General features: G+C 46.9%; 1 protein-coding gene across 1 annotated transcript; it reads left to right on the forward strand.

Annotated features, from left to right (window-relative positions):
- Window positions 1-294: 294 nt before the first annotated feature.
- On the forward strand, window positions 295-90361 carry LOC8037542 (carboxypeptidase Q). Its single transcript, XM_029967790.3, has 5 exons — window positions 295-759; window positions 38288-38379; window positions 38687-38844; window positions 88465-88565; window positions 88622-90361. Exons 1-5 carry the CDS (start codon window positions 295-297, stop codon window positions 89189-89191), a joined length of 1386 nt encoding a protein of 461 aa, XP_029823650.2. The 3' UTR covers window positions 89192-90361.
- Window positions 90362-144179: the final 53818 nt, after the last annotated feature.

Consider the following 144179-nt stretch of genomic DNA (forward strand, 5'->3'; position numbering starts at 1 on the left):
TAGTGTGGAGAAGTGTGGGACGAGGGAGAGGGGGTTGGTGAGGATGGTTCATTGAAGGAAAGGGCCGAGTGCGTGCTCCCCCCGGGCGAGAAGGCCGTATCAAGGGACCCCTCCGGAGGCCGGGAGCGTGTCCGCGCTGGGAGGGGTGGCATAAGAGTCTGGCCAGTCGCCAGCGGACTCCACGTGGACGAAGCACGCTCGTCTAGCGACCGAGGTGGACCAAGGTCGTCGTCGCTGCCACGAGCGGTTGCCAGTCCCCAGGTCGTCGTCTGGAGAACCGCGAGGAGAAGCGCAATGAGCCAGCTGCCCGTCCTTCTGTGGACGCTGCTCTCGAGCATGCGCGAGGATGTCTGCTATCTCCCGCCTGAGCTCCGGGCCGAGATCCGCGGCTACAGGCCGCTGGTCCAGAGCATCTTGTCCGAATTTGTCGCAGGTGCGGAAAGCGGCAGTACGTACGCAGACCTGGCCTACTTCGCCGACAAGTTCGGTCACAGGGTGGTTGGCTCCGCAAGTCTGGAAGACGCTATAGACCACCTGGTGAGCGTGCTCCGCCACGCCGGGCTGGACCATGTGGCGGCCGAGCCTGTCCACACGCCGGTGTGGTCTAGGGGCCCGGAGAAGGTGACCGTGGTGTCCCCGCGTGTCCTGGAGATGGACGTCCTGGGGCTCGGAGGCTCGGTGTCGACGCCACACGCGGGGATCACCGCCCGAGTCGTGGTCGTCGAGTCATTTGAAGAACTGGAAAGACGCGGCCACGAGGTCAGTGACGACTTGAGACGACTTAATCGTCGCGATATTTTACAATACAACATTTATTTGCATGTTATTATTCAGCTTAAATATTCATCCCATATGAACCTGTGCTCGCTTGTGCTTATGACTGACATATTCTTCTGTATTGTTATTAGACAAGTATGTAACTTGCATAAGGACGCACCATTTTCAAATAAACTGATTTTTTAGCGCCAGAAAAAAATAGAGTTAGTCTATTCTACTAATTCATTTAACGGCAGTAATGTACTATCGGGGAAAAATGAAATGCGAACAGAGGAGCGCGTGGCTCGCGGTACAGGCTGCGCCGCCTGGAAGTGAACCTAGAGGCGAGGGTGCGTGGCCTACTTCGATGTGTTCACGCCCTTGGATTGGCGCTCCCCCAGCTTCTGCAGTGCGCCTCTCAGTGCGCTGAAAGCTATCACCGCTATCTGTGCTGGCTCAGCGCGTGCGATGCAAAGAAGCTCGCCGCACTCGCCGAGCAGGCAAAGATAGCGGTGACAGCTTTCAGCGCACTGAGAGGCGCACTGCCGAAGCTGGGGGAGCGCCAATCGAAGGGCGTGAACACATCGAAGTAGGCCACGCACCCTCGCCTCTAGGTTCACTTCCAGGCGGCGCAGCCTGTACCGCGAGCCACGCGCTACTCTGTTCGCATTTCATTTTTCCCCGATAGTACAACATATGCTAGATTTTGGCACTGCATGCGTCACGTCGTTAAATACAGTTTAGATTATAGAAGCGAACCAGTGTTCGAAGGGTAGTTTTACTATGTTCAAGTATTCATGTTTTTTGACAGCTTCTTTTGTATTTTGCGGGATGATATTTTATTCTGTAATTCTTCGGGTAATTCATTAAAAATATGGGTTTATAATCATTCCTTATGGCCTCTCCATATTTGGTATAACAAAATGTTTCAAGAACTTTTCTATTTGATCTTAGCGTTCTTCAATTAGCAATTTCCACGTAATGTTTGTTGTTATTTCTTTAGATTATAATATAATATTTCATGTGGTCCCTAAAACTCAACAATGTAAGTTCTTTATGAATATAGTTTTGCAGAATAGTGTCTACAGTTAGCTAGCCCATGTTTTTTTATCCTTTTTTGGATCTAATCTATTTTAGTTGTATATATTTGACACAGTATCCGTAGCCTGTTATTCCACATTTAAACGAAGATTTCCCAGTAATGGTATATCATTCTTCGCATAGATCGTGGGACGCGATCTTGTATCTGATATACCTGCGTCATTAACGTCTTTAACTTTCTACATATTTGTTTTGCGTTAATAGTCCAGTTAATATATTTGTTCAAGTGCATCCCTAGGGATTGGAAATTATCTGAGTATTTCAGTGGAACACATGAGCAATTATGGCGATTCTGATTATGCATTTCTATATGCAGTGTAGTTAGGATTTTTTTCCCTTGTCGAGTCTTTGAAGCAGATTACTTGTATTTAGGAACGTTTACAATTATATATTTTTCGGTTCGATTGTGGTAATTTTTTTTAAATGTCTGCTTGTATCGTCTTTACAGCTACCTTTTAATTTGTGTACATATGCTACTTCTCCTTAGTAAGCAATTTAATATAACTTAATTTTTAATTTGACTTCAGCTTTCTCGTCAATGTAAAAATAAAAAAAAAGTATTGAACAGGGTTTCTGTGTCTTGCGATACCCGCTTCTTGACTTCGATTTATCTGCTATATTTTGGGTCTACTAGTTCTATATTATACCTGTCATTAAGATAATTCTGGAATAAGTTAGGCATCTTTCTCCGAATACGAATAGTTTGTTATCTATCTAGCAATGAATTATGACATATTGATTCAAGGGCCCTAGCAATGTTTTTTAATTAAGCTATATAAAATATTTACTTAAGTCGGTATTTTGTTTTACAGTCAAAATATGTTCTAACTGGCCACTGGTTCCTATATGATCCCTGAATCCGGAATGCGTGCTAGTTAATAGATTATATTTTCGAACATTGCTCCGATGATTTTAGTAATACATATTTTTTTTCAACATATATTTCATCACCGACAGTTTCCATATTTGTTGATAATTAGGTAGTTTACTTTTTTCGGATTTTTGTGTCTTGACCAATCAGGGGATACTTTCTTCTATCCCCTGCGATATTCGCAGGGGATACAACCGATATTCTCAAATTTCTTGGGAATATCGCTAATAGAAAAATCAATATTTGTGTAATTGTATTGGTGCTGATTTTAATATATTCATCTGGTAATTATTATATCTACCTCTTGTCTGGTCCAACACCACTCATTCATTTGTCTTAAAAGTTTTAACAATTTCAATCAAATCCCCGTCATTCATATCCGCGACAATATTAATTACTATTTCTTGTCTGATTGCTTCGTTTTTCTATTTTCATGTCCGGGTCACGGTGCCTTTCTTTGGATTGTTGGGTGCCATGCTTATAATCCATTTTTGGCACCAATTTAGAAAGTTACTAGCAATCGTAGCATTGACATTTTCTCTTTAGTACCGTAAACGACTGGGAATGATTTGGTTTGACAGTCAATAGCGTAGATGGCGAAATTTTACACTTCTTGCCTTTTTTGATGACTTTCAACTGGACGTGTCGTTTCCTTTCTTGTCTCTAATCGGTCATGGCAATCGAGGGCCATGACCGCTCACGTCTGCGCTGCGTGTTGTGCGCTAGCAAGTGTCCTTTCTTTGTGTGATTCACTTTTTAGTTCGATTTTCTTTTTAGAGTTTTAAATGATATATTATTGAAGACATCCCTCCCTGACATGAAACATATGGCACGAGTCGAGAGCGGCAGGAATCTTTTGAGGGTGCACATGTGAAGGTCCCAGAACATGATAGCATCCCAACAGACAAGGAACACGTCCTCCGCATACCCCGGCCTCTTGCACAGAAAAACCCTGGCCCCATAATAAAAAAAAAATTCGTTTTGCACTGAAAACACACAAAAAAGAAAATAAAAAACGAATGAGTCGTTAGTGTTTCATACAGCAAGAGTTCAGTCTGCCAGAACATGGCGACATTGTTACCCAGTTTAGATAAGCAATTTAGCTAGTGCAGTGCGACCGCTAGCCTTTAGTCTTTTAAAGTTGCACCACGTACTATTGATACACGACCGCACGCCGGTACGATGCTCGTTCAGATTGAAACGGGCAGGGGTGAGGATTAGACACAGGTTCCCTGGGTTTGGCAGCGCGAGCTTTCGCTTTATGTAGTCAGTGACTCTAGTATGCGCCATCAAGCTGGGTCACCGACCCCCCCCCCCCCCACACACACACACACAGTGCCAATGAAGTATTTTACGGCAGCATCGTAATGTGCAGTTAGAAACAAACAATAATGATTTTACAGATTCATGAAATACATTTTTATTCACGCGGTTCAACAGATAACACAAAAAAAGCGATACAGTGGAACGGGAAACAGGCTTCCAGCAAGGCCTAGTGAGCAACGCTTTCGTTTGACGGAGCTGATATATAATTACTCCTTTAAAAATCGCAAATAAGAAATTGGTATGCGCTAACATCCTCTCTGGGGAAGCCAGTTACTTTGCCACTTTCTAAACAACCATACTTTAACAAGAGTCCTGAGAAAAGGGTCAGCCTAGTCTCGTAAAAAGGGAAAAAAAAAGAACACGAAACAATGGTCCTATGAAAAAATGCGACGACGTCAACCAGGTATCACTGGGCGAAATAGGTTATTTCGTCTGTTTCTTTCCCACGTATACTTTCATATGTAGACAGTCATTGTACGGTGCATGCACAGCAAACGTACACGAGAGCAGTGCAGAACCTGTAGCAGGTACAAAGTATCCGCCATAACGAATAAATTACACACCGTTGCCCACGCGGAAAACAAAATCGTGGCCACCCCACTTTGAGGCTTTAACACTCATCTCCTCTATTTTGCTACGCCAAATCTCGTTGCTTTTATGGTAGTTGTTTTAATCTGCTCCTATTAATATAACAGGCTCTGAGGCCACTGAACACTTTGAAACGCACGCAAATTCACGTTCCAGCGTCCGTACCAGATCCCGGAACATTTCACTCAGTTCAATGCACAGGTCTTTTTGGGCGCAGAAGTTTCTATGCACTTGAACAGCTGCTGAGATGCCCTGTTGGTTGTTAAAAAAAAAAAAAAAAAAAAAAAAAACACATCATCATCTGCGTACACTGTTATTTTAAAATCGCATGAATAAAAAAAAAAAAAGAGAAAAAGAACAACAACAACAACTGGGAAGTGGTCGGTTATCACGAAAAAGTTTGATTGCGCGAACGTGCCCACGACTTCACAGCAACAAATCCTCCAAGAGCTCTGGCTCACGAGTCATTGCATAAGACCGGGGGCTGATCACCACGAGGTTTTGCCTTCTGGTACACCGAACAGCTACGAGCGTACGGAGCACATCGTGCTCCATGTCTGGCCAGGTAACAAACTGGAATAATTTTTCGTAAGTTTTGCTCCCACTGCTTTGTCCTGCCAAGGGATAGTCATGCATGTACCGAATAAAAAGCTTACTTAGCTTCTGGGGTTTCACGATCCGAAACGCAGAGCCATCCGGATCGTCGTCGGCCTGGGGACGTTAGCGCAGCAGGAGGTCGTCGTCGCTCATCAAGTAAGAGTCGAACTCCTTGTCACTTGGGCGGTCAATTGTATTTCTTGCTGCCAGCCAAGCGGATACGCGTTGGCAGACTTCGTCATCCAGCTGCGCCTTGTGAAGCTCCTCGCGGCTCCCCAGTGTACACCCACCGTGAATCTGGCGGGCCCTCGTGCCATGGCCGTGACGGTCACCAAGCCATGGGTATCCTGCGAGTGTTCCTTGAGAAGTGGAGCACTAGAGAGAGTATCAGCAACTTTTTTGGCCTACCCCCGGTAACACACAATAGGGTAGTCGTACTGTTGTAGCGTAAGCGCCCAACGAGCAAGACGTACAGCTGGATTCTTAAGTCCCCTTAGCATAGGCAGCGGCAAGTGATGAGATTGAATCTGGGACGTTGTGCCATCTAGGTATATGTTGAAGCGCTTCAAAGCATGAATAATGGCGAGACATTCATGTTTTTTTGCCACTGTATTTGCGCTCGGCTGGAGTTAGCCTGTGGATTTTGAAAGCAACTGGCCGAAGCACACCGTCATAATCCTGCAGCGAGACAGCACCCAAGCTACAGTCGCTTGCGTCTGTCTCCAGAACGAACGACTTGTTCAAGTGTGAGGTCTGTAAAGGTGCCTTGTCAGTCACGGCTTCTAAAAGGGCTGCGAATGCGCATTGTAGTTGTACGGCCGAACACCACCTGACTCCTTTTTTTAGAAAGTGATTGAGCGGTTGGGATATCCCGGAACAGTGTGGAATGAAATTCTCGGAAAACACAACCATTCCGAGGTATTTTTGTAGGCTCTTTAAGTCATGTGGGCTTGAGCATTTCGTTAGCATGCGCCACTTATCTTCTTTGCGGCAGGGCGTGTCGTTACCCACAACGAATCCAAAGAGGTTCTTGGGTGCGGCCAACTGAACTTTTCCGGGATGAACTTGGAGACCACCATTACGCATTCGCTCGAGTGCTGTGCAAAGGTATTCGACACGCTCCTCAATATTTCCCGAGAAAAAGAAACCAAGTCACCCATGTATGCCATCGCAAATTCGCACTTCAAATTCCCGAGTACAACATTCATCAGGCGTTGAAAGCTGGCTGGACAGTTGAACCCAAACGGCAGTCGGGTGAAGTCAAACAAGGCCCTGCGGCAGATGAAAACAGTTTTTGTAACGTTGGCTAGGAGAATCTAAATCTGAATAAACCAGTGAGTGCAATAAAGCGTTTTAAACAGGGTCGTGTTACCCAGCGCGTACAGTGCGCTGCAATATGAAAGACCCAGTCGGATCGCGTGGCCGAGCCGGTGGCTGGCGGGGACGCTGCAAGCGCCTCGGGTGATTCCATTCAGCTCCGAGGGGAGGACACTCACTCGGGCAGGAAGGCGGGAAGCGCTTAACAGGTTTTGGTTTCGGCTTTACGGCGGAAAGCGCCTCATCCGCGTCTTGCTGCGGCTGCATCACGATTATATGGGAACATCTTTATCCAGTTCACTTACAATTAGTCCGTACTTGTTTTGTGAAAAAGTCTCGAAACAAGCATTGTCATCACGGATTTCGTTGATCAATGTTTTCTGGCGATAATATCAATACGGCCACCACGAAACAAACAAAAATCATAGCTCTATGTACGCGAGATAATATTGGGATAAGATACGTCGAAACTCGGATCTTGTCCTTAGAAGGACGGCACGGATCACGCCCTTCGACAAGGCCAGAATAATCGCGCTGGCCCAGATGGGGTTGTAGCAGGCAGCAATCGAGGCAAAAGTCGGCCATGCACAAAAATTTGTGCAAAGGTGGAAAAAAGCCTAACGACAGAAAGGAAGGATTGCAGATGCCTTGCAAGCCAGGCACTCAAGGACCACAACAAAGCACCAAGACATGCTGATTGTAGTGGACATGGTTGACAACCGGTTGACATGGTTGACAACCTTGAGGCAACTGAGGGCGGAGTTGTCTGTTAGCGTATCGAAAGCGACGATAGCGAGATGTCTGTGATGTTTGTTCGAACGAATGGATTGATGATAATGGTCGTACCGCTTATACCGGTCTGTAGCTTTTACCCTATGGCCTATACACCAAAATGATTATATATAGTCACCAATGAGAAGTGATGAGGCGATAATAACTGAAGAAACTACACGTTTAATCGGGTGACATTGTGCCCCCAAAAAATAAAAAAGGAGACAGAAGGTAACAGCAGAGCGTCGCGAGTGTCGAAGTCGGCGTCAGAGCAGAGTCGAACGCTGGGGCGAAATTGACGCGACAAGGTCGCGGGCAGCCTCTTATCTAGAGTGAGTCACTTTTTCTCAGATTCGGCAGAGAAGGTCCGAGCGTAGCGCGCTCGGGGCGAGAATGAACATGCACTTTCTAGAACAACAAAAGCAGGGATAAACGATAGGAGTTATGTCCGGAGCAAGAATAAACGAGAACCTTCAACAAGTCCATCACCCTGCGCGCGGCATTATCCCCCCCTTTAAAAGCGCATCGTCCCGATACAGCACAAACCGAAAATATAAATCCACAACAAAGAGACAGTAGCATCACGAGCCACGGTTCACGGTTTGACGAGAGCCCAAAGTTCTATCGTCCGTAATACGGTTTGATGCGCACGACGTCGACTACTTCGGTTTGACGTCGTCTTGATGGTCGAGTTCCGTCGGGAAGCACCTCGTAGTTTAAGTCCCCGAGACGGCGAAGAACCTTGTAGGGTCCAAAGTAGCGCTTGAGAGGCTTCTCGTTGACACCGCGGCACCGTATTGGTGTCCACACCCATACCCGGTCTTCGGGATGAAAGTGGGCGTCACGCCGGCGAAGATTGTAGCGGCCGGCGTCGATATGTTGCTGGTCTTGAATCCGTAGTCTGGCTAGCTGGCGGACCTCTTCTCCCCGTTGAGAAACCGGCACCATGACAGAACAGCACACGACAAAACAGCACGCGTCAAAACAGCACAGTCAAAACAGCACTCGCCGAAACGGCACAGCGTCAAAACAGCACGGCGACAAAACAGCACGCGTCAAAACAGCACGGGACAAAACAGCACAGCGTCAGAACGGCACAGAGACAGAAGAGCACGTGCCAAAAGAGCACGGCGTAAAAACAGCACAGCGACGAAACAGCACAGCATCAAAACAGGATATCGACAATATAGTTGGGATTTTGCGTTTTCGGTTTTTGTTATTTTGAAATCCGCCGTACTTTTTTATTTTTATTCCAAACAGAAGGTTTCGGTTTTTTACGGTGAATATTTGTAAACTCATAAACTTCTCGGTTCTTTTCGGCTAACTGACGAAAACCAGTATACTTGTGAAAAGGCAATGTTTAAAGGCGCTTGTTCAAAATGTATAGGGAGTAAACCAGGTACTGGTTTTCTTATTTGTTTCTGTCTGTGACAGCAAACGCGACCTGTTCTGCAAGACGCACTGGGGCCCTATCGTGATCTGACATTCTCGTCGTGTGCTCGTATTTGTACACAGGACGAGCATGAGTTTCACTACCACTTCGGTCGGAGAGGCAAATATCAAAATCCAGACATTTGCAAGCACTGTACTCAATGCGTTTTCCCCCCCATTTTAACAACTGCGAGAGTGGTGAATTCGCGTCGACCACAGAAACGACCATAAATAAAACAATGGTCTTTATGCCCTCCTCTAGTAGTCGGAAGCTACGGCTGTTAAAAAAATGTGCGTCATTTATGGAGGCCCTTGATTTTCATTGTTCTGTTCACGACTAAACTCTCTTCTTTGAACAAAGAATGCGGCACACAAATCCTTATCAGGTGAAAAACCTAGATTTCGTCCTGAAGACCCTTGCGCTCCCGGAGCTTTTGTTGAAAGTTGAACTGATCTCGATTGATCACTCGCCCCTCCAAACGCCCTCGAAAATCCTGACCTTTTCAAGTTAAAACCGAATGCGGAAAAATGAATTCGGCGTACTTTTACCGGTTTTCTTCGGTTTAAGCCGAAAACGCTGAAACCTAAATATAGCGTATGGAGTTAAAGAATGCATGTCTCAAAGTAGGCATTATAAGAAAATGCAGGGTCTAGAACTCTAGATCAGTTCGCCCAAGGCCGACTCGTCGACGGCCAATTGTCGAATCCGTTATCTCGGGAGCAAGTTCGGAGTGGGGAGTATACTCGATGCGGCACATGAAGGCTCCCTGGGCAGTACCGAAGCCCCCACTGGTGCGTATTCTGGCTATTTCTCGAACCGTTCCGCTCATTTCGACGTGCAAGTTTGATGGTGATATCGTCTACAATAAATAAATAAATATCACGGCAGCGTGCTGTCGTTAGTTGTTAAAAAGAATAGAAAGCATGTGTGGCAACGGTGTGCTCAGCCCATGCTTTACGGCAACAACATTGAGGCTTGCTGTTCTGTCGCTGTGCTGTTTTAACGCCGAGCTGTTTTGGCACGTGCTCTACAGTCGCTGTGCCGTTTCGACGCTGTGCCGTTTTGTCACGTGCTATTTTGACGCGTGCTGTTTTGTCGCCGTGCTCTTTTAACGCTGTGCTGTCTTGACGGGTGCTGTTTTGACCGTGCTGTCTTGTCGCGTGCTGTTTTTTTCGTGTGCTGTTCTGTCGCGTTCCCTGAGAAACCACCTGGGTGTCATCGCACCCGTCATCGACTGATTCGTGCGGCAACATGGAGTCTAGCATAGTCGTCACCGTCCAGCCATACACCAGCTGGAAGAAAGAGATTTTGGGGGTTTATGGCGCAATAGCTACGAGGCCATCTGCGCCAAACTAATTTTAGGCTTCATCGTACTATAAAACGGGTTTTATAAACGGATAACCAAGAAGCTAAAATCGGTGTAAAAGGCCAACACTACAAAGAAATTCTACTACTCGTTCAACAGAAACAAGAGGATTCTCTCGCAGAAGGAGAGCAGGATGAAATGGGATATGATATTGAAAACAATTCAGGGAAATGAATGCGGCGCTTGGGCTCAAGGCCGGGGCACTACCACAAGATATGCAAAACAGTGAGCCTATCACCACACTGATCGCAGACCGGTGGATCTTCTCCCGAAAGCAGATACCTATGGGTTATAAATGAGTGTCCGATTCTCAAAAAGCACAACAACGTTTCACGACGTCGGCTCTTGCATGAAGAGTTTTCCCAAATTCCCAAAGCCGGTTTGGTAACATGAAGCTTGGTATCGCACTCCAGGTCGCATTCCAATTGCCAAGAATGAAGAATCGAGGACTTCACCAAGGGCTTAATATCTTGATAGGGTAAACAGGACAGAGAATGTGGAAGGTTACCGGCAGACCCTGCAAGCTTGTCGGCTTCTTCATTGCCTTGTATGCTAATGTGACTGGGTACGCAACAAAATTTTATATTTTGACCTCCACGCAAAGCAGAGTTAAGTTTATATCGAATTTGTTGTTCAAGCATATTTTTAGTATCTTTAAGAGAGCAAACTGCAGGAATCACACTTTGAGAGTCAACAAACAGGACCACCCTCAGTATTTTCCTATTGATAATGCATTCGATCGCCAATGATACCACATAGAGCTCCGCAGTAAAAATGCTGGCAATACAGTCAAGTCGTCGAACCTTCGAGAAGCTTTCAGAATACACAGCGCGACCGACAAAAGAGGAGATCTTGGCACCATCTGTATAAACATGAAGATAACCATCATACTTAGTTTGCAGTTCACCAAACTCTTGCTTAATTACAGCACAGGAAATGCCATGCTTGTTGAACTTCGCGAGAGACCAGTCGGATTCAACTCGCTGTGCTTTCCAAGGTGGAATACCGTTGACTTTCCTAACGAGGCCAACCTGGTCCAGAGGAAGGTGCAGAGAACTGCGAAGATGTTCAATACGAAAGCTTAACGTTGTCACAATGTTTGATTTATTTTCAAAAAGGCGAAATAACCTTGACCTTGTAAAAGAAGAGTACGTCGGATGCTGGGGGTTGGCCAGAATCTCGTAAGCATAAGGTAGACTAAGATATGTACGCCGTTTGTTCAGGGACAGCTCATTAAATTCTGCATACAAACTGAATACGGGCGATGTCCGGAAGGCTCCTGTTGCCAGTCGCAAGCCGAGATAGTGAACTGGGTCCAACATTTTAAGGGCAGAGGGTCGAGCTGATCCATACACTACTGCACCGTAGTTAAGACGGGATCGTACAAGGGAGTTGTATAACTGCAGGATACATTTTCTATCAGACCCCCAAGACTTGTGATATAAAACGTTCAAAAGATTTGTGGACTGAAGGCATTTTCGCTTTAGCGCTTTGAATTGGGAAATAAAGTTAAGCTTTTTATCAAATATTACACCAAGAAATCTGTGCTCCTTTCTAACTGGAATAAGAGTTCCATTTAATTCCAGGGATGGATCGAAAGACAAACCGCGGCGCAAAAAAAAGGCACACAGACCGTTTTTGAAGCAGAGAATCTGAACCCATTTTCGTCGGCCCACTTTGAAAGTTTGTTTTTGGCTAACTGCAACTGACGCTAACAACTGGAAAGGTTACAAGAGGATGATGAGATCTGTATATCATCAGCATAGAGAGAATATCTAATTGAAGGTGGCAGCAGTCGTGTAAGTGAATTTATTGCTAGTAAATATAAAATCACACTTAAAACACCCCCTTGAGGGACTCCGTTTTCTTGAACAGGGGAATCAGATAGGACTAAACCGAGACAAACTTGAAAAGTCCTGTCCATCAGATATTCCTTTATGCATCGGAGCATACGGCCACGGATATTACAGGCATACAGGTTTCGGAGAATCCCATATCTCCACGCTGTGTCATATGCCCTTTCTAAGTCGAAAAAAACTGCAACACAGTGCTGCCTGTTTACAAATGCTTCGCGTATCACAGTTTCCAGGCGCACTAAGTGGTCAAGGGTAGATCGACCTTGGCGGAATCCACACTGATTATTATAAAAGACCCTCTGGCTTTCTAACATGTATACCAGTCGCCTGTTTATAAGCCTTTCAAACGTTTTCTCGAGACAGCTCGTCAGGGCAATTGGGCGATAACTAGATGGTTGTGAGGGATCTTTATTCGGTTTTAGAAGGGGGATGATATGTGCATGTTTCCAAGCCTGAGGGAAACATGCCTTTTCCCACAAAAGATTAAAAATGAGGAAAAGGTTTACAAGGGATTCTGAAGAAAGGTGGCGAACATTTCATAGTGAATTTTATGAAGCCCAGGGGCAGAGAGTTTAGTGACATCAAGGGCCATCTTAAAGGGAAGCTGAAGAGCTTTTCGAAAAAAATGAGTTAATGGTTGATTCTGACGTGTTTGTGCCTGCTGAGTCCAAATATCACAACCATTTGACCCAAAATAATCCCCAAACGCGAAAAAAAGCGAAGAAATCAGAAGCGATCGCCGCAGCGGCACGCCATTGGCTAGCCACGCGTGACGCGCCACTACGTCATAAAAGGACCATCTCGATTCTCGTTTGCTCCGTCGCTTGCGGAAGTTGCCGTGCGCCGGGTCTTCTGCTCTTGTAAATCGGGTTCGGCTTCTGATTTTTCGAAACCTTTCGGTGGATCCGAAAGAGGAATGTGTCCAAACGACCCTCGACGTGACATAGTACGCGTTTCTGCCTTTGGCGAAGTAGGAAAATGACCCCCCGCAGTAATAAACACAGAGACGAGGAACCGCTTGCGCGGACGCGAGCGACATGGCCGGCTTTGTACCTCCAGGAACGTACTGACCGCTACTTATTGTAACCTAAAACGTTGACAATAAACGGAGTGCTATTGACGGGACGCCTCGAGCCGGATTAGCATGATCCTTCCCAAAACGGTCGTCAGAGGACAGGAATTCTGCACACATCGGCCTTCGTGCTTGCCAGCTGCTGGACGCGTGAGCGTGCAGACTGCATTGTTCATCAAGGCTGAAGTGGTTTGAAGGGATAGTATAATCGGCTTCGGGCGACGGGAGAGCTTCCCCTGAGATGAGACGGGTGATAAAATTGGGTCGCCGTTCTGCCAACGCCATGTCCTTGGGCACTATGCGTATAACTGCGCAAAGGTCCATCCTTGTCATAGCAGTACCCTCTGTTGCATTTAGTTTGTTTGCCGCAAACTAAAGCGGAGATGTGTGCCCGCACCCCTTAATTTTATGTCGAATTCGTTAAAGCTTCCTGGGCCTCTACATTCGCATACTTTTACCAAGATTTGTTGACTGCATCACACCGCCACTAAGCATTATCATCGTCCGATCGCATTTCTACTGCACAAAGAATTGTTGCATTACAGAAACATTATACGGAAAACACCGCGTAACTTCTAAAAAAAGAACTCAATTCAGAACAGAAGGTCACATGCTTTGTATTTCCACAAGGCTCTCCTGAAGAGAATATGAACCTTTGGAAGGAAAATTTAACACAATTTAGGTTTACGTTTAAAAATTATGTGACCTCAAATAATGTCAGCAACTGTAAAAAAAAAGTTTATGCTAAAACAAGTTGCACCGTGAAAGTCGCATTATGAATTGCATGATTACTTGTTAGAGCAAGCCCTCCTCTCCCAAGTGACTGGGTAGCCGAGTAGATTAAAAGCAAAAGAAAATAATCTTGGGCTACCCAAGATTGTTGTCTTTTGTTTCCCAGATTTCCCGGAACGAAGTCGGTCTGGAAATTATGGTAACTTCAACAATATAAGAAACCAACACTAAACACTAATATAAGGTGGTTAACACGAGAGAGCGAATAGAAACCCGCTATTCGGCTAAATGATCACGGCTTTTCTAGCACACTGCACAATTCTAATAACGTAATAGTTTTTTTCTAGAACAGTCGACCTACAATTCCTAGCCAGTTACGTTTCCTCTTGGCTTGTGACTTTTAATGCGCTGAATTGCCTTTGTACTTTCAAAGATGATCGGCAGAGCGTCGGATTCAGGCGAGCCTTCTCCAGACCCAAACCCATACGTACATAGTTTTCATATGCGCCGTCCGAAACACATTTCGAACAAAAAACGGTGTACTTGCTCAAACCCACCCACCCCTTTAAAATCTCGGTGACGAAGTGGAAAAGACAGTAAGCGGGAAAAACAATTGCGACGAGCGCTGTTCGTGAAAGTTGGCGGCTACACAGGAGTACGGCATCGTGCGACACAGCACAAGTTACTTGGTTCGGTGCCACGAGAATTCCGCAAACCCGTGAACAAACAAGAAAACAATCAACACGACAGGCGATTGAGTCAATGGCATGACCACTCAAGGGATAAAAGCAAGCGCTATGCAGCGGCAGAACGACGGCGGCTCAAGAAGACACTAGCAGCTACGAGGAAAGCGCGGCCATCCGCGGCGGGGTCCCCCAGCGGGTCCTTTTGTGACGCCGGCTGTCGGGCTTCCTCCTCTCTCCCCTTTCCCTCTGCTTCGGAGAGGCGTGGCTTCGGCGCTCCTTTGAAGGCGCTTTTCCGGTTAATCCGCGCAGAAAATGACCAAACGAATACGATATTCGTGATGGGTGAGGTCTCGTTAACTAGGTTCAGGTGTTTTTTCTCATCTTTAAAACCGCTTCAGCTTCCCTTTAAGCTCGCATCCCGTAAAAGGTTGGTTATAAGATGCTGAATTTTCTCCCGACATGACAAGTTTTTGTCGCTCCGCACAAGCTTTCAACTGCACAATGGTAACACTGTAGTTGGCCGAACTAGATGCATTATAAGAATGTTCCCCGAGTATATTACCAATGTCTCTTAGTGATGAAGAAGGAGCATTAAACATCGGAATAGGAAAGCACCTATAATCTCCATGCACTTTCCGATATCTGTCCCAGGCCTCTTTGGCCAGAACAAAACTAGTTAGAGAAGAGAGATACTTCATCCGCGACTTCCGCTTTGCTTGCTTCCTATCCAACGAGCCTTAGCTTTTTGTCGCTTGAACTCAACAAGGTTGCGTGAAGTAGGGTATCTGCGAAATCGACCCCACGCCCTATTCTGGTCTGTCCGGGTTGTGGCACACTCCTCATTCCACCACGGTTTGCATTTTTTGGGTATATTACCAGATGTTTGTGGAATGGACTGCTGAGCAGCCCTTAGTTTCTCAGTCATATAAAGAGTAGCGTTCTCAGGGGACATAGAAGAAGGAATCGAAGGATCTAAAGTGGAGTGAAGATTAAAAAGCGTCCAGTCAGCCTTGGCTAACTTCCACCTAGGGTCTCGCTTTAAAAGATTAGGCAATGGGATGGTGCTCTATAAAATAACTGGATAGTGATCACTTCCTAAGGGGTTATGAAGAACCTTCCAGGAAAAGCAAGGAAGTAATGAAGGTGAAGCAATAGAAAGGTCAATGGATGTGAATGAGTTGTGTGCCGCACTAAAAAAAGTTGGCTCTCTCCCGTTAAGAAGGCACAGCCCAGAAGACAATAAAAGACGCTCAATTACACCACCACGGGAGTCCTGACGGATACTATTCCACATGGGATAATGAGCGTTAAAATCGCCTACAATTAAAAAAAAAAGGATGAAGAAGCTGTCCTAAAAGTCCCTCTAGCTCTTGAAGATTCAAAGGAACATTTGGTGGCAGCATAAAAAAACAACTGTTACAAGGCGGTCCACGAGGAGACGCACTGCAACAGCTTCCAGTGGCGTGCAAAGTGGGACTTGAGAGCAAGCGAATCCACTCTGCACAACCACTGCAACACCACCAGAAGAAGGGGAAGCAGGACGGTCTTTCCTAAAAACTTGATGATGTTTTAAAATGTTAAAAAAAATTGACTGAAGGTGGGTTTCTTGCAAAGCAAGAGCGATGGCCCGAAGCTCATCCATGAAATAGTTAACATCATCAGTATTTCTTAAAATACCGCAACAGTTCCACTGCATATAATGTAACTTCGCCATCTATTAAAAAGTGTGTAAATATGTAAATATATGATGAGTGAAACATAGTAAGATGTATAAAACCATGGAGAGCTAACGAATATTAAGAAGATATGGCCAGAATACGACTACTGACGGGGTTATCATTTGGGCGGTACTACAGGCTGTTTTTTTTTTTGGATCTGCGGGAGGGCGTCTCTCATTCCAGGCCATCCTGGTCAGACCCAGAAGTGGACAGAGTGTCAACATCTGTTGGCATCTCCCCCTCCTGAGAAATGTCCATTGTAGTAGATACGGAGCTTGTCCGGCCTGGTCCACGAGGGAAGCAAGCCCCGACCACGGCCGGCTGGATTAGAGGTGGACGAACTGGACAAGGGGTCACCCGAGCTCGTCTTGTCCCCTCCTTTCACTGGAGCTGCATGGGCTCCATGCTGCTCCTTTGCTAGGGGGGCCCTCTCCAGTGAGCAAGAGCGAGAAACACGCTTCTTCTCGCTAGGAGGGGACCTAGGAGAGGGGGAAGGCGCGGCTGTTGCCGGCCTGTCATGGGAAAGAGGGGCAGCACGCGTGCTACCACCAGGGACTGGGGGAAGCTGCTGCTGGCCCTGTTGGGGAGCTGGAGCCCTGAGGTCGGCCGCCAAGATCTCGGGAGAGACCTGGGTGGCCTTAGACTCCGAGCGTGGTGCTGGGCCCCTGCGCACCACGTCGGCAAAACTCCGCATCGACACAAAGGAGAATCGCTTCTTAGCTTCTAAATAAGATAGGTTCTCCTTCACTTTAGTATTAAGAACGTCTTTTTCTTGTTTCCACGAGGGACAGGTACGATAGTAAGCGGGGTGTGGTCCACCGCAATTAACGCAGTGGGCCACAGCTTCCTCACAAATGTCAGAAACATGGCCCTGACTGCCACTCTTTGCACACGTCTCCTTCCCTCGGCAGCTGCGTGCTCCATGACCAAAACGTCGGCAACGGAAGCACCGCTGGGGGTTGGGGACGTAAGGGCGAATGCGGCAGTTCAGGTATCCTGCTTTGACGGTCTCTGGGAGTGTGTGCTTTTCAAAGGTCAGACTAACATGTTTTGAAGGAACCTGTTCACCATTTTTTCGAAACATGTTACGTTTGACAACGACAATGCCAGAACTTACACAAGTGAAGAAGAACTCCCTCGAGGAGTTCTTCACTTGTGTACAAAAAGTCATCCTCAGAGAGGACTCCACGAATGGTGTTAAGTGTGCGATGAGAACTCACCGACACCTTTATGTCAACAATGGTGGTCAAGTTCAGGAGTGCTTCGCTTTGTTTTTTTTTTTTTGTGTTTAGCTCCACAAGGAGGTCTTCAAAGCACAGTTTTTTGGCCTTGTAGGAAAACCCTACAAGGTGCTCTAGAACTTTGGCGACAATGAATGGTGACACCTTTGCAACTGTCTTGTGTTCATGAAGAGAGTGAACAGCAAAAACTTTCTGAAGGATTTTATCTCGGGATCTTTGTCAATGATTTTGTGTTCAAGGCAACGCCTCTTAAGGGCATGCCCTGAACGGGGCTTAGACGGGTGGGGCGCCATAGGAGGGCAAAGAGTGTTCAGAATCCGGGGTGCACCGCCCACCACCGAGCCCAACAAAGGGTTATGTAACGCACCATAACAAGGGTTTGGCTGGAGACGTTACGCTAACCGTGCTGCTGGGAAACTATACCCAAGTATGAGTCAAGACAGAGGTCTATTGCCTCCCAAGGTTCGCCCTTGCCGCCAAAGAGGGGTGAAAAGGGAGTAAGAGAAATGAGAGAGAAGTAAAAGAAGCAGGAAAGGTAAAGGTGAAAGATTGGAGGGGACAGCAGAAGAAAAGGCGACTAGACTGAATCATCCTGGTCAGGCCTTACCAGGACTCCCGTCTACGAGAAGCGGGGGCCGAAGTAGTGTATTGCCTCACCCGGGGGCCTCGAAGGATTCAAACCTACGCCGGGCTCGGCTCAACCACCAGGATGCTCTTTTCCTCGGACACGGGAAAGCCACGCACAGCCAGACGTGGGCGGGCGAACCCGCATGGCTCGGGGTCCGTGGTGACGCCACCCACCAAACACCTGCTTTCACAGGTGCCCCCTGCGGGGACCAACTGGAAGGGCCTTACTCCTGTGGTTTCTTGCACTGCTGTGTTGTAAGCGAACGTGACGTAGGGCAGCACTTCGTCCCAGGTTTTGTGCTCCATGTTGACGTACATAGAGACCATGTCGGCGATTGTTTTTGTTGAGTCGCTCCGTCAACCCGTTGGTCTGCGGATGGTATGCAGTTGTTGGACGGTGGTCCGCGTGGCTTAGACGAAGGATCTCTTGGGTCAACTGTGCCATGAACGGTGACCCTCGGTCTGTGATCAGGACTTCGGGGGCGCCATGCCGGAGGACGATGGACTCGATGAAGAATTTGGCGACTTCGAAAGCAGTCCCCGACGGAAGGGCTTTCGTCTTGGCGTAACGAGTACGAAAATCGGTGGCGACGATTATCCAGCGGTTCCCCATCGTTGACGGTGGAAAAGTACCCAACAAATCCATTCCAATTTGCTGGAAGGGCTTGGTTGGCGGGGTAATTGGCCGAAGGAGACCTGCTGGCTTTGACGGCGGTTTCTTGCGTCGCTGGCACTCATGGCACGATCGTGTGTAGAGATGGACGGTCTTCGGAAGCTTGGGCCAGTAGTATTTTTCACGCATTCGGGCTAGTGCCCGGCCGTAACCAAGGTGTCCTGAAGTCGGGTCGTCGTGGCAGGCCTGAAAAATCTCTTCTCGAAGACTGGTAGGGACTACCAGAAGCCTCGGCGAATTACTGGTTCAGAACTTTGTCTTATAAAGCACACCTCGTCGAATAGTGAAGGTCGGCAGGGCTCGTGAAAAGATACGAGGAACGGGACTTCCTCGTCCTTCTAGATGCTCAATCAGATCGCGCAGCTCAGGATCGTCTCGTTGGAGCCCTGCCATGTCGTTGGTGTCTACGGCACCTAGAAAAAAATCGTCGTCATCGTCGTCGACGCCGGCAATGGCAGGTTCGACTGGAGCCCTAGACAAACAGTCAGCATCATTATGCTTGCGGCCGGACTTATGCACAATGGTTACGTCGAATTCCTGCAGTCGAAGACTCCAGCGGGCGAGGCGTCATGAGGGATCCTTGAGGTTTGCGAGCCAGCAGAGCGTGGTGGTCTGTGACAACGCGAAACGGGATCCCGTACATGTACGGACGGAACTTTGTTATCGCCCAGACGACAGCAAGGCATACTTTGTCGGTCTTTGAATAATCTTGTTCTGCCTTAGACAGCGCCCGGCTTGCGTAAGCGATTACTGTCTCTGTTCCTTCCTGTCGCTGAACGAGTACCGCACCGAGACCGGTATTGCTGGCGTCCGTGTGGATTTCAGTCTACGCCGACTGGTCAAAATGTCCCAGGATAGGAAGCGACTGGAGCCTTCGCTTGAGTTCGTCGAACGCTTGTTCTTGCTCCTCTCCCCACTGGAACTGCACGTCTTCTTTCGTCAGATGCGTCAGCGGTGCTGAAATTTGCGCAAAGTCATGAACGAAACGTCTGTAATAGGCGCACAGCCCAAGGAATCTTCGAACGGCCTTCCTCTCTGATGGCTTCGGGGAACCGGCGACAGCGGACGTCTTTGCAGGATCAGGGCTTACACCCTGAGCACACACGACGTGGCCCAAGTATTTCAGCTCACCATAGGCGAACCGACACTTGGAAGGCTTGAGTGTCAGCCCAGCAGCCTTAAAGGCCCGTAGCACGGCTCGCAGTCCTCTCAGGTGCTCGTCGAATTCGCTTGCGAACACCACAACATCGTCAAGGCAGACGACACAGCTTTGCCATTTCAAGCGGGAAAGGACGGTGTCCATAACGCGCTGGAAGGTTGCCAGGACTGTGCACAGCCCGAACGGCATTACTTTAAACTCATACAGTCCGTCCGGCGTGACGATGGCCGTCTTCTCACGATCTCGTTCGTCGACCTCAATCTGCCAGTACCCGCTCTTTAAGTCCATCGACGAAAAGTATCGGGCGTGGCGCAGCCGGTCCAGGGTGTCGTCAATGCGGGGCAGTGGATAGACGTCCTTTTTTGTTATTGCGTTCAGCCGGCGATAGTCGACGCAGAACCTTAAGGTTCCGTCTTTCTTCTTCACCAGCACTACTGGGGAAGCCCACGGACTATTTGAGGGCTGGACGATGTCGTCATTAAGCATTTCCTGAACTTGCTTCTGGATGGCTTCCCTTTTTTTTCAGGGAGTGCGTCGTCATTAGTAATTATTCAATGTTTCGCAACCGTCGTTTGGCACTCTTTCGACGACGTGGAGAGCACTCACTGAACTCGGCGAGAAGGTCACTGAGTTGTTGTCATTGTGGGACTGGGAAAGACGAATAGATGTCGAACTCTGATGACATGATTGTCTTGTTCTGCGTCTTAGAGGCGTCTTCTGAGATCACGGCAATCGCGACTGAGTCTTGAATTTCCTCGACGTAGCGCACAGCTGTACCCTTTGTAAGGTGCTGCGACTCTTGCCGGAAGTTGGTGACAAGGGCTACGGTACGCCCTTCCTGGAGCTCGGTTACGCCTTTTGCAATGCCAATCCCTCGTCCAACGAGAAGTTGGATGCTTCCTTCCAACAGTGCTACCCCCCAGGTGGCTTCTTCGGTCCCGACGGGCACAAAGACACTCGACAGCGGCGGCAGGTTTACGTGACTGGCAAGGACTCGCACTGCTGCTAACGTCGATTTGGGATCTTCCGCCGATGGGACAGGTTTCCGGAGCGTCTGCTTGTTCTCTGCAAGGTCGATTATGGCGCCGTATTCACACAAGAAGTTCATTCCGAGAATGACGTCCCTCGAACGGTCTTGCAGAACGACGAACTTCACAGTGCAGGGTTCACCGTGGATCTGAACGCAAGCAGTGCACCTGCCGACAGGTGTGGTGAGATGTCCACCGGCGGTTCGTATCTGCGGTCCGTCCCATGACGTCATAACTTTCCGAAGGCGACGAGAAAGTCTCCCACTCAAAACAGAGTAGTCTGCTCTGGTGTCGACGAGTGCCGTCGCGTTGTGGGCGTCGATGATTACGTTGAGGTTATTCGACACCGTTACAGAAATGTCGTTTCGGGGCGTTGCGGCGTTAGAGTGGGAGTGCTCCGACGATCTTGGAGGATATTGGCTTCCGTCGTTTTCGGCAACGTAACCTCCAGGCGTTGCCGCGCTTAGTTTTCCCGGCGACGCAGGGGAGACAGGCTCTCTCGGCGGGATCGTGGCGCTGGGGACGCTGAACGTCGTGGCGATGGGGAGCGGGCTTCCCGGCGGAGAGACGACAATGGGGAGGGCGAGCGTCGGAGGTACTCCTCGACGTCGCGAGGTCGTTCGTCGTATTTTGGGCGCGGGTCGTTCGGGTGGAACCCGCGCAGCCCCAGCTGTCTGTAGGGGCATCGACGGTAAATGTGGCCGGCTTCACCGCAGTGAGAGCACAACGGGCGTCGATTGGCCGTCCTCCACACGTCGGTCTTTCGTGGTGCTGCTTGTTCTGGGTGGGCGTGCGGCCGATCTTCGTGGCGTTGGGGAAACTGCGGCGTTGGAGGTTCACGTCGGTGTGGCACGGTATACGGGTGAGCGGGGGGCGGTGGTCGTCGGGTAACTGCGGCGTAGCTCAGCGTCGGTGGTTCGGGAGCGGCGTTGACAAGCACTTGTGGCTGCAGCGCCTGCTGAACTTCTTCCCGGACAATCTCAGCAATTGAAGGCAAATCCGGGCTTGCGGCGGCAGGAAGAAGCTTCCTGATTTCCTCCCGCACGACGTCCCGAACGATCTCGCAGAGGTCCGGGCCGTTGCAGCTGGAAGTCGAGAAGGCAGCGACGCCGTAAAGTCGCGGGTAATGGGAGGCCCGTGCTTGAAGGGCACGTTCGATGTCTGTGGCTTCCTTGACGAAATCTTCGACGGTCGCTGGGGGGTTGCGGACAAGGCCACCGAAAATGTTATCTTTTACGCCTCGCATCAGGATCCGTAGCTTCTTTTCGTCAGTGGCTTGAGGATCGACGCTAGCGACCAGGCGCAGAACATCTTCGAAAAAGCTGGTGATCGTCTCGCTTGCGCCCTGGGTCCTCTATCGTAGTAGGTCCTCGACCCTCTCCCGTCGATATTGGTTGGTGAATGCCAGTCTAAGCGCATCCTTGCAGTCGGTCCACGAGATGAAGTAAGTCTCGCGATTCTCGAACCAGTGCCTGGCCGTCCCTTCGAGCGCGAAGCACAGATCCTGCAGGCGCTGTTCTTCCGTCCATTGGTTGTGCTGGGCCACTCGCTCGTACTGCTGTAGCCAGTCCTCGATGTCTTAATAAAGCTCACCGTGGAAGGACGCGGGCGTACGGGCAGCGACGGGTAGGACAACGACAGGAGAGTGGTCATCGTCGCGGTCTTATTCTTTGATTTCTGCGGCAGGGGTCCAAGTTCCGGGGGTAGATCTTGGTTACGGCGACTTGACCGGGCCTTGGTCTGGTCTTCTGCGAAAGGTAGCCTCCCGGGGCTGAGCACGCCACTCGGCCGGCGTGTTTTCGGAGGAGTACGGTACACGGGCATAGAATGCAACTACCCAGCACGTCCACCAAAATATCACTAATGGCAAGTGATGAGGCGATAATAACTGAAGAAACTAAACGTTTAATTGGGCGAACTTGTGCCCAAAAGAAAATAAAAAGGAGACAGAAGGTAACAGCCAAGCGTCGTGAGCGTCGAAGTCGGCGTAAGAGCAGAGTCGAACGCTGGGGCGAATTTGACGCGACAAGGTCGCGGGCGGCTTCTTATCTAGAGTGAGTCACTATCTCGCAGATTCGGCGGAAAAGGTTCGAGCGTAGCGCGCTCGGGGCGAGAATAAACATGCACTTTCTAGAACAACAAAAAGCAGGGATAAACGGTAGAAGTTATGTCCGGAGCAAGAATAAATGAGAACCTTCAACAAGTCCGTGACCCTGCACGTGGCAATATTTCCTCGTCTTTCCATGTCAATTTTCTTGCCCTCTGCATTTATGTAACTAACGCAAGGCGGTGTAAGATGTCGCCAGAATGACCTACGGATAATCGGGCAAAAACCAGCAAACGTCTCCCCCTGCCTTATTCCCCCGTTTCGACGCCACTGCTGGTGGGTGCGTTGAGTGAGTGGAGAATTTTCCTTCTTTCAAACCTAGACGCCGTTACCCCAACACCAAGCCCGGTGGGAGACTGTGTTGAGATTTTTGACCGGAACCACGCACCAGTGAGTCCATATTGTTCGATGCTTGCCAGCCCCTTGATAATGAGCTAGTTATATTGCATTAAATTTGCCGGGGTAATTTTCATTAATCTTCTAACCTGCACTTTGTGAATGTAATGCTTTTCTCTTCCATGTTTCCGTCCTCGACAGAAAGCCCAGGTTCCCGCCAATCCGTTGATTCCTTCAAGAAAGACACGGCAAAGCCCAGTCCAATAAAAAAAAATCTAGCTTATTACTCTTAGCATGAAAAACTGAAAATAATAGGTCTATCTCTTAATATTTAGTTCTGCGAAGACATCCACATGAATTACCAAACACATTTTCCTTGTGTACTCTTTTGGTGACCTGTTTCTATTGAAAATATCACTTCAGCCCTAATGTGGTAGGGGACCCTCTCTGCGCTTCAAACCCCTTAACCCATTAAATGCCTTAGCCTTTTACGCACCTTCAGCCAATCACACCCCTTTAGTCTTTCAGCCCCTCTGACCGCACTGCCTTTCAGATTCCTTCAGCACTTTAACTCTTTAGACGCCCAAATAAATGACTGTGTGCTATATACGGAAAATTCAGTTGAAGCCTTTATCGAAAATGTATTTCAGATGTTGATTTTTACGTGCATGTTGTTACTCAAGAAGACATAATTGCCCAATATTTGCTCAAACCCGGGCGCGAACAGCAATAGACAAAAGTGATTAGACCAATAAGGAACAACCGAGTTCTTTGTCACAAACATTCCTTTTGAGGTACTCACAATGCCACTGGATACATTCCCCAGATAAACACGCTGTCATCAGCCCTTATAGCGAAAACTACGAAAGCGCAACCGACATCCGCCGCCGTTGAGAAATCCTCACCACAGCACCCTGTTGTTCCTGGTGCCGTCGTGATGTTCGCCGTCATTTACGCTCGCTGGATGATGCTGAAGCCTCGCGGGCGAAGAGATAAAAGAAACAAGTCAATGAGAAATTTTCTCGATCCCTACACTTAGCTGCACTGTAAGTTCCTCGCACAGTAACAGCCTGCTTGTTGTTGAACATTTGGGTTGTGCTCGTTGAGAGAAAAATCAAGGCAGCCAGGCTTTCACGAAGGCTGCATTTCGACCGACTAAAAAAAGGCTAAAATCAAACACACATGAAAAATGCTCTGCCTCATTTTCGCAACGCACCCCCTCTCCCTTGCATTCGAGACAGAGCGGGTGCGCGGAGAAGCGCCCTTAGGCGTCCGTAGTCCAGCCCGTGACATATATCTAAGAAATCACAGACACAGCAATGGCTCCGCCTTAACGAAGATCACAACAGGATCAAGACGGGTGAACGCCTCTTCAATTGCCAAGATCGGTTCCCGGCGCCCGATGCAAAATTACCAAGCGTCTTATCCGACGTATCTATCCTGAAGGGTCAGATGATCTCTCCCACATACTCGTTGAAATGATTTCGGTGGGTGCTTTGGTTTCATGAAAAGGATTGAGGCAGAACTAACAGGCCCCTTAAAAATTTTGACGGGTCTCATTCACACTTTAGAAATTCTTGAAGTGCACTTCAGTCCCTTTAGAAAACCTCCATGAACATCTGAAACCCCTCAAACATTTTGGAAGACATGCCAAATGATTCCAGAAATCCTGGTTGGCCCCATTAATGGTGCTTTAATATAGATACAGTGTTAAAAGAGTTTTAATGGTGATGTTTCTTGCATTCTCTCCGCCCCCGCCCCCCCCCCCCCCCACATACACACACACACACACATTTTCCTTTCTGTCTTTTCCGCTCCCCCTTCCACTGAACAAGTCAGCTTAGACCCATGACTACTGTGCAGGTATTTAAATGTTTGGTTTTGGGTTCGGTTTTTCAATTGTTCTAAATTTCAATTTACTTCAAATTTCAATTTACTAATTGTCTCCGCCATAGCCTTCTCTAGAATGAAAAAGCCTTGCAGATCGTCACGAAACGCGGCCGCCAAAAGTGAAAAGGTAAAGCGAGAGACAAGAGTCATGCAACGGGCGCCTCGCCGTTGCCGAAGCTGTGCGCTGGATACCAGACTCCCCGAGAAATGATCTCTGCTACCTGATCCTTGCGCTCCAAATCTGCGACCAGGCGTTTTATGGCTCAATCATCGAACTGCCAGGCTTTGTGAGTATAGAGGAGGCTATGCCTCTGCTCTCAAAGACCGACGAGTCAATGTACCACTTCACTCCCACATTTGATATTATGCTATCCGCTCCCATTGCCTACCTGACCGGGCTCCTTGATCCAATTTCCAATCCGGATTGAACCTATGATGTTATATGCAGTGCTCCTTTGCCGGAAGACAGTCCTGACACCATAACTCCTTTCCATATACCACGGACCACTTCGTGTATATTATAATTCCACAGAGGCTTTCGTTTTTCAATAATCAATTGTTGTCTTTTTTTTTAATTATATTATTCTTTGCGCTCCTCTTGGCATATTTCTTCCTCATTGCGCTATACTCGTTGATGTTTCTATTTTTCTACATGGTCTACTTGAATGACTTTATATTCACGGGTTTCCTCTTTTCGCCGTTGAACACAATTGCTCCTGACGTGTCACTACCTGAACTAAGACTCAAGCTGCACCCTTCCTTTTGGTGTATTCAAATTAGATTTTCCTAATTACGCTCATCTGCAATGAGTACTTTGCCCTCAGCATACATCAGTATTTGAGGCTACTTGTGTAGCATTACTCCCCCTTTCATTCCATATTCTTTAGGTAGATCATAAAGAGCAGGGTGGACAGAGTACTTCACTGCCTGAGTCCTCTTTTTTTTCTGCTGCTGATTGTGTAGTTTTTGCTTCCCATGTTGTAACATAATTTTTTTCCCGTGTACACTTGCCGGCCAAATCTAATCAACATTGCCTCTATGTTGTACATAGGGTTCCGTGTTTTCCTATGAATTTGAAAAACGGCCGCCTTTAAAATGACATTTTTTTAATTGGTAAAGTGAAATTTATTCGATTAACTCCGAATTTTTATGTACCATTAAATTGGTCACCCAATAGGGTCAATATGGCACTGAGAAAATACCACTCCAGTTTTATTTAAAATCTCGGAGCATTGACAAATTGGATCTTACCGCTCATATCATCAAGGTTTATTGAACACAAAGGTTCATTCCACTTCCGGTTCACGACAAAAGCCACTGTGGCGATTTCCAGTTGGGGAGATACTGTTTCTGGTTCTTAAAGGGAGAGAGAAGAGGGAAAGGGCGGATGAACCTTGTACATAAGACTCTTTACAACTCCAAACCCTGCAGCCGCGGCGAATAGTTTACTGGAAAGTGTGGGATGAATACGAGCTTCCCAGAGAGTCTCGGACAAAAGCTCACCGGACAAAAGCTGACCGCTTTTTTAGCAACCCAGACAAAAGCTCACCGGACAAAACCCTATCTTTTTTTTTTTTTTTTTAAGAACCCGGACAAATGCTTACCATCCTTTCTCGTTTGTTCGTATTAAAGTTAGCACGAATAACATTGTTTTCTTTTTTTCATGAGCTGAAATAACACAACACATTAATCAAGGCTTTCTATGAAAAAGTATGTATGACTCGTGCGAGGCAAAAATGCTTATTGATAACATTTTAAAGGTAAATAGAGACTTCCACTGCATCGAATAGTTTCTGTATGTCTCCGTGAAGTCGAAACCTCACACACCGCTTCTGCAGACAGTTCTGAAGACGCTTCGTTACCTTCCGAACCCTCTTCACCTAACATTGTGGCAGTATTAATATGACTAAAAATTTATCCCAGAGAGAGCATTATTGGGTTCAACAAGAAAACGCTATTCTAAAAATGGTTACTGCGTACTCCCGGAAAAGAAAGTAATACTTGCGGTGATTATTCGTTAACAGTACCGGTATTTCGATGTCCTCACTACCATAGAATTTAGTTTTCTTTAATCTTCTGACGGTACTCCTACCCACCAAGAGTTTACTCTTCCCTTTGTTGGTGAGGGTAGCGTCCATCGAAGAAAATAAACGAGGAACTAGCTGTGTCGTAAAGGCGCATTATACCGACTATCTCGTGGGAGATCACACTGCCTTGCTGGAGGGAGGAGCTGCATTACACCCCCTTTCTGGAAACGAGACTTTGGGGCACAATCAACGGAACTAAAAGGCTTATATACATCATCCTTAAAAACCATGCGAAGTAGCAACAACGCTTGGGCGAGAGGGTGGAGATAGGGAGCGCACTCGTGACAAAAGAAACGCGATGATGCCGCTGCAACAACGATCAGAGACAGAAAATCGCAGCCGCCTTTTTTTGGGGTTGAGCATAAGAGAGTGGTGGTAACAGGAACGCTACTTTGATTCTTTCTATTAAGTTCAAATCGGGCAAGAAACTAGCAACACTCACCTCAAAGGGGGCGGGGTCCTACTGCAATTCGTGATAGCATCTACGTTGTTTAACATAGCAATGTCCCAACTACCGGCAAGGCTGGCAAAGAATCCGAACATCAAACACGCCATATACGCGGACGATATCTCAGTGTCAACCCACACTGGGTACTAAGGCAAACAAGTGAAAGCCTTTCAAGGGGCTCCTGAAACCAGACATGCATACTCGATCGGAGTGGGTATGGCTACGGCAACGAACAAAACTGAGTTCGTTGTGGTTCATAGTGGCAGACATAACAAAGCCAAGGAAGCCGTCAAAGACAGCAGCAGCTTTTCAATCGTTGAGCAGTCCATCACTCGCAAGGTCTTCATCGAGTGCTCGGGATGTTGCACAACGTAAAATGCGCAGCAAACTCCTGGTATAACCGCGCTGTCGCAACCACTAAAGAGGCTCTACACGTCTTGCGCAGAATTTCCAACCGTACAAGGGGGTAAAAGAGCGAGAAATTCAACAGTTTGTCACCTCCTTTATTCACGCCAGAGTTGTGTATGGTTTGCCATACCATCCCGTCAACGGACGCAGCTTCAAGCCCTAGGGCGTATCAACCACGAGGCAAGGCGAATAACCACTAGACTACATCGTTGCACACCGCTAACAGCTCTGAAAACCTGCATTGTCATTATTTACCTCACAGAGATTCTTAAGACACACCGTCACGCACAAGAGGTGCTCCTTCGAATCGCGCACGTGGGCTGTCACACGCTAGCAATGCTTGGACATGACATACCAAACTTCCAGACCTGCCTCAAGTATCACCGCCCTGCGAGCATATAATGCTCACTGATTCTACACCGCTGTTACAGTATTCACCCCCCGAGCAATTAGAAGGAAGACGAACACTCATGAAGAAACATATCAAGTGGACCCAAACCACCTGCTTGGAAGACGATACCCGCATCGTTTACACGGACACCGCTTGTTTTCAAAGTGGGCAAGATTTTGCCAAGGCTTAGGTTGACACCACTTCGTCAGCTCATGGGCGACTCTATCACGCCACCAAAGAGCCCGTACACAGCACGCAAGCAAAAATGCGCGCTATCATTGATTATTTTCGACTTGCAAGCGTTTCATCTAACAGCAGCAACACCAAGACCCATTTCCACCTCTTTACAGATTCTCAAGGTGCACATCGGGCTCGTGCGGATGTTCGGTACACCCCCGTTGCTGTTCAGCAGCTCAAAATCCCCGTGCAACGCTCACGTGCTCTCGGGCACGAACTCACAATACACTGGGTACCCGGGCACTCTAATATCCGGGAACAAAAAAGCTTACCGCCTTGCACACGCGCTCTTATTATCCGTGCAGGCAAGAGCAAAATTCAAAGATACAGTCTACCTTCCTCACGAAAAAGTAGAATCGCGCGCACTGCCACGCGACTCAGCGGAAGACATTGAAGGCACGGCACTAGCGCAGAGCCTACCCCTCGGCTACCTCCAATCCCCTTATTACACCCTTCCCTCCCTCTAAAGTATTTTCTCGTCGGCAGCTTGTCACGCTCCACCCAATTCAGTCAGGGACCATCATCACCGCCTATCTGCTACAGCGGTTTCGTCAGCAGAGCAGCAGCCACCGCGAAAGAGGCAGTGGTGCTGCTACCACCACTATTTCTGGTACATGCAGATTGTTTCATAAGACAGCGTGTCTGTCTTTGAGGAAGAATGTCAGTAGTACAACCTGTTGGGCTGTCTAACCAGAGGCGATGCACCGAACTCCCTCAGGGCGTCGACAGATATGGCGCGTCTAGTGTAAATGTATATGCTTGGCTTCCGCTGCCGAATATCGCAATGGTGCTCCCAGGGCCGCCATGTTGGAATTAAGGGCACACTGTAAGAAGCGACCTTCGCTTCTGCAGGCGGCTTAGTCGAGGATGGCGTGACTGGGAGGTGGCGTGCTGTAGCGTACACCGTCGTCCTGTCATTTGTCTGCTCTTTTTTTCTATGTCCTTTGTAAAACTTAGTGGCCAGCGAAAACGTAGTCTCTTCGCAAGCTGTAGCTGCGCGTTGTTGCCTGGTCCTAGGTGCCCGGATGTCCCCGTCGCGTATCCCACTGCGAGCGCCGGAGACACGAGCAACGCTATCGTCCTCCTTGTCGTCTGCTTCCCAGACTTTGGATGTTTTAGAAGATCATTCGCGATATAAAGCCAGATAATACAGTACCCAGTGGATACGCATAAGGGTCAACTGTCGAGGAACATTCCAGTTTGTTTGATTTTAGTATAGAATGTTTATGTCGCAAACGCAAAGCGAGAAACACGCTCAGTCCGAAACTCGGCACCTGCGAGGTCGCTTTCCCGCATGATCGCTGAATCCAGCTTGGTATATGTGACAATTTTTCCACAAATACGGAGTTGGCGGCGAAAGGAAAAGGGACGCAAAACACTTGCTCTGCAACCAGAGCCTATACACATTTTTCGTATAACCTCATACCAGCACTCGACTGATGTACCCTCGACGCGGTTTAGTTTTGTAGCGCCCGTTGACACGAAGTATGCAATCGCCAAGGGTATGGGTGGAAAGGTTTACGGTATGGGCGGAAAGGGCGGAAAGGTGGACGTCGTGCCTGAGGTAGTTCCCAGTACTTCTTTTTATCGTGTTACAATTTCCTAAAATTTACGGTTGCCTGGTTATCACTACGTCGTCGTCGGGTGCACAAATCAATATAATAGCTGTAAGAAAATTGCGGAGAGTGTTCGATGAGCTGAACAATCTGCAGCGCGAGTTTGGCTGAAATGTTATCGAGCTTCACAGGTTCCCCAAGGATCCCTAGCTATGAAGTAAGTAAATTGCAAAAATGAATCGCGAGTTTTTTTTTGTAAGAGTCGTTACGTTCATGTTTATGACTACTTTGTCAAAGGCAAAGCGGATCGATTCCAACCCGGTGCCAGTGCTGTGATTGGGCTATTATTGCAAGGCGCTATTACTCCATGTCATATGAATGACATGCAAACATCCACGTGCCACCCCCCGAGATGCAGCTATCAAACGCCTCGAACCTACCTGCATATACCACATTAATTTGATCATATATACCTTGGTTGTAGAAACTCAAGCGAATGCCACCCCCGTCTTTGCGTTGTCCCTTGAGGAGACTAAATTTTGGTTTCGTCGCCACCTTGAGAAGACGAGGATGGTCGTTGTGTTTGCTGGTTTATTCTGCAGAACGTGACTTGCATATAATCATCATCGGTTCGCCATCGTGTTTTGTTGAAGCGAATTGACTGAGCTTCCTACTTGACACAAAAATGCACACCGGTGATGGTGATTATAGGCAAGTCACACTCTGTACCATAAACAAAAAAAACACGAGCGTTCAAGCCCTCATCTCAGCCAGAACATGCGGACCAGTGAACTAAAGCCGCTTATGTGCAACGCCACCCAGAAGAATCAAATCTGTGCGCGAGATTTTTGACGTCATCGCAGTGAGATGAAGCGAAGGCACCAATTGGATACGAGTGCTGCGTCAGTGCCCTGCTCGGCCTCGTGTCCTGTGAATGCGTAATAGGGGCTTGGTATCAGGCTCGGGTCCAATTGCTCAGTTGGCGCCATTCGACTGATGAAGTTTCTTAAAGGAAGATGGGGTGTCTGGAGGCCTTCATTATTAGGTCGGTGTTGCTATGTGCCGCCAATGTTATCATAGCCACGCGCTGGAGTTAGAAACGCACAACGAACGCAGTGTGTTCGAAACATTGTTGAGGTTCCACTATTCACGTCATCTCAGCTATTGGGCAGGAGCCACTACCCAAATACATGTCGAGACATTGAGTGTCAGGAGCCCAGAACCATGATCACGCAGTGCTGACGTACACTACGTTCCGAAACGCCAACGCCAACAGCGCGAACCCCACAGCTTCGTCATCAAATTTTGGGTTTGAGTTTTAAGAAGAAGAACCATTATGGCTCATCAGGGGTTGTCGCGCCGTGGGTCGAACGGCCCCCGCCGGGCGGGAAGCTTGTTCACGCCTTCGCTGTGAGTGACGAACGTCTTACGTGCTATAAGAGAGACCAATTAGCAGCCGTTTGCGCCGATCGAAGCCAATTTCGGCTGTCAAGACTTGCTCCCTCAGGACAATAACATGTCATTTGCTTTGTTACATGGAGCGTTTGTGCGGTAATGGACGCCGGGAAAGGAGGCAAACTTGCTCCCTAGCGAGCTAGGAAAGTAAATGTTCGTGGTTTCCTATTTTTGGCACCCTTTTTTTTAAAAAAAGGAGACTGTGGGTTGCAAGTTATACGTAGTACAGCATACTTAGTCTGCAGACAACCGTTGGCGGCAAGTCGTACTTAGTTCGCAGGAAACCATTGGCGGATAGTCATAATCTAGCATGCTTAGACCGCGAGAGACAGTTGCCGGCGATTTATACTTAGTCCAGCATATTTAGTCCGCAGGCGAATGTCCCTGACAATCATACATAAAAAAGTAAATTGGTATATGTATATTTATATAACCTGAACTTAGTCTGCCTTAACGGGCAGCTTCTCTCAGCTGTAGATGAGCAATTTAGCCAGTGCGGTACCACCTCCAGCCTGGGGCCTCTAACGTACGCCACGCAGTTGTGATACACCATCGCATACCAATACGGTGTTCATCCAGATCGAACCAGGCAGGGGTTGGGATTAAATGCAGGATCTCTGGGTTCCGCAGCTCGATCTTTCTCTTCGCGTACTCTGGGTTAGTAGGCGCTTGCCCTCTCGGCCTCCCTTCCCCCCACAATCACATTAGTATTCAGGTGAGTGCTGGTGGCAAGTAACACTTTGTTTTGCACATTTATAGCTTCTTCCCCTGCAAATAACGAGCTCTCCGCGCGTGCTCGCCGAGCCGGTTTTGTGGCTTGCGCGAGACGCGAGCGATCTCCCTGTGTCGCTGGTAGATCTGGAGCAGGTGAAGCGCTCGCCGAGAGACTCTAACCGATAAGTGGCAAAGTAGTCGGGCGCTTTCAGCGAGCCGGTGAAGTTATCTGCGTTGACTTTTACTTAGAAGTTCGATCTGGTATTCACGCGCAATCTTCCAGTTTTGATGCTTCCGTTAGAGTTAATGTGGCAGCCACAAAAGCAACTGCGTTTGTAGTATTTGGCAATAGAACGTTACCAGCATATTACTGAGATTCGGTGCCTTTACAAACCTTCTTACGAGCTTTTCGGTGGTCGGCGAAGCAATATGATGCGGTGCCACAGTGTCGAAGTTCCCACCAAAAAAACCGGTGCTGCGGTTAAGACGTGTAAAATTTCCCTTTTAGTTTAGGGTACGCGTATTGTTTAGCAGGAAGGGTACGTCGATTGGTTGCCTTCTACACAACGGCAGTAAATAGGAGCCACGCTAGTCCAGTACGACGACTTTCGTCGTGTACGCGGGGCTGGCAAGACATCGGAGAGCGGCGGTGGGGAAAATGAACAGCCAGAACAGCTTCCTAATGGTATGTTTCCACCTGAGAGGAAATCTGCTGCCGCGGGAGCGGATTCGCTCTTGGCGGCGGCGGCGATGAGCGGGTTGTGTTCACATCTATTTCCTTCGAAACTGCTGCGGCAGCTGTTTTCATAATATCCCGTCAAATATGACGAGAAGGCGCGAGAGTACCCACCTCGGCTGCTTCTCCCGGGCGTTGCTGCTTCCGGAAGAAGGCGTACTCGTGACATAGGCAGTATTGTGCCGCGCAAGAATGCCACTTCCGTTTCGCGAAACGCCTCATTCGGGGGCAGAAACAGGTCCCGCGTTTTCCGCCCAGCGTTTCGCCTCTGTGGCAAAAGCTGGACGGATTCGCTAGCGGATCTGCAAGTGTAAACGTACCATAGCAGCGTCTGTGGCGACCGCACAGCGGAAATTCCAGCAGGCAAATAGCTCTGTCTGCTGCATTGTGTGCCCCTGAGAGCCATAGCTCTGCCGCTCGACCACCGAGACCGGATGCTCCGAGTCCCAAATTTGCGAGCGCGCGCTTTTTACCAGGGGAAGGGGATATTAGCTCGCGGGTGACTGTTGATGGCGAGTCATACTTAGTCCAGCACACGTGGTCCGCAGGAAACTGTCGGCGGTGAACTGCGTGTTATTCTTAATCCGCAGAGAACAGTTGACGGCGACTCTTACCTAGCGCAGCGTCCTTGGTGCGCAGGAGACTGTAGGCGGCTTAAAATGTAACGGCAAATACAAAAAAAAGGTGTTTTTAACCAAACTAGTTTAGGCAGTCATGTCAGAAAACGATTTCTCCGCGAAATGAACATTTTTATAGCAATATTTATTGCCTAAGAGTGATTTTAGTTTACGGCTAGTTCGTCCGTCTTAAATCGTGCTACACAAAGTTGGTATGATACGTCAAAGAGGGGCAGTTATACGTCACGGGGTGGCTGTTATCGCCAATAAGTTATGTACCTTGTTATTGTCTTCTTTACTTTGCAGAAAACTACCTGAATTGCGCTTTTACAAAATAACATACAATTGAGAAATGCTGGAGCAATTTCAACTTGTTGAGGTAAAACGAACACGCCTAAATCAGCCTATTTCAACATGCTTCCACTATTAAGCCATTGGTATTGTCAGACTAACACACACTCATCATTATATGCCACTGTGTTCTTGAAATGACAATGAGCCAATCTCCTGTTCGCAAGCCAACAGGACAACAGTGACCATTATATGTCACGGAGTGACGTGCGATAGCAACTCTTCTCATTCTCTAAGAGATTGATTGACCGCTTAGGTCTTGTTTGTTAAACCTTTGTAATATATAGTAATTTCCTTTTGAGGGGAATACTTTTGCGATTAAAAATAAGTATTGTAATGAGAGTTATTATTATTTACAAAAGGTTTAAAAGACAGGCACTTTTGTTTTGATTCATACCATAACAAACAACAGCATGGCCGCCGCTATCTCTGCTCTCTCCTCTCCCTGCTCCCTGCTCCCTCCTCTCCCTCTTTTTTCTCTCTCGCCCTCGCGCGCCGACGGTGGCGCCGCATGGATTCCTCCCAGCTAGCAGACGCTCTCGCTTGGATACAATGCGGCGGAAGGTTGTTTCCGTTAGTTTTTGTGTTTTGCGATTGCATTTCTGTTGAATGTTCGACAGTTTAACGCATAATTGACTACAGAGACTTCCGAAATATCAGCAGAACGACTTGACGGCCTGGGAAACGCGAACTAGGGCGAGAATGGGCACGCGATGCGTGCACGGTCTGCGTTACTATGCTACCGGAGTGAGGCTGTTTCGCTCCTGCGCGAGCAAAGCCGCCTACTAGCGCAGCAGCGAACTCTTGTATGTTGCACAGTAACTTTGGTACGATTGAAGGCAGTGTTTTTGTATTACCGCACGCGTGCCCTAGACGCAAAGAAGGGAGACCACACGCTTGTTCTTTCGTCGCTTTGTAAGGGAGGCAAGACGTGACAGGTAAGCACGAAGCGATTGCTATTTTTTTCTTTCACAACTGACGCACTCTCCTCAAGGCGACTGTACTTCGCCTCACCTTAACATAGACCAACCAAATAGGCTACAGACGTGAGCGGGCAACTTTGACTCGGGCTCCCGCTGCACGAGCGTTCACGCAGCCGATGCGCGATCGAACGCAAGGAGCCTCCACTTGTAAAGTTTGCGCTTAATTCATGTTAAGCGGAGATTTCTGTAGTCTAGATAATAATAAAAAAAATGTTTTCCTTTTTAACGATACCCGTCCTTGGCGTGCGCAACGTGTCTTAATAGTTGCGCAAAAACGATCTACTAACATTTGATCCCTATTGCTACAAATGCGCGGCTGGGAGCGTTCACCCTCTCCTCGGCATAACGAAATCGGAATATTCTGCGTAAAAGAATCTTAGCAGAACGAGCGAAAACCCAAACTATCCGCTAACACCTAGAACTTTTCAAAGCTTTGTAGTTTTGAAAATTTCTTGGGATGCCTTGTGTGTACTTTGTTTTTACCAGACATTGTCAGTTTACTCGGCTCATTACAAAGATTTTGTAAGCTTACTTGGCTTATTGGAGGCAGGGCATTATCTCTTTTCAGTAGTGAACCCTTTATAGAGTGTCGTTTCCTTAACTAAAATAATATCGTTTTATTCATCAAGCGATGACATTGAACAATTTAGGCTCTTGAAAGCATTTCTTTATTATTGCAAATAACCGCAACATAGGCCTTCAAGTTCTGCTGCCAGTGACTGTAAGAAAACTAAAAAAAAATACTAAAACTAAAATTAAGTCACAGGTAATGCATATTTTTATTTTACTACACGCCAATTCACAAGGACTGGTACAAGGCTACTTTTCACTCAGTTGCTTCGCTGTGCTCAGACCGCTTGTGAGGGCCTGAGTCACAATTCAAAGATGATTATACTAATCCTGTTACAATCTAATTCGTGCCATCTCAAGTGATCGCACTGTAGTACAGCGAAGAGCAACTGTGTGAAGCAGCATGTCTACATAGTCGTCTATAAGCTCCACCTCCAGGCCAGCACTAGCTTTTGCTTTTGATAACAAAGAGATTGCACAGCGAAATGATAGCAGACGGCGACAGGTGTGTGCTGAAGACGGAGCTTCTGCTTCTACTGCACTCACTGACGAGGTACATGAAAACATTAAGGCACGTATACTAGAAGCTGAATCTCAGCCATGGCAGAGTGAATGACTAGCTTGCACAGAAGTCAAAGGCAATACATAAAAATATTAAGGCACGGATACCAGAAGGTGAATCCAAGCTATGATAAAGTGAATGACTAGCTTCCACAGAAGGCAGTGTGACATACATAAAACTATTAAGGCACAGACTCTAAAAGTTGAATTTCAACTATCCGAAGGGCAAACAACTAGCTTGCACGAAAATCAACGGACATATACAAAATATTCCAAGAATAAAGGCTGAATTTCGTATCACAAAGTGAGTGACTATCTTGCACTAAAGTCAACTGCGAGGTAAATAAAAGTATTAAAGCATGCAGATACTAGAAGTTGGATCCCAGCTATCAGAAAGAAAATTAAAGCTTGCACAAAAGTCAACAGTAAGATAAATAAAAATATTAAGGCACGGATACTAGAAGCTGAATCCCAGATATATATATATCACAAAGCAAATGACTAGATTATACAAAATTCAACGGCAAGATGCATAAAATTATTAAGGCACATATGCTAAAACTTGAATCGTGGCTATCACAATAAACGAATAGCTTGCACTCGGCGAGATAAGTAAAACTATTGAGACGCACACACACTAAAACCTTCCGGCGAGCTATGTCGTGCTTGTCAGATGGAATGCTGAAGAATTTGAAGCATTTCTTGCCGTCGATGTTACAGTTGATGCACCCGAAAGCGCAGCACCCCGTCATAGCTCACGAACTAACGCCAAGCGAAAACCGGAACTATGTGAAGCTTGCGTGCGAAGTGCAGGCATGGAATGCTGAAAAACGTGTCCTCGCTGCGACGGTTGTTGCACCAGTTGCATCTGACATCACAGCAGCCCGTCAAAGGTTACGAACTGCCGCCGAGCGAGAAGCGGAGCTGTGATGCTGCCGTGCGAAGCCCAGACCCCCAAACCAATCTCCCCAGACGCGCCATACGCTGCTGCATTCACACTGGCGGTTTGACCGCATTTGCGAATGCTCTTGCTTAAATACTTATTACAAATCCACCCGCATTTGATGGCGACAACGAGCGGAACCGCATGGCTGTTGCAATTCGACTTATTCAAACGCCAGTCTGAATGCAGCAGCTTACCCAGGCAGTTAGTAGCCGACGCTGCCTGGCGCGCCGAGTGACCGGAGCGAAAATGGCGCCGAGGGGCCTCGAAAAGCAAAAACAACCAAAACAAAAGCGGCGCGCATTGAGCTCCGCCTGGTGGATCACATTCGTCCAATGAGAGGAGTGGGCGGCATTCTTCAAGAGATGTCGCTACCTTTCAGTACAGAGGGGCCTCAGTCTCGCCTACCTCGACTTGTCGTTTCGCTTTAGTGATCAGTGTTTCCAGTTGACCCACTTGCTTGATAGAGACGTCCTGCAGTCAAATTGTATGTGTTTAGCAGCTGACGCAGGTGCTAGTGACTGGAAGCGACGCGGGGTTTTGGCTTTCATGGCACGGTTTGTTACTTTCGTTTTTTTTTTTTTTTTTTTGGTTTCGTATACACATTTCGTATAGCACATTTTCTTTGCTTTCTCAGCGTGCTTTTTTTTTTTGCTTGTGCTTGCAAATGCCGACTTTCTGGAGATGTCAGTCCCTGCAAAGCGGCGCCGTTCCTATGTAAAGTGATGTCAGATCACTGAAGGCGACAGCGAGTCTTCCAGCAGGCATATCACCCCGAAGATGATAATCTGAATGCTATTTGCTTAAAGGCAATTGGGCGTTCGCGTAGCGACAAACGTGTTCAGGTGCACCATGACGAAATATTTCTGCACAAGGCATTGTTGAAATTCTACGGCTTGTATTTGTCCCCAAATCGGCTACATTTGGAAGCAGGTTATTCCGGAGGTTCGTGCAATATTTTACTTTTTTTATAATTCCAGGTGAACGGAACCATCGTGGTCTTCAGGCCCAAGTGGCGCGACTACAAGAGCTACGTAGTGTACCGTGAGCGGGGCCCGTCCATGGCGGCCAGGTAAATAGGCTTTGGAGCTTTCCCCTGAACGCGAGCGGGCTGGATTCGACACGCAGCCAAGAGAGCTTGCTACGTCTATGAAGGGAGCCTGCGGATAGCTTACCGGAAGTTGCGCACCATGTGATATGTCAAGGCGGCCAGGAGGTTGATGATTGTGATGCAACTCGCATGAACTAAGAACAGAAGGAACGCTATCAATCGGGTTGGCAAGCTATGTGACGCGGATCAAGTGTATTGTGGCCTTCCTGGCTGGGGCGCAGTTGACCGTTTCTGGCCGTTGTGGAGGGAAACTGTCGACTTTGCGCAGGTACGGAGCCGTCGCGACGCTGGTGCGTTCTGCGGCACCGTTCTCGCTGTACACGCCTCACACGGGAAAGCTGTCGTACGACGACGAAGCGCCTCGCATCCCCGCAGCCGCAGTCACCGTGGAGGACGCCGACTTCCTGGCTAGAGTCGCCGGCCGAGGTAGGTTCCTCCCAAAGTGCCTAAGCGAAACTCAATGAGGTCATTGGAAATCGCCACCTTTTCGGGATCCCCAATCTAGCCTGTAAAATATTAAACTAGGGATTCATCTACTTATGGAATCGTCGTAGTCATATCTGTGCCCGCTACTTGAAATATGTAATGGATTAAGATGAGAAATTACCGAGCTTCAAATGTAATAAGTTACTGTTAAAAAATGTAATGGATTAAGTGAGAAATTACCGAGGTTCGTATGTAATGAATTACTGTCAAAATTTGCTTTCTTTTGAAAGTAACGGTTTGCTTTACTCATTACGTTGTACATTACTTTCACTTTACTTTTCCCGTATACTTGCCACGAAAACAATCCACTAAGTAATGTTTTCAAATATGTTGTACAACACCACTCTCCATTCTTAATACGCCCGCATTATGGTAGTCACTGCAAAAAATAAGATATTTTTTTATTGAAAAAATGAAATAGATATACTGGGTTCACTTGTCAGCTGCCAAGGCAGCGAGATCTGCTACCACACCCGCCAACCCGCTAGCTTACGGCAACCAGAAACGATCCCTGGAATTATGTAGAGAAATATAAAGGTGAGCATGCTCAGTAGTAGCGTCTACCTCTGCTAGGAGAGTCGGGGGTAAGGAACTGATCTATGAAAGCTCCCTTTTCTAACGAAACCTTCAAGCGTGAGTGCAGCTTCTGTACGAGCGGAGATAGTTGCATGGAGTATTAAAACATGCAAGGACGGCAGCGCTCGTTTTTTTTTGAGCTTTGGACGAGCGAGTGGTCGCACACTGTTGTGGCACCAGTTCATATAATATGTTCATATTTCTATTTAAATCACGAGTAATTAAAGTAAGCCGCTAAATTGTATTTTAACAAAATTACAACAAAAATTACTGCCGTAAAAAGTAAATGGGGCAATCAAAAAATAATTTGAAAAGTAAGGAATTACAAGTAATTCGTTACTTGTAACGGTGTACGCCTCAGGGCTGCTTGAAATTAACATTGGTAGTACTCTAGTACGTACTGTAATTCTATTTGTTTTCTTTACCGTATACACAATTTTAATTTCAATATTGCCTCAGTAGTCGCTCAAACAGTAAGAAAATGTTCATAATGGTCAGAATTCTGGATTTTATTACAAATATTCAGCACTGAACGGGAAAATCCAAGGGTAGCATGGCCTTCATGAAATCCTCATACTCAACCTCAAAAAGAATCAATACTCTCGCGCATTTGTGAACTTTAGTTTTCCGTAGCGAAATTTGCACGTTGAGAGGCAAGAGATTAACCCCCCCTCCCCTAAAGGAGACTGAAGTGGAAAAAAAAAAAAAGATTATTTCTAAAGGGAGTGAATTGGGGACTCACAGTTTTTGAGGGGAAAAAGGGCAATAATTACGCCTTAGTTCTCCGCGTTCCCGTCACCTTCTTCACTTTGTCTATGTCCTTCGGCGTTGGGCTAGTTGGTGCAGACGTGAACCAATTAGCCCAACTGAACATTTCGTTAGACGCACTTCAGGTGGAGGTCAAGGCCAGATTTAAGCCCCGAACATACTCGGAAGCCTATAGGCTTCTTGCACCTGGCGCAAATTCAAGTTAGACTCAAAATCGAAGCCCACATTGTTGTCTGCTATCGGTGGCTTGGCACCAAGTTGGAGGCATTCGGCATCTCATTGCGGCATCAGCAGTACCATAGAGTCATAGAGCCGTCTTTGTATAACCAGACTTCAGACTATTTTTTTTTTTGTCCTAGTCAACCGCAAAGAGGTTCCTCACCTGACACGAAGTGGAGTCCACAAACGCTTAGGTGGAGTACGAGTTTTTGTGTCGAGATTATAGAGTTACGGTAGTCATCTAACGCGAAAGGTACAAGGCATTTGGCCGCTTCGGAAGGGCAGACATAAATCGGACAGCGCTCAAGCAACTGCAACTAGACATGGCGGAACGAACACGCCAAACACTTTGTCTGCTTTCTTTGACCGTGTTCCAAGATGTTTTCGATCTTACTCCAGGGTAAGTGTGTTAAACCCAGACTTAGGAAGTATTCTGTTAGAAGTAATGGATTATTTGTAATCCGTTGCTTTTTCAAGTAATTTTGTAATTGCCACGTTACTTTTTTGCAAGGTAATTTGTAATGTAATATCGTTAGAAAATATTGATAACGAATTACTTCAATTATTGGGTTACTTTTTAAATGTTTGATCATACTACAGTAACTAGAGCAATACAAACAGAACATTCAGCAGCATAAAGAAAGAAGTTTCAACAAAATAGAAAACATCAGGAAGGGGAGAATAGCCGAAAAAAAAAAAAAACACACGATGCTTTTTATGACCGGTCACCAGAACGAAGAAAAGTGGGCAAGGCATGTACAAATATACAAAAGACAAATATCAAGTAAGGCAACGCCGAATAGCCTCTCTTTTGTCCTCCGTCCTGGTTTTCTTCTTCTCCCGAGCAGTAAAAAGCTCTTCGTGTTTATTTGTTTTTGTCTTTTACACCGTTTCGCACTTTCCAACTTCTTCAACGTCCCCCGCCACTTGCACAGACACCTAATGCGGGTCCGTACCGCACCCCCTCCCCCCCTCCCCTCCCCCCCATTCGCAGGTTCACAACTCGCGTAACAGACGACGTTGCCTCGCGCGAGGGGGTCGAATTGTTTTTGTCTTTGATGTGCGCTACTTAATTATCGCGCGCTCTTGAGACACGGCGGAAAAGCGTCCGACGCGAGGCTAAGAGCATTGTCTTCGAGAGTACGGATGATGCTTCTTTTGGTTTACTTGTCTGTGCATGGTGGTCGAGTCCACCCCTCACTTTACAGTCAACTGTCAACATAAAGGGGGGAGGGGGTTTTTGGCCATCTGAGGAGTGTTGACAGCGATAGATGGAGAGAGAAAACGCGTAAAAGTGGAGTGATCCTCTATTGTTTTGTGAGGCCGATGGCTACCGCTTCTCTCGCTCTGTATGCCCTCCCCTCCCCTGGCCTACATGAAAGAGAGAATGGATGAAGGATCAATAACCCGTACTCGCCACTTTTTCTCCGACTGGTCGAGTTTTCGATCATGGAGTGTCCGTCGTCTGCAAGGCCATCTCTTAATGAGATGCTCAAAATTCAGGGCATTAAGGAGAACGGAAACTTTGAGTTTCAGTGCATACTTTGCTTGCCAAAAAAACACACATTGTTATCAGCAACAAAAACAAACTCTATCTAACAAAAAAGACATCAAGGTAAGTTGGGACACCTGCATTCTCTATTGGCTATACATTGTAACGTTAGAATGAAGTTTTTCTTTTCTTGTGAATAACAGGCGAAACACCCGAGTAAAAAGGGAGCTTTCATTTATCGCGTCTTTAGCTCCGAATCTCGTAGCGGAGGTAGACGCTGCTACTGAGCATGCGCACCGCTAGCTTTGTCTGCACAATTCCAGGGATCATTTACGGGGGCAGTAAGCTAGCGGGATGGCGGGTGTGGTTGCAGCTTTCGGCGCCTTGTCAGCTTACAGGTGATGGGAGTGCACCTACTCTTATTTTTAAATACAATATTTTTGTGTTTACAAGGAGTACCATAATACGGGCGTACGAGAAATGAAAAGTAGTGTTGCAGAACATTTTTGAAAATATATCTATTTTTTTTGTCGTTTCTTGGGTAAGTGTACGAAAAAAGTAACGTGAAAGTAATTTGTAACGTAACGAGTAAAGTAATCCGTTACTTTTCAGCGAAAGTAATTGATAACGGTAATTCAATACATTTGAGACTCGATAATTTGTAATTGTAATTCATTACATGTTTCAAGTAACGAGCGCAAGTGAAGTTATACAATTGGGGTTCTTATACCTACCCGGGTCCAGCGCTTCTCAATGTGTGATACCGTGTGGCACGTACCCCTGGAGTAACTCGGATCCATCTGGTTAAGATTTGAGACACAGCCTTTCTTTACTCTTTTGTCGCTTTCTTTCCCGTTCTTCCTCTCGGGACCGGATATGTTAGTGCCCAAGATTTGCCGCGATATGCTCCCGTCTTTACCCGCCTGGTCAAATTTGTGCCGGCGTATCCGTCGAAGCCAATCTTAACGCCGGCGAGCCGATTGCTCATTAGTCGCCTTGTCCTGTTTGCTGGAATTTTAGGAAAAACAATACTGCTGGCAGAAGCTTTGTTGTCATGGACCTTTACTGCTGGACGAATTAATTACGGCGCAAGTGACTATTTTATGCCTGGTTTGAGCGGACAACCTAGAGTGCAAACACGTCCCCAAAACACACATAACATAGCATAACAGTGACAAATGCCTCCAACATGAATTCCGGCGGGTTCCAGTGTGATTTTTCATCCGGTAATAGCGGTGCACCGTGGTCTCGTGGAAGAACCGAATAAAGAGCAGTAGTTCGTCCGTTTTTTTTTTTTTGCATAGGTTGTTGTGATGTCAGAACGCCAAGCTCTCATTGCCTCTTACTGAAGGATAGTGGGTCGATTTCAAGAAAGATATCTTTGAGGTCTACCCGCTATCTACCAATGAGATTTATACAGAGCTTGGTGTTTTGACGTCACTACAACCTCTTCGAAAGAAGCAGACAAAATTGCGCTCCGCATGGACTCAACTTCCCCAACACCCGGTGCGTCTTGTCTGCAAGTCTGACACCGCCTGCTAATTCTGCGAGCAGACGAGCGGCACCATCCGGCGTCGTCTGCTATTCGAGCCCACCGTCTATTGTTGCCTGCCATGCACAGGTGCAGACATGAAAGCTGCGCGTCGGCGTCCGTTTTCGGCTTCGTTCGTCTGCTATTCGGCTTACGTCAGATAACGTCTGAAACGCTTGCGAGATGCGACCATAAAAGCGGCGTTCTAGCGTTCCATCATGCACGAGCCACGGTTCAATACTGACATCTGTCAACGTCTGTCGAAGTGCGGTAAACACGACTGAAGGGGCCAAGAAAACGTTCCGCCTTTCCACTCTCGGGAAGAAGGAAGACCAGCGGAGCTGTACTCGAAACACTGTGTGCTTCTTCTTCGTCGTCGTTTGTTTTTCGCCATGTTTCCTACGATAAATTTCCACCAACGCGCCCAAGTATCCATTCTTCTATCATAGCTGGAGCCTGGAATGATTGGCGCCATTTACGAGCGACGGCGGAAACCATACTGGTTGTGTGCTTGCCGTGTCGCTTATAGATGGCGGTATCGGTCCAGGTAGGTTTCTGTCGACATACTGGAGACGATCCTGGGGAACCTAGCCCTTAACAGCTCCACTGTAAAAATAAACAATGTAAATATGTAGTACTTTCGGTTTTTCTGTTCTTGTTATTTTAACAACGCGCCAACTCGACCTACAAATATTCACTCCGGCAGGCCAGAAGCGCTGCAAAACCCGTGGATACTTTCCCTTCGAAGCGAAATGACGAGAACAAGCCTGGACAAAATTTATGAGATGAGAACGCCCGATTGCATCCAGCCGAATCGCTCGTAAATTGTTACCTGTGTATATATCTTCTCGGTATTGAAATCACAATTGCAATGACCAAGGTCGCACAATTTCCGGAACAGCGAGGCCAAATTTATCGGAACCAATATATTTATTTAGCACGATATCACATGAGATGAACTGTTATAGTTAAAGTTGGACGCTAAGCTGAGACCAGTCCCGCTACCACCCGCTGCAAACGCAAGCATGCGCATAACGCCAAAAGGGCTTCGGAAGGCGTGTACTAGCGACGGTTAATTGTTTGCTGCAAACTAGATAGGTTGAGGAGATCTTCGTCTAAACATCTCGGTGAGCGGTGAACGACTCGCACTTATTCAAAACAGGCGAGCTCGACGCGCTGCTGTTGTTCATGACTCCACAGACGCCGGCCTCCATGTTTGTTATCGTTTGAAACCGAAGCGAAAAGGCAATCTCGGGATATTTTTTTGTTGAAAACATTTATGACTATATGTAGACTATTTGTGTCTCAAACATAAAGATAGAGTTGATTGAAATATTATTACGGCACAGCGAGACACTTCTGAAACGAACAACTCACACGTCGGTCATTTCACCGAACAATCGGAGCCTAGAAAAGAGTGCTTAGTTTTGTACTGGTGGTAGCTTAAGGCCTGTTCACACGATGCATCTTTTAGGCGCGCAACAGTTTCGCGACACCCAAGTTTCGCAAAATGTGCTCGTTCACACGTACCGCTTCACGTGCAACAACGATGGCGTTTAGACTCGCGAAAATAGTTTGGGTGTTGACCATAAAGTGGCGCTTCAGTTGAAAGCCAACATCGTCATCATCACCATTAGCCATTCAGCGTCGTGTTCTCCAGGCGAGCTGGTGAACAATCATAATTAATAAATAAAACCTTACGACAAGAAAACAAAAAGGGACATACACACCACCTTCTTAAAAGCAGCACAGTATACACCTGTCATTTACTTCCATTTTTACTCTTAAATTGTCATTTACTAGGTGTTGAACTGTCATTTACTGCCATTTACTTTATTTACTGCTGAATATGTATAATTTGGATGGAGGCTGACAGAGAAGAAGACTGTTGTAGAAGTAAATGAGAGCTGTACGCTGTGCTGGTTTTGAGACGGTACTGTGTACGGCCCTTTTTGTTTCCTTGTCTCAAGGTTTTATTTCTTAATTACGACTAAAAATAGACGCGAATTATCATCATCTCCAATTACGTCCTCGTCCATTGCTGGAATTTTTTCCGATGTGCTACTCACTTTTCCTTCAGTGGTGCTTGACGTGATTGCGGAAGCGCCGGCAGTATCCATCGTTCGTGGTTTCGGTTTTTTTTTCGGATTTGGCTCGGCTACAACACCGGCAGTGAAGTGGCATTCTCAAACAGCTCATGGATGAAGAAAGAATAAACAATTAAAACAGGGACAACACAACTACATCTTTCAACTAGCAACAGACGAGTAAATTTTCAACAGCGAGCAGCCGACTATACCCAGTAGGAATAGGGGAGAGAAGGGGAGAGAAGGAAAGATAAAACACGCGAAGTGCAAGTCAGGGTGGTAGGGTTATCTCGGATTTTAAAAATTCAACCTCAGTTTTCGTCAGCAGGAGGGAAGGGTTTGACACGTTGTTTTTTGCTGTGGTCATGTTTATTCTTTCTTCATCCATGACTTAAACCAACACGCTCTTCTACTAAGCATCAAACAGCTCGCTCCCCCCTCAAAGGCCACGTGAGAGCGTTTCTGAGCGGCCATTGGCGGCGCCCTCAGAGTATTTGACAGGACTCGGCAAAGTTCCAGCAAAAGCTCGCTCCAGAAGCGAGGTGTGCGCGCAACTTTTTTTAGATGCGCGCGTCCTTTTCGGACTCGTTCAGACGGCGCAACCATTTCGCGAAACTACGTTTCGCGACACTAGATGCGCGAGAAAAATGCATGGTGTGAACGGGCCTTTAGTTTTGTGGTGTAGTGGTTTTGTAAGGTGGTAGCAGGGGTACCCTCCCCCTCCTCCCCGTTGATTGCGTCTAACAGCGAAAGTACTGCAAAACAAAATTAATAAACAAATTTAAAAAATCAAAAATTAAACTTTTTTAAGTTTTTTTTTTTACTTCATTGTTTATTTAAAGGTCGCAAACAACCCCATCATCAATATGTATTTTTATTATGCAAGATGCCTGAAACATATTTCCAGGGACCACACTAGAATATCAAGCCATCCGCGATTTATTTGTATCTTTTTCCTCATAGAAGCCGCATCCATTTCCCGGAACAAAGGAGTTGCATGCTGGCAACTGCGCATACAGGTTGGGCGCTCAGGGTGGGCTCGGGCCACGGACTGTTCGCAACCTTCTAAGCGACCTAAAGATATATTTCTTTCCGCTCGGCGTCCGTAACTACCGGCAAATGCTTACGACCGGCGCGAGGCACGGGCAATCTAGTCGTAGAAATGGCCCTGATTTCCGACTGCCTCCGAAGTTGGAACAACGTTCGAACCATCCAAACGTATTTTAACACCCTATTTAATTATGCTATTTCTGTTCCTAGTGCACTCGAGTTTCCGGCATTTACAAGTGCTTCATTTGCTTGCAGATGTAGTCGCTCACGGAACTTACGTTGCGCGGCGGCGTGTTAATATTGGCATCGCTAGTTTTGCTGTTAATCTTTTCATCACTGCGGTTAGCCTTTTGGTACGGGCCTGCAATAAGTAACGAATCACAGTCGTGGGTAAAAAAGAGCTCACGTCCATGGTGCAATTTTCAGATCTACGTACGTCGCGTGCTTTGCTCGCTTTCGTAATAGACAAACAAACAAAAGCTGAGCTCTGGAGATCGCAAGCTGAGGAATGCGATCTTAAAAACAGAACATTTTATAAACAATGAGCTTCTGGCCGGTGAGATCGTCAGCGTTCCAGTATATGGGGAATGCATTGCTCTGTTTTTAGTAACTACGAAACATCATGACATGTCTGGGTTGTCATATTGTAAACCATAGCCTCCTCTACACTGACAAAGCCTGGCAGATCGCCATAAGATGCGGCCACACACTAAAAATTTCAACACCCATGTTCGTGTTAAAAGGGTGTTTTTCCGAGCTCACACCCTTCCTACACCATTTTTACATGATTTTTGAATATTCAAGGGTGTACGGAAAGGCCTACACCCTTCGTACATCCTTTTTACACCCTACGGCTACCGAAATCGTGTTAAGAGGGTGTTGCGGTGGTACACCCATGATTTCCGAATCGTCGAACTCGGAAACCGCCGAATTGCAGACATACGCGCCGACAGCAGAAGTCAAGAAGCAGCCTGCTCAATTTAGAGGATTTCGTGAAGTTCAAGTAAGCACAATGGGCAGCTGACATCCAAGCCAAGCCAACGCTCAAGTTGTTTTCAAGCCAGATGAATGCCGGCGTTGTGTACAAGCTCCTTGGTTGTTTACGTGCAAGCGACCACGAAAATAGCATCGGTTACTCACGCACTTCTGCTCAGAATGGTGAGACCACATCGGTTCTATTATGATACATTCCGTCTTATCCTGAGATGTACTAAAGCGAAGGCTAGACGTGCGAGACGGTTCGGGCTCACAGCTTTACTGTGAGCCTGTACCGTAAAGGTCGGTTCCGACACTTGCGTTTGAGTGTGTTTGTCTGCGTTGCGTTTAGAACCGAAAACGAGTCACCGGCACATCTGTGCTTCGTATGAAGCGTGGATTCCAATTCAAAGAATCATCTTGGCACGCGATATAAGCAGCAGGGATGTCCTGGTTTCTCGCAGCCGCAACGCGGTCAAACGCAACTGTTTGAACCAGGCTTTACGTGGTTGTCCTGTGCTTGTCCCTCACGCTTTATTCTTTCGATTTTAAGTATTCATTTTCAACTCGCTCGCTTTTAACAGTACTAGTAGATACTCAGGCTGCACGAGGGTTCGTGCAGTGCGACCATCTAGCGATGCTATGAGCTTGTGCTCGAACCTTGGCTTTAATGGGCAATCATCGGGGATATATGACACACGATGATGCCAAGTCTGTTCACGGCGGACTCTCGTGCTGTTCTGATTGGAGGAGAAGGGGCGTGTAAAAAATTGGCAAATGGAACATGGTTAGCGACAGCGCAAATATATGTTGGAAAAAGTTCAGAACATTGAAGTGCAGCAGCCTGAAACTTTGGAGTTAAGCAATTAGAGAATCATTTGAAGACATCTTTAGAGGTTCAGCCTTCTCTCCCCCACACCAATATCGAAGGCTGCTAGGATATTGGTTCAGGCTAAGCCCTCTGTCTTTCAGTCAGCGAACTCGAGCCGTTCCACCTGACCTTGTTATTTCATAACAGATATTAATAGAAAATGGAATGCAGATTTTCTTTACACGGCCAAAACATAAAGTGTTATCAAATAATACCTGCCATATTCATATTCTACATTTACAGACCGGGGCTGCCCCGCCTGTGGAGGGTGAAGATGCGAGCAGCCTCGAAGCCCACCAAAAGTGCCTGTGTGCTGAGAGCGAAAGCTGGTGCCTGACGAAGGCCAGATTGATCTTCGAAAGGATGCGACTGCCTGCAAATGGCTACATGTGTTGACATTGATGGGCATATAGACTGCACAGAATGCTTATCCCTACCTGATGGATTCTAGGAGGGTATGCGTTCCATATTTTTTTACTGATCTCTACGACAATTGCTAAATTGCGCTTGCCCGTTCCGTGATTGCGGCTGCCGGACGACCATCTTGGGACACGGAAAATTAACCTTTTGGAGCATTGCAGAGGCTGGCCGGCAGCGTGCTGAAGACATGTTTTTTGCTCGTTTGTCGTCATTGGGAGCGTTAAAGTGGCCCTGCAATAACTTTTTGACTGGTTTTTAATTTGGACCGAACCTGAGCGCATTGAACGTAGTAATTTAAAGAAACTTTTCTTTTCTCAAATTTCGCTTTATTTTAAAAGTTATAGGCAAATTAGACTTACAGAAACAAGCAAAAAATAACATCCTTCATGACGTCGTAGGTCCTGGTTTAAGTGGCCGTGAAGTAGTGAGCTCATCAAGCGCTCACGGCTGCCGCACTCAGTGTCAACGGCTCGAGAGGGTGCCACTAAAGCACGTGTTGACTAGGCTGTATGAAGCGGGCGGCCAGGGCAGCTCGCATTGCATTTGCCGCGCGATTAAAGACTAATTCGGCATAACACTTCATTGACCACAAACGACGGCAAACACGGGGTAAAGATCAGTTCAGAACGGGAGCCACTTCGCGCTGCCATACCGCCAAAGGGTCAAATCGCCAGCCAAGCCCGCGCCGAAAGCCTTGGGAACGCTCGGAACCGGTCGGATCCTCGAGCCGGTATACGACCGCAGCGCCACCGCGTACATCCGGGACCTTTCTAAGCCCATTGTTCGTCGGAGCCTCATCCCACTACGCCTTTCTAGTATGCGCCGTTTTTTTCACCGCTTGGTGGCGGGTTTGTCGACGGGTCTTTTCTTGTTTCCGTACTTTATAAACTGCATTTGTTTCTTTTCTGATCTAAAATACTGAACAAAAACTACTTTCATACATAATTGAAACGGTTCGCGACACTTATATTTTGTATCGACTAAAAAAAATGCTTTTAGCGGCTCTGACCAGTAGTAAGCCCAGGACCAAAGACGTCACATATTCCGCGCTTTCGGCAACGCGGGTCGCCCTCGTAGGTGGAGGAGGTTTCCGCGGTGTCCGGTTAAAATATGACTCACTGATATTTAGTTATTCTCTCCGTGCCCGCTGGCTTACCCGAACCCAAAGAGACGTGGAAACCGCAAAAGAGGTAGACGCCTAAGTATGATTGCAGCTCCCCTTTAAGTCCACACTCCTTTACTCCTACTCTGACGCTCCGAGTTTCATACTCCAGGCACAGCAACTAAACGGCGCATGGCGTACACACCAAATCTATTGACGACCCGCACAAGCTCCTTCCCACCGCACGGTTATGACGAACCTGGCATCCCGTGGATACGGGTGGGAGAAGCCAAAATTATTTCGGTGGTAAATTAATTAAAGCCAGTGTAGAGCGGCAGGGTACAAAGTAAAAGAGACGGCGACGTTATGAAGTTTCTACGAACGTTTAAGTATTTCTGAGAGGTTTGGAGACTCGCTTCGAGCACGTGCGGGGAAAGGCACCTTGGCTGATCTATTTATTGACCGTGCAAGCTGTTTATATTTGACCGTGCAAGCTGTTTTCAGGCGAGATGCACGAACAAACCTTTCCCGCAATGCTAACTGATGCTTCGGCTTTCCAATCTAAGTATCTTTATTCGCTGCAGCTGGACTAAGCAGTTTAAAAAGGGCAGCCGTCCCACTGTCTTCTCAGCAACTTTTCTGTCGCCGAGCTATCAGCACGCTCGTTCGATAGATCACTTTGTTCTCAGGCAAGGCACATGAACAAACCTTTTCCGGAATGCTAATTGCTGTCTTGGCTTTCAAATCAAATTGTTTTTACCTGCTGGATTAACCACTAATGGACTGAAAAGGAGCAGCTGTCCGGCTACGCCTTTTGTTTCAACAATCTCAACAATGGCACAGCCATCTTGTTTGTGGACGTGACATCACGGAGCGCAAAGAAGTCACTTGTGCTCCAAGAAATGCTCGGAGCACGAAGAGCACGCTCGAGTGTCAGTCTCCGGCGGCGCTCCCCTCTGTTTAGTGAAAGGAGCGCCAAACGCTCGCAATGTGTAAACAATAAGAATTTCCTTTGAAAACGCATAAAATATTTTGCAACAGCGCGGCACCGCAGGAAAAAGGCACAACTTGTCGAACGTCGAGTCTCGCCGTTCTTGCGGCGTGATCAAAGCTTCCTTGGCCTGCCAAACTGCTGCGTCTCTGTGCCTTTTCACGCTTGGATACTTATCAAGAATCAATGCCATGGCAGAGCTTTGAAGGTATGTCGCACATAGGCGTCTTCTCTATCACCCAGCTGTTCCAGCTTGTTGCTATCAATAGGAAACGAAATCGGTGGTTGCTATTATGGATTAACCATGGCTATGTTCCAAATCTACTCAAATGGATCACATGACAGCACAAATAGAGCAATGCTGTGGAAGAAGGTAGGTTTTCGAAGGCAAAAGTATGAAGCCCGTCCATATAGTTGTGTGCAATCTGTCGCCGTCGCCATAGCCTCCTACCCCTCCTTTTTCGCCACTGGATCATGCCCGCTTCTGGACTGCAAGTGCCGCAAGTTACAAATACTGTCGTAAGAGTAAAGTAAAATGCTGCTCCAGAGGCACATGCATCTTCATGCTCTTTGCACTCACGAAACAAATCCACACGGCGTTAATTCTTGATCGGTATTCAAGCGTGCGAAGACAAAGATGCAGCACTTTGGCATACCAAGGAAGCTTTGATCATGCCGCCAGAACGGTAAGATTTGCGTTAGACGAGTTGCCCCTTTTTCTTGCGGTGCTGAGCTTTCGTAAAAATTTCCACGTGTTCTCAAACGCAATTCTCACTGTTCGGGGTTTTAACAAACTTCTTCGGTAAATGACAACGAACGAGCAGAAAACATGTCTTCAGCTTACTGCCGCCCAGCCTCCACGACGCTCCAAAAGGTTGACTGATAATCTTTGTCCCAAGGTGGCCATCCGGTGGCCGCACCTGAGCTGCAACGACCAAGCGGAGACACGCGATCCAGCAAATTGTCGTAGAGATCAATGGTATTGCTTGCATGGCGTACTATTAGTCTTCAGGGCAAACACAAGTGTCGCTGCGGTCGCCACGTCTTGATTGGGTGAGGTGTACCGTGACGTCTGGTGACGGACTCCGCTTCGCGTTCTGGCATCTAGCTGGCATCTAGCTGGCTTCCCTGCGCCCGTTTCCTCACGATCGGAGGTTTGTGATCATGCTGACCTACTGTTCAGCGCTGCAATGCAATTTCCAAAAAGAAGCTGGTATCATATTCTACCACCCGAAAACTTCGAGATTAAAAAGAGCATGGACAGTCAGACTAAAGGGCCGCCCACACTGGCGAGAAAACGCGCCCGGCGCGCCGCTAAATCGGTTAAGCGGGAAGATAAAGGGCGTGTCTCTGCACGCGCTCGTGGCGCTGACTGTGCTTCGGCGACATTTTGTTACTTGCCGCGATTGGCGTGCCACGCGCGTTTTCTCGCTAGTGTGGGCGGCCCTTTAGGATGGGAAAGGCACCGTCAACATCGGCCGTTGTGAGCTGTAAGCACGTTGAGAAGCGGGGCTTTGTTTACCCAGTGTACAAGGCGCTGGGTGAGACTTATGCCGACAGAATTTTCATAGCTTTTCCAACCGTGTTTGTCACGTTTACCCTTATAATTGGGTTATAAGTATGGAAAGCTATCGGTGGAGGCAACTCCGTCGATGAACCCCCCCGCCCCCATCCACACGATATAAGGCGGTTGTGCAAGGGGTTGTGGAAGCGGCGGTGTAAGTGTTTCAGACACTGAAATTCTGTTCTTTGCAGATTCATGAGTTAAGCACGAGACACATGCGCGAAAAATCCATCCGATCCGACGTCCGATCCAACAGTACGACTGCCTGATCCGAAAAATTTGGTCGCTTCAGGCATCAGATCGGCGATCCGACATGCGTCAAACGCGCCAGATAGTTTCGCACGGCGGACGGATTGTCGGATGCGTCCAGCCAATGACAGCACAGCTAGCGCGAACGTCATGATGACATACTTGGTCTGTCGGGACGAATAAGAAAACGGGACGGGCGACGGGAAGCCGGACGCGTAGATCCCGCTGATCCATTCGAGAAAGATGGCCCCGGCAAAGAATGCACGCGCTAACAAGAACGAGCTCCTAGCTTCGCTCGTGCGAGCTAAACCATCAATCTGGGACCAGAGATCTGTGAACGCGGACCTCCGCTGGAGTGCTTGGAAGTTGGATCTTCTGGGCGGAGCCGAACGGATTGTTGTGTCGCTTGCAAGGTCGGAAGCATGTGCGTGTGTCTCAATTCGGAGCGGCGTTCGGACTGTCGGATCGGACGATTCTGCCGTCCATTTGTCTCGCGCTTTAGGAGAACATCAGACCCCGCTTTGCGGGCATACAAATGGCATCTAAGTCAAAGGCCTTTGGGCGGTCTCACTTGTAATTTTCTTCCCATGGCCCAGAATATATTTAACATGTTGCTCGAGCAGAGTGCAGCTTTTTCGCTGAGACGTTTTTGTTTAGAAACAAAGTTGAAAAAAACCTCTTAATTTATTCAAATCATCAGCAGCGTTGATTGTGCGAGATGTAAATGTACTGCAATGCTCCTGCAGGTGTGGTGGCATTTCTTCCTTTTCATGTACCATCTGTGATTCATGCACTGTCTGCCCTGGAAACCATGCTCGGAATGTTGGTTGAAGTTTCGCCTGCAGCTACAGACCATACCTCAATAAGGCCGCATATAATAATTCGCATTTCCTACGTAAAATGCGCACAAAAAAAAAAACAAAAAAAAAAACGAAAGTAATATGCCGACAGCTAACGCCTCTCGGCCTTTGTAGGGCGAGTGAGGGGGTAAATTTTGTCCTCAGCAGGACGTCACCCCGGCTCGCTGTAAAAGGTCGCCTCCCAAACTTCTCGGTGCTAATACTCTCACCATACAATGCACCTGTTATTTGTTTGGCCGCTGGTCATGAAATCATTCTCAGTTTGCCATTCCATCTCACCGAGAGCCCGATTTTGGTCATTGAGGTCTCAACCGGCTTGCACTGAAAAAGTATTAGCGAGTTCATTTCACGGCACCCGCAGCGTGGAGCGGGTTCGTTTCAGCCGGCACTCCACAAGTGGTTGCACTCTCCGAGTTCGTTTCATTGCTGACACCCCACGCGTGCATGCACTCGCTGCACCGAGAAAATCGAGATTGCGCCAAAATGCAATCCCGTCGTGCCTCGCTCCGGCTAGGCCGGCAAGGTGCTGGAGCAGATGACGAAAGTTTGTCTGCTACGATGTGTCGCAGAACTGAAAGGAAAAAAAGTAGATTTCCTGATAGAAATTGCGTCCCGCGGGCAACGGAATCAAACGCGAGCTTGAACTGTGAGCGTCTCCTATTTCATGAAGGAAGCAGTTGACAAACCGTGCTTTATTTGGAGGTTTTAAGTCGCTCTGTTGCCGTAAAAACGCTGAAATATACCAGTGTGTAAAGAAATGCTCAGAACAAATGCATCAGCGGCCCCCGAGATATTTATCACCAACTTGTGCGGGTGAAAAATTGAACATTTGTCGACAAAACTGCCCCAGCAGAAACTTTGACTGCCCAATAAGCATCAGAGAAAGCTAAATTTAGTGATCTTACCCGAGGCTTGGGCAACATCATCATGTTTAACATTTACCTACTTCAGCTAACTTGCCCCGTCATATTTTGTTCGAGAAAGCTCTCGTTCTCGACTCCCTCACCAAAGCTAATATCTGATCCACCTGTAATGACGATCGAAATCGAAAAGTTTTGCTGGGTATTCCAGCAGACTAGTTTTAAGGCGTACCCTTTCAGTGGTCCACACATAATGCCATGCTGAAATGGATCAAGCTTCTGCTCGGACAGCATCATCCATTTTCTTCAGTGTAAACGGTTATGAGAATTGAAAGATCGCAACCAGCTGCTTTGTAGACAGCTGGTTGCGGAAATTTACGCCGTCTGTAACTATCCCTATGACAGCCGAGTTGCTTGAAGTCATCGCAACTATAAACTACAGGCTGCAGCGACCAACGTTTGTAGATAAACGTTGGTAGCGACTGTACTCTCGCATTCCCACCCATCACTCCGAACAGCAAGGCGCCAGTTTCGGTTTGAGGTCGGTATTCTTTCTACAACATAGATGCCGGCAGCATCAGTCTTCCGCACTTGGTGCATTTGGCGAATTCGTTTGAGTCCAGTTCTCAGTGCAACACTCTGCGAGTGCGATGCATTCTGGGAGAGAACTCGAACGGTGCCAGTGCGTGTGAAGCGAACTCGCTATAAAATACCGCTACCAGACGCATCGTCTGCTAACATGAGGGAACAATAATGAGTTTGTTTGCTACTAGGTAGGTATCATTCTCTGACAGAAACAAAACGACAAACAAACTGGCAAGTCTGTTCGTCGTTTGACGAACAGACTTGTTCGTCGATTGCCCCTTTTTGGCTCTGTTTGCAGAGCCAAAAAGGGACAATCGTCTGCTATGAATTGTGTGCTGCGCAGAGTGAGATCAAAAACTAATTGAAATATGGAACATCGGCTATTTTACGGATGCAATTGTCCTGTGCTTCGTTTGGCTATGCTGATTTGTTTTCTGGCTGTGTGTAACTTGACGCCCACTGGTGCTAAAACAAGAGCTTGGGACAAGCACCCACCTTACCACGATATCAATCTCACTATCCGAAAGAGTATTGGATTTAATTACTGAGTGCCTTTTCCATTGACAAGAAGGCCCCAACATTTTCTAAGAACTCCAGTAGGGTTTTGTTGTTGCATCTTTATACTCGCAACTCATTCACTTTGCCAATTTCGTTTTTCTAGCCTGGCTCAGCTGGCAAGCTGAGTGGCGAGTCTGAAACTGTACCAATATTGTTTCCGGTCAGACCGTCCATTATTATTTATTGTTCTTCCCTGCTATTGTGATATGTCTGCACTGTAGTCATGACAGGGACTTGAATGGTGGCTCCTACTTTTTATACATGGGTCCTAGGAAACATTTTGTAAGTGATGAGGTGCCCACAATCATGGGCGCCAGCAAAGTGGCGGAAAAGGGGGGGGGGGATTATTCTGAAGGGGTGTAGCTTTCAAACCTATAACTTTGAAAGAAAACAAGGTTTGCCCCCCTCCCCCTCCTTTTCCTGCAAAACGTACTGCAGATGCCCATGCCCGCAATCTAGGCCAACGGTTCTGGAAAGAGGGTTTGTGGAACCTCTCCGTAAAGGCATTTTAGGAGTCCGCAAAACTCTGCCGGCAATAATTTTTTTTTTTTAAATATGATTTGGGGCATTGAGTTGAGCCCAGTCCGGCCATGGCACATTCACAGCTCCGGGAGGAAGAGGAATCTACAGAAGAATACCTCCTTTCACTCTTCCCCCTTTTTATTACTGGTAAACACGTTTGCAGTCCACCCCCTTCCCCTTTTTTTACACTGCCTGGCGTCTCCCATCACTTCTGCCAGTCCAAAAAGGGTTTGCTTGCCACGATTGGCGGTTTCCTTCTTTTCTCTATAGCATCCTTTCTGCTAAAGTGGAAAGAGTGTAGACGGAGCTTCTTCCCCTCACCGTACCGTCTTAACCTGCAACATACTATACCCTCGGGAACAAGATCATAGCCTTGTATCTTTTCTGCCGCCACAAATGCTGTGCTTAGCATGTTTTTGGCAGAGCCTTTTGCTGCCACCACATGCCACGCTATGACACGGAGTGCCACGGTGTGTGTGTGCCACCTGTCGCATAAAGCAGTGCACTTTCAAGCTGCGTGGATGCAATGACGGCAGAAAAAACACCAGCAGAGCGGACAATACAGAGCATGTTATTAACAGCACTGGTTAATTCCCAATAAATCAGAATCTGGATCATTACTGTAAAACCATTTATTTTTGCAAATCGGTCACAGAGGACATAATCGCGGCCACTAAGTTTTGCGAATTCCAGACGCCTGCATTCAAACTCTTAAAGAGATTATAAAAGCAATTTCGAAATTTTATTTGATGTCTGAAATGGGCGTCGGGCTCATCTCAGACACTGTTGACCAAGTTCCAGCCCGAACAAAAGTTTGTGTGCCGCACCAATCAATTAAACAGTTGTGGTAATATTTGCGCGGGGACAATGCCCGAGACCCCCCCCAAGACGGCGGCAGAAAGGTGAACTAAAGTGCGCCGTCAAAGCGTGACGACAACGGGCTCCTCGTCAGGCGATTGCTTCAAACGGTTTAAATGAATGATGCGCTCTTGGTTTAGAATTCGGTAGTGAGATGTCATACAAAAAAGTAATTTGAATGTTGGATAATTTTTTTAAAGCTGTAGTTCGGAATTAATAGGTTTCATAGTGTGTATAGGAATAGGTTCCATAGCATCTGTAGCGTGTGGGATGACAAGGAAGATGACTTGTGGAAATAAATGACAGCTGTATGCTGTGCTGGTTTTGAGACGGTGGTGTGTATGTTCCTTTTTGTTTTCCTTGTCTCAAGGAAACAAAATTTTGACAGCAAATTTTGGACCCTGCTAGTGTACACGTTTCTGATCCAAAACTGACTTCAAGACCCAGTAGGTTTCAAAGCCGGTTTCAAATAAGAAAACCAACACAAAAGTCAACTTCGAAACCTGGGATGTTTTGAAGTGATTTTTGGCATTAGTTCCCGAAAAGATATGTCATCAGTTTGGTGGCCGGGAGCTAAAAGCATTTCATGCTTAAAATCATACTCATCAGTGCGGCCTTTATTATTCTCTGACTGAATCAATTCTGCTTTAATATGCAGGAGGGAACCATTTGGCTTTTCGAAGGCTTTACTGTGGTCATGGCGGCCTACTGGCTTTTCGGCTTCGCCCATGACCAGAAGACGTACAATACGAGCTGCCTTCTTGAGAGGCTTTGTCTTATTCTAATCTACTCACAGCTACGGCCAGTTGCAATCAAGGTGATTAATACAATCAAGAAAACACCTGTAGCTTGATTGCTGATCACATAGTGCAATTGCCAAAGTCTGTGAAACTCCTGCCAGGATTGTTCCGATTTTCGAAATCATTAAAGGCTTTGTTTGTTTTTCTTGAGATGGCAGCTGCAAGTTGTGTGGCTCACATACCTAAGTATGCTTCAATTCATGACCAGCTTTATTCATTCATATTCATCACATTTCTCTAGTCCTCCGTGTTGTTTCCTAGTCATTAAACTATTAGGCACCTGTATGGAGTAGTTACATTTTGTTTTTACGTTTATATCAAAACGGTTTGTGTCACCCTGTCTGGAATTCATCACCCTTGCTACGAAATGTCAAATTAATCTCACGTTGAGATACTTTTTAAAAGTGGAGATGACCGGCATTAAATGTGGTGTTTCTTTATCACTCCTGTTCATACTTTGTATATTACTTCAGTCAAAAGACACCACCAGTGTTCAATACGCCCTGTCCGAGCACAAGCTTTTCAGCCTGGATAAGGTGAGCGTGAGTGAGCACGTACTAAGCAGTACCGAAGGTAATGAGCGTGCACTGCTGCATTTTCAAAGTTTCATAAATGCTCTTTTTTAGAAAAAAATAAAAGCCAGGCATTGTTGTGGTATATTCATAACATTGTGGCTTTCTTGAAGAATGCGGGCATTCTGAAGGTGTTGCCAAAGGCTTGCCAGGGCGACAGCGCGGTCGAAGGCGACAAGTGCGAGCTAGTACACGCTCTATCGCAAGCTCTTGTTCTGCGAAAGCGCTTCTCAAAGTCGCTCTTGCATGCCTGTAGCCTTTGCTGCCCTACAGTGGTAATGGTAGGCAACTCCGGCTGACACAAGAAATCATCCAATCGCTGCCACACTCCGTTTCCCTTTAAAGGGCTGGTGAACCGAAAATTGGATTTCAGAAAACGATGCAGAAGCCGGAGGCGGGACGCTACAATCCCTAAAACACTACTCGTAGTCCCAAGGCGATATCTCGAATGGACGGCCGTATTTTGGGAGAAAGAGGTTGAGATTGAACGAGGCCGATGAGGCGCGTGACGTCAAGATATCTCGTTTTCTCCTCTCTGTTTCGCCCCCTCAAGGCGGCGAGGCGGAGAAGATGCGAGGTCGTTCCCTTTCCTTCTCGGAAAAACAAGACAAACAAATCTGTGAAATGCGCCTCCTATTTTTAAAAGTAAGGTCATCCATTCGAAATATCGCTGTATGAGTGATGTTTTGGTGTTTGTAGCATCTTGTTACACGCTTTTGCCGCCGTGTTTTATGGAATCCAGATTTCGGTTCAACATCCCTTTAAGTGCAAGTGAAACTGAAATGCCAAGAATGAGCACGTTGTCCTGAACGACAGTTGCACTGCACAAGCGCGCATGCTTAGCAACATTCAAAGCATGGAGCTTGCTCTTAAAGCCTCTGCATCAGGCTTCCTGTTGCAGCTCGTGGTACCGAAGCAAGCTTTTGGGCAGACACTTTTTTATAAGCAGAAACTTCACCTGGCACCGCAGAGCTCCGACCGGTACTCGGAGTACTTAGTTGCGGTACTTTAGATAAAACAGAAGGGCAACAGGTGAAGTAGAAACTTCACCTGCACCGCAGTGCTCCGACCAGTACTCGGAGTACTTAGTTGCGGTATTTTAGATAAAACAGAAGGGCATTGAGCAGTGCAAACTATGATTATTGTCAGGTAAGAAGTATTCAGTTGCAGTAATTGTTTTGCTTTACATACAAAAAGGCTGGAGTATGCTTAAATGCTGGGCTAGCAACCGATTGCTACCAGGGGCCCTATGCTACACGACGGGACCAAGCGGAATCAAGGGACCGGGAGCCATCCGGCGACCTGGATGCAAAGATGGGTTCAGCTTTCACGGGATTGGTGCCACCTGGATCTTGTCCCAAAGGGCCAGCAGCAGCTGGATAGCCTCGCATTGCGATGCGGGGATGGGGATGCCGAGCGAGCTCGGGGCATGCCGCCCACTCAGTGTGAGGGCCAGGTGCTCCCACTGACTGGCTAGGTGCATGTTGATGAGTTCCTGGAAGGTGTTGTTTACACTTAGCAGCCGGAGCTTGGCGTTCGACGCGTACGGCGGCACCCCCAGTGCCAGCTAGTACCCCTTGCGAATAATCACGTCCATCTTGCCCTTACCTCTCGACAGCAGGTCAGGTTGAGATACGGATTTGCGCAGGCGATGTGGCTCACGACGAGTGGTTGGGTCAGCCGGATCAGGTCCGACTCCTAGAGCCCGTGTCTGTGACTCGTTATCCTTCTCACCATGCGCATGACTTGCGTGGTTGTCTTGACGAGTCGGTCGACCGTGTACTTGGCTCCGCCGTCCCGCTGGAGGTGAAGGCCCCAGTATCCGAACCCGCTTCACCACCGGCACGGGGGTACCATCCTTTAACGTGAGGCGGATGTCCGCCTTCTTCTTCTTCGGGAATTGGCTTGCCCACGCGGAGGAGCAACAGCTGAGACTTATCGGGGGCGCGCTGGAGGTTGCCGGCCTCGAGGTAGTTCTGCACCATCTCAATGACTTCTTCGAGGAAGTCTTGCCTCCCGCTGTCCGATCCCGACGTAGCCCAAATCGTCAGGTCGTCCACATAGAGTGGCATAGAGTGTATGCTTCATCTGGGGAATCCGTTCCAGTAGAGGAGGCGGCTTGCACATCGCCAGGTAACAAGGTGGGTGACAGGACCGAGCCTTGCCGGTTGCCCTTGCTCGGTATCGGGATGGTGCTTGTGCGGATGGACTCGATTCCGATGGTGGCCATCCAGTTGCTCAGGAAGTCCCGCACATAATCATACATCCGGGGCCCGCACCCAGTTGAGGCCAAGTTCTCGAACACCAGCGTGTGACTGACGTTGTCAAAGGCGCCCTTTATATCCAGGGCCAGGACCGCCCGTGTTGTCGTACAGGAGATTCTGTCAAGGATATCCTCCTTGATCTGAAGCAGGACATCCTGCGTGGAGGTGTGACCAGAACCCGAAAATGGTGTTCATGGTGGCATTGAGTTCAATACAGGATGGTCCCCTCAAATATCGCTGTAAACAGCTCATCAGGGCATGGGCATTTAAAAAACTGAAATGGAGTGTCCAGGTCTGTGACGCTCGGCGGTATACCTGATAACCTCTATTTCTTTTGGATCCTTTTCAAGGGAGTATATTTTCCACTTCGGGGCACTTTTCTTGTTTCTGGCACTTACTACTGCAGGAACTGTTTCACCCTCACTTTCTTCTTTGCTTTCACAGCACTCATTTGATGTTAATGTGGAAGGGAATTGGCCGGATTCCAGTCTTCGTTCCTACGTAAAATGTGCTGGCGTCCAATACCTGCCACAAAAAGGGTACTTAAGATTCCAAAAATGACTAAGAGTGTGTAAACATATGATGCCAGCATTTCTTTTTTTTTATTTCCAATGAGCAACATTATATTATGCCAAAACTCTCCCTAAATGCACACTGCATTTCACAGCGCGCTAAACTCTGCCGGAAAAATCGGCGCCTGCACGGAAAGGGGCGTCGTTTCCGCAGCAGTGTATTTTACCTTGTGAAATTTTAAGGCGCTCCTTTCTTTTGCAGCTAGAACATCCTTAAAAATACTAAAAATGCGTTCGCCACGGACGACCGAGTCTTCCGCTGGCAAACGCTGTCGTTTGCGTACGATACGCCTTGAAATTTTCACCCTATGGTCGATCAGGCGCCGATTTTTCCGGTTGCTTTCCCATACCTTGAGCCACCCAGAAACACCGCGCGCCCCCGTAAATAAAAAAAAAAAAAAAAAAGAATGGAACGGCATTGAGTGTTTTGTTTACTTACCGACTTTGTGCGTGGACCGCGCCACGTTGCGCTGCCTGATGCACCCGCGTTTTGGAACTAATTCAGTTGACAGTTCCCTCCGAAGATGAAGCCACTGAAGCCACGGCGGTAATCGTACTGGTAGGCTGTTCCCTTTCGAACGGGCGGAAGAAGACTACGAAGAATTCGGCAGCGAACGGGCGGAAACTCGATTACGTACAGCTTCAGTAGTCGACGCTTTGTTTTCTCGATTGCGTTCGCGGCGTTCACCGTGGACTCGCGCACTCGGCCGCAGCCGAACCAGCCGAACGGCCGAACCAGCTGGACGGCTGCCGGCGCTCGTACCGACAGCGTCGCCATAGCAACCACGCCGCGAGTGCGGTTGCCAGACAGAATTCACACGATTTTTTTTTTCTCGTCACTCACGTTGAGTTACTAGAAGTTAGGCGCGTATCATTATAATAGATTATGCTGTAAGAAGTTATTAAGGGATATGTGTACCTACCTAAGACAAATGCAGAAAAAATATTATTGAAAAATAAAATTGGCGTAATCTTTTCATATCTTGATTAAGACTAGCGTGGTCACTGGGCTAACCGATGCGCGAAATAGGAGGGCATATATACCGCTCGGGGCTCTGGTTAGTTTGTATTAGTAGGATGTATGTACTATTTGTGTGTGTTGTGCAATTGATCAGTGCTTGTATGCCCGTGTGTATGTACAGTATTGTGTGTATGTTCATGTCGTAAGTGAATGTAACCGCGCGGTGGGCAGCAAAAAAACTGCTGTTTACTTTTTTCAAAAGTTGATCACTTTTGTTTTTCGTCGCTAGATGGGGGTTGTCGCCGCCCAATTTGAAAAGTGTGGCGGTTGGTCATCTATAACTATTAGAGGGCTGGATGCCATTAGTCCATCCGTCGTGTTGATCGCTCCGAGTTGTTCGGTTCCGCTGGCAGCTGTGTCGCCGTGTTATGCTGCCTGATTGCAACAAAAGGAGGTTAGGCGGCTTCCCCAGCGCGTGTTCTAGGTGCTGAATGCCGCTGTTCACGCACAAACGTTCATGAGTGGATAATGCACGTAACAGAGGTGAGCACAGGCAATAGTTAATCGAGAGCCACACGGAGCGCGAGTGCGATACCTCCTAGCCGCTGTCGACAGAGGGTGTCGGAGCGATTCGTTGTCAACTTGTCCACGGCAAGTGGGCGTTTTGTTCAATAAAGCCAGCCTGTCAGTGTTTTGTAAAGCTATCCCTTCTTTATAAGCGCTTCTGATGCGATGAAAATGCGACCGGCATTGAGCAGGCCGAGCGAGACTTCGGCGACAGTCTCGGCTGTTCAGTCTCCAGCGGTTTCGGCCTTACTCGTATTATTTGCGGTGTTGGCGCTTGGACATAGAGATGTTTGGAAAGTTTTTTGCGCCTACAGATTACACCAAACGAGCGTGCGAGCCGTATGCTCTTGCTCCGGCGAGAAGCCGCGTACGGCTCGCCAGGCTCGTATCGCCTGTCGCATACTGGCCGCCATATTGTTTTTAGGGTGTTAGCAGTTAACACGATTTTCACCACCTCCGCCGGCTAACACCCTTACACGAATAAAGGCGTTAGCCAGAGGACGAGCCATTTACACGAATAAGGGTGTAAAAATTTTAAGTGTGCACCAAAAGTGAAAAGGTAAAGCAGCAGACAGCGGATGAGAGGAGAGCCATGTACCGGGCGCTCCGCTGCGGCCAGACGCCGAAACACACTTCTCCCAAGCAATGGAATGTCCGCGGGTGCTTCTCGCGCTCGGATAACAGCAATTATTTTGTCTTGCCGGCCAGGAAGCGGGTCTAAATAAGTCCACATAAATGAATCAAAGGGTGTGCATTAGAATGTTGATGTTATTAAATTGAAACAAGGCGCAGAAACATATTCCACACTAGCGCAGCCTAAACGTTGGGCTAACAGTCGTGTTCACTCAATGCAACGAGCTCGGGCCCAATGGACCTTACTGCAAAGTAGCGCGCCTCCTTTAAACGGGGCGCGTGAGGCATTATAGGAATAGTGAGTGTCGCTGCTCCGTCGTCTGCTGCTAAAGCCGTACTATCTGCAAGAACCACGTTGCCCACGTTCGCGTAGGGTCCTCCTGTAGGGCAGACGGCACTCTTTGAAGCGCCCTGGTCTGCCCTGCGTTGCAAGCATGACGTGACAAACACTCAATCGCAGCATACCTGTTTGCTGTTCTTTTTTTTTTTATATGGGCCATCGTTCTGTTTTTAATGGGCAATTACGCGTGGGCCACGCGCCGACAGAGTGAGGTATCACTCACGAATCTAAAGTTTTTTTTTGGCTAAGGGAATTAGTTGAGCTAGTGTACAATTTCGTTTGCTTCGCCATTAAGAAAAAAAAACGCAGCTCGTCTCAACAACGTTCAAAGACCGTTAGCCCGCCTGGATGCATAAATAGATTAAGAATGATGATGCCGTTCGGGTGGAAGCGTGCGCTACCTAGCATGCAGGAGTTCGTCTAGGCTAAACTTGGCTTTGTCAGGGGGCGCGACAAGCTCACATTTCACATAATGCCCCTTGCGCCTCACTGTTGTCGCTACGGTTTCCAGAAAGGCCCATTAATGGGTTGGTGGCGCGCCATTCGAGTGGGTGACGTACCGTTGAACAAGGCTAAGCTGCTCACAGGCTTCGTTGATACGATGCGACCATACACGTATAACGTAGTGAATCCGTGACAACACACCATGAGTCAGAGCCGTGCGCTTCCTTTTAGCTTTTAAAACCCATGCCGCAGGCAATGGCAGCTAACTATCCAAGAAGCTTGCTGTCTATGTCACTTCAGAAAAGTGAAGAATGCAACTGTACAGATTTGATCCGCACTCAAGCTGCACAAGTGCAAGTAACGCCAAAAGCTTTGACCGTAGCCTTGTATTATATGGGATTATGCATTGACTTCATAGCCGCTGGAAGTGGTGTTTAGCAAACGGCGGGCGGCACGTACCATCTCTTGACACAGGATGCGGCCGACATCGCCTTTGTCCAATGACTGTGCCAGAGAACTGAGAAATTTTAGTGCCGTCTATAGAATGGTATTGAGACGGTATATAGGATGTAGTTATGGCATAGCAACGCGCAAAGTTTTTTAACGTTGCCGCGCGCCTTCCTTTTACTTTCAGGAGTATATGACCGCGGCTGTTGCCGAAATCTATTTCAGAGTAGCTACGTCAGCGAATCCAGCACCACGTGGCATAGAGCTCCGGGAATTGCAAGGCCAACCCGGACAGTAACATGAGCTCAGTGCTGGGTTGACCGTGATGGCTTGTGTATAGCATCATCATCAGACATCTCAACTGTTCAGTATATATGGCTTAACTGAATAGTTGAGACATCTCAACTACTCAACAGGCGATTGCTCAGAAGTCGCAGAATTTACTTTAAAAACGAAAGTAGAATCATGGAGGAAGGCGTGGAACTGTCCAACATGCAGGGCAGCGAAGTCAATGGGTAGCCAGAGTGGTAGATCGAAAATGGAGTCAGATGATAACGTTGCAAACATGCTTGTAGGTATCAACGAAAAACTGCAAAAGCTGATCACGCTCAAGAGCACCATAGAAAGTACTGAACAGTCTGTACAATTAATGTCGGACCGATGCGACGAACTTCTCGCCCGCGTGCATCATTAAGACAAGGAGATAAGTCAAATGAAAGGAAACGAGTGGATACTCTTGAAAGGCGAGAAAAATCCAGTGGGGCCCACCAGCTTATGCAGGACGCTAATGACATTGAATGGCAGAGGAGAAAACTAAATCTCGAGTTTCATGGAATTCTCTTATATGAAAATGAAGATCTTCTGTCGAAGATTAATGACATGGCCTCAAAAACAAATGATCCGGAACTGAGCATGACTAACGTTGTTTTGATACACAGGCTGCCTGCAGCGAGAGATAAGGTGCCTGGTATTATTGTTCGTTTTGTAAGGCAATCAGTGAATATTACATTTCTTGGAAAGAAAAGTGATCTGAACAAGTTGAAGATTTATTGCTATATTCTGAATACTTCAGAAAGAGAAACAAAAGTTCTCACGGCAACCAAGGACTGTGCTCGAAATCATGACTACAGATATGTCTTGGACAAGGTTAGTAGGATATGCATTCGACAGAAAGACAGAGAAAGGGGCATCATTGTGCGAAGTGAAAGTGACCTGGATGAGATTGTGTAAATTCTGCTTACACCTGTTAGTATATTAGTTAAACTCCGATTACGGCAACTCCGGTTTACATTGTGCCCTCTGATTTTGAAAGTGTATCTGGAAGAGAATATGCTCATTCATTAAATTTTTTCTCACATAAATGCACAATCCGTGGGAAGAAGATAACCGGGCTTGAAGGGCTTTTTAGTGAGTTCCGCTTGTCGTTCAACGTGATTATGTTAACCGAGACTTGGTATGTCAAAGACAATCATACGTTTAATCTACCATCATGCAATCATTTTATTCTAAATCAAACCTACGGTCGGGGTGGTTGTGTGTCCTTGATGGTAAAGCGAAATGTTTTATGCGAAATGTTGTCTAATTACTCGTGTGAAAACCAAGATTTTGAAATTCTGTTTTTGTGCATAAATAGAAACGTGGTAGCCGTTGTTTATCGGCCTCCGCAGAGGAAACTTCAAACCTTTTTTTATTTTTTGGAGTCAATTTTGAGTTTTGCAAATGAAAATAAATACAACTTGATTATTGACGGTGATTTTAAAATTAACATGCTTGCAGACACCCCTGCAAAAAGAAACCTGCTGTACAACAACCTGGATGTATGAACGTGATCCCCTCACCTCCACAAATTTCTCCTACATGTTCTGCTTTGCTTGATTTGTTTGTAACTAACCTACACACGTCTCATTTTTTGGCAGGAGTAATAAGTGCAGACATAAGCGACCACCATGGTATCTATTTTTGTTTGAGGAAAAACACGTTGAACACGAAAGGAGCTGAGTCAGTATATTTTCAAGGTATTTCATTGAACAACTTCAACACTTTCAGGCAAGAAGTGATCTCCCTTTATTGGAGTGACATATATCAAGAAACAGATGCAGATTGTTCAATAATATATTTTTAGCTCAGTTTCAAAAATTGTATAGCGAATGTTTTCCTTAAAAACAACTCCGGTTGTAAAAAAAAACAAAAAACAAAAAAACGCTGGAAGCCTTGGATTACCCCAGAGTTGCTGCCGAATCCAAGTAAAATATAGGTTATATGTAAAGTTCTTGAAAATGCGTGATCGTGACTTGCTTAAAACGCTGAAACAATATTGCAACAAACTAAAACATTTAATTAGAAATGCAAAAGCAAGCTTTCTTGGTGACATTTTTTCCAAGTGCGAAAATAAGGCAGATGCAACGTGGGAAAAATTTAACACAGTAGTGAATCGCTCTTGTAAACGTAAACCAATCGCGAAAATTTGCCTGGACACTGAAGAATGGAGTGGATGCTGCTTAGCTAAAGGATTTAATAAGTTTTTGTTAACCTCGACAGAGGCAATTTTGACAGTGGTGCTTTAAATTATATAAGATGAGCAAATAATAGGTCTTTATTTCTAAGTCCGGAAGTAGAAATTGAGATGACTTCTGTATGTCTAGGAGTAAATAAGAGTGGAAGCTGCAATGCAGATGGTATCGAAACCAAACCCGTAAAATATGCTTTTGATTCGGTAGCGCTATATCTAGCTTGCATGTTTAACCTTGGCCTCCTTGAATGCGTCTTTCCTAAACAAATGCCAATAGCAAAAGCCACCACCTTGTAAAAAAAGGGAACAAAAACGATATGGGGAACTATCGGCCTATATCCATATTGCCTGTTTTTTGGAATTGACGGTTAAAGATTATTTTATCTAGAATGTCTAATTTCTACGGTAAGTATTCTATATTGAATGACGCGCAATTTGGTTTCTTGAAACATCGGTCAACAGAACTCGCCCTTTTAAAACAGAAAGAATTTATCCTAAATTGTTTCGAAAACAAAACGTTATCACTTGTCATTTTTGTCGATTTTACAAAAACGCTCTATTATTTGGATCATGACTTGCTATTAAAAAAGCTGGACATTTATGGTTTTCGCGAACACGCTTTAGCGCTATACCTAGGTAGTCTAAAGCAATCTGTACAACTTGATGGTCACTCCTCCGATACAAAACCAATTTTATCAGGTGTGCCCCAAGGAAGTATCCTGGGTCCGTTTTTAATTTTATTTAACATATACTTGAACGACATAGTAAACATCTATTACGTCAGAAAATTTGTAATTTTTCGCAGATGAAAATACATTGTTTTTTTTCCACAAAATGTTCCTCTGAACTAATTTCGCAAGCAAATGCTACCCTGTTAAAATTGGAAAAATAGACTCTGAGCAACGCGCTAAAAATAGATAGAAGTAAAACTAAAGCTGTTCTATTTCGCTGGAAAAACAAAAATATACGCGTTTATGAAGATATTAGTTTGTTTGATTCAAAAATATAATTTGTCAGCGCCTTCAAAACACTTGACGTAGTCTCCGCGGAACGCATTACTTGGGAAGAACATACAAACTACGTCGTATCCAAACTATCGAATATCATAGATTTAACGTATATTCATCGACAGAGTTTACCTACTAGAGTTAAACTTCTCGTATGTAAGAGTTAGCTTTATTTGCATATAAGTTACGGCATCTAGTATGGGGAAACACGACCCTCAAAATTTGCAGAGGATTTATTTACTGGAGAAGAAAATGCTAAGTAATATCGATAACGTTCTGTATGATCACCCTTCTGCACCACTTTTTCAAAAAAACATAGCATAAAGGAAATTTCTAACATGTACGCATTTCGTTTAAGTATGGCATATAAACAGGAAGCAAAAAAGTGAAAGCCGTTTCCTGTAACACCGAATTAGAGCGCAGCTCTTGAGGAGGAGGAGGGAAGGGTACTTGGGGTGTGAAGTGACCTGGGGGGTTACGTGACCTTGGGGGGTCACGTGACGATGCCGATGATGTCATCAGTGACGATGACGATGCGGACTCCGATGACGTCATCAGCGATGATGACGAGGACGATGCGGATGTCGGTGACGTCATCAGTGACGTCACTGATGACGTCATCCGTGATGATGATGATGACGATGCGGATGCTGGTGACGTCATCAGAGACGTCACTGATGACGTCATCAGTGATGATGACGACGCGGATGCCGGTGAGGTCATCAGTGACGTCACTGATGACGTCATCAGTGATGATGACAATGACGATGCGGATGCCGGTGACGTCATCAGTGACGATGACGTCATCGGGGAGGTCACGTGACCTTGGCGGGTGTCACGTGACTTTGGGGGTCACGTGACCTCGGGGGGTCACGTGACCTTGGGGTGACCTTGCGGGTCACGTGACCGGGGTCGCGTGACCTTGGGGTGACCTTGGTGACGCCGACGCCGACACCGCTCAAGCCGGGAGCGGGCCCCTAAGAGTTGCGCTCTAAAACAACACGAATCTTCTTACTCAGTTAGCTTGTTTATATAAAACAGGAATCACATATCCCAAAATTAGCATTGACATATGGAACATTTATTTGTGTAAAACGAGTTATGGGGAGCAAATGATGCAAAATCAAACTCCCAGAATTGCTAAATTTCTGTAATACGTACAACTAGAATCGACGATTATACGAATTTTGCATCTGTCGGCAACTGTGCAGGACCGCCGCAATAACTAGGTCGATTTTACCGGAAGCCAAATTTTAGTTGATGCTCACAGCGCATGCTCGGGAACCGTTCTTATGCATCGTCTCGCAAAGACTACAATCTTGATGGTGTGCACTGTGCGTGTTCAGAGCGTTGTGGAAGCTTGTTGTCATCAGGTGCTCAGGAGCAGCGAGCTCAGCAATGGCCACTTAGTGAATATCCCCTACACCTTTCTCTTTTTTTAGAGCGCAGCCCTTAGGGGCCCTTTTCCGGCTTGAGCGGCGTCGGCGTCGGCGTCGCCGTCGCCGTCGCCGTCGGCGTAACCGCGCGGTGCATTATGGGTAGATTTCCCCGCTAAATTTAGCGGAAAAATTCCCCCCGCTAGATTTAGCGGAAACAATTCCCCGCTAAATCTAGCAGAAAAATTTCCCAGGTAAATCTAGCGGGAAAAATTCCCCGCTAAATGTAGCGGAAAAATTTCCTCGCTAAATCTAGCGGAAAAATTTCTCCGCTAAATCTAGGGGAAAAATCTAGCGGGAAAAATTCCCCGCTAAATCTAGCGGAAAAAGTTCCTGGCTAAATCTAGCGGGAAAATTTCCCCGCTAAATCTAGCAGAAAAATTTCCCCTCTAAATTTAGCGGAAAAATTTCCCCGCTAGATTTAGCGGAAAAATTTCCCGACTAAATCTAGCGGAAAACGTTTCCCCGCTGGATTTAGCGGAAAAATTTCTCCGCTAAATCTAGCGGAAAAATTTCTCCGCCAAATTTAGCGGAAACATTTCTTTGCTAAATCTAGCGGGAAAAATGCCCCGCTAAATCTAGCGGAAAAATTTCCCCGCTAGATTTAGGAGAAAAAATTCCCCGCTAAGCCTAGCGGAAAAATTTTCCCGTTAAACCTAGCGGTAAAAATTCCCCGCTAAAAATATCGGAAAAAATTCCCCGCTAAATCTAGCGGAAAAATTTTTCTGTGGGGTCACGTGACCCTCTAAGGTCACATGGTCACATGACCCCCCCTCCCCCCGCCCCGAGAACAGGTAACCCTCAGTACCCTTCCCTCCTCCTCCTCAAGAGCTGCGCTCCAATTCGGTGTTACCGGGAGTTGTAAACGGCTTTCATTTTTTTACTCTAATTCATTTTACTTAAATTCATGATTACGATATCAGGTAAAGTTATTGCCTTTTTTTACATTATATTCAATCCTTCCCAGAATTGACAGTTGTGAAGCCTCGTCAATGACCGTTCCAGTTACTTGGTACTTCTGTAAAACAGGAGTAAGTAAGCAATGGCGGTTGTAATATGGCGAGTACCTAAGGGGTCGATGTACTGAATGGCTTTATTTACCATAAGTGCAATCGAAACCGAACACACGACCGCAGTGGTTCTGTGACCTGCACTGATGTTACACCAGCCGTCATTGTGGTGGTCTTGCTGCAGATCGTCTATCGCTGTTGGCGAACGCGGCAGGCACATACCGCCAGCCCACGAGCGAGAACCACACCGTGGTTTTCTTTCAGTGGGCGTTCCACGCTTACGGTGACTAGAAGAAAAAAATAGAGGGTTTTTGCACACCCGATACGATACGACGGGCTCTGTGGTACGGAATGCGAATTTCCTACCACAGAAGTCATTATAGACGCAGTTCGCAAAACAGGGCCCAACAGGCCGCATAGGTTGGACAAAAACAGTTCTTTCAAATTTCTATTATTTAGAGGCTTTACTTCACTGTACCAAAGCCGCTCATTTTCGTGCTGCGCCCCCATCGGAAAGCAGCGCGGCGGCGGAGTCGGCTCTGCCGCATATTGTTCGTAGACAGTCTACACCGCTGAGAGGGACTAACTCAAACCTTGAGGAGCGTTTGCAGTTTAATGGCGGACGCGTCCATCGGAAATTGGTCGCAAGTGCGCGTGCACTTGTGATCAATCTCGCCACGGAATAATCTTGCATCCCGCAAGTTCTTTTTCATACCGCAAAACCAGAGCACACGTAAGCGGAGTACAGGGGAAAAAAATAACCTACCAATGGAAATGATATGTATGCCGCTAGGGGCGTCCTGGTGGGGGCTTGACTTATGTCCTCTCGTTTTCTAATTACTTATAAGTGTCGCACAAGGCACGGTCTTGTGCGTTGGCGTATTTAATGATTTGCTGCTACTTTCAATACAAACACATGCAGGAACTCTACTAAGGACGTGCGACTCTTAGGTGTGATCTAGGGGCTCTCAGAGCGCAACGTTAGCTGGCACGGTCTTACCGTTAAATTTGCCGCATAGGTCGTGACATCGGCGTCGGTCATTCTGAAATTGAGTTTGAGCTCGTGACGCTACCGCGAGACTCAACACTTTGCGGTGGTATTAATACATCATACATTCGTCGCCTCTCAGCGGTGCTATTTTTGTGTGGTGCGGAATACAGAAATATCAGAAAAAACAGTTTCCGGCGAAACAGCATAACTGATAACAGCGGTTGTTGAGAGTCGCCATCCGTGAGATCTTCTAAAAACAGCAAAAACAAGTGCACATGCTTGGAGTTTTGGTCATGGTGTCGCCATCTCCGCTGAACTTAATAAAAAGAAATCTAGCCGAAACTGTTCTGTCAAAACTAGTTACACAAATACGGAAATACAAAGACATTTAGGCTTCCTGACAGGGTCTTAAAAATGAGATAAGAGACACCCTTAGTACTTCTACCATTCTTTTTTTCACAATTATAATCTAGGTAATTTTAATTTGAAAATTTGCCTCAAAATGCACCTGAAAGAATCAGAATTGTCATAATTCTTTATTTATTAAAGCTCTCCAGCACTCTCAGGAATAAATCCAAAGAACGTGCGGCCATCAAATATTTTCACGATAAACCAAAAAAAAAAAAATATTTGGCGCATTCCTGATACCCAAGGTTGTGTAGCAAAATTAGCCCGTTAAGTGACCCACGGGTGAACCAAGGAATATTTTTTTCATATAATGTGCTTCAAGACCCTTGATAGATTCAATGGCGCAGTTAACGAAATGGTGTATTCCTTCAGTTTTTTTATGACTTCAAACAGAAAACCTCGTTTAGCGTTTTCTCTTTCCCTCTAATTGTTCAACGACACGCGCACGTTCAACCCGGCTGTAACCCGGCGAATTGCGAGAGCATTTCGGAAGACATTTCTTCGCGTGCAGACAGAGCGTCACTTTTCAGCGCATCTTTTTTTGGAGTGTTAGTCGGCCAAAAGCGACTTTTAAAAAGGCAAGAAAGTATGGCAGTTGTGCCACAGAGACGACGAAGAGGCCGGCAAGTGCGAGCGCTGAGCTCAGTACAAGTATGGTGCCTGGAACGCGTCTCCGACTGGTGTGTTTACCGCGGCCAAAAAAGTGGTCCCTCGATTTCCGCCTGATGACGTCATAAAAGTGTCATGCTGTCGCCGGTCGCGACCCTGGCGGCGTCCCAACAGCTGTGGTGTATGTAGCAGATGCCTGTTCTGCTGCAGGTCGCTTTTCACTGTGACAGTTCACGGAAGCTACAGCAGCCGGAGTTGGGACGTCTAAAGGGACGCCGTGACGACAGCGACACTCGCGTTCGCTCGTGCTTTTCGCCAGCATTTCTACGGCCAACCGGCAGGATCGCGACAGGCAACAGCATGACACTCGCGTCATTTGTTGCCACATCGGGACCACTTTTGATGTATGGGCGGGATAGGACGCTAAACACACCAGTCAAAGACGCGATCCAGGCACCATAGTACAAGCGCGGCGAAGATTTCACGAGACACCAACGGAACGGCTCGGCGGCGGCATCGGGCGATGCGAACTACAGTCTCCTTCCGCTTGTAAATACTTGTAAATATATTTATGTGTGAAAACTTAACGTTTGGTTTCCACCTAATCGGTGAGCCGGACGTGATGTGAGTTGCTGGAACAAGACGGACTCGAACTGGCGTCCTTGATCTGTGGTGACTGTTGAAGGGACACCAAAACGGCTGACCCAGTTGAAAACGAATGCTCGAGCTACCGTTTCCACAGTGATGTTTTCCAGTAGTATTACTTCCGGCCATCGAGTAAATCGGTTCACACATGTCAGTGGGTAGGTAAAGCCATGTGAAAATGGAAGTGGGCCTACAATGTCCACGTGGACATTCCGAAGCGAGCCGAACGCAAAGGGAACTTTCCTAGTGGTGTCTGTGTGTGGCGCTGTATCTTTGATGACTGGCAGGCCAGACAACAGCGCACCCAATCTCGGATGTCGGCATTGATCTTGAGCCATACGAAACGGGATGTAACTAACTCCTGTGTTGCTCGTATGCCAGAGTGACAAAGAGAGTGCAGAGATGTATATACCCAGTGGCACGTACGGGTGGGGTTTGCCGTTTGAAGTGTCGCATATCAACGTAACGTTATTGTCAGGAAAACTGACTTCCTTGAGCACGAGTGATGTGTAAGTCAGCCTCATGGAATGAAGTTTGTCGTCTTCTGCTTGAGCCGCGGGGAGTTCGGCGAAGGTTAAGTGCTTCTTCTCCGTGATGACCGCAATCAGGTCCAAGCGATACAAGGTGTCTGCGACACTGTTGTCTTTTCCCTTTACGTGACGGACGTCGGAAGGAAATTCCGCGATGAAGGAAAGATGTCGCAGCTCTCGTGGTGAATGGTTCTGGTTCGACGACGTCATAGCGTAGACCAGTGGCTTGCGGTCAGTGGCAATAAAGAACGCGCGGCCTTCCAGAAAGTGCCTGAAATGCTTAACAAATAAGTATGCCGCGAGTAGCTTTCTTCTAAAGGTACTGTACTTCTGCTCGGCGTCTTGCAGTTTTTGCGAGAAGAATGATATGGGGTGTCCAAATATCGTTGATCTTCTGTTGCAAGACACCAGGAACTGCGACGTTCGACACGTCGACCATGAGGCACGTTGATGCATCTGAGGAAGGGTGCGCCAGAAGTGTGGCACTGGCTAGTTCTTTCTTTACTTTTTCGAAGGAGAGTGTCGCTTCCGGAGTCCAGGTGAGGGGCGACTTTTCTCCTTTCGTTGCAGTCAGCAGTGCCTCTAACGGATATAGAAGGGTGGCACAATACGTGAACCCGACGCGATTACCCCAGCGATGGAAATGGAGGCACCAGCAGCTGCCGCCCCTGTCATCGGAACAACAGCGGTTCTATCTCTGCCCAAGCTCTGGGGGCAGGATCCGTCCCTTTAGTTCGTGCAAGTGGAAAACAAGTTTAGATTGCACAGAATCACTTCGCCGGTTCGACAGTACGAGCTACTCGTCGAAGCCCTTCCTCCTGAAGACTCTACCAATGTAAGGGACATCCTATTCGCCCCCCTTGGCAAAAAAATTATGCGTTCAACGACTTGGGGAGGCAATGTCATCGTTAAGCCCGACGCAAACGCGAAAACCCACTGCGCGCCAACTCTTTATACACCAAGCCTCGCCCAGTCTACGCATGCATTCATTCAACGGGATACTACCCAGAAACCCCTCAGACCTTTCTACGACGGACCATATCTTGTTGCAGATAGAACACCGAATTTCTACATCGTGCTCCTGAAAGGTAGTCGGGAAACAGTTTCCCTAGATCACCTAAATCCTGCCTTCATTTTTCCTTTAGACAGAACTCCCACAACGTCCCAAGAATACGCTGTCGCTCACTCCGTCCCTCCAGCGTAAGTGCCACAGGCCCCTTGTCCAAGGGGGGGGGGGGGGGGATCTGTGGCAGTTGTGCCACAGAGACGACGAAGAGGTCGGCAAGTGCGAGCGCTGAGCTCGATACACGCGCGGCGGAGATTTCACGAGACACCAACGGAACGGCTCGGCGACGGCATCGGGCGATGCCAACTACAGTTTCCTTCCGTTTGTAAATACTTGTAAATATATTTATGTGTGAAACCTTACTTCTGGTCTCCACAAAAGGAAACAACGTGTAGCAAACCTTCGTGAGCGACATGGGGGGCGATGTCACAACGCTGCTGCATTAGGGTTTTTCCGCGAGACACCAGCGCCTATCCGTGTCTGTGTCTTCTACTTGTCCTCGTCTTTAGCGCTACCTTTCATTTCGTAATGTATAACCAACTAGCCCGTCACATGATCCTAGTACAATTATTTTCCGCGAGGTTATCCAGCACCGCAAAAGACAACTCGTGCAAGCCGTCCTCGAGCTCCTTGTCGGACGCACATCTCTGAACGCTCTTATGAGAACAGCCGGGTGCCTCCATGGTGAAAGTATGAAGAACAACTGGGGCAGGGTCAAGGTTTCGTCATTAACACTTCCGATCTCTGATTTTTATTTGTCGAAATCAGCATTGTAGTGTTTCAGAGCGCAGCCCTTAGGCGCCCGTTTCCGGCTTGAGCGGCGTCGGCGTAACCAAGGTCAGCCCAAGGCCACGTGACCCCCCAAGGTCACGCGACCCCTCCCAAGGTCTTCCAAGATCACGTGACCCCTCCCAAGGTCACCTCAAGGTCACGTGACTCCCCAAGGTGAACGCCACGTGACCCCCCAAGGTCACGTGACCCCCAAGGTCACCCCAAGGTCATGTGACCCCCCTCCCCCTCCCCCTGAGGTCTGGTGACTCCCCGGAGCATATTAAAAAATGAGGGGGGGAGGAGGAGGAGGGGTCTACCCTCCACTCAGTTCCCTTCCCTCCTCCTCAAGAGCTGCGCTCGAATTCGGCGTTACAGGGAGTTGTAAACGGCTTTCACTTTTTAGAGTCGTCCTAAGAAATCTATTTTTATGAATGCCAACAATAATTATTATTGATTTAACTTGCGACACAATTTCATGTTCTTCAAATATCTTCCCCAAACACGTCAAAAAAAAGGCGAGCAGGAGCTGAAATTCCGGGAAGAGGACACAAACTTTGAAGGTCTCTTTCGCTTGGCAGAATATTTTCTCCCGATGATTTAATTAGTTTTTGTGTGTTTTCTCACTCGCTTCGAAAGCCTTTGAGAGGGTATAAAATATTCATCTTGAGGTTGGCAGTGGTCCTTTAAGGCTGGTTCTCACATGCAGCGAAGCGCTGATGTAGCGCTCCTCACGTGTCGTCAGCTACTTATCGTCTGCCACGAGCAACAGTTTTGACGGTGCGATACAAAGCTGGTGAACGGTGCCGTCAGCACGCGCTTAGCGCGAGGTTAGCACTATGCTTGTACCGCTCCGCTGCATGTGTGAACAGGCCTTTAAAGGGGCACTCAAGTGGTTTTTGAGTTCGTGTTTTGATGATGACAGCTGAACTTAGACGCCCTATGTATCCCTAAAAACCTAAACGTATAGTCATACGGTGATTATTTCTTTAATAAAAAAATGAGAGCCGTTTACAACTCCCTGTAATGCCGAATTAGAGCGCAGCTCTTGAGGAGGAGGAGGGAACGGTACTGGGGGGGGGGGGGGGGTCAAGTGACCTCGGGTGGCGGGGGGTCACGTGATCTTGGGGTGAGGGGTCACGTGACATTGTGGGAGTCACGTGACCTTGGGTTGTCACGTGACCTTGGGGTGTCACGTGACGTTGGGGGGTCACGTGACCTGGGGGTCACGCGACGATTCCGATGACGTCATCAGTGACGATGACGATGCGGATACCGATGACGTCAACCGTGACGTCACTGATGACGTTATCAGTGATGATTACGATTCAGATGCCGGTAACGTCATCAGTGACGTCACAGATGACGTCATCGCGGATGATGACGACGTGGATGTCGGTAACGTCATCACTGACGTCACTGATGACGTCACCACTGATGATGACGATGCGCATGTCGGTGACGTCACCAGTGACGTCACTGATGACGTCACCACTGATGATGACAATGACGATGCGGATGCCGGTGACGTCATCGGTAACGTCGCTCATGACGTCATCAGTGGCGATGACGTCAACGGGGGGTCACGTGACCTCGGGGGGTATCCGCAGGTAACGTGACCCCGGGGGGTCACGTGACCTGGATAACCATCGTGACCCTCGTGAGGGTAACCCTAGTAACCCTCGTGCGGGTAACCCTAGTAACTCTTGTGAGGGTAACCCTAGTAACCCTCGTGAGGGTAACCCTAGTAACCCTTGTGAGGGCAACTCTGGTGACCCTTGTGAGGGTAACTTTCGTGACCCTCGTGAGGATAACTCTCGTGACCCTCGTGAGGATAACTCTCGTGGCCCTCGTTAGGGTAACTCTCATAACCCTCGTGACCCTCGTGAGGGTCACCCTTTTGAGGGTAACTAACCCTCGTAACCCTCGTAAGGGTTACGAGGGTTAGTAACCCTCGTAGCCCTCGTGAAGGTAACACTCGTGAGACTAACCCTCGTAACCCTCACGAGGGTTACGAGGTTTACTCGCGGCTACGCCGACGGCGACGCCGACGCCGCTCAAGCCGGGAACGGGCGCCTAAGATCTGCGCTCTAAAATGTAATTGAAGGCTGCCAAACCTCGTATCCATCCGAAGACGAAACCACACTCATTGGTGCTCGCACGCTTACCAAAAGGATCTCGGGCCAATGGCGTTGGACGACGTTCCGCCGCGCAGTGATCCCGAGGTAGCCGCATCGGCCGAACCTCTTTGTCACTCGAGCTTCGATCATGGCGATACGCTCGAGGACCTGACGCCGTTAAAGGTTGAAATTCTTTGGCGGACAGCCGACCTGGGGATGATTTCCTATGACGCCACTCCGACGTGCGATGTGGACGATAGCAGCGCTTCGGTGTCATGTTCGGGTTCCGAGGACGACGAAACGCAGACCTTTGCGGGCGTTCTTCGATTTGCGGTTGGGGCAAGTCGTAACCAAACCAACGTTTGACATCGCAGCGTTACCTCTGGTACGTGATGTCAAACGATGTCGCCACGTTGACTTTCGCCTCGGGAGGACGGGGGGAAGGCTGGTTCAGACATGTGCAACGAGCGCGTACCTACGACTGCGTCCGTTCCAACCGGAGCGACCGGAACGGCCGCTCTGCGCCGCGCGTACACACACCTGTAATCACTACAACAAGCGCAGCGGGTCGTCAGCACGGCGACCGCTTCTATAGGCCGCCGTCAGCTGTTTCAGCAACCCCTTTGAAAAAGGGGACGCACTGCTACTCAATGCCGTAACAGAATATAGACAGACAGTTTTCTATAGCCTAAAGCTTTATTATTGTTTTTCTTGATAGGCTTGCAGGGTACAGTGGAAGAAAAACAAAAGAAAATAAAAAGATGCAGCCCGCCGTCTTCGACGATCAAGACTCTAATACACGACATTGCAATAGTAGATATATCGCCACATGCCTTTTCTACGATTATAAAAGACAATGTAATCTTAGCAGCGATATAGCAACGTAGAAATACGATTTCGTGATCAGATAGACGTTGCGAGCGTTCAGGACTGCTAACACTAATCACTTTTCTCCGGTGATAAAAACGCGTGAAAATTCGCATCCTTCATATGGTACGCGCCAGTAATACATTGAACTTGAGCACACGCATGAAATGCGCAAAATAAGAAATCCGGGCGATGTTCGAGGACACAAATGCCAAGAAAATACCACTGCAGTCGAAGTAAACAAACACGACGGCACGGGTGTTTCTGCTGTCTTGAGAGTGCCGCCACGACATCGCCGCACGCGTAGGTGAATCTTCCCTTCTAGTACGTGCTGGGCCATCATAGCGACACACGACGAAAATTCACAGTCAAGGATAGCGCTTTTACGCGGAACGATGAGCTTGCACCACGCCGTCCACGCCGACGATCACCACCAACGCCACGTTTGCGGATAGAAGGAGCCGGCCGGCCCTTGACCGGCACGACCGGCCCGCAACGCGCGGAGATACGTGCGCTTCTGCGCATCCCTGGGGAACGCGAAATTCACCCCCCGCGGAGGAAGGCAAGGAGAAAACGTAGTCCCTTGTTTGTGAAACGATAATCGCACTATCAGGTATTCTAAACTATAAATATTTTATGTAGTATTGTGAAATTCTCACGGACGACATATTTAAATGAACTGAAAATTGTTTCTTTAGCGAAACTTTACAAAGACCGCCAAAATTTTCAAACATACGATAATTTCATTGGTCCTCGCCAAGTACAGAAAAGAGTCCGCACGTATTTTATTCCTGCGTGATTAATAGGCGGTGCCTTCTAAAACTGAAGATACTCATTCACTGACACTTCCTTAACGCCATTGCAACAAAAAGTAGCTTCTCCAAAAACCGCTTGAGTGCCCCTTTAAAATGACATTCACAGGATATTTGTGCTCCCGAGAGTTGCATTTGTGCATGCCATGTGAGAGCATTGGTATCCAAAACACAGTTTGCGGCTTAAAAGCAGAGTTTTTCCTCGCGAAAAACACCGGTCGAGAAGCTATTAATTCAAAGGTGAAGGCGAGCTGTATAGAATAGACAATTGCAGGCTGTTCACCCTTGTTGGTGCCAGACTGGTGGCAGCTAATAAAACCCGTTGGCTCTATTGATGTCTCACTTCTGGTTAGCTCAGTTGGTTGAGCGCTTCACTGGAAATGGAGAGTTCCCTGGTTTGATAACATGACCACGAAGATTCTTCAGCGCGCACCAGTCGCCTAGCTGTGTTTGGAGCTTTCTGTTAGTCCTATGTCCCTCTTCTTTTCTTTTTCCGGGATTCATTATGGTACATTGTAAAAGACTTAATTCTCGCAAGGATCTAATTTTCGGGAATGTCACGAATTGCCTACAATTCGCGAAAAATAGGTCCTGCGAACACTTCCGGTAAAATGTAAACACATTTGAATCTACATTGACACCCCACTGCATCGCCAAAATTGGAACCCGCGAATGATTCCAAAACTTGAGATAGTACCTAAATCGCAATATTTTAAGGCTGAAAAAAAGTCTTTTACAGTAATTAAGGTAGTGGATCATTGATGCGCACAATAAATAAAGATATGAAAAATAGAAAGCCTATTTCCATAGAGCTGGAAATACGAAGGTTAAACAAATGTTGCATATACCATAGGAAGCATATGTACTAGGGGATAATACTTTTAATGCGCAGGCGGGTGGTGGTGGTAGGTAACCATGTCTTTTAACACATGAGGATGTAGTGCCAAAATAAAAGTAAAAACTTGTAGTCAAAATAACAAATACTGAAGGACGCCTCACGGTAAGACGTTCCCTTTTGTTTATGTTCCTTCGACGAAAAGTTTTCCTTTTTCTGCACAAGCCTCAGCTCTTAAAAAAATTGTCCAAACAAATTAGGTATCAAAAGGAAGAACAAAAAATACATTTACACTTTATTCTTAATGGCTGTAGGTGCATCTTCCGCGACATATCTGAATTTTGAGTGCTTCCCTTGACGTGTAATTGTATTTCGAACCAAGCGAACCAGCGTTTTCCTTTTACACCTTCAGACCAGTCAAGGCCCTGACGCAACATGAGGCAGAGAACGCGACAAATTGATGAACCTTTCAAATTTTGGCCTCCGCGTGAGTGCTACGACGTGGTGCACCCTCGAAAATGCGCTAGAGACTTTTTTTTCTTTTGTAAACGAAAGGTGACTTTTTTGGTGCAGTTGCCACGCTCCACACTTCTTTGCGATATTTACTGAGGCGAGTAAATAGAACGCTGCCGCGCGTCGGCAGCATTGTGTTCCCACAGAGTAATGAGGGAAAGTATGTGAGAAATTGCAAGCCTGGTATGACGTCAAATCAGGCATGGGAGCGCAGCCATTGATACTCGCCAATTTTTTATTTTGGTATAATTATCCGTCATCAATTACATTTGGGTGTCGTTTATTATATAAAAAATGTCCTATGCTAATCATTAGTCTCCCTCCAGGTAACCATCCCAGGATCTTAAAGGGCTAATGAAACGAATATTGGCTGGTATAAATCACTTTCGATTGGGATTTTACTAATAGCACATCGGTTCAGAGGCCAAACGAAAAAAGGTAGAAAGTCAAAAGCCTTACTTTCACCGCGAAAATCCGAAAACACAGCGGACTATTTCGTACCTCCTCCCCTTCGTAAGCTCTGTGCCTTTTCACTGTGATACATCCGCGGTTCCCAAAGGCGTCACCGGATCCAAACGCACGTCACACGATACCGGACCTCCTTACTCCCTTCACCCCTAAGCTGACATTGTGGTAGAAGCTACGCGCTTGCCGGACCAATCAGCCGCCTCCCTTTCATCACCTGACCTCATTCTCTGCGTGTGGGTATGCGCGAGAAAGCGTGATCACGTGACAAAAGTGTGGCTGGCCCAACGAGCACGTAGCTTCCACAGCACTGTCAGCTTCAGGGTGAACGGGGTGGGGAAAGCAACTTTTGTCTGAATTTTGAGCGACGGGATAATCTTCTAGGGGGACAATGGCTCTGTCCGGGTATACGCCTCGCAAGTGGGCTCGTTTTCGTCTTCTGCGCATGAGAAAGAAAGTAGCGGTGACGTCAGAACGCGGAGCCCTGATTGGCTGATCGCGACTCCCTATCTCAGCGTCGTCTGCTCCTTTGCAACGTCGTCTGCTCGCAACGTCGTCTGCGTCTGTCTTACCTTTCCTGCGACTTTCGAAAGTGCAGGTCTTTGCGAGCGAGCTCGACTTCGCCTTTCAGAAAGGGCAGGCGAAATAACTCGGGCGGTATGTTGTTGATGTCTAACAACTAGCGGACGCGCATCAAGGAGGGAAGTCAAAGGACTCACTGGCGAGGTGTCCCGAGGCGCCGAGGTTTGTTTGCTAAGAACCGAGAGTGAGCGCGTTAGTGTCCGCAAGTTCCCTCCCAAATACTTTTTCCCTCCTTTCATGTGCGGCGAGACCCCTCATTCTTTAACGGTGTCGGCGGGTTGGCGCAGTTAACGTCGTCTGCGTTACGTCTGCTAGTCAAAGCGATGGCTGCTTTACCTTTCCTGCGTCTGTCGGAGATTCACCACTTTTTCACCTGCGAGAGTCAGCGTTGCCTCGGGAAACAAGGAGATAACAAGAGGAAGAAATTTACCTCTTCATCTAAAACTGAGGTCAGCGATCAAGGTATAATACGGGAAGGGTTCACAAGGGTCGCGCGGGCATATTCCATTCAGCACGCCAGCCGGTCTTGGGCAGACGGTCGCCGAGTCGCGGAGTGCCTGCTAGGCCTAACTGCGGAACTCGCTTGGTCGCGTTCGGTGGAATCGTGGGCGTTGGAGCTTTTCCCGGGTGTTTGTGGATCCAGCGTTCTTGTTCGTCGTGGTCTGTTTCAAGTACTTTTTACTTTTTTCTTGCTGCTTGAAGTCGGGACGAGTGAGAAGCGCACGTAGAAAATTAACGTCCGTGGATCGTCGCGACTGCGACGCTGTCGGCCATGCTGAGTTGATCGTAAGAAGTGCGTAAGACAGCTTCGGAGCTGTCGTAGGATTTCGTCGTAACCTGCGCAAAACTTACGAAAATTTCGTTTCGTGAATACGAATTTGTTCTCAAGTTTTGTCTTACGCACATTTTTGGCGTAAGATCGTTTCGTGAATCTTGCCTCTGCACTTCCGAAAGTCGCAGGGAAGGTAAGACAGACGCAGACGACGTTGCAAGCAGACGACGTTGCAAAGGAGCAGACGACGCTCAGATAGGGGGTCGCGATCAGCCAATCAGAACTCGACGTTCTGACATCACCGCTACCCCCTGCGCGAGAAGCAGACGAACTTGCCCTCCGCATACAAACGAGATTCCGAGCAAGAGGGGGCTCCCCTCATTTCGTCTTCTTGAACTGTTTGGTAGAATGCGCGACTTATGAGTTGAGGAGGAAAGCTAAACCGGAAAAAGTTGGAAAAGCATTTCATGACCCCTTTAACAGCTTCCGGTTTTCACGGGGCCATCCCTTTAAACAATATTGATTATGTTAAACTTTTTTTACCAATATGGCGACACAGTGGGGTCTGAACCACAGCCTACTGTAATCCTGGCCTGACAAAAGAATGGATTCCTTTGGAGGAAACTGTCACCGACAAAGTGCCTCGCTTTGCCATTGGGGCGTTCGGTAAGAACTCTTCTGCGCCCCAAACGCCATTCACAGTCTGTCTAGCGCACGCTCAGCACGACACGCGGCCGGTTGTATCCGTTTCTCGGGAACACCTACCGCTGCGTGTTGCCAGCAGGCCGCAGTAGCAAATGCACTTGGCAGGGTGCATCACTATAATGTATTCTTGGATCCAAAGAGTGGGTTTCTGAGGCACGGAAGCGCATGGGCATATTTTTGACCCGACTGATATTACGCTATCGTCTTAATGAGGCGTGTTATTGAATCACGCATAAATAGCCACTGTGCTGGCCGCCGGCACCTTTAGGGACGGATCTGTCACGCGACCACCGACTGACGAGATCCCCCGAGGCCCACGAGGCCCGCAGATAGAATCGAGGCCGCGTCATCCGCGCCGTCCACGCCTTTGTACGATATACGCCTACCCTAGGAAAGAAGCCTTCCCAGGACACCTATGCTCTTCATATGAGTTGTGAATGCGAAAGCATGAATGTCCTTCTTCCGCTCCCTTGGGTTGTTTGCGGTGTACTTGCGTGGACGGCCACGTTACGCTGCTGCCGAGGTTGCGGCCGGCGACGATAAAAATTCCTCAGGCGCCGCGATCATCCTCGGCGCCGAAAGGAACAAACGTAACTGCAGCTCCCCCCCCTCCCCCCTCCCCCCCTTCTGCGTCGGCTGACACGTGAGGTACAGCCGAGCGCGCTCCTTCTAGGCGTGCGGGCCGGAGGGGTGGCGTTCTTTGGAACTATAAGCGTTCCACCCAGTGCATTTATCAGCAGTTTCGCTGGGAGTTTCGTGTTTCTCTGCGATTTCTACAGTGGTTACAGACGACGCCGGATCCGCTCCTAAAACAATTAATGCTATCGGATTGAAACCCCCAAAAAGTGTCCATCTCATTGATGTCATATCGTGACGAAACACTCCGTCGGCGGCTATGAGCTTTGGCACATTCTTTTGTGGGCAGGACAGGGTTACAGTAGGATTACAGGAGGGAGTTCCAGCGCTCACCTTGTAGTACAGGAGGCGACCGAAGCGCTTTGTCACGCTATGACTTTGCGGCGCTACACAAAGGTATGTTGTTTCGTAGAAATCCGCAAATCAATCTAAGGCGTGCAAGGCGCGGTGGCATTAAAGCCCCCCGATGTGTTTGCGTTTGTCTTGCAAGTAGCGTCGAATGAGTCAAAGTACGAAAACCGTGTCTCGGGCATCCATTGGAAGCAAATGGCGGTGAAGCACTGAAATGAGTGGCCCTTAGAAACGAAAGGCGGCGGAGCACCCGCTTGTGGCACGTGTCTTGTGCGTTTTCACAACAATAATTAAGGGCACTTTAAAAAAATATATATTTTTTATTAAGGCGTTATTAACGGAATTATCAATCACCGCCATTATTTTATGGGCGGCTTTATCTGGTGCTTACCAGCTTTCCTCGCGAGTCTTGCGGAATATCGACAGTTATTTTCAGTTTACCTTTAAGCTGGGCGAGGACGCTCGACCCTCAGCGCGAGCTTGCTCGGTTTTGCTGTGCTTTGGTTGTGCGTGCCTGCTGCGTTCACACGTGTGTTAGTAAGAGCAAAAAGCTGCGTTGAAGGCGGAGCTCCTAGTGTCAGATTATGGGGGAACAGAGTATACACGTTTGTAAAAAAGCCTCATGTGCCCTCCCCTTTTCAGCGGTGCTGGCGCCGCGTAATGTTTCCATACGCTGGGGTGAGTCAGGGGCTCGTCATTAGGGTGCGCGATGAGAAGATGGCGGCGTATGCTGTATCGCCGACTGCCAGCGTTAGCCACACAGTTACAGTTTCGGAACGCAGGAGGAGGTATCACAAAAACTCGTAGTATCCGATATTGTACGACGGCACATGTTTAAGTGTTGGAGCTTACTTTATAACGATTGAAACCTCTGTTCCAGCACGCTTTGGAAGCCAAAGCTGCTGCGAGTGCAGCCATCCTTGATGCAATGTCCATGCGGCTTCTGACGCATTCTGATGAGTGATTTGAGACTATAGATATGTATTTTTGCAATTTGTATCTGGTTTATGTATTTTAATTAACAGTTTCTGCTCTTTCGCGGTTGAAGAAAACACCTCTATGTTTAATACATAATTTTTAATTTATCTCTGCGCTAAGTTCTACAATTCTTCAGCAAAAGACGCTTTTCAACACTGCACGGCAAGCAGCGAACGTCCTGCCTGGAGAGTAGGTCGGTGTCACCTCGGCGCGCGGTTCGAGGTTAAGCCGGGATCCCACTTGCAAAGGTGTTTTGGGGATAGGTTCGTCAATATATGCGCCGGCTTCCAGCACAGTGGTTATTTGTGGGTGATCCGAGAACGCGCGTTATTTCGACGATGGCACAAGAGCGGTAAGAACTATGTGAATGTCCTCGATATTCCGTGCCCTCAGCAGCGCGCTCGTTCTATCCAAAGCGAGAACGATGCCGGCGATGCGTCCCGCAGCAGAGTGCTACTGCAGCCTGCTGGCGTCACGCTACCGCAGGTGTTCCCGAAAAACAATAATCAGATATCATCAGCCGCGCGCCGTGCGGACTGTGCGCTAGACAGTCAAGCTGTGAACTGAGCCTGGGCTTAAAAAAAAAAAAAACTTTTGCTGGGCGCTTTCAACGGCGAAGCGTGGCGCTTCATCATCGACAGTCTCCCTTAGGGTTGTCAATATGTGCGCAGATCAGTATCGTAGTAGGTCGTGGGCTGAACAACTGGATAGCGGCGGACGACCGACCGACTTCGTGACGGTCGTGAGACTTCACGGTAACGGCAAATCTATCTTCAGCACAAAACAGCGATCAGGACGGATAATAGTGCAAAACATTCGCGCGAGAAATGGTGCGAGACATGTCGAATTCGAACTCGCAGAGCCGACAAAGCAGAAAAAAAGAAAAAAGAAAAAACAGTCTGTTGTAACAGCGTGTTTTCCGGAAACTCTCTTCTCCGCATTTCTTCCTCCTCCTCGATCTACATAGTCCAAATGTCGCGGTCGTGAGAGTTCGTACTCATCTCTCGGTTTCAAACAGTTTTTTTTTTTTAGCTTTATAAACATTATACGCTAGTCTGTAGCAAACTATTGTGCGGGCAATCTGCGCGCACCATATTGAATTGTCAGGCAAAAAAAACAACAAAAAAACTGGGTATGACTGTTCTATTAAGTGGCGGTTTCGGTAGCGTAAGACTGCAGCTAAAGCAACGAGCGCGAGGTAGCCCCCGCTCCTACCTTTGAGACATGCGTTTCTAGCGCAAGTCCTCCTTCTGTTGAAGAACGCTTCAAAGCATGGACCTCGAGAGCTCTCTTGCTTGTGGATTTGATTGCAGTATCAACTTAAAGGGATTGTCCGCTAAATTATGTCGTTCAGAAAACAATTAAATTATATTGTCATTGTGTTTAGAAAAATCCTCTGCACAATATCTAAATTTGTAATCCTCCGCTGCAGAAATGATTTAATATTATGCAGAGCCTAGAGCGACTGAATAAGCTACACCTAGAGTGTCAGCACTCTGTTCCCAATATTGTTGAGGGCGCCACCATCTTGATGGGTGCTTATGCCGAGCAGACGCAAGTGCCGATCGTCATGATACAAAAGTGCGCCTTCTTCAGCAATAGATTCGGCGGTAGGAAGCTCGTGCAATTTCGCTTTGCTCTGTCGCGAACTATTTAGAGGATGAGGAGCTACGACCAAGCCTCTACAGGGTCTGGTCTCCCGGCGACGTTCAGGAGCAACGCGTCAACTGGTGTCCTCTAAGTTACCCCCCTGATGTTCGGAAGACTATGCCTGAGAGTGGTAGCCGTCTACCAAGACTGGGCCACATCCTAGGCCACCAATATGCCGCAGCTTGCCATCCACTACGCATGGTCAAGCCACCGAACACCACTCTGGAGGGCTTGCACGAACACTTCCCCGGGTTCAGCCAGACTTGAGACCCGCTGAAAGATAGCTGTCCCAGCGATCAACTCACTAAACAACATTGGGCCCACAACACCCGTAACATCATCCCGCCATACTCGCCCACACGCTCCATTTCAACACAGTTAGCACCTCTCGGCCATCTGTACACAATCTCATCCCATCATCATTGGATGCGGCCCCGCAGGCCTTCATGGTATGGGCCGCCTGCCTTTCTGCGGCGCCGCGGTTCTCCTGAACCAAAATAAATATTATTATTATTATTAAATATTTGCGGAGGATGGGAACGCATTTCCTGTGAAAATGGTTGCCAGATAGCTGGCAACCTTTTTTTTAAGCCACAAGATGGGTAAGTGTCCTTACTCTAACAGATCTCAACTGCTCAGATTGCACCTGCAAAACACACAACGTTTTAGATGAGAATAGCGGAAATTCTGACGTAACATGAGGCAAAGAGAGGCCATCTCAGCTTTTGCCCGCCGTCTTTGTGAGATAACTTTGTTCTAAGAAAGTAAGGATTGACGGTATTGAGGGAAGCTGAATTGTTCACCGATGATCTTCGTATGCGCCATCATGTTGATCTAAACCGGGAATAAGTAAATGCCCGCCACTCTGATGTTACAATGCCTAATGTGACGTCACGACACAACCAGACGTGCATAGTTGCGAGATTTGGCGTTGAATATTTGGATTAACGAATATTGAGGCCTATATAATGAGACAAATATCGTATATGACTATATTTATTCCCTCTCTACATGACGAGCGCAAAAGGTAAGTAAATTTGGATACCCCAGGGCAAACCCTTTAATGGTGAACGGAGTATAGATCTACAACGAAGCACGTGGTCGGTCCGCTACCGGCACGCCACGCAAAGCTACTGTGAGCAGAGCGTTCGTGGAACAAAAGGGGAACATCCGTTACCTTTGTGCACTTAAGCAGATCAACTAAAGAACCCGACGCCAAAAAAGCCAGGTCTTTCGGAGTGGTGTTCAACGGTGTGGTCATCAAACGGCGGCTTATGTATTGATCGAACGAAAAATCAAATTGTCATGAGCAAGGAAGTATTAATTCCTGCTTTTCCAATAAATGAATAAAAAAAGTAATAATTGAAAGCTGAAGTCGTTTTTAATTATTAAATAAGTTTACTGTAGTAATTTCAGATATAGTAACTACCTTTAGTTCCATTTTAGCAGCGCGATGAACAGCGATTGCAATGTGATTACATGAAGTAGTAAGTCCACTTGATTGCACAAGCGTAGTGTGACGGTGAAGTGGGCTGACGACGGGTCGTCTGCTCGCAGGGGAAGAGGTCAAGGTTCGCCTGGAGATGAGCAACAGCCACACGAACGGGACGTCGAGGAACGTGGTTGCGGACATTACCGGAACGGCCCACCCAAGCCAGGTGAGGGGTTCGCGCCCAAGACGCAGCCACCACACAGTGCCCGGTTTCCTTTGCAGTACGTCATACTGGGCGCCCACACGGACAGCTGGGACGTGGGCCAGGGCGTCATGGATGACGCCGGCGGAGTCTTCATCACCGTCAAGGCCTTGTCTTACCTGCGCAAGCGGGGCCTGAGGCCCCGGAGGACGCTCCGCGCAGTGCTCTGGACTTCGGAAGAGAACGGACTCGTTGGGGCCGCCGAATTTGTGCGAAGGCACCAGGACGAACTAGAAAATGTGTCGCTGGCCATCGAATCCGATACGGGCACGTTCGCGCCGTACGGACTGACCACGTCCAGCGAGAACAACCTGACGCAGTGCATCATGCGCGAGGTCTTGTCCCTGATGGCCCCGATAGGTGCCACCACGCTGGAGCGGAGCGTTCGGGGCTCGGACGTGGACAAGCTCCACGCCTTGGGCGTCCCGGTGTCGACGCTACTGAATCGCAATGAGCGCTACTTTCACTACCACCATACCAGGGCGGACACAATGAGCCTGATGAACAGCCGGGATCTCGACCTCTGCACCGGCTTCTGGGCTGCTGTGGGCTATGTCTTTGCGGACCTGCGTGACATGCTACCCAGATAACGCCGCGCCTCAACGCAGCACGTGACACTCACTCAGGACAGGTCCCTCCCTTACGCGTTGCAACGGGTTCCCAGTCCGGGGTGTAGTTGCATGAAAGCAAAGGTGGGACTTGGGGGGGGGGGGGGGGGGATGGAAAATGCATCTGCATACTAAATCTTTCTCCGCTTAATGCTAAAGCGATAGCCTTGGATCGAACACGTATTCGCTTAATCGCAATTTATTCAAACATAGTCATTTCTCTTGGCTCAGAAGACACACAGTCCAATATTTAGGCGATTTCGTCGGGAACTTAGCATAGGGGCTCTTGAAAAGTTAATCTCAAATTTATTTAAGAGTCCAAATTATTTTAAAGGTTTCATAATACATTTATGGAAACGACAGTTTACATTTGTAGCAGGTATTGTAGCAGGCAAGCTCATGTATTGGAGTAGCTTTGACTCTTTTGGAATGAATTTAAGCACGGGTTAGCACATCACATACGAATAAAGCGGTGATTGGATCACTAAATGAGCTACTTTTTATAATAATTTAGGGTTTATCTTTGATATTCAAGCATATTACTTATTAACATTTGTGCATAATGCATTTAAATATTTAGAAAAACTGTACATTGAACTCAGCTGCCTTTTTTAGGAATAAGAGTCAGGGCATTAATCTTTGTGTTTACAAAAGGGATCAACAAAGAAAAATGGTTGAAAAATAAATCGAAGCAAGTCACTTCAGGTAAGGTGAAGCATCCTTACCTTTCTCTTTTTTGTGTAGCCTGCCAATAAAGCTTACGGAAATCTCCGGAAGAAACTACCTAAAGCTGTAAAATGTCGACCAGTAAAAATATGAGCCTGCTGCGTGGGATATAACTTAACTGCTTATTAAAGCATGGTTCTGCGATTTAGTTTTTTTTTTTCTTCTGCAAATTTTAAGACAGAAATAAAACCAAAACCAATTTTCATTTTGGAGTTAATTTTTCATGAGAGATGTTAATTTTAGTTTGACTTATAACTCAAGATGGTGTCGAACATCGTAATTATTATATAGAAAAATTGTTTGCGGAAAATAAATTTTAATGCGAAAGCATCAACTGTCCATGGCGCGAAGCTGGCGGAATCTGTAACCACGGAAAATTTGAAATAAATTTCAACTCTCCAGGCGGCGTCTGTAACCACGACAAAACGTGCGAAAACTTCCCAGCGAAATGGCTCCTAGATAGCCATTAGCCGCGACGCGTCATAATTCCAAGAAACGCCACCCCAGAGATAAACCTTCTTCCTGGCGCTGCGGATCAGACGCCGGTAAAAGGCAGACTTGGGTAGTAATTCGTTACTTTTGAAGGAATTTTGTAATTGTCACCTAACTTTTTTGCGCCACGGATTTTTAATGTAATTTCGTGAAACTAAAGCTCGTGAAAGCTGGCGACAAAATATGCTTGCGTTTTGACAAACTTTTTGTGAATGACGCAGCATATGTCTTTGACAGTGCCTTGATCGGCAGTCCCACTAGTGAACGCCACAGATGTAGATGAATGACATGTCAACTATTCGTTATCGCAAACTGTTTTTCGCAGTAACCCGGCATGGTGTCAATAGGCTATGCCATAATCATGATGTACCCGCGTCCACTTCGTATTCTACTGAAATAAATCAGAATGTTTCGCATAGCAACATTCCGAGTGTGTTATCAAAGCGAGACGACATCTCATCCTTGATTGAATCTTGATCGGCTGATGTCGTTGTTCTCGCGGAAACATGGTTGAATGATGAAGTGGATGACTCGATTATTTTCGATGGCGTGTCATCGTTTACTATATTTCGTCAGGAGAGACAACAACGCAGGGGCGGCGGGGTTATGCTTGATGTGAGGAAAAGTATAGTTTGTACACGCATTTGCGTTGGCACGTGTTTAGAAATTGCATGGTTTTCCTTAAAAACAATAATATGTCACTGCTCTGTTTGAGGTCTGTTACAGACCTCCTGATTATAAATTGGGCTTTGTTTTAGATTTTCATGACATACTTTGTGATTTGTCATTACGGTTTCCTGGCTGCTACTTTATAATTTTCGGCAATTTTAATTATCCTTCTACAAATTTGGTCTCAAAGTCAACCTTCTTGTCAGGGTAACATTGCTAAGTGTGAAAATTTCATCCAGGCTTGCCTTGAGTTCAACTTCTCGCAGCTTGTAACAATACCCACACGCTCCACTCCTTCGACCTCAAATATTCTTGACCTCATCTTGACTACACAACCCGACCTGTTTCATCCAGTTACTACCGTTCCAGGGTTATCTGATAACAACGTTTTGTTTGCGCAAATCATTCTCCCAGTAACAAAAAGGGAAACCATTCGTAAACCCATTAGAGGTTATGGCCGGTCTAACTACGATGCAATAAACAGCGAATGAGCACTTTTTATGAACAGGTTTTCTTCCGTAACTTTGAAAGCCGCACAGTTGAGCAAAACTGGGAGCTTTATAAAAATAAAGTGAAATACCTTATTGATAAGCATATTCCTGTTATTTTCATTACGACGTAAAATGTTTCTTCGTGGTATGATGCAAGCCTGAGGCGCCTAGGGAATAAGAAAAACGTCGATTCAGGCGTGCCAGTTGCCGCGACAGTACCTCCGACTGGCATGCATATCATGAGTGCGAAACAGAATATAAGCCGAAGGTTGCTCTAACTACAAATTCTTACTACCAAATCACTCTTCCCAATATGTTGTGTACAAACCCCAAAACGTTTGGTCAGTAATAGATCCTAAATCGGCTAACGCTTTAAATCTTATTGCTATACAAGGAAATGCACTACCTGACCTCGAAAGTGCGCATGTTTTGAATTCTGTTTTTTCTGCCGTATTTTCACGTTAGATTAGTGCCCTGCCTATTTCGGATACGTTTTTTGAACACGATCAAATGGAAAGTATAACGATCAATTCATCTGGTGTTGTAAAACTGATTGATAACTTGAAGGTTTCTTCTTCGAGTGGTGAAGGCAAAATTAATTCGAAGGTTTTAATGAATACGAAAACAATTTGCAGTGTCATAGTGTCCGCAACTTTTTCGCAATCTTTGCTTTCTCATTCAGTTCATAATGACTGGAAGGTCGGTAAAATTATCCCGTTATTTAAATCAGGTGAACGCAGCCCCCCCTTAAGCTATCGGCCCATATCCATTACACGCATAGCCTCAACAATTTTTGAACATATATTACATTAGAACATCCTTCGCTTTTTCGAGATAATCAATTAATTTTTAATTACCAGTCTGGGTTCCGGAAGGGTCATTCCTTCGATACTCAACTCGCAGGATTCATTCATGATATCCATCTTTGTATTGACTTCGGTTCCCAAATTGATGTTATTTTTCTTGATTTCGACAAAGCGTTCGACCGGGTCCCACATAAGCGTCTGTTGCAAAAACTGACCCATCTAAAATTAGATAGTAACATTATCCTGTGGATCAAAAACTGGCTTTCTGACTGAAGTCGGTACACGGTCGTGAACTCTCATAGTTCAACTTCTATTCCTGTGTATTCGGGTGTTCCTCAAGGCTCCGTCCTTGGACCCTTGCTTTTATTAATATATGTTAAGTACTTACCTTAATGTATTTCCTCCTGCATCCGCATTTTTGAAGACGACTGCGTTCTATATAGGCACAGTTCTAACGAAGAAGAGAGCATGAAACTACAACATGACCTCACTAACCGATCATTATGGTGCTCGACTTGGCTCATGAAGCTTAACCCTTCTAAATGCAAAGTCATCTCATTTGTTAGGAAAGAGACCTTTTTTTTCCTCATAACTATTTCATTGATTCTAACGTTGTTGAGTCTGTTTCCACATTTAAATACTTAGGTGTTCACGTCGACTCGCATCTCTCCTGGAAGGTACGTATTCGGTCGTTGTTATTATCGTGCAATCGCTCTTTGGGCTACCTAAAACATACACTTCGTTTTGCTCCTCCTCACTTAAAGAAAACTGCCTAAGTTTTATTGATTTGGCCGAAACTTGAGTACGCATTGAGCATCTGGGATCCTCACCAAGCATAATAGATCGCTGAAATAGAAGTCTTTCAAAACCGCGTCGCGCGCCTTATTTTTTGTGATTATTCTCGACATTCCAGTCTCACCTTATTAAAACAGAAAGGCGACCTTCCAGAACTGGCCTTAAAGGGACAATGAAGGCAATTTCGGACATCTTTTTGGTGATTGAACTGGGTCCCAGGTACGTCTCAGGCCACGTTGCCCAAATTTCTGCCAAAACCGGCGCTTGTGTGCCGCGCAAATCAATTAAACAGTCGCGATAATAATCGTACCGGAATCGACTGGGGCGACGCCCCGAGAGTTGCGGGAGAAGCCAGGAGAAGCGGAGCTCACGTGACCGATGCGATGCCAAGAAGCGCGACGTCACAAGAGACGCCTCAGCGATTGGTCGAAACGAGAGACGCGCCCTCAGTCACGTTTTGGTTCTCGGTTTTTAGGAATTCTGTTCTAATTTCCGCTTGAATAACCATGAAAAGTATAAATCGGACCGGAAAGGATTAGTAAACCGTAAATAAAGCAGCATAATTCTTTTTTTTTTCTTTTCTACGCTAGACGCGAAACAACCAACGAGCAACTATGGGCACTTCGGCATGCGGGCCGCTCGTTACTGGCTGGGCGGTCTCCCTCGGGGCCCTCGGGTGATGGCGGAGGCCGCCACACACGTACTCCCGTTCCGTTTGCGGTGGGTTACTGAACGAAAGCTCGAACTCGCTCGCGAGAGCAGCATTGTCGTCCATGTTGACAGATTCGACGATACGACCGCGCCACCGCGTTGCTATAACCCACAGCGGTAACCGGAATCTCGATCTCCTAAAGACTACCGATACCGACTATTCACACTTGACGTCACTTCTACGTCACCTCCGTTTTTGGAGGCCCAGAAACGAGAATGGAGATTGTTCAGTTTCGGTTTCTTTACTTCTTTCGTAGGCACAGAAATACGCGTCACAAATGGCTACAATAAATTGGGCAGCATGCTATGTTCCCAAGAAGCATAAACACACCATTTAAAAAAATTAAATAAAATCGTCTTCATTGTCCCTTTAAGAAGCAAGCTTTCTTGCTTATGCCTTTTGCATCGCATTTACTATGCACCATCTCTCAGTCAAGGCACCCTAGCACAGTCGCATTTCGTTGCAGCTCGTCTTGATCACTCATGTAAGATTGACCGTTTCACCTGCCGCACTTCTTTTTTTTGTATTCCTTCCTTCCCAAAACAGCAAAGTGGTGTAATGATCTAACAAAGCGCGTCGTCACGGAGATTAACCCTGATAGCTTTCGTTTTCTTATCAGCAGCCATTTAGGTATTGTATAACACGATTTCTTCTACGTTGGCAATACTGTGGAAGATTTTATTTTTTGTTGCTGGATTTACGATATATTATATGTTTGCACTACTGTACATGTTTTTATATTATTATTGTTTGTGTGTTTCATATATGATGTACTTATCCCCCCCCCCCCCCTTATGTAATGTCCTTCCCAGAAGGACCGTTAAGGTATTTCAATAAATAAATACATATTTCGCAGGCAACCATCGGTTTCGAGTTATACTTATGCCAGCATGCGTTCTCTCCCTGGCAACAGTTGTTGGCAGATTACATTTAGTCAGGCATACTTAGTATGCATCCAACCATCGGCTTGCGCAGCTAGTTTCCGAATGACAAAACTTAGCTTCTGACGTGGACTCACGACATCTTCCGGTGGATTATAATGCGCCAAGGAAAAGAGATGCGGGTATATGACGTCAAAACTTCGAACAGAAGTCAATATATATCATAACTCGCACGATGACCTCTTACCCTTGCGATTACTTCAGTTACATGATGGGGTTTCTTGCAATCCTATAGCACTATGAATTCAAGGTCCTCCATGCACCTATTAAAGAAGCAAAACCCTTAAAATACTTCTTGTTCGAGCATGCTATGGGAAAAATCCTCGCTTTCGTAAATTAATACTTGTCTTGGTAATTATGATGGACCCGGAGAACAGAATAGTCTGTTCGGTCTGCAGCAAACCCGAAACTTTGTAAAGCTACCTGTGACGAAACATAGCAGATCTTCACGGACGCATAATAAAGGCACGAAATATTCTACGTTCATCTAGTGTTTCACAAGATTACAAGTTTAATATGTTCAGCAGTATTAGGACCCGAAGTAAAATATATAATTGCCTGTTGCTTGTTATTTGTGAGTCCATAAGTGATATAGAGATCCACACTGACCATTACACCAACAGACCGCCAAACCATCGGCACGCCGGACGTCCCAAAAACACGACTGCCCATCACATAGTCAACTGAATACACAATCTGACCGTGGCTTTTTCAAACCCTCAGCCCATCAAATCATAACACCATAAATGCCTCAAAATACCATAAATTTGACCCTCGAAACGTTTCGGATAGTTATTTCTGATAGGGAAGTAGCGCAGCTGTAATAACCTCTCGCTTATATGTGAAAGGAGTAATTATTCAACTGAATAAACTCACAGCGAAATGGCTTATGGTGTGTATATAAAATGCAATGCTTTACTTTTTTTTGTGAATTATATCGATTCATTTTCTGTGCTAACACGGCAGCAGAGCTATCTCCCAGCTGCGAAAAATGGTCATAATGGGATATTCAAGGCTGATAATTTTTCTTTTTCATTCCGACATATGGCCATGCTTAGTTTTGTCCAAAAAAAAAAAAGCAAAAAGAGAACATGTTTTTGTATGTTGAAAGCATTTTATGATGCTTCAGTGCAACTTCGTTTTATAGCAGTGTTCCGGAGTTGCCACTTTGGAGAAGGAATGAATCCGAAATCCTTTCGCCATTTAGCGACACCGGAATAGAATGGGAATAATATGGCGGCAGCGCTGAGGAAATGGAATGGGAATGGAATTATATGCCTTTTGCCCGGAATAGTGTGGGAATGGAGTGAGCTCGGTTTTTAAACGAGGTGTATTGATTTTCGTCTAGGGCCTACGGGCTGATGGCGCAATTCGGTATCGCGTGGTACGTGGCTGTTGAAACAGCATCATATTATTGGAGGTGACTGAGGGATTAATTGCCTTACTGATTTATGCTCCTTTGAGAATAAAAATGGCGTGCCCTTTGCGAAGAGAACCAAACGGCGGACAGACAAGGTAGTTCCTGGTTCTGCGAGGGGCGACAAAGCGGATGTTTTAATAATGCGCGATCAGCATGCAGCTTTTAACCAGGGTGTCTAACGAAACCCGAATCGAGCATCGGAGCCAAAGATTTATTCTTAACTGAACCGGAACAAAACTGTAACATAAAATCTAACATTCATCACCAAGTACGACCCGGCCAGAACAGGACCGTAATCTCAAGTGGCGGTTAATAGTTCCTTGGAAGCGGCAGTGTGGCGGAGCGAAGTCAATAAAAATTCACGATGGTGGCTTCAGTGGCTCAGTTTTGACAAAGCAAACGGCGGTGACAACATGGAGACAGCTCAGTGATATTTGAAACAAGTAAGTATATTTCTTCACATTGTTTTTGCAGCACGAATTGGCGTCGGCGAGTCGGCGTGGAGGCGCACACATCTACACTTTTTTAAGCTTGCAATTGACCGCAAAGGACGCTACGAGCAATAATAAACACGTCCCTCAAAGAAAAAAAAAGAGCTCGTTTTTTTTATTTTTTGAACGCGTTCCGGTGACAAGTTTCATATCTTAAAAAAGGAATTGGTTCCCATTGCCGTTAAAAATGAAACATATCGTTGCATATACGTTACATTTCTATTTTGATGATCAACATATTTTTTGGATAGCCATGCTTTATAATTTTTATTTATGTCATCAAATGGCAGCATACCAATTTGAACACCGTGATGAAAGGGCGCCAGGAAAGGAAAACAAGCGGAAGCAGAGGTTCATTTCTTGATACATTCACTATAAACAAAAAATCTCAAACGCGTCAGACGAGCCAAATGTAGTGTTACTTCACATTGCAGCAGAATTTATAACTCGCACACGTTTCAATCTAGCAAAGTTCCTTCTTCGAACTTAACAACCGTTGCTTTGCGATGTTGCTGCCTGCAAGACGAGCAAGTGAAGTAGAGGCTAGGGCTTTTGGGAGGTCAGTCTTGAAAACTACAAGTTCTTCCTCGTGAAGGTTGGATTCATTTTCAGTTTAAAGGTGGGGGAGGGAGAGGGGACAAGGAGAGAAAAAATAACGGTAAATGTGTGTGTATTTTTTAGGTGACCATTGTTTGGAATAGAATGGCGCGTTCGATGTCTGGTAACTTGTTTTTTTTTTCTCTTGTAACTGCGGGTCTCTTTGTGGAAGTTCAGTGACGGCTGGAGTGGTCCTTAGATTTCTACCTGTATGAGGATTCGTGGAAGCAAAGAAAGTAGCTGAGACTTAATCGTCCCTCTTTCTGTGCCTTTTCCTTTTACTAAGTTTTTCTTTTTGTACTGCGGCCTCGGGCACAGAAGAAAGAGTCAATGCCCACTACCTCTCCTGTAGCCAACAGTTACCAAGCGAGGACCACACAATATAAACCCTAAGATGAGTAACCAAAACTTTAACGAGATTCTGGTTTTCTTAAAAATGTTGTTTTTTGCTTTTCCTCTTAAAAATAATAAAAAAAAAAAATTGCCCCACTAGACGAAAAAGAGGAACACCATTCCTTTATACGTTTCAGTAAAAAGGAAACAAGTTCTCGTTCCAGTTACACCGCAGCAAAAGAGAACTAAGGCGTTCCTTCGTTCATCCTAAAATGAACGCGTTCCAGGAACGGCGAACCGTACAGCACTAGCTACGAGCCACTAGAGCCAATTAATAGCTCGCAGGGCGTCGCATGTCCTTCCGGTTGGGCTGAGCGTCGCTGGGAGCGCTAACTGAAGAGACAAGCTAGTACTAACTGCGGATTGGCGCGTGAGCTCATAGCCTTCATCGCGGCACATCGTAAGGTGAATCGGAGTATGTGAATCGGACTGTCTCGATAGCATGTGCGTGTGTGTTTCTTTGTTTCATTTTGTTTCTTGCAGCTAACAAGTATTCCTTAAGGAAGGAGAAAGCGAACATAAGAACAAAACGTTGTCGGCTTTCGGCGCGTCGTTTCCGCAGTGGGAAAATGTGGAGGCAACAAGAGGCGAAGCCCGCGACAAGCGTGAAACTGCGGCGTCGGTCGACGGGACGACATTAGCCCAGAGCCGACGCTACTTGATTAAAGTTTTTGTGTGCGTGCGTTTCCTAGAAACAGCAAGGCGCCTGTTGTCTATTTTTTTTTTTTTGTTATAATCGTTCTTCGGCAGCCACTCTTCGTTTTTCTCCTCTTCAACTTGGTCGTTTGAGCGAGTCGTTCGGGTGTGAGGTAATATATGTTTGGCCGTTTCAATCTGGATGAGCTCTGGGTGTACATGTACGGTGGGTACCACGTCGCCATACTCTGACAGGTTAAACTCCTATCTGAACAACTGAGGACTAATTTCATTTTGTCAGTAGCTTGCGAGTAGGGTTCTACCAGACACTTCCCGGCTTCGCTGCCCTCTCGCCGTCCAGCTGCAGTATTCTGGACATCCGCGACATCATCCGGCACGTCGTCCGGGAGAAAATCAAGAAGTTCCTGCCTGCTGCCCACCAGCCTGCTTGCTGTCAATAGCCGAAGTTGTCCGGAAGGACCTTCAGGGGGCATTACAATCTGAGGCTCCTGCCAGCGCAGCAGTACCCGAGGAGCCTTCTACGACCTACGCCGCTGTAGCTCAGAGACCGACTCCAGCTGCCCGGGAGTATTCGACGCCATCTCGACGTGACCTACCAGAGCAGCAGAGTTTCCGACGTGAGGAAGGGCAACCCCAGCTCGTCCGCGCTGGACAACCGGCACTTAGGAAGACAGTTGTCTGGCGCACGGCCGCTCGACGACCGCTGCGTGTTACCACTGCGGCGACTCTGATCATGTCTACCGGAGGTGCCCTTACTAACAAATGCACTTCGCGCCGAGCGACCCGCGACCTCGCCTTGGGGAGCGACCAACAGACATCGAGGAGTACCTCCGACGACCCCTGTCCCCAGTGCCGACTCCACCCCGAGGTTCCCGTTCGTTTTCACCTCGACTTGCGCTTTCGCCCTTCCGCCGCTCTCGTCGGGTCAGCCTGTCCCCCCTATCTCGTCGGGAAAACTAAGTGCGGCAACGCCTGGAGGTGGTGTTGCCGAAGACGATCAAAGTAAAGAGCCTCCAAAAACGCTGGAGCGCTCCCACTTTCCGGACGCTACGCATCGCACCAAAGCGCGTGGAACGGTGTCCAACAACCTAAATGTTGTTATCGACGGCTAGGACGCATCGGCAGCCGTGGACACCGGAGCAGACTACTCAGTTATGAGTGGGAGGCTCTCTCGCCGCCTGTGAAAAGTTACGACGCCCTGGGGAGGGCCATAAATTCGAACCACCGGAGGACACCTTATCACGCTTGTCGGAAGTTGCACTGCTCGCGTCGAAATTTACGGCGAAACGTGCCCTGTGAAATTCGCCGTTCTGCAAAACTGTTCCAGAGATGTCATTCTCGGCATGAACTTTCTGTGCGAATACGGCGCCGTCATCGACCTGGGTGAGAAGAGATTGACGCTGCGGAGGCCTGGTCCGCCTTCAGAGAAACCCCTAACAGCGTCACCCGCCATCCGAGTCGCCGTCGACCACGTGAACCTGCCGCCGCGGTCAAGTGTTGTCGTATTCGTCGTGGCCGATACAGCTACTTGCGGCGAAGTTGTCCTGGAAGGCAACCTTCACTTGCTCCTGGGAAGAGGAATAGGCGTCGCAAGGGGACTTCACTGAACTTCAGGATGGGCGGACAGGGGTCCTAGTGACGAACTTCCGAAATGAAACGAAACACCTCACGAAAGGTGCAGCCGTGGCCCACGTCGAGGAAGTTCAAAACGCCGCCGAAATCGCCGTGATTACTAACGAAACCTTATCACGTCAGCAAGACAGTACGTCGCCAGCGCAGCTCGACATTGACCCTAAGCTTCCGGTCCCGAAACAACGGCAGCTGCTTAACCTCCTCGCCGAATACCGCGACTGCTTTGCAACGTCGTCGAAGGTACGCCAGACCCCCGTTGCGAAGCACTGCATCGTTACCGAGGACGACGCGCGTCCTGCGCATCGATCGCCGTACCAAGTCTCCGTTAAAGAAAGGAAGGTAATCCAGGAGCAAGTTCAAGAGATGCTGAAAGACGACATAATCCAACCTTCAAATACTCAGTGGGCCTCTCCAGTCCTGCTGGTTAAGAAGAAGGACGGAACGCTCAGGCTCTGCCTGGACTACCGGCAGCTGAACGCGGTGACGAAGAAAGTCGTCTGTCCACTCCCACGCATCGACGCCACTCTAGACCGGCAGCGCCACTCTCGATATTTCTCATCGATGGACCTGAAGAGCGGCTACTGGCAGAGCGAAGTTGACGACGAACGGGACCGAGAAAAGACAGCCTTCGTCACTTCGGATGGCCTGTACGAGTTCAAAGTGATGCCCTTCGGAATAACCATGGCGCCAGCAACGTTCCAGCGTGTCATGGACACCATACGGCAGCGCTGAAGTGGTAGAGCTGTCTCGTCTAACTTGACGACGTGGCAGTGTTTTCAACTGACTTCGACGAGCACTTGCGACGACTCCGAGCTTTTCTATAAACCATACAGAACGCCGGCTCACACTCAAGGACTCAAAGTGCCGGTTCGCCTATGACGAACTGAAGTTCCTAGACCACGTAGTTAGTAACGAAGGCGTCCGCCCATACTCCGAGAAAACTCGCGCCGTCGCGACATTCCTAGCGCCGATAGACAAAAAGGCCGTGCGAGGATACCTCGGACTTTGTGCCTACTATCGACGCTCGTTCGGGATTTCGCAAAGATTTCCGCACCGCTCACAAACCTCACGAAGGATGCCGATAAGTTAGAATGGGACGAGAAGCAACAGCAGGCATTCGACGAGCTGAAGCGAAGACTCCAGACTCCTCCTGCCCTAGGAGACTTTGATCAGGTTGCGGAAACCGAAATTCACACGGATGCTAGTAATGCAGGACTTGGAGAGGTACTGGTTTAAGTGCAAAAAGACGCCGAGCGAGTCATCGCCTACGCAAGTCGGACGCTGTACAAATCTGAGAGAAATTACTCCAGGCCTGAAAAGGAGTGTCTTGCGGTCGTCTGAGCAATCACGAAGTTCCGCCCGTACTTGTACGGGAGCCGGTTCCGCGTAGTCGCAACTACAGGAGTTCAACATGACTGTAGTCTACAAGCACAGCGACCCTTCAGGACGCCTTGCTCGATGGAGTCTCTGACTACAGGAGTTCAACATAACTGTAGCCTACAAGCACAGCGACGCCGACTGCTTGTCCAGGGCCCCTTTCGAAGCACCTTCCGGCAGCAGCGACAACAATGACGACGAGTACCTTCTAGGAGCAGTGACCACCAACGACCTGGCAGGACGTCAAAGAAACGATCCTGAGCTGCGCGCATTAATTCACCACTTGGAACGGCGCGGGAGTAGTGTGCCCCGCGTTTTCTCACGGACCCTGCCGACCTTCGCCATTCGACAAAGTGTTCTATGCAAAGAGAAATTTGGGGACAGCAACTCGCCGTGGCTGCTGGTAATCCCGGCCAACCTTCGAGAGGAGGTCTTTCAAGCATGTCACGACGACCCTAAGTCCGGACACCTTGGTTACAGCCGGACGCTGGTCCGTATTCCCGAAAAGTATTACTGGCCCAATCTCCCCAAAACCGTCCACCTCTACACCTGATCCTGCCACAAGTGCCAGCGACGCATAAAACCGCCAACGGAGCCGGCAGGTCTCCTGCAGCCAATCCTCCGCCAACTGCACCGTACCTGTAGATCGGAATGGATCTCCTTGGTCCTTTTCCGCCGTCGACCCTGGGAAACCGGGGGATAATCGTCGTGACAGATTATCTCACGCGGTACGCAGAAACGAAAGCCCTTCCTTCATAGACTGCTGTTGAAGTCGCCAAGTTTTTCATCGAGTTCATCGTCCTTCGCCACAGCGCTCCCGAAGTTCTCACTACAGATTGCGGATCATCGTTCATGGCACAGCTGACCCAAGAAATCCTCCGGCTCAGTCACACCAGTCATTCTCGTACGACCCGCAGACCAATGGGCTGACGGAGCGGCTCAACAAGACAATCGCCGACATAATCTCCATGTACGTCGATATGGAGCAGAAGATATGGGACGAGGTGCTGCCGTACTTCACATTTGCCTACAACACGGCCGTCCAGGAGACCACCGGGGTGACACCCTTCCAAGTCGTTCATGGTCGCAAAGTAGCGCCAATGCTAGACGCGATGTTGCCCCATGAACCGGCTGTCGATGGAAGCGACGACGCCCATGTGGTTGTCCAACTGACAGAAGAAATCCGTCAGCTCGCAAGACACCGGATTAAAGCCCGCCCATGTGGCGACACGGGCGGCTACAACATTCGCCGTCGGGACGTCCACTTCCAGCCGGAAAACACAGAATGGCTCTGGACACCGATTCGCCGGCGTGGTCTCAGCGAGAACCTTCTAAAACGGTATTTCGGACCTTACAAGGTACTTTGTCGACTTGGGGATCTTAACTGGAAGGTGATGCCCGACGGAACAAAAACATCATCACGCCGGCCACCACGACCTGAAGTCGTCCACGTCGTGCGCCTGAAGCCGTACTACGCCCGATAGGACTTTGAATCTGTTCGAAGCAACTCTTTAGTTTATCGTTCTTTTTATTTTGTTTTGTTTTGTGTTGCATCGGCGCGATGCACTTCTTAAATGGGGGAGTAATTCCGCGCGCGCAGCTGGCCATAGTAGGCAGCGCGCGCGTGGCCTAGCGGTTATCGTACCTGCCTCTCACGCGAAAAGGCAGGGTTCGATTACTGGGACCGACGTGTCTTTTGTTTATCCCTGCAACTTAGTGTTCTGGTAATTTCGAGAATCCTGGTGCTTGTTCGAGGTCCGAATGGTATATGCGTCTAACTTTCTGCGCCGATTATTCCAGAATCCCACTCGTGTACGTAAGGGGCTTCGCGTAGCGAGCCAGGGTCAGTTTCGCCCCAGCGTTCGACTCTGCTCTTCCGACGACGTCGACGCCCGCGACGCTCTGCTGTAATCTTCTGTTTCCTTTGTTTGTTTATTTTTGGGCACAAGTTCGCCCGAAGTAACCTTTTCAGTTTTCCCAGGTATTTGTTTCATCTTGTCATTCGTGACAATATTTATATAGAAACTGCTTATACAATTCTCCACTAAGTCCGTCAGGTCCAAGTGCTTTAACATTGTTCAGTGAGTAAACGGCACCTAGGATTTTATTTAAAGATATAGGGCCTTCTATATGTAGTGTGTCTGACAAAAATTAAACAATTTGTTTTTTAATTCTTGATCTCCAAGTAGTTTTATATTCAATTTCTTTGCTCCCACTGTCTTCGAAATGCTAATCTTTTTTCTTGATCTTAGATCATTGACACAAGACAGTAATCTGGAAAGAAAAATACGTGCCTAACTCGGTTGTTACTCATTGAGTTGTATATATTGCCTTAGATGTAAATCATATCTAGTCGTTCGTATAATGTTTCCTGAAAATGAGTTTAACGAATGGGTTCGCTCATTCTACGTGCAATATCAGCTAGACTGTGCTTGAAGCATGACCTAAACAGTAGTTGCACTAGCACCACACCCAGTTTGTGTTGCCGATCGGTCCTTTGTACTAAACAAGCAATTAAAATCTCACATTACAAGTAAGGCTCTATCGGTGCCTAGTAGAGGTGCCAGAAGCTCGAAGAACGAGCATCTTGCCATTGGCGTCTTTGGGGCATGCAGGCGAATGGAGCGCCAATTCACAGTTCTAAAGCTAACGTCACGAGGAATAAGACGCCCTTCCAGATTAATGTTTTTTTTTTGTTTTTTTGTTGTTTTGGAAGCGGATCTTAAGTAAAGGTGTTGACGAAAGAAGAGAAGATATTCTGCAGAGGGACGAGCGGCTGTGCTAACGAAGATTTAAAGTTATTACCTAAGAAACTCTAAAGCCTTTGTGGCGTTCTCGTCTGGAGAGAGATTAATCTCTTGTATCGCCGCGATGTAAATTTTTTTTTTGTCTTCTGTTTGAAAAGTTGCAATTCTTGTTATGCTACCTCCACAATATACCTCTTACGTTTAGGGTGACAAAATAAAAAAAAAATGTTGACAAAATGTAAGGGAAGGGGGAAGGCTCCTGACAACTTTGGGGCCCACTGAAATCTCCACTGGTTTTTGAATTGCTAACTTTTGGAGTGCTGAAGAGCTTGAAGTAGGTTTGATGTCGGGCTGCTATCTGCTTCCTCTCCTTCTAACACTGCATAGCAGGACCTTCGTGAAGGAGCACACTTCCTGCCAGGCTGATTTCGGCGGTGACATCACAGGTGCTAGTGTACTTCGCTGCTTCGTTGAGCGACACTGCGGAGGTAATCAAGGGCGTTGCGACAACCTGACACTCTTTTTCGTGTGTTGCAGGCTTGCAATGGAAGGCTGTCGACATTGGCGACGACGACGTTGTGTCTTCATCAGGTTATGGACTTGGTTTTGAGAGGTCGCCGGGATTCTTTTTGTTGTAACATGCATGATGGCTTGCTGAATGACTGGGCGCGGTTATTGCAGGCTCCTGTTCTTCGTACTTGGCGAACGATGCATCTGGTAAAGTGTGGCAATAGGCACAACAACCTCTTTGACGTCCATTAGCGGCTGCAATTGGTCATCTGTCACTTGCGTTTTCTGGCCAGGAAGCTTACTTGCATAGTTGTTACGCAAGTGTCGGTTGTGTCCATACCGTCCTCATTTGAAGCAACGTGGAGTCCTAGTCCCACATTGGCGTCAGACCTGTCCCACTTTGTTACATTGGAGGCAAAGTGACGGCAACCCAGGCACAAGGACGAGGCACTGTCATCCAAAGATATTCAGTATCTGTGGTACTTTTGTAGCGTTAAATGCACTGGCCGAGGTTCAGCAGTTTCGCGTGGCCCTCACATTGAGCCGTGCTCATTATGCGAGCCGTGCTTATTATGCAGAGCGCGCGGCGGCGGTGGAGGAGCTCCGCATAATGAGCGCGCATAATAAGCACGGCTCATTATCAAAGCCACGCGAAGCCGCCGCCGCGCCGGTCTGCGCATTCCAGAGGAGTGACTTCACAGCCGCGGCAGACGCACTGGCGCCGCCGTGTGCCCACCTGTGCGCCTCCGTTGCGCAGTAGCCAAATCTGACGCTGCACCGTTGCCGCTTGATAGCGCCTCTCATTTTGTGCGCCTAAGCTCACGCTACGTATATCCTGGCATAGCCGAGCTAACCCACCGCATTTTTTTTTCTAAGTGTAATGCTTTCGTGGAGTGTTATGGTCAACTTATCTGTTCAAAGTCTCCATATACTCCACGCCCGGGCTCCGCCACTTTTCTCGACCGATGTTTTGTCAAAAGCTGTGTCGGTGCGCCATGTGGTCAGGCAGTCATAAAGTTATCACCATGAGGTCGCGCGTGCCTGGATCTTACACGAGAAACTTTCGGCCTTTCACAAGGAGCTTGCCTAACTCACACAGCTTCGAGTTCGCGAGCACGTTCGTGTATATGATCATCATAACGTGGCTCATTCAGAATTGGACTGTTGCCTTTACACCTCGTAGGTCGATAACCTCATTGATGACCTCTCGAGAGGATGGGGCCATGTAAGGCCTAGCGCTTAAGTCGGCGTGAAGAAATACGGAGTTCAATATTAAGTTGGCGGCCGGAAAACGTGCAGGAATTACCTTGTAGTCGGAAATTCTGTTGACAGAGTTTACGGGGTATACTCGGCCAGCGGCCGGTGTGTTGTTTCCAGGGGAGAGCATGTTCGACGTGGACGTTACCGACGGCGTCTTTTTTTAAACTCCGAACTACAACAGCTCGTGCAGGTAGACGCGCTTTCACGCTTTCTGGAACAAAAGAGAATCAAAAGCCTCAGGAACAAAATGGACAGGTGTCTAATTTGTTCCCAACTCTTTTGCTCACGCGTCTCACAGTACGTGAACGCGACGCCAATGACCAAGGACTTTGCTGTGACGTCTCGCAACTACCGTTGTGTCTGTACTCTCTATTAACACAATACTGCTCATTTTTTCACGTTCCTACTAGGACGAATACGACACGAAGACAACAAGACAGGCGCTAACTCTCAACATACATGGTGATTCAAGGAGACGCCAGGCTCTCTAAATCGACCGCAGCATTCGGTTTCTTAACCTATCGCGCTGCGACTTTGTGCAGTGTTGCCCACAGTTGATGCCTTTTTTTCGTAAATTTTGCAAAGAGCGAACTTACCTGAGGAAAAAAGTAAAGAAAGAAAAAAGCTTAGCTCCTATGGAAACGCAGCGACGCCACCGGTCTTCAAACAACACGGCGCCGTTTCGCACGGGAGACAAGAGATGGCGCAACGAACGCCGCCGACGAACGAGCATACGGCTCCGAGAGCCGGCGTCTTAGCAGACGATCTTTTCGATTCAAAAGCGGCGCGCGTTCCGCAGGCTCGCAGAAACAAAAACAGGCGCGGTAGCAGTAAGGAACTGCAGTTCATTGTCTGCTAAAATCGCCGGCTCTCGGCGTCGTATGATCGTTCGTGGGCGGCAATTGGCGTCGCGACCGCTTGCGCCATCTCTTCTCTCCCGTGCGAAAAGGTGCCGTGTTGTGTAAAGACCGGTGGCGTCGCTGCGTTTCCATGGGAGCTAAGCCTTTTTCTTTTTTTACTTTTTCCTCAGGTAAATTCGCTCTTTGCAAATTTCGCACAAAAAAAGCACCATCTGTGGGAAACGCTGCACAAAGTCATAGCGCGATCGGTTAAGAAACCGAATTTTGCGGTCAAATTAAAGAGCCTGGCGTCTCCTTGAATCACCCTGCAGTAAAAATTCAGCGCCTGTCCTGTAGCCGTTCTGTTTTATTTGTCCTAGCTTTATTCTCGCTTTTTAATCCTTTTAACAAATTAGCTCACCTAGCCCAAGCCCATGTTTTAATGCAACAAATTTCTACGATAGGCTAATTCCTTTTAGACTTGAGAGTTAGCGCCTGCCCATTGTCTTCGTGTCTTTGTCCTCGTACTGTTCGCTGCTTGAAATAATTTTAAATAGTATGAGCCAGCGAGTCCAACCAGAAGTTTTAACGTCGACTTTAATGATTGCTGTATCTAGACTTAGAAATGTATTTGATTGGACGATTATCAGTGATGGGAATTGCAATAAAAAGTGATTGTGCACTGTTGCTTTCTTGTATCGGTAACGAATTCCTAAGGAAAAATTAGAGGCCACTTGGGGAGCTCTCTTCAGAAATAAAATTAAGAGTTTCTATTTTAAACCAACAGTTAAGCAACCACGGGAAAGGGTTGAGCACGTTGGTCACACATGTTTAGAAGACACCAGCTGAACAAACCAGCAGAACAAACCGTCTCTCTCGTCCTCCTTACATTTGTATGCTAGGTTTGTTCAGCTGGTGTCTTCTAAAAACGCTAAGCAACCACTTTTACAATAATATAAATTTGCGAACAATATTCTATCCTTAAATGCGTAGATATTAAAAGATATAATTTGAGAAATTTGCATCTGATTTCCACCTTTATTAGAAAATATTGTTTAGATACTGAACATTTTCTGCACAACTCGTGAAATTTAAGTTAAAAGGCGAGAGTACTGACGTGGTTTAGTATGAAGTAATGAAGCCTAACCCTTACTTTTATGCAATATATCGAGTAATTTTTTTGAACCATCATCATTTACTTCATAAAAATGTAGCAAGTTAAATCACCTTTATATTAGACATGCATTGCGTGGGAATATTTTATTGTTTTTAATCATTAAAATGATTTGCAGAATACAACTTTCAGTCTTTTTGCGATATTCCTTACAGACTGGCTGTTTCGCCAAAAGTTTATTATGATATCTTAATTCAAACAAAGCTTAGTTTAATTATCGCAAAACGTGATACAATTACAGGTCTAATAAATGGTTTTGATCTTCTTATGATTCAGGTAAAAGCTAATAACCAGCGATATATTCTTATGTGTGCTCAAATATAATTCATTGTTGCTTAATTCTTATCTGATTTTACTTGATTTGACGAATCATACTATGGTTTACTAGTAAATCTAAAACACCACAAACTAATTTATGAGGTGTTGTATATAGCGATATAAGCGCACAATGTCCCTACGTTAGGAAGCAGCCTTCCAGAAGCTCAACAGATTCGTTCAGTCAATAGAGAGATCACCTCTGAAATCACGGCTTGAGTTTAAATCGTATTGTCGCAAGCCTTACGATATGCGGAATCAGAGGAAGATTGTGAGCGTTCTCGTTAAGCAAATTTCGTCAAGCGTCACTGCAGCATATGAAGTTTTGATGAAACCTGAAGCCTCATTACAAAGCCCAAATACCTGTCTGGAATTGTTCAGCAACATGAGGGATGCGTTCGAGTTTTTTGATTTATACCAGAACGATGCACCTTGCTCCCGGGGAGTCTCTCCTATTACAGAAAAAAAGTAGGTTTCTTTCAACAACTCACAACCTGATCCAGAAAGCAAGAGCCAAGGGACGCTCGGAGTATGGTCAGAGGAGCACAAGTTCCTATACCACCCATAGAACGCGAATTGGAAAACCCTGGGAGTCCGCAGCTTCATTTGAATCTCTGGTATCTGGTGTCTGTTCTAAAATCAACATGGCGGTACAGCGAAACCAAAACCGAGAATGCACGACAGCGCCATTGTGTTTGGATCAATGGACGTTTTTTTTTGTGCCACCTAGATGTACAAAAAAAAATATTGTAGATTTTTTTTTGCCTGGTTTGCGCGTTGCTTTGCTTGGCTTCTGCTGCTTTGCGGTTGGTTCTCGCATTTCAATGCTGGTTAAAGTGCGTTGAAACGCACAGAAGCCAACACTGAAAAGCGAGACCAGCACCAAAGCAGCAGAAACCTAGCAAAGCAACGAAAGTGAGACACACGCAAAAAATATGCAATGCTTGTCCTTTTGTGTTCATTTTTATTCAACATCAAATTCAACATCAACATCAAAGAAATAAACAACAAAACAAGATAAAACGTTAAGGTTACGTGCGGCGAAGTTGATGATATACGTCCTTGCAAAAACACTTCGCTAAATTTACATAAAATCTCTAGGTTCGTGATGCTTTCCGAGCGTCTTGGCGTATACTCACAAGCCTTGCGCTGTCCAGCCGTAGGTGTAGTCTGTAGAGTCTAGAAAAAAAAGTTGAATTGCTCGGTTGGCCATTACGTGCCTGATGTGGTTATATGAAAACAGCGAACATTTTCTGCGCATTCTTCAAAAAACGATACTTCGAGTTTAACACTGCGACACTAAATACTCTCGTGTCCTCTATTTTTCTTTATCCTTGAGTTAAATGCCTCCACACTAAATTGACATTCATTTCGAATTTGATTCTATAAGTAAGCATAAGTAAAGACCGACGACGGTGTCTTGTAACTAAAGGAAACTAAGCAATGAGCTCAAGAAAAAGAACTCATCTCTTTGGTATTCTGTTTCATCAAGAACTTGCACGAGTTTTTAATATTATCACTTATATTTAGGAGTGCGGCACTGCTAAACGAAACGGGAAACCAGTTCGGGTCGCTCCATCGCTCATCCTCAATTAATCGAAACATATTTAGGCTCATTTTTGCTCCACGCGAACAGACACGTGGATTTCTGACAACAATGCCGAATAAACAGCTCACAGGAAAAAGGTTTACCATAGTTTAAAGTGAGCATATGTGCTCGAACTTGATATTACATAAAAGTCTCCAGTTATCTGACAATGACATATTTCTCACGGCGACTGAAGAGGACTCCTAAACAATGATATGATTTGGTCTTGTGATTTGAATCCATCGTAGCCATTGCTGAAATCAAACAATTAACACCGTTAGGTATTGTTGAAAACATTTAATCAGAAACTTAAGCAAGAGGAAAGACCAAAAGAGCGTACCGCACGTTCATGGGAACTCGAAACCATTGGTGTCCTGGCTTTCGGCAGTAATTGTTTCCCTACTTGGCACAGGAGGTGGTGGGGTAATGACAATATACCAAGCTTGACCGCATTACAAAAAGAACGACTTTCCCCTTAAAAAGAAAGGAAAGCCGCGCGCGCACGAATGCGGCACGAATCTTGCGCGGCGTACTCCCAGAAACCAAACAGCTCGCGGACTCGCGTCTCTCGCGCGTTCTAACCATAGAGTTATTACAATAAATGCTAGAGGCTCAGCTGGCGCTAGTGTCTACGGGACTTCCGGTTGCAAATTGAAGCAGACAGCATGCAGGCTACGTTTCCAGTCTTTCTGTGTATTTCTATGAAAAAACGCGCGTGAATTTTGTCTTATATTCCTAACGAGCGTGTTGGTACGATGTACTAGATAACAGAAAGTATAAAACAGAGAGCGGACGTCCTCGCCCTGTTTTATACTTTCTGTTATCTAGTATTTTGTCTCGTCGCCTGAAAATAACATAAATGACTTTTGTTATTTTGGTTGTAGTGTGCAGTAGGTACCTTTATTAATATTGTGAAACTGTAATTGCTTTAGTTTTAGCATTTTTCCTCTACCACTGAACGATGCTCGACTTCGCTATATTTCAGGCCCAAACCTCTGTTTTATGGCAGGAATGTAGAAACGAACGACGATTCTAAGCAAAATAAAAATCGAAAGGAATGTATAGTGTGTTCAAAGTTCGCCAGCATTCCGTTGGTGCTTATATATTGCTAATATGCCTGTCCTCTCACTATATAAAATGACCCCGTCGTGCATATTTACAAGTGATTAAAAAAAAAAAAAAAGTTCGAAACGTAAAGAATAAAGTACGTGGACTACGAAAGGTGTGTTTTCTTATTATTTCCTATGTTGGGCAGTTTAATCGCGCACCTGTCCTCTGGCTTCCCCCTATTTGCAAATACTTGGAGCGTGCGGGTGATGATATGAACACAGAACAAGAATCCTCGCACATATTCATGACCAGAAAGAATAAAGCAGTACTTATTTATTGCAAATAGGACTATATTACGTGACTTTCAAATTATTTTGATCGTCTGCAAGCACAAGGAGTTACTTACCTAGTGTTACTGCGTAGTTCTTGCCGTCTCTCTTGGTTTTCCACATGTCCTTCGTTCGTTTGGCACGTATATCCCCCACGCTGGAAAGCGATGACGCGGAGTTCGCGCTAACAGTGTCCGACAGTGCACATAAATACATGTACGAAGCGGTTTTAACGCCGTTTTTAATGCCGCGAATTTTAAATAAAAATGCTGTAACTGACCAATTATTTCATCTGCGTGACAGAAATTTTCAATGTGCCTTGTACGTTCAAATTATTCGTCATATTTGCTCTTATAATCGAGCGCAGAGAGAAAATGCACTCGCGTTTTCCCACAGAAATGCATTACCGTAAGTCAATTTCTGACTGCTTGCTGTCTGCTTGAAAATGCAACAGCACACTAGCGCCAGCTGAGCCTCTAGCGTTTATTGTAATAGCTCTATGGTTCTAACGGTCTGCCGACTTCCCGGCGCCAATGGCCAGCGCATCTCGGGGCGCGAGTTCGGAGAGAGAGAAAGCGCGCCCAGACACGTTGAAAGAGGGAAAGAGAAAGTTACGATAACAACCGTCAAAGCAATTCACAACTTCAAAACAACTTCACCCTTATTTTACTTCATTAAATATATGAATCATATTTATTTAAAATAAAATAACAAGCGCCAACGCCCGCTGGGAGCACGGCAATCGGAAGCAGTTCGCCGGACCGGACGAACGTAATAAATATACGCGGCCGGACAGAAGTTCCGCGTGGGCATGCGCGTGAGTCCCGCAATCCACAGACGGCCATCTTACCCAGGCTACGTAGTGCCGCTGGCACTGCTCCGGAACTTCGCTGTTTCTAGCGGCTTCGTTTGCTCGTTGGATAAAATGAGTGGCAATAACGTCAATGCAACCGAAATGTTCTGCACGTTTGGACTAGAAGACGGAATTACAGGCGGTCTTCGCGGCCGCTGAAGCTCAATCAACTCAACAACATTTATTTAACAACGTGCGCGGCGTGTTCGAAAAACGAAACCGAAAGATGAGTCTCGAGGGCAAAAACCTTTTCCCGTCTGCCTGGAACAAGAGAAAAACGTCTCGTTCTTCCCTTCTTCTCGTGTCCGCTTGGGGGCGCGTCAGTAGAAGGAAGGAAGATAGGCCGTTGCTACCTTTTTCTCTATTTTTTTTAGAGTGTGGAAGTACGTCCAAGACCTATACGAGCTTGAATGTAAACATCTTCGACAGAAATCTCTCTGGTTTGGGGAACAGTTCGAAAAAAAGAAAACTCAAACCAAAAGTTTAAAAACACAGAGTTCCCAATGTTTCGGGGTCGACTTGACTCCTTCTTCAGGGGTGACTAAAATGGAATTGGACAGCACGAGCTTTCCCGTTCCATTTAAGAATAGGAAGGAGAGGTCGAAGCTCACGCTGTCCCATTGCATTTTTAGTCACCTCTGAAGAAGGAGTCAAGTCGACCCTGAAATGTTGGGAACTCTTTGTTTCTAAACTTTTGGTTTGAATTTTCTTTTTTTTCGAACATACGAACTGCACCGCCTCGCCACTTGGGATTGACTAGCCACACTAAAGGGGCGAGCAGACGTCATCACCATCTTTGAAAACATGGCAACATGGCTGGCTCGCTGAGCTGGCGGATCCCAAGGTCCCGCATACAAAATAAAATATCTTTATGAAAAGTCTAGAATGTCTAATGCTAAAAACTTTCTACAGATGAACACATTTGCCTGAAACAGTGCGAATATTTACGATGTTCCAACAACCAAACCAGGGCCAATATGAATCCTACGCTTCATATATTTAAGTGAAAATCCATGACGACTAAAAAATATGTTTGGCTTGTTCATTCGTCCAAAAGGAAACATAAAAAATTAAGCTATGGATAGAAGTGACTCGACCAACGAAAGGATAACTCTCAGTGGAGAATTGCTACCAGGAATTGAAAACAAAACAAAGGACACAGCAGAGAACTTAAATTATATGACACCACTTACCCCACATGGCTTCTAGTTTGTGTACTGACTAGAGGACGGAAGCTAAAAAGGCTGTGGTAAAGGGGACACGACTTGGTGAATTGTAGGGTGGGCACAATATATGATCCACTTTTGAATAGTTTTATCTATGCAGGTCAAACATACCACTATATCAAGGATAACACTCGGTGTCGTGTGAACATTTGGTAGTGCAGTTACCAGATGGAGTTGCATGCCAGAATTTAATGAGATCACATAACTGCAGACTATAATGATAAAAAAAACCAGGATATGTAGAAGCTGGAGAAATTTCGGCTAGTGACAACGACAACTGCTCCTTCCTCCGATCTATCTCTTTCTTGAAAAATCATCTTGTCTGCCTTCAACCAATCAACAAAAGCGAGCCTCGTCAGCACTCACGTAAGGTAGGTGGCACCAGGTGATAACTTGCTTTGTTGTACATACCTTAGAAATAAATCAGATATGTTAATGATGAAGTGTGAACTTATCAATAATGTGTCACTTCTATTGTTTTGTTTTTGGGTTTTTGAAAATCAAAATATCTACAATGGTTCTTACGTGAGCCACATGTATAATTAAAAATTGAGTGAACCAGATTTAAGTTCACATGGAGAAAAACTATGTTCCTTGTACCAAACCACACTCGAACTTCAAATCCTTTCTTAAAATACAGCCAGCAGCTGAAATAAAATTCTCCTGTATCCTGCGTGCCAAATGATGCACAAAAGCGGACACTCCGGTTTACCCATTGCGATAATGATGGGCATTGAACAAAACCTCTTCCGAGTCCAACATTAGTGATGTGTGTTATATTCTAAAAGTAAACACTGATGCATATTCATATTATTATCATAAAATGTTTTAAAAGAGATGAAAATGCAAGTGACTAATGTTTCCATGCATTAACAGGCAAAATAAAATCACCAGCGTGAAACGTAAGAAAAACGCTTGTAGAAGATTTTGTGGCAAACACATGTGGGTTTTGTGGCGCACAAATTAGCTATTCTAGCAGGTGCTTCTGGTTCATAATCTTGTTAACAGTGATTCAAATACAATTGAAAACCTCACAGTACCTCAACTGGCGCATAAAAACTATTCTAACTGCGATTATATCACAAGCAAATATTTGTACCCGAACTAATGTTGTTGGCAGTGTTGTAATAAAAAGGGATAGGGAGTAATGCACAAAACTTTGCCAAGCACCTCGTTGCCTTTAAATCTAGATGCCTTTATATAATTAGACCTGCCTTCGACAACTCCAAAGTAACAAAAATATTTTTAACAATGTGAATAAACCACAGCATTCAGTTTTCATCAAAATGAAGTGTATGACAGGAGGTATTATATATGTGTTCCTTAAGTAATCGGGGCCACTGGAACAATGATTGACACATTTTTTCGTACTATACAAGGCATCAAAAATCGTTACAGCCAGTGGTAAGAAGACACTAAAGGCTGGACAGTCTTCTAAAAAAGTAGCCAATTTTGGCTCCAGCCCAAAGTTTTGTAGTCACTTTTACGTAGGGAAATGTAAGCGAGCAAGTCGGTGTTCTTAACTTTTATGAAAGAAAAAAAAATATTTTTTTTTCTATGGCTGAGTGCGTCCTTTATAGAAGACTTCTGGACTTTATGGTGTTTAAATCGACAGCAACTTTATGTAAAAACTATTTACAGTCAGAAAAGGGACATCGAAGCTAGGCAGAAAACGGTTGTAGCCGGCTCGTTCCCCCTCTCCTCGTCCTCATCCGGTGGTGCTCGAGCCTTAGCTTGTTCTGTCCGCTGTTTCGTCGTCTTCTAGACCGACGAAGTTTTTAGACACTACCCCCGAAATAAGCTTTGTTCATTTATATTTGCTTGGTAGAAACTGCTAAAGGAAAAAGCAGTTGAATGGGTCTTTTTACAAATACTCTTCCGGGCAATCTGATGGTACCAGATCATATTTTTCCCTCTCTTCCGATAGAAACGTTTTCAACCGTTCCCATCTGCCATCGCTGTCTCGGTAGTAAGTTGTCTTTGATTCGGACAAGATCTCCGACTTTTATATTGTGCCTCTTCGAGGCGATGGTTCTTTGGATATATTTCTAGTTTCCAGTAAGTATTCTGTTGACCACCTTTTCCAGAATCTGTCCAGAACATCTTCGCGGTGTTTCCATATTTGAAGAGGTTGATCTGCAGAAGTGTGGGTAAACTCTAAGTCCAAGTGTGTGAAAAGATGTCGGTCGTTTTCCCGTGAGGAAATTAGCTGGCGACAATGCCTCTGGTTCTCCTATGTCGTTGTAGACGTAGGTAAGGGTCGTGAATTTATAACAGCCTCTACTTCTGTCAGTGCTGTGTAGAGTTCATCGGACGTTAGACTCCTGCAGCCAAGGGCTTTTTTCAGCGACAGCTTGACCGAGCGGACGAGTCGTTCGTAAAACCCTCCCCACCATGGAGCCCGTTCGACGATGAATTTCCAGTGAATCTTGAAGGAACTCACTTGATTCGTGACTTCTTCGTCTCTAATAATGTTCCACAGGTTGTGCAGTTCCTTCATACTTCTTTTGAATGTTAAGGCATTGTCCGTATATATTATTTGTGGAATGCCTCTCCTTGATATAAATCGTCGAAAGGCGTGTAGGAAGGATGTTGCGGTCATGTCTTGAACGAGTTCCAGGTGTACTGCTCTTGTCACGACGCAAGTGAACAAGGTTATATTAGCTTTCTGTGAGTTTGGCTTGCCTTTGACGAAGAGGGGGCCTGCGAAGTCAATCCCAGTCACCTCAAATGGAATAGCCTTTGTTACGCAATCGAGAGGTAACGGTGCAGTGACTTCAGAAGCTGGTCTTGAATTGTAACGTTGGCAGATAACGCATTCCTTGATCACACGTCTTACCAACTGTCGACCAGAGATTATCTAGTTTTCTCTGAGTTTTACAAGAGTATCATGAACTCCGACGTGGAGAAGTCTTTGGTGTTCTTGAAGCACGATAAGCCGGCAGTATCGGTGTTCTTTTGGCAGAACAATTGGATGTCGCTCGCTATAGGATGCGTTGCTGTTTTGTAGTCAACCAGAGCGCGTAGCAGGCCCTCCTGAATGACGAACAAGGGCATGTCCTTCAGTTTTGATTCTATAGGTAATTTTTGAGCTCGCTGCGTGCACTTAATTTTTTGTTGGAATGATGCCCGTTGTACTCTTCGAATTAAATACAGCTCGACTTCGTGAATTTCATCCGTAGTCAGCGGTCCTTTTCGGTCACTCTTGTGTCTCAGCTTGCGAGAGAACCTGAGGATCCAGGCTGTAGTTCGGTGAAGTCGCTGAATTGAACTGTAGTGGTTTTTATCTAGTATGGCCGGTTCAATTGGTGTTACAGTTTGCAAGACGTTCGCAGCACTTTTCTCTTCCAAATCACAAGGAAATTCTTCCTTTGGTATCGTCCTCGGGGCCACGTTGCTTCATTCATTGTAATCTAGGTGGGTCCTTTCCACCACAGCTGATTGGTAATTAGTTCCTCGGTAGACACCATAACGTCCAGAAGTTCTTCTATATGTGGTATGTCATCGTGTTTGCTTTGCAGTAGAGTATTTCGGTGGACATAACCAGGAGAAAAACTTTTGAAGGGTCTTCATTACTCTGCAAAGCAAACACGATGGACATACTTACCACATACAGAAGAACTTCTGGACGTTATGATGATTAAATCGATAGCAACTTTATGTACACTATTTACAGTCAGAAAAGGGACATCGAAGCTAGGCAGAAAACGGTTGTAGCCCGGCTCGTTCCCACAACTCCTCGTCCTTATCCGGTGGTGCTCGAGCCTTGGCTTGTTCTGTTCGCTGTTTCGTCGTCTTCTAGACCGACGTGGAAGTTTTTACATCCTCAGCCCACAGTGGGACAGAAGTGGTCCGTGTACCTAAGTCCTATTTATTATCGAGCGGTACAACATCATATCTGCTGAAAGTATTTAATAAATCATAGCGGTGAAACCAGGTCAGATGTCGCCGTCTGTTTCCAGCCACCATCTAGTGACGTCGGTGGCGGCATCCCCTGGTCCCGCGGCAAGCTATGCGAGCACGGACGTCGTTCGCCCGGTCGGCATACACGAACTTCACCCGCGAGCACTCCCTGCACGCTATGGCCGGCTTCTGCTCGGCAGCCTTGCAGTGAGATGGCACTGCACCTCAGCTGTTGATCTATGCTCTAGCGGTGCTGTCTATCAACACCACCTAGAGGAGAAGGCTGGAACACGCCTCCTCTTACGTCACGGCAGAAGGCTGACGTGCGCCGCGCTATAGCGCCCGGCTGAAGGCTTCGCGCGTAGCTTTTACGTTGTGGAAACGCGTGGTTTCTCTCGCTCTCTACTTATTTTTTCAGAGCTAACACGAAATCTGTGAACACCAAGTGATTTAAAATAAAAGAAGCGCGGGAAAATTATTATGAACTACAATTATTGTCGTGAAATCCAAGAAAGTGATATCTTGAGGGAGATCTGTAATTTTTTAAGCAATAAAATGGACGGTTTAATTATCTCGGAACGACATCGGAATCTGAATGTCATGGGATAAGAAAGAATTCCTATGAATGGCAATAATCGAATTAGAGCGACTTTCTAAAACGAACTACAGTAATAATGAAGTAAATGAGGCTGAGGCATGGATTCCATTTTATTTTATATAATTTTTTGTTACCTCAATGGCGTCTGAAGATGCATTATCAAATGGAGATTCAGAAACAAAGGCAATTGAACATAAGAAAAAGGCGCCGACAAGTAAAAATCACATAAAAAAACGCTTATTAGCATGTATTGTTATGATGCAGTTCTACAAATCAAGGTTCAAAGTTACAAAATGTATGCTCTTTTTTTTAAATGAAATGGGATTACGCTCAGTTACAATATGGTCGGGTAGTTTGTTTTAACCAATGATGCAAAGTACTAAGGAAAAAAGACGAAAGTGTTAGTACGACACTGAAATGGTTCCATCCTGCAGGAATGATTTAATCAGCATGATCTAAAATAGGTAGCCGGCAGTAAATAGATTAAAAATCGGAATTTGAGTAAAATGCATCTCGAAACAAACACCATCCGGCTGATTTCCGTCTTTAATTTCATAGAAGAGGGACTTTTATGTTAGTTTTTAAAGCGGGGACTCTAGTTCATCATAAATATTCACTGCATCTATATCTGGCTGCTTTGTTCTGAAGATTCGAACTTTCAGATTAGGTAAATTTGGCGTGAGTTCCAAATTATGATTGCGCATTCTAATCTTGAAAGGATGAATGGTTTGTATGTGAGTAGTGCTTTTTTTTCAATGGGAGCTAGACATAATGTTCATTAATGGAACCAAGTGTTTTTATTGCGCTATTTGTTATTTGCTCGATATGCTCGTTCCATGATAATGTGTCTGTAAAATTCACACCCTTAATACTTGTACGATGCTGAGTGTTCTAGTGGCTGTGAAAGTAACGAGTACTGGGCTAGTGTGTTGGTGGAGGATTTAGTTACGGACATATGACTGTTCATCTCTCATGGGGAACACCATTATAATATTGTACTTGAATCGTCTTGGATAATATTGTGATCATTACGTGTATTAGTTTTAGGTTAAATAATGCAATCATCAAAAAAGTATGTTTGCTGATTTAATTGATGCTAGTAGGTAATTGATAAATATTAGAAAGAATAGACGCCCCAGTACACCATCCTCAAACAGGCAGCTCAAGGTGTTGGGCCAATATTGGTAGAGCATTGGCAAAAAATGGCCAGTGATGGTCCACTTTAGCCAATCTGCTCCCAATATTGTCTATGCCTTTACATAGAAGCTTCAGTGGTAGCCCAGCTTCTCCAATGATTAACCAATATTGGAAGCACATTGGCATAAAATGGGCAATCTTGGCCTGTCAGTTCCATTTGCTTGCGCATATGGGATGAACACTGGCAAAACATGAGCAATGTTGGCCTGACAGTTCCATTGGCTTGAGAATATTGAATGAACACTTGCATAAAATGTGTAACGTTGGCCTGTCAGTTCCATTGGCTTGCGTATATTCGATGAACACTGGTATAAAATGGGCAATCTTGGCCTGTCAGTTCCATTGGCTTGCGAATACTGGATGAATACTGGCGTAAACCGGACAATGGTGGCCTATCAGTTCCATTGGCTTGCGAATATTGAATGAACCCTGGTATGTAATGGGCCTGTCAGTTTCATGGCTTGCGGATATTGGATGAATACTGGCGTAAACCGGACAATGTTGACCTTTGAGTACCCTTGACTTGCTAACAATGGATGAACACTGGAATGAAATGGTAAACGTTGGCCTGTCCGTTTCGTTGGCATTCCAATATCTGATGGGGACTGTCATAAAATGGAGACTGTTAGCTTGTCTGTAGCATTGACTTGCCAATGTTGGATAAACAAGAGCTTATAATGGTTACTGTTGTCCAGTTAGTACCATTGGCCCATCGTCATTTCAGGAACACGCTGGCATGTGGTCAGTTCGTGTTAGAATGACAATATCATTGGCTTAATAGTGGAAGCATGTTGGAATAGGCTAGTTTAGGCGTGTTCCTTTTACCTCCACAAGTTAAAATTGCTCGAGCGCTTGTCAATTTTATATTATTTTGTCAAAGCGCGATTCAGGTGTTTTTGTGCTAAGTGAGCAAGACAATAACAAGGCACATAACTTATTAGCGATGTTTCGCTCTTTCACTGTGCATATTAAAGAGTCGCCAGCGATATGGGCCCATCAGGACCGCCAACTGGAAGAAAAAAGAAAAAAAAAAGAACAACGTTGTCCGCGTTATAGAGTCAACATAATAAATTATTATGTTGACTGTCTGATCTCGACAGAAAAGCTTCGTATCCTAACTACGGGCTTGCTGACTGCACCTCGTGTCAGGTGAAGAACGTCTTTGCGATTGACTCGAACAAGACACTATTCTGAAATGTGGTTATACAATGACGGCTCTATGACTTTACGGCACTACTGGTGCCACAATAAGAGCCCGCATGCCTTCTACATGGCGCCAAGGCACTGATAGCAGACGACAATGCCGGTCTTGATTTAGAGTCTAGCCGGATGGTCTAGCCGGATGTTAGTCTTGATTCAGAGTCTAGCCCCTTTTTCCGCATTTGATTTATCATTGTCTCTTTTCAATTTTGACATCAGGTTCCGAGCTGATTTCGGAGCTTCGTGTCTGTCAGTCCCTTTTCGTCCTTTTTCTGTAGAGTAATGTCTAAGCAATATTTACTAATTGATTTTTGGAAACCCGAATAGCAAATACCCGCCGAGACAAACGAAAGAATTTGAGAGAGAGAAGTGAGCTGGGGGGAGGGTAGAGCCGACAACCTCGGAACGGCTTTGGAAAGGGCAAGAGAGTGTATTTAGAGAACAGTTTCCCTCCCGTTTTCCCCACGCCGTCACTAATCTCACCAAATCTCTCCTTTGTGAGCGAAGAGGACTCGACGTCCTTGAGGGAGGAGGACACTGCCCATTCCTAAGCTGACAGTGCCGGAGGAGCTACGCGCCGGCCGGTCCAGTCATCACCTTCATTGTTTTCCGCGCGTGGTTACGGGAGAGAGCGTGATCACGTGATTAAAAATAGACCTGCGATTGGTTCACTGAGCTTCTTAGCTTCCTCTACACTCCCAGGTGAGGGGCGATGGAGTCCAGCCCGCGAAACACACGCACACACGCACATACGCACACACACGCACATAGAAAGTAGGATCGCGCGCACCAAGGCCACACGATAAGGTAGTCACTGGAAGACGGCGAAGACTGTCTCCTCAATTTCCAACACGCGCATCCGCGAACGGCAAGTGGGCAAATGCGCTTCGCAATTTATGCATGTTTTTTGTTGTTTGTTTTTTTGTGGAACAAATAGCTTTTTTATCCAAGGAACAAGAATGGGAAGATAATCATGCGAATATCAGGACACCGTAGTGTCCTGATATCCGCATAATCGCGTTTCAGTTCTACAACTTACACTCCTTTCCCCGTCCCCCGGCTCGCCCTGCTTCTTGCTGCCTCACCCTCTGCGAGATGAATGTAATCCTTAGAGGGAACTATGGAGGAAGCCGGGTGCTTGTTTTTTTTTTGCTTCTGCCAGAAAATACAAAAGAAAAAGAGGTGACTTTTCATGTGGGTGCTACAATTCCTCAGCCGCTCCTCTTTATTTTACCGGGACATTGTGGTCTATTTCCCTTGCACGAAAGGCAGATGAGGTTATTGCTCTGGCAAACCCCTCTGCCTTTCAAACTTCCTCGTACTCTCTTTTTCTTTTTTCTCTCCCCACAGCGAGAAACGCAGTGAAAGCGAGAGCAGGCTGAACCGCGCAGACATGTTTTCTACTGAGCCATTTTCGGTTCTTCCAAACCGGCACGGGGTAAATCAAGTGCGTGAGGCAAAGGTTGTGTTTGGCGCTCTCCCGACACGTGTTGTCGCGTGAATAGGGCGCCACGACTTATTAGAAGCGACCGATCGCAATCGTTTTAGTTCACATAAATTTCTAGCCTACATTGAGCACCTGCAGTGCAAGCACGGCTTATTAATATTGCTCCCCAAAATTTCAAGTGAGTTCAATCTGTAGAAATTGTTTGGAAAGTATCTCCATTTAATTTGTTATTCGTATCAAAAAATGTTTAAGTAACCCATGACCTATTTTTCTTAACCTATCATATTTTGATATGTTTGACTTCCAATGTGTATTGCAAATATTTAAAGGGACGACAATTAAATGAGCCCATTGAACATAAAAAGTGCCAAGCAAAAACAAGTGACGAAGGTGTCCTGTCAGTGTCCTGTCAGTTCAACTCGCTTTTTATAATCAATGTGCTTAACTGAGTAGGCCATGCCTAGTTGCTCACGTTAACAGATATTACGTTTAAGCAGTTATTATGGCTGAAGCTTAACAATGACTTCTTTAAAGAAAGTTACGGACTGAGGTTGCAGTCATTATATTGCGCGTGTAACAAAGCCATAGCCTAATATATTTAGTATGGCCACTTTATTATTTATTCTTATATGCAAACCACATGCGCGACTTTTGTAAGGCTGCAGAGTTTTTTTTTCTGGCTGCCATGCTCGTGAACGTCTGTTCATCCTTTCCGAAACTTCAAGAGGCTTTCTCTACACAAACTACGCGTCTGTGGCGACTGACAGTCTAGTTAGACGTGTGGTAGATAACTGAGAATCTAGGCGGCAGCTTCTTTGAGGAGAACATTAAAATGCCTGCACCCTGCCGTTGTAAGTGCCCATACCTGCACTCTGATTAGGCGGAAAAGGGACTAAAGCAGGGTGTAAGATAGACAGGTGGGGAAATGAGAGCCAAATGAGTGACCGCATTGTGTCCCCCTCGGTTTTCTCTTTTTCTGTGGCGCCATCTATGTGGAGCATCGCGAACTCTCACTCCAGGTGGGCGACCGGTGGCGACCTGCTAAACTGACGGAGATGGTTTCTCGTGGATTTTTGATGGAGGACTGTCGTGCTCTCGGTTTATTTTGCGAACTCTCCCATAAAGTTCCACGCAAATTCAATTCCGATTTTTTTCTTCTCGCCGCAGCGCCATCTGTCGCAAGTCGGGGGTACCCGCAAGCAGACGAGTACACAATACGGTCACGGCGCTGCGGTAATCTTCTATCGGCCGTTTCCCCACCTGTCTATCTTACACCCTGGACTAGAGTGAGTGTGTACTATCGGGAAAAAATGAAATGCGAACAGAGGAGCGCGTGGCTCGCGGTACAGGTTGCGACGCCTGGAAGTGAACCTAGGGGCGAGGGTGCGTGGCCTACTTCGATGTGTTCACGCCCCTCAATTGTCGCTCCCCCAGCTTCGGCAGTGCGCCTCCCAGTGCGCTGAAAGCTGTCACCGCTATCTTTGCCTGCTCGGCGAGTGCGGCGAGCTTCTTTGCACCGCACGCGCTGAGCCAGCAAAGATAGCGGTGAAAGCTTTCAGCGCACTAAGAGGCGCACTGCTGAAGCTAGGAGAGCGCAGAGGGAGGGGCGTGAACACGTCGGAGTAGGCCGCGCACCCTTGCTCCTAGGCTCACTTCCAGGCGGCGCAGCCTGTATCCGCGAGCCACGCGCTCCTCTGTTCGCATTTCATTTTTCCCCGATAGTACCTACGTTTTATTTGTATTAACACATATTTGTTTCACTTTTTTTTTTGTCCAGCTCGTCGAATTTTGAAAAAAAAGCAAGCTTTCCAAATTCCAGAGTGATTGCTCTGACTGAGTGAAATAAATTTTAGTTTTCGACAATACAATGTGAACCCTTTTTTTTTCAAACAGGGTACAACACAGACCGCTGGAGGAGGCTACAATAACTATAATTAACGATCAGCTGACTGTGAAGTCTTCATTCAGAGGCTCAGCAATATCATCAAGGGTCAATTTTAAGAAAAAAAAGAAAGAGAAAGAGATGTAAACCACATCCGAATATGACAAAGGAATATCATATTTAGTATTCTGTAAATAATAATTATTCTGAGAATCAAGAAAATTTTTGTCTCGTATAAAAATATGTGCAATTTATTGCCTAATATTATATTTATTAGTTGGCGTTCAATACAACGGACATGTGAGAAGCAACGCAATGACATTTAATTATACGATCCTTAGAAAAACTAGAACCGTAGATGTTCGGATATGATACACTACGTTGGATACCTATGCCTTTTTATTGCACTCCGTCTCACTGGAAGTCCTAACGCAGTCGATGCTACAATCAATTTGACCCAATCAAGCAGCGCTAAAAGTGCCTGGTTATGGCGCCCATTGTCCTTTTCCGTTTCGTTTAGTATTAGCGGCCAAACCAATTACGTACTGAAAACCAGCGTCACGGTGCATTCACCGTGGGTGATTGGTTTAGCAGGCGATAGCGAACGCTTAAAGACGATGAGTGCCATGACGATGCACTGGCGCTGTTTGATTACCTCAATCAGACCGTAGTGTAGCCTTTGGTCAGACTAAGAGTTAAACGGTGTGTAGACTTCGCCAGAAAAGAGACGGTGGCCGAGTGTTCAAACACTCCAGGTTGTCTGTACGTAGAATGAGACCGGCTTTCGCCATTTCCTCTCGTTCTTTCTCTTCCGTTTTGGCGACCGGGTCTGGCATGGAAGGCGCAGGCTTCGCCCTATAGAGGGGACTACGCCTGACTTTACCTTACGGCATCTCCGCCATCCTCTATACATTTCCCTCAATTTTAATGGTGCAAAGGGGACAGAAAAGAAAATAATGACAAGATAGAGTGAGGTACAGATGGAAATACAGAGGTTGTTGAGGTGATCAAAGATATGTCTTCCCACAGCTTAAAGGGTCCTTGCCAGAACCGTGCCCCCTACCGCAGAGGGCTTTATATGGGATTCATTGCGCGAAAATCCGGCGCCGGGGTTGTAGTAGCTTTTAGAAATAAAACGATACAATTATGTCTGTTGCGATTGTTTTACGAGTGAGCTGTCTCGTCGAAATTGCCTTCATTCGCTCCATAACTATGCAGAAATAATTTCGAGCTCTTAAAGCTGCTGACCTGGAAACTAGGGATGTCGCGAACCGCCCCAAGTTTGATTTCGAAAGGTTTCGATATTTGCGAAGCGAACTGAAGTTCGATTTCGAAAAATTTCAATCTTTTCGTACCGACGGAGGTTCGAATTCGAAAACTTCGCAACTTTCGCTCACAGTGCAGTTTCGAATTCGAAAATTTCGAAGCTTTCACGGTTTCTAAAATTTCGGATTCGAATATTTCGAATATCTTTTTACTTCAGGTTCGATAAATTCGAAGATTTCGAAATTCTTTGGAAACAAAATTCGTCAATATCGAACGCTTCGAATTTTTATAGACATGAAGATCGAACAAATCGAAGATTTCGAATTTCTTTCTGCATAAAGTTCGAAAAGTTCGAAGGTTTCGATTCTCATTTAATGCTCAATTCGAAAAAAAAAAAAAAACTTTGATGATTTTGAATTTTTTTCTAGTCCAAGTTTTCAAAGTTCGAAGTCCGGTTTTCAAGTTCCTCCACAGTTTGTTTCAAATAACGTTTTCACGACTCACTGGTTTTCACAAAATCAAGTTAAAAAAAGTTAGGGTGTGATATCTAGATTCTGCGAAGTTGGTCAGGCAATTAAATGAGACGAAGAGTGTCCCGGTTGTGCTGGAATATTTGCCAGTGCAGAGTGACGTGTGACCATGGATCAGTAATTGTGACCGCCAGCCCGGGGTGGGGGGGGGGGAAGGGGGGGGGGGGGGGGTTTAACCTGCATCACGCAGTAGTGATCACACGAACACACTGTTTTACAAGACTCATCCAGTTCGAAACGGCCAGGGACGAGCAGGAGGTTGAGGCTCAGAAAAAACTTGAAGCGACCTGGCAAACTACCTCGCCGCCCCTTGAACGCTGATAGTAATCCGATCGAGCGCCGCCCGAGTGACGCTGGCATATAGTAAGTTAAGTTTGTAATTGTCCTGGAGGTTTATTTTCTGGGACGGAGGAATCGCCTCGCAAAAAGCCGACACAACTCGAGGTCGAGAAGCGTTCTACCATACAAGTGGCGTCGGAAGAGGAAAAACGGGGGGTAAGAGGGTATAGCGGGGGGGGGGGGGGGTCTTTAGTTTCCTTCTCCCTTCCAGATATTTCGGACTGTTAAAGAAAACAATACGGGGAAAGAGGGCGTGGTCGAGCTTATTGTAACCTGAAATTATTTATGCATATGTATAGCTACTGTCGCTCTTCACTGCATAATGATTGCGTAGATGGTCATTGTTAGAAACTCGTTGTCAGAAGGCACTACTCGTCACATGCTTAGTGGTTCGGAAGTTCAAAGCTATGTCTTCTCGACCTAAATACCTGTGCCAATAATAATAATAATAAAAAAATGCGGAAATAAAAAGCTGAAAAACAAAAATATCAAGAATTCGCCGGAAGTGCTGTATTCTTGCGTATTCAAAAGTTTAGAACTTCGAAACAAGTTTCTTTTACCAAAATGTGTACAGGCTAAAAGAAACACGTCCCAAGATCATGAAGCGAAAAAAAAAAGGTTTTATTTTAATGACGTGCTGAACTTGAACAGTAATAGAAATCTTCTCCCATGAGTTAATTTATTCCTTAACGTGAAAAAACAATAAATACATTATTTTGTATTCTGCAGATGGCAATGATATGTACTGTCTGTGGTGTTAATTTAAATGCGATACCTCAAACAACTTAGATGAAAATAAATATCATGTTTAGGGCATAATTGCCTGTAGATACATGTTTGGACATTTCTTCGAAACTCACGTTGAATAACAATAATCACATCTTAAGACGGCACTTACCTAGGCTATACATAGATCATCCTTAAAAAAGTATAACATCTCTACCACAAATAGCTTCGGCTACAGCGCGCTTCAAATCTGGCACAAACGATAATCATCAAAAACCCGTCGTCCTTCCTCGCCCTTTCAGAAATTTATTTCTTTAAAACTAAGCATGCCAAAACATTGAAACAAACGGCATTGTCTTTCGTAAGGAACGCAGCACCGCGTGTAAAAGTTCGAGAAAAAAAAAACTACGAATGTACCTCACTACTTGAATTCAAATGAAACCGTCCGCTGGTCTTTCGAACTTCGACGAGCGTCGAACTTTTACCCCAAAAGTTCGAAGTTCGTCGATATTTTGACTTTTCAGGATTCGAAAGTTCGAAACTTTTCGAATTTTCTTGATAAATAAGTTCGAAAGTTCGAAATTCATCGAATTTTTTGGTCAGTCAAGTTCGGAAGTTCGACAAGCATCGAACTTTGCTGCGCCATAAGCTCGAAAGTTCGAAAAATATCGAATTTCTTAGCGTAATAAGTTCGACGGTTCGAAAAGCGTCGAACTTCTGAGCTCCACAAGGTCGAAAATTCGACTTCCGTCGAATTTTACGATGTAGAAAATTCGAAAATTCGAGATATTTCGAACCTTTCGAACTGCTTGATTCGATCATCGAAACTTCGATTCGAAAAAAGTTCGCGGCATCCCTACTGGAAACTCTGCCAGCCTCCCCCTTTTCCCCCTTCTCCCTCTCCCAAAATTATTGAAGTTTAAATTAACGAAATCTGGGTTAAAGATGTAGGCAGTCTGAGAGTGGTTCGCAGTGTGCCGTTGAAATGAAGGCATCTGAGGGTAGCGCCCATTGCCTTAAATTTAAATCACATATTAAAGTTTTACGTGCGACACCGACGAAGCTTATCTGGGACACCCGGCGAAAAACTGAGGATTAATCTTGACAAATTGGATCGTTCGAGATTCAACTTAAATATCGGTTACATGGTGCCTTATACGCAACTAGCTTCCGTCAGATTGCAGGCACCTCTCCCGGGATTCGAAACCGCACATGAGTATGCGTAGTCAATTAAAACTTGTTGTTGGCCTAGTTGGTTCATGATGCAGTACAGAGGTTTTTTGCGCGACACAGGGGACAATTACAAGCGAGTAGACACGGACAAGCGCACGTTGCGCTTGTCCGTGTCTACTCGCTTGTAATTGTCCCCTGTGTCGCGCAAAAAACCTCTGTACTGAGTATGCGTAGGTCCACGATTTACCTCAAAGCCACCAAGGTGTCTCTATTTTCATTAGTACAGATTGTTGTCCTAAATGGGATTTACACTATTTTTCTGGTAAGGACTTTAGCCTTGATCGAGCATGTCAAACATGTCGGATTGCTTACGCATCCTGTTGTAGGTCAACACTGCGGAAATCGTGGAGATGAAGTCCAGGTGTTACGGAGAGACAGTAGGAATTGGCACTAATAAATCCTAAAGTTTTTGTGAATATTTAGTTTCTTTCCGAGCCCTTCATTTTGCGGAGTTTAGGTTAATGGCATGTAGAGCGTCATTTTCATTGAAGGAACACAGCAACACACAAAATTCGCCAAAACATTTTTGCGCTTTGTTATTTTGATACGCGTTTATTTCGGTGCACACTTCCACTGGTGAAGATGCGAGATGATGCAGTCAATTTGATGGAATTTCTTCTAAAATATTGATAGTACATTTTTATATTATATATACCGAGCAAAAAGGAAACAACTTTCATTCCTCATCGAAGGTATGATATAATATAGCACACCTGGCTGTTCCTGGCGTGCCACCAAAATCTCAGCCTTCTCACAATAGCGCATTTCTTCGAAGGTAATAACATAATATGTTTCATTCTTTGAATAAAATAGGACGTTTAGTTACAATACCAATTATAAGCTGATATTGGTACAGGAAGTATTGTTTGTAATATTTATTTTTGGTTGCGAGGTTGGGCGAAATTTTAGGCTCTTATTATTGTTCAACCGTGTGCACAAGAATAAATCTATAATTTAGGACAAAAATACTTGAAACACTGAAATAAGCGCGGAGAATCAAATTTACAATTGTTAAGAGAGCAATCTAAACCGTCGTACTTTTAGCCACACTTAAGTTACAGGGATGTCAGGCGTTTCCCCGTTAAATATAATGAATAAATATTGGCACCGAAATTAGCATTATGCGTTTCTCGCTACGTCGCTGCGTCACGGGACATCGATTTTTCGGTAAATACTCTCTAAAAAAAGGGTGTCGCCTTTCGGTCAATATAATTGCCCCCGAAATTTGAATTCGGCGTACAGCGCACTGTAGCCCAACAGAAGCCCCATATTTTACGAGGGGCTTGATAACGTTGCAATATTGTCACGAATGAACAGGCGTGGAAAACAAAAAATAACCGGGGAAACTGAAACGTTTAGTGGGGTGAACTTGTGCCCAAGAATAAGAGGGAAACAGAAGCTAACAGCAGAGCGTCGCGGGCGTCAATGTCGGCGTAACAGCAGAGGCGAACGCTGGGGCGAGACTGACTCTGGCTCGCTACACGAAGTCCCTCTGTACACGCTTGGGCTTCTGGAATAGCCGACGCAGAAATTTTGACGCGTAGAACGTTCGGACCTGGAACAAGATCCAGAATCCTAGAATTTACCACAACCCTAAATTGCGGGGATAAACAAAAGAGACGTCGCTCCCAGGAACTGAACCCTGGCTTTTCGTGTGGGAGGCAGGCATGATAACCGGTAGGCTACGCGTGCCGCCTCCTTGGCCAGCTGCGCGCGCGGCATTGCTTGCCCCTTTAAAAAGTGCATCGCCGAGATGCAACACTAAACAAAACAAAATAACAGAAGAACGATTTATTTATTTATTTATTTAGTATACCCTCAGGACCAAAGGCATTAGAGAAGGGAGTGGTTACAATCAAGAAGAAATTAAACAAACAGAGTACAGCAAAAATGGTAATACAAATAAACAAAAAATGGCATATAATCATACAATGTTAGCTAAGGCGTTCTTGAAGTGATGGGAGTCTTCGATAGTGGCTATTGAAGCAGGAAGGCGATTCCACTCGTCAGATGTGCGTGGCAGAAATGACTGAAAGAAAGCGTTAGTTCTGGCTGATGGAATTCCAACCTTATTAGCATGATCAAACCGAGATGAGATGTACTGAGGAGGTAAAATAAGTTCGTCGTGCAGATGTGAATGGTAAAACAATTTATGAAAGAGACTGAGACGAAAAGCTTTACGGCGAGATGCGAGAGATGGCAGGTTGAGGCTAGACTTCATTGAACTTATGCTTGCGGTTCGGTTATAGTTTGAAAGTATAAAACGAACAGAATTATTTTGGACCATTTCGAGTGAGTTTATTAGGTTTTCTTGGCTGGGATCCCAAACTGACGTGGCGTATTCCAATTTAGAGCGAATTAGTGTGGTGTAAAGCAGTAGTTTTAATGACGAAGATGCTCGGGCAAAGTTACGTCGAAGGTATCCCAACATCCGGTTATCATTATTAATCACGTATGTGGTATGGGCGGTCCAAGTCAGATCATGTGAAATATGAATGCCAAGATGTGGATACAGGGTCAAGGGGTATGTTATTAAGGCAGTATTTTGGCAATTGGCAAGGTTTTCTGGACACATGCATTAGTTTACACTTGTTAATATTTAATTCCATGCGCCATGCTTCGCACCAGACAGAGATAGCGTTAAGGTCAGATTGAAGGCAGATTATGTCATTATCGCAAGTTATTTCACGAAAAAGTACGCAGTCATCAGCAAACAAGTGAATGTGGGAGGAAACAGTTGACGCGAGATCATTAATGTAAATAAGAAAAAGAAGAGGACCAAGCACCGAGCCTTGCGGTACACCAGAGTGGACACTGCGCGGCTCGGATGTTAGATCGTTAGCTGAAACAAATTGTGAACGGTTAATAAGAAAGAATTCAAGCCACGTGAGAAGTTTGTGATCAAGGTTTAGTTGACGCAGTTTATAGAGCAGCAGCTTATGACAGACCTTATCGAATGCTTTAGAAAAATCTAAAAATATGCAATCTGCTGATGATGAGTAGTCGAGGATGATATTCATTTTATGCATGAAGGACACCAGTTGTGTTTCACAGGAGTAAGTTTTTCGAAAACCATGTTGCGCGAATGTAAAAAATGAATTCGATTCGAGAAAGTTAGCAAGATTGGAAAACAGAATATGTTCAAGAATTTTACAGGGGATACTGGTGAGTGATATGGGTCGGTAGATGAGTGCAGAGGTCTTGTTACCTGATTTGTGGAGTGGAATCACCTTCCCGACTTCCCATTCCGCGGGTAGAAAACCATTGTCGAGTGACTGCTAAAAGATCTTTGTTAGTATGATAGGGGAATAAACACTTGTGCTTTTTAAGAATTTTGGATTAACTAGATCGCAACCAGGGGCAGAAGAAGGCTTTAATGATCTAAGTAGGTGTTCTACCCCAGCTGGCTCAATCAATATGGGAAACATTACTGCGTAATCGTACGAATGAACGAAGGATAGAGAGGGATCCGCAAATTCTGAAAATTTGCGTATAAAACATTCATTAAGAGTGGACGCGCACAGGTTAGATGGGATTACAATATCAGTATCGTCGATGAGGATTATTTTATTATCATCTTTCGGATTTATAACGCGCCAGAACTTTTTAGTGTCGGTTGTTAGCATTAAAGGTAACGTTTGCTGCTGAAATTCTTCCTTGGCTTTTTTTACTGCTGAGAGATATTCGTCGGCAGCCTGTTTGTAAGGTATCCAGCGGTCATCATTTGAAGATCGCTTGGCTGTTTTAAAAATACGTTTTTTTTTTTTTGTTTGACAAACGCTTGATGTGAAGATTGTACCATGGTGCGTTACGATTATGACGAACAGTATAAGTAGGGATGTATTTATTGGTTAGCTCGTTAACTTTCGCCAAATATAGATTCCAGTTAGCTTGTACGCTACGAAGATTGAAATCCTCCAAAAATATGTCAAGGAAAGCTGATAGTTCATTATTGATAGCTTCAAAATTAGCTTTTTTATAGTTTCGAAAAGTTTTCGACTTTTTAGGAGCTAAAGGTCTCGACAGGTTAGCGTGAAATGAAAGGAGGGCATGGTCGCTTAAACCAGGCAAATAAGTAATGTCCGAAATGAAATCAGATCTAGAGGACAATACGAGGTCAAGGGTGTTAGCTGCCGACTGGGTGATTCTCGTAGGCTGCTTGACAACTTGTGTAAATGAAAAAAACAGAGCAAAAGTCTAAAAACTCCTTCGCTAGAGAGGAGAAAGGGTGCATCAGGGGTGGTTCACTGTTCCATGTTATGTTCGGGATGTTAAAATCGCCAAGCAAAAATAAAGGCAACGTGGGAAAGCGCGATGAAACAATGTTGCGTCGTGAAGCTCATTCACAAATGTGGAGGAATAAGTGGGGGGACGATAACACGCACCAACAATTAATTTTTGATGAGTTAGCTCAATGAGAGCCCACACAATTTCAAGGTTACTGGAAATATGAATGCATTGCGATGGGAAGTCTTTGGAAATGGCCAGAAGGACGCCACCGCCCTGACGAAAGGTGCGGTCGCAACAGTAAATGGAAAAATTATTAGCGCTCGAAAAAATTTCACAATCCCCAACATACGATTGCAGCCACGCCTCGGTTAAAACTATTACGTCAGCATTGCAGGTGTCTATGGCAGAGGTTAAGGAATCGTGCTTGTTAACAATGCTGCGAACGTTAGAAAAAAGAAATGATACAGACGCTAAGTTTTGTCCACTGCCCCTCGCGTTTCCCTACGTGGTGGCACGTGCCGCGGTGCTTGGATGACGGTTCACTTGTGCCAGTAGTGGCGCATGCTCGATTACGCTATCACTGAGCAGATGGTAGACGTAATGCTTGTTGTTGATGATAACTTTGTTGTAACGCAGCTGGAAGGTGGGTGCGCCCGGTTGGTTTTTCGCAAACGCGATTAGCTTCTTACCCGCGTGTCGCGTGGCGGGCGAGAAGTCTTCACTGACCGTTACGTTTGTTGCTTTCAATTTTGTACGCGCGGAAAGTATATTCCCCTTTATTTTATAACTTGAAAATTTGACTATGATAGGACGGCATTTACTCGGCGAGTGGGTACCGAGACGATGAGCCCGTTCGATTACATTGTCAGGTAGGACGTCAAATAGGCCTGTTAAAACGCTTTTTATCTTCGCCTCGGACTGTTCCCATGACTCACGAGAATCAGGAATACCCCAAAAAAGCAGGTTGTCTCGCCGTGATTGGTCCTCCAGCTCATCGAGGCATGATTGCAAAAGGTTCTGCTGAGTGGCCATGGTCTTCACTGAACCATGGAAGCTGCACATATTTTGGCCAAAATCGTCAAAGGCGTTAGTTTTTTCTTCAACGGCATCTAGTCGTTTCTGAATGCAGCCAATTTTGGTTTCAATATTTTTTTGGCCAGCCTTAATTGACTTTACGTCCGCAACCAACTCAGCTTGACTCTTTGCAGATTGCACTGACCGCGCGTGAAGGTCTTTCAGAAGGTGAAAAAGAACAGCCATTTGTTCTGAGGGCTCATCAGGCAACGAATCTAACTCAAGCAAAGCCTCAGAACGGGTGACGGGTCCCGGGTTCATCTCTACGTCCCCAGAGCACAGTAACAATAACATCATTGAGTAACATTCGCCAAGAGTTTCACACATGACCCGTGGGCACGGGAGCAGAAATAAAAAACGGTTGTCGTTTTTTTTAGCGAAGAGTGGAAAGCATTTACAAACCTGCGAAATGCAAAAGCAGGGCATGTGAGCCAGGCTGTCGTTGTTGCTGCTTCCGTGCCCACTGAAGAAACGGTCGGTCTTCTGACAGTTTAAATTGGCTGCAGGAATTGATGTCGCTGTCGTTGATGCCGTCGCAGTGAAAAGGGGCTGATCCAGACGCGGCAAGTCCGAAAACGCACCGCTGACGGAGCTCTGGTATCCACCACAATCTGGTGATTGCAGAAAAAGCGCCGGGTAGCTTCCTGACGCGTTCGTGCAGGGCGATGACCACAGCAAGAGGAGCGCCAGGAATGCCTGCGAAATGCAAAAGCAGGGCATGTGAGCCATGCTGTCGTTATTGCTGCTTCCGTGCCCACTCTAAGTCATTAACTAAAGAGTCATTTCGAACACTTAAGGTCCACAGTCATATTGAGCGTAGTACGGCTTCAGGCGCACGACGTGGACGACTTTAGGTCGAGGTGGGCGGCGTGGTGATGTTCTTATTCCGTCAGGCATCACCTCGTAGTTCAGATCCTCGAGTCGACGAAGCAATTTGTAGGGCACAAAGTAGCGCTTCAGCAGTTTCTCGCTTAGACCACGTCGTCATATCGCAGTCCAAACCCACACACGGTCTCCGAGCTCGAAGCAAACGTCGATCCTGCGAAGGTTCTACGTTGTAGCGTCGACAAGCTGTTGATCTTGTATTCGGAGTCGGGCGAGCTGGCGAACTTCTTCGGCTCGTTGAGCAAACACCTGGGCGTCGGGGATCCCATCGTCAGCTGGTGCGTGGGGTAGCATTGCGTCGAGCATGGTCGTTACTTTTCTGCCATACACCAGCTGAAACGGGGTTACTCCTCTTTTCTCTTGCACCGCCGTGTTGTAGGCAAACGTGACGTAGGATAACACCTCGTCCCAAGTCTTCTGCTCTACGTCGACATACATGTAGATCATGTCAGCGGTAGTCTTGCTTAGCCGTTCTTTTAGTACATTCATCTGGGGACGGTACGCAGCGGATCGGCGGTGGCCGGTGCCACTGAGACGAAGGATTTCTTGCGTCAGCTGGGCCATGAACGATGATCCACGGTCCGTAATGAGGACTTCGGGGGCACCGTGCCGAAGGACATAGTCCTCGATGAAAAACTTAGCGACCTCCAGAGCCGTACCTGATGGAAGGGCTTTCGTCTCGGCCTACCGTGTGAGATAATCTCTGGCGACAGTTATCCAGCGGTTTCCCGACGTTGACGGTGAGAAAGGGCCAAGTCAATCCATCCCGATCTACTGGAACGGCCTGGACACGGGAGCAATCCATACAGATGTCCTGACGGCTTCGTCGGCTGTGTTTTGCGTTGCTGACACTCGTGGCATGATCGAATGTACAGGTGAACGGTCTTCGGTAGCCTCGGCCAGTAGGACACTTTACGAATCCTGGTGAGCTTCCTGCTGTAGCAAGGTGTCCAGCCATTGGGTCGTCATGGCATTCTTGGAGTATTTCGTCTCGAAGGCTGGCAGGAATAACCAACAGCCATCCTCAGTTGTTGTTGACTAAGTTCTCCAAGCACAGCGCCCCTTGCCAAATGGAGAAGGTATGCAGGATTCTTAAGAAAGCACGGGGAACCGTACTCGCTTGTCCCTCTAAGTGTCCCTCCATCTCTTTGGGGTGCTGCAATGTCGCTGACGTCCAAAGCACCGAGGAAACACCCATCGTCGTCGTCTTCGATACCTGCAGGACCGGCCTTGACAGGAGCACCTGACGGGCAGTCGGCGTCATTGTGCTTCCGGCCGGACTTGAACAGAGCGGTCATGTGGAACTCCTGCAGTCGTAGGCTCCACCAGGCGAAGCGTCCAGAGGGCTCTTTCAGATTCGCAAGCAACCAGACCGAGTGGTGGTCCGTGATCACGCGAAAAGGACTTGCCATAAAATATGGGCAAAACTTTGTTTTTTGCCCAGACGACAGCAAGGCACTCCTTTCAGTTGTTGAGAAATTCCTCTCCGCCTTACACAGCGTCCGACTCACATATTAGATGACTCGCTTTGCCCCTGCCTGCCTTTCAACTAGTACCACGCCAAGACCACCGTTTTACTAGCGTCCGTGTGGATCTCCGTATCAGCAAACTGGTCGAAATGGCCAAGAATGGGGGCGTCTGGACTCTTCGTTTGAGCTCTTCGAATGACGGCTGGTGTTCTTCCGTCCATTCACACTTTACGGCGTCCTTTCTGAGTTGAGTCAGCGGTGAGGACAGCTTGGCTAAGTCCCGAACAAACCGTCTGCAGTAGGCACAGAGTCCAAGAAATCTTCTCACGGCCTTCTTGTCAGACGGTGGCATAAATGCAGCTACGGCGCGGGAATTCTCGAGGTCAGGAAGAGCACCATTGTTCTTCACGACGTAGCCAAAGAAATTTATTTCACCATAGGCGAACCGACACTTTGTTGGCTTGAGTGACAGGCCGGCGGTTTGGATGGCTTGAAGCCTGGCTCGAAGTAATTTGAGGTGTTCGCCGAAATCCCTTGCAAATACAACGACTTCGTCGAGGTAGACGAGGCAGCTCTGCCATTTCAGACCTGTCAGCACGGTGTCCATGACGCGCTGGAAGGTGGCTGGTGCTGTACAAAGTCCGAACGGCATCTCCTTAAATTCGTAAAGTCCTTCGGGAGTGACTAAGGCAGTTTTCTTCCGGTCGCGTTCGTCGGCTTCAATATGCCAGTAACCACTCTGCAGGTCTATCGACGAAAAATATTGGGAGTGGCGCAGGCAGTCCAACGTGTCGTCGATGCGGGGGAGCGGATAGACGTCCTTCGTTGTCACAACGTTCAGTCGACGATAACCCACGCAGAACTTCAGAGTTCCATCCTTCTTCTTTACAAGGACGACTGGGGACGCCCACAACTTCCTTAGGGTTGAATGATGTCGTTGTCGAGCATTTCCTGGTCTTAATCTTAAACTGCCTTCCTTTCCTTTAAGGAGACTCGGGACTGGTGGACAGGGAGCGCGTAGTCGTCGATAACCATGCGATGTTTCGCCATCAGGGCTTGGCGAACTTTCAACGACGTGGCGAAACAGTGACTGTGTGCAGCGAGGAGATGAACCAGTTGCCGGCGCTTAGGACCTGGGAGTTCTGCATCAATGTCCAACTGCAGCGGCGACATGCTCTTTTGCTGTGACGACGAGGTTTCCTCATAGATTGCGGTGACCACGGCTGGCGTCTGAAGCTCCTCGATACGGCCTACGGAGATACCCTTCGTTAGGTGTCGCAACTCCTCTCCCAAGTTCGCCACGAGAACAGTTCTACGTCCCTCTTGGAGACCCGTTACGCCTCTTGCGACGCCAATAACCTTTTTCAAAAAGCAGTTGAATGTTGCCTTCCAGAGGAGCTTCACCGTGCATGGCTGCGTCGGTTATGACGGTGACGAAAACACTCAACCGAGGCGGCAGGTTCTAATGGTCGGCGATAATTCGGATCGCGGTTGATGTCGTGTTGGTCCCCACCGGCGTCAAAACAGGCCTTCGCAGCGTCAGCTGGTTTGCCCCGAGATTGATGAGGCACCACACTCGCAGAAAAAGTCTTTCCAAGGATAACATCCCTCAACAGTCTTGCAGAACGACGAACTTCACAGGACAGGTCTCACCGTGGATCTCGACGCGAGCAGTGCATCTCCCGATTGGTGACGTGACATTTCGAAGGCCTCGGGAGAGCCTTCCACTCAAGAGTGACTAGAGTGCTCCGGTGTCTAAGAGTGATGATGTGTCGTGTCCGTCGATGACGACATTTACGTTTTTGGACACTGTTGCGCGGACGTCGTTTCGGTCTCTGGTAGCGTTCGAGTAAGGGCTCTCAACGTTCGTGGAGGTTCTTGGCGTCCGTCATCTTCCGGAACTCCGCCTCCAGGGGTTGCCGCGTCTAGTTTCTAGTTTCCCCGGTGAGGAACGAGGGTGACAGGCTCTTACGTCGGGGTCGGTGTATCGGCGAAGCTGGATGTTGTGGCTACGGCGACCGGAACTCTCAGCCGGACTCAGGCTCGAGGGATTGAGGTCGTCGCAGGTACTCGTCGATCTCCCGAAGGCATTCACATAAAGGGGGCGTGGGTCATCGGGTGGAACCCCCGCGGCCCGAGTCGTCGGTGTGGGCATTGGCGGTAGGTGTGGTTTGCTTCCCCGCAGTGGAAACGCAAACGGCGTCGGTCGCGCGTTCGCCACAAGTCGGTCTTCCGAGGGGTGTGGGGCTCCTGGCCGGCGTACGAGGCCTGGTCATCGCGGCGGCGGTCGTGCTGCACCGCAGGAGACCGACATCGGGAAGCCGCGACATAGGCTCGATGAGGAGGTAGTGGCCGTCGGGTCACTGCGGCCTAGGTCAAAATGAGCTCCTCGGGTGCTGCTACGCTGGCAGGGGTCTCCGGTTGAATTGCCCGCTGAACTTCTTCGCGCACCACTTTCTGTGGTTGGTTGCAGGCAGCAGCTTCCAGAGCTCTTCCCGGACAACGTCTCAGATGAGTTCGGGAATGCCTGGGATACTGGAGCCAAGGTCGCAGCTAGACGGTGCGAGGGTAGCGAGGCCGTGTGGTCGACGGTAGTCACTGGCTCGGGCTTGCAGGGCACGCTCAATGTTTGTCGCCTCGGTGACAAAATCTTTGACTGTTGTCAGAGGGCTACAAACAAGGCCACCGAAGACGTTATCTCTCACGCCCCGCATAAGGATTCTAACCTTCTTTTCTTCCGGAGCCTGAGGGTCGGAGCGGGCGCTCAGGCGCAGAACGTCCTCCGCGAAGCCGGTGACGCTCTCGTTGGGGCCCTGGGTTCGGGTTTTGAGTAGGTCTTCGGTTCTCCCTCGCCGGTGTTGGTTGAGAAATGTTGCCTCCAGCTGGCTCTTGAAAACGGCCCACGATATCAAAGAAGACTCGCGATTTTCGTATTAGTACCTGGCAGTCTCTTCGGGCGAGAAATACGCGTTTTGCAGACGCTGCTTGTCGGTCCAGCCATTGCGGGGGGCGACACGTTCGTACTAGTAAATCCAATCTTCGACGTTTTCGTAGCGTTTACTGTGAAGGGGACCACCGTCCGTGGTGCGACGTGCAGGTAGATGACGGCAGAAGCGGTGGGGGCTGACGGCTGGTTGGCCATCGTCGTCTTCTTTGGCTTGGGCTTGTCCAACAGCAGACCGTACCTCAGGATCCTCTTCCTTGGTGCGGCGGCTGGTCCTAGTTTCAAGATCCGCGTTGAGTGGTCTCCTCACACGGCTGGGAACCGGATTTGCACTGTGGGGTCTTGGAGGGGAACGCTGCAGGACATGCGGTACACTGAACCTCCACCGAAATTTCACGAATGAACTGGCGAGGATACAAAAAATAACTGCGAAAACTAAACATTTCATTGGGCGAACTTGTGCCCAAATATAAGAAGGAAACAGAAGCCAACAGCAGAGCATTACGGGCGTGAAATTCGGTGTAAAAGCAGAGTCGAACGCTGGGGCGAGACTGACTCTGACTCGCTACACGAAGTCCCTATGTACACGCGTGGGCTTCTGGAATAGTCGGCGCACAAAGTTGGCCGGGTAGAACATTGGGACCTCTAACAAGCACCAGAATTCTCAAATTTACCAGAACACTAAATGGATGGAATAAACAAAGGCAACCTCGCTCTCAGGAATCGAACCCTGGCTTTTCGCGTGGGAGGCAGGCACGATAAGCTCTAGGCGACGCGCGCTTTATTTTTATTTCTTTATTGTAGCGCGTTTCACATTGGCACAAGGAGTCAGGCACATCCCCTGACTCACTAACATCACAAATACTAAAAAATCTTTGAGGGAACGGGCGTCTCAAGAGGTGGCAACCATTCGGGTTGGGGCTGCTGGGCCCTGTACAATTTTTTAAGGAAACACATATTCTCAACAAAATAATTATGTGCAGGACGTCCATCAATGTCTGTGTGGCGCACGGCCATACCACACTTCCATAAACTGAGAAGGCCCAACAGCATGATCATGTCAAGGTGCAAACTGAAATCCCCTTCCACAGGTAAAAAACGTATCCCGTGTGGCGTTAGTGGGAGGTCTTTCTTGAAGGTTCTTTGCAAGACGTCCCAAAGGAACACCTCATTCGAGCAGCCCAAGAATGCGTGTTCGATTGTTTCCTCCTTTTCCCGAGGCGGTACCACGCTACGGGCAAGCCCTTTTCGGCTAGCCAAGCGTTAACGGGCAGCGTGTGAGTATGCATATTAAAGAAAAACGTTTTCACGCAAGCGAGCACCACCATTCTTTTGACTCGCTTCAGGACATCCTGCCCAGGGCCTCCGCAGTACAGCGTACAGTACAACGGGATCAGAAGAATTAAATCGATCATGTCATGAGACAACCATTTACGCGAAACACCAGACAAGTACTCGTGCGAAAACCGCGCGTCTGAAAAGCGATAGGCTTCAATGACTTCCTTCAAATACCTGCGTACACAAGTACGTACTTCGCCGCTTGACGAAACGATAAACTCAGGTAGGGCGCTGCGTAGCCTCACTTGAATAACCGTGCGCAAAATCTTTAGGTCACACGCGCGCTGCCTACTTGGCCAGCTGCGCGCGCGGCAATATAACTTACAAAATAGCTAAAGTACGTATCAAAGACCACGGAAAGAAAATCCTGAGTTTTTTTGTAACAAGGCATAAAAAACTCCAAAGTTTTTTTTTTTTTTTGTAGTCAGTAGCACGGTACTTTAGCTATTTGAAGAAGTTGTACCACACGCATATCAAACCTCTCGTGAAAGCTAGTACCTTCAAATGGACGTCAGTGCGCTGTATGTCAAGCTGAAGGTTTGGGGTGTATTATATGAGACAAAGGGTGTAAGAATACACTTTTTTTTTAGAGTGTATTGCGCGAAGCGTTTTAGCAGATGGTACCGTGAAAGCGTACACCGGATCCACTACGAAAACTACCAAATGAAAGCTGTCGCCGTTTAAGAATAATGAGGGCGAAGTCAAATAAATATACATTTACTGTGATTTTTAATGTCTTCACGGAAATGATTCATCGCTTTTGGTCCTGATTATACAGTCCAAAGGAATTAGAGTTGTCGCAGCTGCTGTGCTTGTTCCGGGCAAGGGCCGTGTGTGCACAGCAGCCATCACTCAGGAAGGCCGACAAGACCGCCTGCACTCTAAACACTGTCAACAGTCAGCGAGAAATCTTGAGCACTTTTTCGAGAACAATACGGAATGCAAGTACCGATACTTATGCTCGTGGTGGCCCTTTTAAAGGCGAGAATCGCCACGTCATTGCATCAAGAAATGAGGTGGTGCGGTGGACCCCCCTTGAGTAAGTTTGTGAACGACCTTATATGGTTATTTTTGTTTATCCGTGACATAATAAATAAGATGCTACTGAATTCCACATATTGTCATCGAGATACTACGGCTCCTATCTCTGATGTCACGACCATGATTATTAATTGCCTGCGTCAATTTCCTTGGTTAGTATACAGAGCACGGTGGAAGATTGTAGTAATCGCGTCCTTATCCCAAAGCTGCCAACACCGTCAAGGTTGGCACTCTGACATTCCTCGTATTTCCTATAATGTAGGTAGGAATGATCATACTCAAAATGGACATTGTGATCTTTTTGCCAATCGTAGAATTAAATTGAATTCAAGCTTTAATTTCCAGATATACACTGGAGGGACCTCCATAAAAAAAAGCTGCTATGTGAGCAGCTTGACGGGGTCTGGGGTCCTGTCAAGCTGCTCACATTTGGGACACCAAGAGTGGCGTGTTTCGCCAAACAATTCGCGTCTAGCCTTCAATGTACTGACTAAGTCTGCGAGTTCAGCACAAGAACCTGTCTCCAACATTGTGAGACCTGATAATGCTTCTGATTCCGCATAGCTATGGGCCCTAGATAGACTCGGTAGTCTTTCGAGCACTTCCCCTCCCCTCCCCCCGCGGTGACTGCTGTGGAATAAAAGCGCGTGGCGGCGCTGTGAAAGATCGGCGCGCCAAAATGCTGTAATTACCGAAACAAAAATTTTGAGCCCTTTCACTCTGGAGAAAATGGAAGATCAGCGAAGCTTTACAATGGAGGAACGACCTCAAGGACGACTTCTTGGACGACCTCAAGGACGACGCCTAGAGGAGTACGTGTAAGACGACGTCTAGGACGACCTCAAGGACGACTTTTAGAAAGACCTCAGGGACGACGTTTAGGACACCCGCAAGGACGACGCCTAGGACGACCTCACCCTATTGAAAAAAGACCTTTCAGCCCTCATGTGTAATGGGACCCTACTAGACCTTCAAGACTTCAGCACTTAAAACTTTTACCCTTCAGACTTTAAGACTTCACACTTCAAGACTTCAGACTTCACACTTCAGACTTCAAGACTTCACACTTCAAGACTTCAGACTTCACACTTCAGACTTCAAGACTTCAGACTTCAAGATTTCAAACTTGAGACTTTAGCCCTTCGGCCTAACCCTTTAGCCAACATAACTTAGAAATGCAGCTCCCGGAAAACCGCGACAGATCAAAATGCATGTAAAGCGTTTACTCAAACCCGCGCGCAAGCAGTTGCAGACAAGTGATCAAACCAAATAAGGACAACCGAGTTTTTCGTCGCAAAAAAAATAATATTTCTAGGTACTCACAATGCCGCTGGGTAAATTCGTGAGACGTATGGAAGTTCAACTAATAAAACGGAACAGATGCACCGCTCGAACTCAACGTCGACCTCGAGGGCCCGAAACACAAAGAGCGCTTCAAGGGATGGGCGCGATGCTACACGGACGAGTCCGTCGACCACGACGCACGCACAGTAACAGCCGCAGCACGGTGTCGACAAACTTCGGTGCACAAGTAGCGGAGCGCCACTCATTTACACGCTCGGCGATGGCCGAGCTGGCGGCGCTTCGCCGGGCACTGTCCTTGGCTGAAGCAGAGAGTGCGCCTGACCGCCTTGTAATCCTCAGCGACTTGAAGGCGGCACTGATCCAGCTCGCCAACCTGGAGCGTGCACCACCGCTCACCGGAAATTTGGTCAACGCGGCGATCATGTTGCAGCACCAAGAATGGAGAAATGTCTTCCAGTGGCTGTCGGCCCACTGCGGCATTCGAGGAAATGAGAAGCCGGATCGCTTGGCGCCTTCGGCCCAGGTCGACGACGCTTGTCCGACTTCCAGCGTGGCTGTGATCTCGGACGCACGACTCCTAGTGAGTAGGGCCATCCGTGTGTACCACCCAGATATCGAAAACAGCCCCGTGCCGCCCAGACTCCCGAAGAACCTGCCGAGGAAAGTCGCCGCAGGAACGCACACACTTTGTAAGCACAAACAGCGCCTTCACACGAGCTCGCCGAGCGTCAACAGCCAACAGGAACAAAGACTTTCCCGCCGACCTACGACCATTTCAATCGGCAGCGAATTGACCAATCCGGACGCGGGGATGTCACAGCGACTCTAATTTCAAGGCCCCCCTTCCAGTCGGGCGCTGGTAAAAGCAGACTACTTTGCTTTCGGGGCACTCCACATTCCGGATGTCGTGGTCTGCCTGGTCAAACCCCCTCTCCCGAAGAGGAGAGATATTCGCAGTGCGAGGGTGCGGCAGGGATTCGCTTCGGCAGCCCGAAGGCACGTTTGGAAGCCGCGATCTTTTGCCGGCTAAAATGCCGCCAACTCCTCAATAAGTCGCATTTTCAACGCTCCATTTCTGAAGCAAAAACCAAGCGCTGGTGGGCCTTGAATTCGTAAATACTGAAACGCTGTATACACGCAGACGGTGCTAGGAAGTGTTAGTAAAAATAGGCAATACGTATAAGCCCGTCTGCTGTCCGTCGCATATGTCACACATTTCGGACCGGTTTGGCTTACTTTTGTTGGGCGGGCGGCTGGGCCGCAGGGTGGGGTGGCTTCTACCGCCGTGGACTCCCGAAAGCGGAAACGGGGACCCTACTCTGCTTACAATGACGAACTTAGATGTAAGATTTGAAAATATTCTGAGTAAAATGGGACAATTGCTGCAGTGAGGAAGTTTTCCGATGGGAGAGAAGCTTCTCAACAGAGCTCCGTCAGGGCGATGAAGACCTCCTATATCCAAGCCTGCAAGCCCTGTCATTCAAAAGAGCTGGCTATCTTGCCTGGTAAACTTCGAGGTGTCAAGCCTGTGCTTGGAAACTTGGATGATGACGTACGGCCGAACATTGTGGAGCTCAGAGAAGGGGGCGAGGTTGTAAACTCCAGGATTTGCATCGCTGCTGCACTGGACATTGTGCGGGCGACCAAGCCCACACTCTTGCCAGAGTTTGGTGGGACTCTCGTTCTCGACAGACTCTGGGCAAGATCTTTCCTGAACGGGATTGGATTCGTCAAGCGTAAGGCCACGAAGACTGCGAAATTTTCCAAACGATTCCGAGGGTGCCAAGAAGTTCCTGCGGACTATCGACGAGAAGAGAAACCACTTCAGTATTCCCGACGACTTGGTGCTGAACTGGGACCAGACAAGTGTCAAGCTGGTTCCGGCCAGCAGTGGACGATGGAAGCCCGAGGTTCCAACCAAGTTGGGGCGGTTGGCTTGGACGGCAAAACGCAGCCACAATGCTGCGATTTGTCGACACTGTTCTCCTTCCGTACGTGGAGACATGCAGGAGTCGTGTGGGTGGTGCCAGTCAACATGCACTTTGCATTTTTGACATTTTTGACGAAGAGACTTCTGCATAAACTAGCTGCAAACAACATTGAGCACGTCATCGTCCTGGCAAGCTGCACGGGACTCCTGCAACCGAACGACCTAAACATCAACAATGTGTTCAAGACTGCCATGATGAACCGCTTTACCCAGCTGTATGCCGAATGTGCACAAGAGGTGGTGGAGAAAGGACAAAGTGCAACTGACGTTAAGATCGTGTTGC

This window comes from Ixodes scapularis, unplaced genomic scaffold (genome assembly GCF_016920785.2).
Source record: "Ixodes scapularis isolate PalLabHiFi unplaced genomic scaffold, ASM1692078v2 PGA_scaffold7__128_contigs__length_106722199, whole genome shotgun sequence".
Lineage (NCBI taxonomy): Eukaryota > Metazoa > Arthropoda > Arachnida > Ixodida > Ixodidae > Ixodes > Ixodes scapularis.

Excerpts from the sequence above, each read along its gene's own strand:
- LOC8037542 (XM_029967790.3), top strand. The coding sequence starts at position 295 with ATGAGCCAGCTGCCCGTCCTTCTGTGGACGCTGCTCTCGAGCATGCGC. Across the intron at positions 38,380-38,686 it reads GGCCCGTCCATGGCGGCCAG|GTACGGAGCCGTCGCGACGC; the intron begins GTAAATAGGCTT and ends GACTTTGCGCAG. Across the intron at positions 38,845-88,464 it reads GGCTAGAGTCGCCGGCCGAG|GGGAAGAGGTCAAGGTTCGC; the intron begins GTAGGTTCCTCC and ends GTCTGCTCGCAG.